At 46.8% G+C, this 143,632-nt stretch overlaps 6 protein-coding genes and 1 long non-coding RNA gene across 13 annotated transcripts; 3 read left to right on the top strand and 4 right to left on the bottom strand.

Moving 5' to 3' along the window:
• Window positions 1–968: 968 nt before the first annotated feature.
• On the bottom strand, window positions 969–13,143 carry LOC133350140 (polyubiquitin-like). Its single transcript, XM_061564166.1, has 7 exons — window positions 12,949–13,143; window positions 11,560–12,082; window positions 11,052–11,288; window positions 4,791–4,843; window positions 3,891–4,422; window positions 3,054–3,278; window positions 969–2,062 (listed from the first exon to the last, which is right to left on the bottom strand). The coding sequence occupies exons 2-7, from the start codon at window positions 12,049–12,051 to the stop codon at window positions 1,829–1,831; spliced, it is 1,773 nt and encodes a 590-aa protein (XP_061420150.1). The 5' UTR covers window positions 12,052–12,082; window positions 12,949–13,143; the 3' UTR covers window positions 969–1,828.
• Window positions 13,144–17,216: 4,073 nt separating this feature from the next.
• Window positions 17,217–28,295, top strand: LOC133350138 (uncharacterized). The gene is made up of 8 exons (XM_061564165.1): window positions 17,217–17,339; window positions 17,716–18,247; window positions 18,894–19,118; window positions 20,113–20,345; window positions 24,014–24,280; window positions 24,655–25,186; window positions 26,056–26,280; window positions 27,037–28,295. Exons 2-8 carry the CDS (start codon window positions 17,756–17,758, stop codon window positions 27,268–27,270), a joined length of 2,208 nt encoding a protein of 735 aa, XP_061420149.1. The 5' UTR covers window positions 17,217–17,339; window positions 17,716–17,755; the 3' UTR covers window positions 27,271–28,295.
• A 9,785-nt stretch (window positions 28,296–38,080) lies between these two features.
• On the bottom strand, window positions 38,081–64,829 carry LOC133350137 (uncharacterized). Its single transcript, XM_061564164.1, has 5 exons — window positions 64,768–64,829; window positions 63,619–63,710; window positions 60,587–61,047; window positions 42,894–42,954; window positions 38,081–41,776 (listed from the first exon to the last, which is right to left on the bottom strand). The coding sequence occupies exons 3-5, from the start codon at window positions 61,045–61,047 to the stop codon at window positions 41,312–41,314; spliced, it is 987 nt and encodes a 328-aa protein (XP_061420148.1). The 5' UTR covers window positions 63,619–63,710; window positions 64,768–64,829; the 3' UTR covers window positions 38,081–41,311.
• Window positions 64,830–67,976: 3,147 nt separating this feature from the next.
• Window positions 67,977–85,585, bottom strand: SPATA18 (spermatogenesis associated 18). 2 transcript variants are annotated; one of them, XM_061564053.1, is made up of 13 exons: window positions 85,428–85,585; window positions 80,821–80,926; window positions 80,115–80,227; window positions 78,809–78,927; window positions 77,554–77,649; window positions 76,786–76,917; window positions 75,411–75,699; window positions 74,372–74,530; window positions 73,624–73,799; window positions 71,954–72,077; window positions 71,744–71,812; window positions 71,028–71,073; window positions 67,977–70,025 (listed from the first exon to the last, which is right to left on the bottom strand). In XM_061564053.1, the coding sequence occupies exons 1-13, from the start codon at window positions 85,512–85,514 to the stop codon at window positions 70,018–70,020; spliced, it is 1,524 nt and encodes a 507-aa protein (XP_061420037.1). In that variant the 5' UTR covers window positions 85,515–85,585; the 3' UTR covers window positions 67,977–70,017. The 2 variants fall into 2 exon arrangements, with proteins under 2 accessions (XP_061420037.1, XP_061420038.1); XM_061564054.1 differs by lacking the exon at window positions 71,744–71,812.
• Window positions 85,586–90,171: 4,586 nt separating this feature from the next.
• SGCB (sarcoglycan beta) lies at window positions 90,172–98,354 on the top strand. 2 transcript variants are annotated; one of them, XM_061564061.1, is made up of 6 exons: window positions 90,172–90,285; window positions 91,586–91,792; window positions 92,544–92,726; window positions 93,341–93,532; window positions 94,206–94,334; window positions 95,024–98,354. In XM_061564061.1, exons 1-6 carry the CDS (start codon window positions 90,271–90,273, stop codon window positions 95,231–95,233), a joined length of 936 nt encoding a protein of 311 aa, XP_061420045.1. In that variant the 5' UTR covers window positions 90,172–90,270; the 3' UTR covers window positions 95,234–98,354. The 2 variants fall into 2 exon arrangements, with proteins under 2 accessions (XP_061420045.1, XP_061420047.1); XM_061564063.1 differs by lacking the exon at window positions 90,172–90,285 and adding an exon at window positions 90,994–91,016.
• A 1,948-nt stretch (window positions 98,355–100,302) lies between these two features.
• Window positions 100,303–120,691, top strand: LOC133350061 (dentin sialophosphoprotein-like). 4 transcript variants are annotated; one of them, XM_061564048.1, is made up of 6 exons: window positions 100,358–100,372; window positions 100,629–100,718; window positions 101,521–101,999; window positions 105,276–105,445; window positions 108,550–108,865; window positions 115,609–120,691. In XM_061564048.1, the coding sequence occupies exons 2-6, from the start codon at window positions 100,699–100,701 to the stop codon at window positions 119,364–119,366; spliced, it is 4,743 nt and encodes a 1,580-aa protein (XP_061420032.1). In that variant the 5' UTR covers window positions 100,358–100,372; window positions 100,629–100,698; the 3' UTR covers window positions 119,367–120,691. The 4 variants fall into 4 exon arrangements, with proteins under 4 accessions (XP_061420034.1, XP_061420033.1, XP_061420035.1 ...); XM_061564050.1 differs by lacking the exon at window positions 100,629–100,718 and having other exon boundaries at window positions 100,303–100,372; XM_061564049.1 differs by lacking the exon at window positions 100,629–100,718 and having other exon boundaries at window positions 100,335–100,554.
• On the bottom strand, window positions 112,595–123,762 carry LOC133350070 (uncharacterized). Of its 2 annotated transcripts, none has more exons than XR_009756009.1 (3): window positions 123,667–123,762; window positions 119,245–119,404; window positions 112,595–112,792 (listed from the first exon to the last, which is right to left on the bottom strand). It is a non-coding gene; the product is annotated as an uncharacterized LOC133350070 (long non-coding RNA). The 2 variants fall into 2 exon arrangements; XR_009756010.1 differs by lacking the exon at window positions 123,667–123,762 and adding an exon at window positions 123,157–123,279.
• Between the last annotated feature and the right edge of the window lie 19,870 nt (window positions 123,763–143,632).

The raw sequence follows: 143,632 nt of genomic DNA, 5'->3' as shown, positions 1-143,632 counted from the left end.
TAAAGTGTTTGGGGAATAACAGCCATTTTTCTATACTTTTGAGGCATAAACAATTAGGAAATAACATTTACTACCCAGGAACAAAATACCGTTTTGTTAGTGTTATTTATAAACGAGATGACGTCATCACCACGTGTGGAGTGGGTGCTGGCGGATTGCCAACGGGGTCCCAAGTCCGCACGGCCGCAGTGGAGGACCCTGCGGGCTGCGTGTGGCCTCCACACCTTTACAAAGTTGCCGTCAGAGTATTTAGATGATATTGATGCTGTAAATGTCCACACGATGAGCCTCTTTCAGCTGTGAATCGTGGGCAGGTCGAGTCTGAAAAACAAGTTAATAGCTTAGGGGGGCTTTACCTGGTAGGATACAAAATATATTTTACTTTATTTGTATATACTTAGTGATTTAATCTGGGATTGAAGCTTTCGTGATTGCAGGAATTACTATACTCATTGGTTCTTTCGGTAAAGTCACGTATGTAGAAAAAAAAATTAAAAATATAATTTAATTTTTATTTTATTTCTACACACGTGACTTTACCGAAATAACCAATGAGTACTTGGTGATTTGTTTTACATGTCCCGTATTCTGCACTCCTGTCGTCTTTTTGTTTTGTTGTCGTCACGTTATGAACCCGCCCCTACAGGACATCTGTGAAAAAGGGCTTCATAGCTCGTCGGATTTCTCCAAATAATAAATAAATATTCTGATTCCGGCCCTGCGGCAGCGGCCTCTCCGTGCTGGGGAGAGCGCTGGCGGCAACGAGCGTCCCGGCACCCCGGTGGCAGCCGTTGGCCACAACTCCTCTCGGTGGCGTGAGGTGGCCTCCCCCTGCGTGCCCTGCTGTGTGGCCCATTGGAGCGCGAGCTGCGGGGTGTGTGGTGGACTAAGCAATGGCACGGATGGCTCCATCAGATTCGCAGTCTTTATTTTGCAACCGGTAACGTGAACAAAGAAAATAAAGCGGGCAACAATACAACCCAGAATTGTTTGATCTAGTCAGCTGACATATAAAAAGTGCATTTATAATAAAATGTCATGCTACAAATTGTATAATCAAAGGTGTAAACTTTAAAAGAGACAAAATGTCTAAATTATTCCAGGAATTTAAACTTTTACGAATACTGTGCTGATAATCACACAGCGCGTTGCATCGTTAAATAAAGATGGCCACACTATGCTTGCGGGTGTACAAGACAAATAAAATAACAACACGCGAAAACTTCCATCGTAATCTCAACAAGTATTGACAATCAGCTCAACAACGAGACAATATACATTTCAAATCGGTAAACAGGCACTTGAGCAATGGCGTGGGTAGTGTGGGTCATATTTTCTACGTTTCATCATCAACCACATTCAGACATACGCATACAATTTTTTGTTTGACTCTTACTATATACAGACAAATACAAAACTATCATGGAATGGTATGTATGCAACTGTACCGTTGGCATACTCTCTTCTTAGACGTGGCATTCATGTGGGCCCTCGTGTGTGTTGCCACACCCAACAAATAAACTCAAACACACATCACTGGTCCGAGATCCGAAAATAACCATCACGGGCTTAACCATTTGGATGAAGATTTGTTAAAGTTCCATGAATATTTATGCAGATTAAATATATGCACGAGTGCAGTAACGATAGCATGAACAATTCTTTTTTTGTTAACATCATACATCTGGCGGTGATGACCGACACACAGGTGGAGATTTTGTAGAAGGCAGTAGTTGCAGGTCCACCCTGACCATGGCCAACTGGACAGAAGACCGCTCATGAATTGTGTCCGTCAATTCTTCAGGTGGCGCGTGCGCGGGGCACGTGACTACCCTCCCCGCAGGCGGCCCTGCATGGTGATGGTGGAGTGTTGCTGAATCCCGTACCACTCCAGCTTCTGATCGTCCTCCAGGGTGTGGATGCCGAAGGTGAGGATCTGCTGCTCTACCGGTATGCGCGCCTTCTGCTGGACCTTCTGCTTCAGTGAGAGCACCGAGTCTGAGAGCTTCACCTCTATCGTCAACGTTTTGTTCGCGAGCGTCTTCACGAAGACGTCAACGGCCTGCGTGGAATATGAAATGAAAAGTTAAACAATGCCGTCGCGTTACAAATGCCATCTTCACTTGGGCTACGCACCGAGTTTTTTTTATATTGCAGGCATATAGGCTGTTGTTAATTTAGAATGTCCATTCGTAGAATGGTGGCATAGGTGCTCTACCACCTGTTGGCTGGCTGGCTCCATAATGAATGTTACAGTGAACAGAAGAAGCCATTATCAGGCCATACTATTAAAGCAACGTAATGAGATGCAACATGACACTAATACACATCGAATCAGACTCAAGATAGCTGCAGTGAGTACCAGGGGATTAGTTTATAATGTCAGTGTTCTCGTCACTTCTGTAACTGCACGGGGGGTTCCTTGCAGTCGGGGGCGGCCCTAGACTAGTTTGCCAGCAACTGTCGCACTCGGAGAACCATGCAATCGGCACCCCCAAACCCCAAGGGCAGATCTAGGCTGAGGTTTTTGATAAACTGGGGAACATTTTGCCCGTATTTTCCACTTCATGTTTTTAAGCGTATTGTTTTAAACAGAGGCATAATTATATGGTTTGTCCGTCTGTCCAAGCAATAAATTCTCAAATGTTGATGAAATTAATTATAATTCATATTCCTTCTGTGCATGCACGGGAATTGAAATAAGTGACACAATTATTATTTTATTTGTATATATTTTTTTTTACTCGAATTTGGTGCCTCACTTAACGTGGCACCCGAGGTAACCGCCTAGGTCGCCTATATGGATGGGCCGCCCCTAGCTTGCACTCAGAGTAGTGAATGAGCTGTGTTATCCGTGGCCTGCAAGAGACTTTAAAAAGTCAAATTCGACCCTCGGTAAGGAAAATGTTCCTTAGCCCTACCCGAGATCAAGGCTGGCTGAAACAGAAAGGCATTCACAAAGTCACTTTTCTAAATTAGTTTTTAGCATTTTCTCACACCGACCCAGAGGTCGCGTTGGCGATTCCGAGTGCGTGGCAAGCGGCTCTGCTTACGTGGTCCACGTGAAGCAGGTTGACGATGGCATTCTGCTTCAAGCCGCACTTGGCGAGGGTGGTGGCGTCCTGCAGCGCGGCGCCCCCGTAAGCGAGGCGCTGCTGAGCGGGCGACACCTTCCACTTGCTCTGGATCCTGGCTTTCAGCGCCAGCACCGACTCGGACAGCTTCACCATCAGCCTCAGGGACTTCCCCTCCAGGTCCTTCACGACGATCTGCACGACCTGCGTTGGGGAACGGGGGTGACGGGAGAGTGTACGGCATTTATTTTCAACGAAGGGTGACACGCACGTGAATAGTCTACAGCTATCCACTTAAAGTGCTCTACAATACAATGCGTTGGTGATTTTTACTCGGCACGTGGGGCTCAGGCTTGGCAGATTTTTGATTACCCCATGAGAATACAGTTAAAAGAAAACAAATATTAAAACATTCAGATTGCACTGTAATTTTTTCACCAAGATGTATCGTGTAGAAATATGTAAATAACCATTACACGTAAAATAACAAGTCACGCTTCAGCTTGCATTTGCCATCTACGTTGCGTTCTGTTTGATGTACAGTCTAACAGCACAGTTTCATTCACAGCCTGTACGTGTCCACACATCTGCATGCACGCAAATATTGTTGCGATGTTGCCGTCGGCCTTCAGCCATTGGCAAAAATATTGTTAACTTCACAAAGTTGCCCGGTGTGAATATAAGAAGTGTATCCGGTAGGTCAGTGGCATTGTGTGGTTGCACCTGGTGCAGCTACACCACTGCTGTTGCGCCTGCCTGCCTGCGTGCCTGCGTGCCTGAGTGCCTGCGTGCCTGCCTGCCTTGCGTTCCACTCACGTCGTTTGGGTTCTTCATCATCGCGAGCAACATCGTCTTCATTTCGCTGCTGGGCGCCTCCTCGACGCCAACGACCGTGATCCTCTCCGGATCCCAGACGCAGTCCTCCTCCAGCTCGCTGGTCACCATCCCGCAGCCCCGCGGCACCCAGGCGGTGTCGTAGCCCTCGTCGTGCCAGGTGAGACGCAGGGGGTGGTCCTGGCCGTCGATTTTCTTCACGCGCCCCACGTTCACCCTGAGCTTCAGAATCACTTTGACGTTCTCGGGCTTCCCAATCGGATACCGCCTCGCCTTCTCGATGTCGCGGCTCACGTAGACGCCGGGCCCCAGCATGCCGCGCTCGGACCGCCTGAAGCCCTGCGCGAGGATGCCGCGTGCCCCCTGCGCGTCGGTGCCGTGGTACATGATGTAGCGCCGGTCATCCTTGGGGCTCTCTCCTCTCTGCAGGGTGCAGGGGACATTGCGGTCGCCGATGGTCTCGGAGCAGTCCATCGTCGTGGAGCGGTGAAGGCGAGAGGATCTGTAGGCGGTGCTGAGAAACGCAGCACGATCTTGGTGAAAACGCAGCCTCACAGTTTAAAACCACGAGCAGACGAAACGGCACTTTGTTAATTCGTCACCATTGGCTACGTTCGTATTTGTCGAGCAACCTCGTGTGGCAAAGTTACAAACAGATGGAGCCTATTGCTGCAAAACTTAATGTAACATAAACACCTACAACTATTTTGTTAAACCCACTGCTGGATGAGGAGTTCCCCAATCCTCGGCGGTCGTCGGGGTTATTTGACCATACTTCACCAACGCACAACCCACAACCTGTTGTTGCACTGCACGCAGCCGGGCTCCGCTCTACGCAAGAGGCAGCATCGGCAGAGAGCGCAGCGACCGCGGGTATCTCACCTGTTCCGAAGGAGGAGAGGCTGCTTGTGTCCCTGCCGTTGCGCGCTGCCCTCCTTTTAAAGTCGCGCACGCGCCTCCCCCTCCTAGCGCAGAGCCCCGGGGCTGGGGAATCCACGCAGAGCCTCTCCGACTGAGTTCAATCCGCACCGCGGTGTGGGCTCCTCCCAGCCGCCAGCCCTCCCTTTCGGGTTTCCGAAACCTGCCTCTGTTTGTGACCATGGTGCTGGAGGTTTGACAGCAGAGGTCCTACTCCGAATCAGTCGGGCGCCACTATATTTCCATCGGCTGCGCAATGTTGTGTGGAAGCTCCCTCGTCTGTCGCTCCGCAAGACACTTCGGGTCTTCTCGACCACAGTCATGCCCTCCCTTTTCTATGCGTGAAACATTCAGGCTGGCATGCCTGCGATCCATCCTGGGTTTAACCAGGCTGGATTGTGTGAGGAGCTCACAAATCCTTGAAATATCTGGACACAGTGAGCTCCTCCGGCAGGCAAGGCTGCATTGGCTGGGTCATGTAGCCCGCATTCCCAGCCACCGCATGCCCAAGCAGCTTTTGTTTGGCCGCATCGAGGGGGCTAAACGGGCACGACATGGGTTAGTGAAGAGATGGAGTGATGCGGTATGGGAGGATGTGGAGTTGAGTGGACTTGCCGACGACTGGTACCGGCGGTGTCAAGATCGGCCTCTGTGGAGGAGGTTCGTGAAGGACGCCGCTGCTGCTGGGCAGTTGGAGGCAGTCGCCCTCCAGCAACAACGGAGAGCAGAGGAGCGACGCTCACTACAACGAGCGGAGCGCCGGCCGTCTAAAATGCAGCACAGTCGTGGCACAGGTGGTGCATCGGCCAGTCCTCTCAGTCGGCTAACCCATGGCGGCACCTGGGTCTGTCGCGAGACCTCCTGTCAGCGAGATTTCGACACTTCACGTGGCCGCGAAGTGCACCTAGCCTGGTACAGGCGCCGTGGTGACGTCACCGTCACTTAGTGGCGAGTGGCGCGGAATTGGTATTTGGGGGGGAGGGCGAGGAATGGGAGGTGGAGCGAAGAGTGGGGGGCGAGGAGTGGGGGGGGGAGCGAAGAGTGGGGGGGGGGCGAGGAGTGGGGGGGGGCGAGGAGTGGGGGGGGGCAAGGAGTGGGGGAGCGAGGAGTGGGGGGAGCGAGGAGTCGGGGCGGGGGCGAGGAGTGGGGTGGGGGGAGCGAGGAGTGGGGGGGTGGCGATGATGGGGGGGGGAGGGGGGCGAAGAGTGGGGGGGGAGCGAAGAGTGGGGGGGGAGCGAAGAGTGGGGGGGGAGCGAAGAGTGGAGGGGGAGCGAAGAGTGGGGGGGGAGCGAGGAGTGGGGGGGGCGAGGAGTGGGCGAGGAGTGGGGGGAGCGAGGAGTCGGGGGGGGGGAGCGAGGAGTCGGGGGGGGGGTCGAGGAGTGGGGTGGGGGGGGCGAGGAATGGGGGGGGGCAAGGAGTGGGGGGGGGCGAGGAGTGGGGGGGGGCGAGGAGTGGGGGAGCGAGGAGTGGGGGGAGCGAAGAGTCGGGGGGGGGGGAGCGAAGAGTCGGGGGGGGGGCGAGGAGTGGGGTGGGGGGAGCGAGGAGTGGGGGGGGGCGATGATGGGGGGGGAGTGGGGGGTTTCGGTGGTTTCCCGACACCCGCCGCGTCATCAGCGCTGTGCCGCGCCCGCTCTCACACCGGTCCGTGCCGACGCAATGTTTGGAGACGTTTTGTCATCGTTGTCTCTCTGTTCGGACGAGCAATTGGTCGGCATTAATCTCCGCCGGTTTCCCTGAGCCAGTGGTGGATATTCAACATTCCTATGCTCGGGCCAGTTCGTCCACAGCACTCCCGTGACGTTCCTGTAAAATCGTGCACCCCTTTGAGATCCGTGAATTCAGTGGAGTTGTCACAAGTGCCGGTTTTCTCAGAAGGTCATCTTCGTCTCTCCACCACTCCGTGGCATCACCTCAACACAAACATGTCGTAGGGTCATCGCATCGGCTGCGATAGCCCAAGTTGTAAGTCGCCTGCAACAGACCCTGCACACACGCAAGCAACTGCGTGTGTGCATGCACTCCTATTGTTGTTCTTCCCCGCACCTCCGATTATCGAGATTAAGTTCAACCTACGTGTACGGTTATATAATGCACGATGCATGGCAGTGACCACGTAGCGTCTCTGCACTTGCGAGGCGAAGTGGGCTGGAGATGGCCTTCGGGCACCGATGCGCTCTGGCTGCGTGACGTGGATTCTTGAATTCCACGCGAATTCGGCGAAATGAAGTCGAGGGTGACATCGCTCGTGCGATGCGCTGTGCATGCAAGCGGGCAGCCTCGCTTCGATTACCCATTGGGGCGTTGCCTTGCAAATAGTGACGAGGCTAGTCTATTGAGTAATAGAGCAGCGTGAACAATACTGTCGTCTTATTTATAGATCGTGACGCAGTAGTCACAGCCTCGTGGACACAATAACAAGAGTGCCCAGTGCATGTTGCGGCGAGCCGCGCTTCGAACCCGGGGCCACAGAGAGAAGTTCGATTCCTGACCATGGCCAACGTCGGTGGTGAGGGATATCTGTACTGGATCCGGCCCGACACGACCCCTTATCCACCAACACTGACAACGGCACGGTAAAACAACCCCCGTCACCAACAAAGGCGTTTTGAAGGCCTTCATTCAGCAGTGGATTAGCAGAGACCTGTGGATGTATTACTCTTACAGTTGAATGCGAGGGGATGACACCAAAACTGAACGCAGAGTCGTTCATGAGGCACGAATTTGCTCTCCTGCTACTGACAAGCATTGCCCTGGAGTTGGTGATCTCACGCAATCGTGTTCTCATCTCTTCGTGACCCACCAACGCCCACCGCACCCCGACTATAATCCAGTCATCAGCCGCCATGCAAAACAAAGTGCAATGTTTGATTCTCACGATGACGACGTTTTATTTTAATAACGCTTAGTTTTAGAACATTAACTTTATTTTCATTAACATATCACATACCGTACGAGTGCTGTGGTATGTTATACACGTGTGTTACACACGTGGGGTTTGACGTGGTTATACCAACACCGCCTCGTTCGCTGGTGTGCCACACTGTCGGGAGAAGGCAGTGCAAGCACAATTCATTGTCGTACTGTACTATGCTCCAACGTCTATGGTCCCCACCTTAACTGAACCCGCAGTGACCGGCGCGGCGAAGTTTATGGTCTTGCAACCTCCACGACCCATAATGGCGTGCAGGAGGGCGCGCATCCAGCGGTGAAATTATCAAAGCGACTGGATCCGTGGCGCATTGCAAAGGCTCTCATTCCACGTGGCGCACGGGCTTGCACCGTGCACGTCGCGTGACGTTCCGTCTTCTGTTTGCTGGAACTGACGTCGCCTGGTTCGCGGTTAATAATCAACCGACTGCTGTTCATGACCTGACCACAAAACAAGCGTCAGACGCGAGAAGCTGCCACGTGTCTGTCCCGTCGGCTAATTTCATGGCGCATGTCTTCTTTAGTGGCTTCTGACCTGTAAATACAGTGTACATATATATAATCGCACATTCCATTAGATTCAAGGTAGAGTGAAAACACTCTTGGTATGGGAAATGTTGCGTGTGCTTACTATTGCAAACTCAAAATAACAATTCGCGTCGTTGTGGAAAATATGAATGGGTTAAATGTGCAATGTCTCCTTAATATTCCCGTCTCTCCACGTAAAAACAAAAGTATTTCGTAAACAGTCCATCCATATGCTTGTAAGGTGGACAGCTACCAGCATTGATTCAAGTCTGACTGCTGATGAGACACTGCATGTCGAAACCGGGTTATGCTTGCACGATGCGTATTTGAATCAATGTCGCTGAAATTGTGCCCTCCCAGAAGGCCCTCTGGGTGATGGGTTGTAGAATAAAAATGTGTTTACGTTTTCTTATGCCGAGAGCCGGATATGTGACGGCAGCGTTATCTGTCAGCGCTCACGCGGGGGAGCAGTGGCGCAGTGGTTAGCGCACAGTGTCATGCTGCCGGCCACGTGGGTTCAATCTGGGTCACGAGTGACGTTTGAATCGATGCTACGCCATCGCCATCTTTCCCCTCCCCCCAACAAAGACAACGATTCCTCCTATAGCCTTTAACTGACTCGGGGCAAGTGATGTTAGCGAGCACCTACGAAGGCCGGAATAATACACGAGGGGGTGAGTGGCCAGCACCACGCCCGACCGCCTTTATCTTCCCAATGGCAATGTTTACACACCGCACCAGATATTATACTCATTTTAGGCTGAGTCGACCTCCGGGGAGACTCAGGACTAGTTCAGATAATCGTCACTGGCGTTGGCCGTGAGCGGAAATCGAACCCGGCTCGCCGGGTTCGTAGCACAGCGCGTTAACCGCTACACTACCGCTTCCCCCACCGCACCCTCACGCACACAATTTCACCACCCCGCACACAGTTAGTGAAGTATGGTCAAACAACGTACATGGCCGAGACAATCTGGAGAGCCCTTCCAACAGTAGATTGACCAACAGGCTGTGCATATGACAGATTGTTTTTATTATTCCATTCATTATGTAAAGGTTGTGGAACCCTTTTAACTAGGTTTTTTCAAACAGACACATAACCAAACCTTTTGCAATGTGACATGTTTTGTGTGAAACGTGTGGCTTTAAAGTGTTTTTGTGATTGCTCTCGCACGTGATATTTATACACAGGTCTGTCGATTTATACCGAGTCGGTGCTGGGCACCTCTCAACTTTATCAACCAACGTTGGCCACCGTGGTGAAGTATGGAAGTATGGTTAAGCGGTGTCCATGACCAACACGTTGTTGAACGGCCAAAAGGGCTTTACACATTTTTTTTTATTGCAGGTACATCCAGCTGTCGACAGACGATAACGCGTGAGTAGTTGCGTGCTCTTCACCTGCGAGCCTGCCCCACATGTGCATTCAGATTGAATTGGTTCCTTGCATGCAGTTGAATTCTTTAATGTTGATTTTTGCACTCTGCACTTCACGCCAAGAAATAGGCGCAGCATTGCGCGACTTACTCGAGGTTCAATGAGCTCGGTTGCCCCGCAAACCCTGGACGTTTGGCACGCTCACAAGCACGGAGCATGGAGTCGGAAGCACTACTACCATTACAAATCCATTGGGGATATTGCGTTTGGCAGTGGCAGCACAATTAACAAAACCACACCAAACAACTTTGTTATATCCACCACCTTAAAAAGGAAATTATATAAGAGGCGACGTTTCATGCAAACGCCCTAGTGAGTTGCTGCCAAAAAGGGTCGTTTCCCAAAAGATTACTTATTTATATAAACTCTTATTTTAGGGCAGTGTTGTTATTAACAATTTGAGTTTTTGTTCTAATGCAGGACATCTCTGGGCAAAGCCATTATTGGTGCCTCATGTTCTTCCTCTGCGTTCCTGGTCCTCTTTCTCCGCTCATTCAAATACCGTGCTTAAACCATTTCCACGTTCATTCGACACCATCCTTCATATCCTCGCCACTTTAAACCACTTTCCTGTTGGCCAGGTACTTCCATGTTCATCATCTTCGTCCCATTGATGAGTTTCCTCTCTTCCTACGACAGCCATCTAAAACGACTTTCTTTCAACTTCACTGAGAGATGGGTGATCTATTTTGATGTTAACCAAGCAGGGAATGCGTGTAAGGCATATTCGTAAACATGAAACCACACGAAGTTTCCTTAAAGTAGAAATATATTTATTGTTTATATATTTGCGAGAGACAATTGAACAATATAGTCGAACAATGTGCAAGTAGCATTGACTTAGTGTCTAAATTCGCAGTTCATTTAAATATGCAATAACGGAAAAGGACATTTGGGAATCTGTGGATCTGGCTAAGTCGCGCCTTTTGGCGTCATCTGGTCCAACACCATGTGAGACTAGGCTCTAAGGAAAGCTGTCTCGGGTGTGGACCAATCAACTTCAAGGACAGTGCATACATTATCAGAGTTATGTGTTTTGTTTGCATTACGACTGCAGGTATTGTGGTCTATGCTAACATGACTCCTTGTAAAAAAAGGTGTCACTTATGTTGCCAGATAAAAGGGTAAAAAAACAATTATCATATTTTTTCTTCTGGCAAATGAGGTTCCAATGGTCTGGCTAAGTCGTTACACTGTGTATCATGATCCCTCGGCACAAAAACTCACACCACGGTGAGTGCAGTTTGAGAAGTCGCGTCGACTCGAAAACAATCGAGGCTAAGGTCACATTCATCTCAAACGTGAGCCACGTGCGTGATTTGTCTGGCTTTAGGCTTGCCCTCCGCGCAGGCGGGCTTGCAATTGGATGGTGCTTTGTGCCCTGATCTTGTAGGAACGCAGTGTGCGTTGGTCTTCCAGCTGCCGGCTCTCGAAAGTGAGAATCTGCTCCCTGGGGGGCACTCCCTCCTTCCGATGGACTTCCACCTTCAGCTGCTGCACCCGGTCCGAGAGGCTCACGTCGTACGTCCGGGTGCTCCCTTGAAAGTTCACCACGAAGATCTGGACGGTCTGCAGTGAGGACAAAGAGGTAATATTAACACAAAATAACGAGCAGGACACACGACAATTGAGCACGCACGTGAACCTGCGTACACACGCCTATTTCCACAGGCAATCCTGTGTCAGCCGTTGAAATTACACAGAACGTGATTGAACAATGTGCATCCAAATGTGATTTATATATGGGCACTGGTTCAATACTCGTATCATTCATAACGTAGACGTCTCATTCACAACATCCCTTACTGAAGCACATAAGTGCCGTTTACTTGACACGTACTTTGGATGGCATCCTAATCTTTTCCCGTAGAGTGGCGATTTGTCCAACAGGCGCCTCCTCGATGCCAATGACCTTGACCCTCTCCGGGTCCCACACGCAGTCCTCCTCCAGATGGCTGATCACCATTCCGCACCCTGCGGGCACCCAGGCGGTGTCGTAGCCCTTGTCGTGCCAGGTGAGACGCAGGGGGTGGTCCTGGCTGTCGATCTTCTTGACCTTGCCCACATCCACCTCCAGCTTTAGGATGACCTTCAGGTGATCCTCCGTGTTCAGCGGGTACCGTCTGGCCTTGTCGATGTTGCGGCTCACGTACACGCCACGGCCCAGCATGCCGCCGGCAGACTGTCTGAAGCCCTCGGAGAAGATGGCTTTGGCCGAGGCCACGTTGGTGCCGTGGTACATGATGTAGACGCGGTCATCCGTGGGCGTCAAGCCCGCTTGGAGCGACCACGTGGGCGCGATGGTTTCCGAGGCAATTGTCTCGGGATTCATGATGGAGCAGAGAATGGAAGAAACTCGTTCACTATTGTAAACAAAAGCAAAAGGCGTAGATATGTCAGAGCTGACTGCAAATGCAATACAATTGCACAGTCCACACTTACAGAATGTCTACATGTGAGTGCAGCTCAAGATGCACGACATATAGGGGGTACGGGGGGGGAGGGCTCCGAATGGAGGATGGGTTTCTCTTGAACTTGTCATGATTTTTGCAAGCGGCAGGGGGAAGCGGAGAGAATATGGAAAGGAGGCAAACATCCTTGTTCAAATATTATTTTCGAGGCCTAAATGTTATAATACTACATTACAGCCCTTTTGTCAATAGTCGCGGGTGGGTAACTCGTATGGCCGATTCCTACCCACTGCCACTCGGCACACTAAGTCGGCTATCACTATCCCAGTCTCACCCGTTCGCTTGTTTTGATGTTACACACTCACACTGTCGCTGATCTCTCTTCTTGTCTCTATATCATTTTCTAGATTGAACACTCATGTCTTTGGAAATATTTTTTTGTGTTTAGTTTGTTGTCTTACCTCCGCACCTCCGATTAGCACGGTTTGCTACGTACGGTGCGAACGAGGTTCAACATACAAATTTGAGATGTATTTTAAAACCAGTTAAATAATAAAATGACACTGCAATAAGCAAGTTTCATACCAAAATTAAATGTCCATGTTATGTTTAACATGGTTTGTCATTGCTCACGTAACATTTCCGTAAATAATAAAGGACTGTACATCAATACGTAGCACATCGTTGCACTGGATAGACCTGCTTTATTTCTTAAACTGAAGCGTCAATGTGCTTAAACAAGATGCTTCAGTTACACACGTGCACCTAGAACTCAGCTCCTACGAAAAAAAATCAGAGGCTCTTAAATTACCACTCACCTGCAGTTGTGAGACTTCTACAGTCCGCCGTGTTCGTTCGGGAGGAAGATGTCGGATATTGACGACTCGCTACTCGCGAGCTGATCTTTATACTCGTGGGTCACACCGTCACCCAGCTGTTCGTGAATTCCCCGAAAAGGTGACGGACCTCAACGCGGCGCGTTTGATTAGCCGCGTAACTTCCAAAACCCCCACGAGTTCGTGCGTTCCTCGACTTTTGCCGTCGATTAAGAATCGCTTCTTGGCAAATACGGCGGCGTCAGCCGATGAGGGCGTGACGGCGTTTTACGATTTAGCCCCTGGCGCTGCGTGCACTGCTGACGGCCTATTGTGTTGAGTGCGATATTGACACGTACACAAATAAAGTTTGATTCGTAGTGCCCCGCTCGCTGCATAAGGGTCTCTGCACGAACCGTCAGCGGTGACGTCCATTCAAACAAAAGCTCAACACGCGGTCGTCAATAACACTGTCCTAAAAAATAAAAAAAAGTATAAGAACAAGCGACCTTTCGGGCAAAGTGGCCCTTTATTCGTCGGGGATACATAGTCTGTGCCTGTTTAGCACTGCCGACGGAACCTTCACATGAAAGTTAAATACAAATGTATGACAACCAGGCAAGAGATCCATTGGGTCCGGAGTGGTGGTGCGGTGTTGAGCGTACGGCACTAAGAACCCAGCGACCTTTGCTCGAATCCCAACAATGGCTTACGTACGTGGCGAGTGGTGTCCACTTCACCAACCCGAAATGACCATTGTGATCAATTATAGTCAACCCCCCCCCCCCTCCCAACCGAAATGGTATGGGGAGGCCTTCATCCAGTAGCGGATTAAGCTTGAATGAAAAGAGAGCAACACTCACCCCTCCCCCCCCCTTCTCCGCATCTTCCCAAATTCTGACTTTAATTCAGTGCAATCACGTAACCATTTAAGGCCGAGTCAACCTAGGGGGGTGGCTCCGACAAGTGTAGACACACCTCGCCACACGGACTCTGTGCATGGCCATGACACGGAACCAAACTCTGCCTGTTGCTCTTGCGTACTGCAAGTCGATGCGCGTCCTCCACGCGCGTCATTGCCGGGTTTCTGGTGATGTCAATCTTTGCGCACTCCGGTGGATGTTGACATCGTCAATGCTGGCAGCATCACGTGCTTGCTGACAGCGCCGTGGTGCGAACTGAGCGTTTCGGGTCGTAAGCCCGGGTTGGTGGCTTGGCACGGGGCACTCACACGCTCGCTTTGTGCCGTGTCGAAGCCTCCTCTCTCTCGGTTTTCCCCTTGAGCGCCACCTCCACCAGGGATATATCTCTTACCTTGTGGGTTCTGGAGCGTTTAGCGGCGCCCCCTTTGTTGTCTGTGGTGTAGAAGAAACGAAATGTGTTTTTTTCTTCTTGGTTCTTTCGGTAAAGTCACGTAGAAGGGAAATAATAAAATAATAAAAATAAAACATTATAAAATAAAATTCTCACGACGTTTCGGCCACAACGCAAGCAGCCGTCCTCAGGTGAAGAACAGGGCTGTCGGAAAGACAGCGTCCGAATGAGACAGCCCTGTTCTTTACCTGAAGACGGCTGCTTGCGTTGTGGCCGAAACGTCGTGAGAATTTTATTTGTTTATTATTTTTTATTATTTTATTATTTCCCTTCTACGTGACTTTACCGAAAGAACCAAGAAGATGAATCCCTGCAGTCACGAAAGCTTTAAATAGAAATGTGTTTTGAGGATGTAACGTACGTGTGTTGCCCACTTGGGCAACAACTGGTGTTGACTGCTGCGGTTTCCTCGTTCATGGAGCGCGACTCGTGATGAAGAATGCGATTTCAAACACAATAGAACAAAACTTAGAACTGCGTCACAATGTGTGGTCTAATATTGGTCGCGAAAACCAACGTTAACCCGACAACGTATGGTCTACATTTCTTAAAATCTTTCACCGCAACTGGAGCACACGGGCAGACCTTTTAATCGTGCCTCTAACGTATACGGCATTGAGTTGCCTATTAACACGGGCAAAGCTCACGGTACAAAGAGAACACGCTAATCGCAGGTGACATTTCAGTGTTATTCAAATGCGGGTCTGCTCACGTAACTGGAAAATAGCTTCACACTGCCTCAAGGCAAAACGTAGAGTACACATGTTATTGTGGGCACAGGCGAGGTGGGTGAAATGGGGTAGGCATTTATTAACGAGGGGAACAAACACAAACTAAAGTAATGTAAACCAACAGTCGATATTCAGACATTTAATTCGCAAACTGCCTGATATAATTTCGTTCCGCGTGCATTTTTGTACAAGGGTGTCCGTATTTCGCTCACTAAAACGCCCCTTGCTGTCACAATTCCCTCCCGCACCCTGTCATTGTCCCTCAATCATTTACCCTCACACCCAATAGGTCTTTACTCCCAGTAGGCAAGTGCCTTGTAGGATTTCTCGTCCATGAGTCGGATTGTTCAATCCACCATCTTCGCTGTTAATGAACTGCTTTCTTATTCGTGTTCAACGATACAGAATACATGACGTCGTATTCTTAGGTTTTTTCGGTAAAGTCACGTAGGTAAAAAAATAAAAATTATAAAAGTTAAATAAAAATAAAATAAAAATCACGACGTTTCGGAGGCAACACAAGCTTCCGTCTTCAGGTGGAAGAGTCACAGCACGATAGCGGTACAGCTATCGTGCTGTGACTGCTGTGACTGTTCCACCTGAAGACGGAAGCTTGTGTTGCCTCCGAAAGGTCGTGATTTAAATTTTATTTTTTATTCTAATTTTATTAATTTTAATTTTTTACCTACGTGACTTTACCGAAAAAACCTAAGAATATGAATCCTTGCAGTCACGAAAGCTTCAAATCTAGAACATGACGTCGTGTTTTTGTTCTGATTGCCTTCGTTGCTGCTTTTGCCATGTTGGTGACTCGGGTTGCTCTTGCAAACGGCTCGTGCTGGTGTCTTGAGTTCGCATCGGGTTACACAAAATAAACATGATACTGTACTTGAAATGTATTAATCGCTTTGTCTCTATGGCCTATGTACGCTGAATGGTTATTACCTTTCTTTAAAATGTCGCTGATTATATATTTTTCCTTTTAAGGCGGAGTTGACCAATTTGTTGATTTTTTTGTTTGGCTATTTGTGCTTGTGCACTGCTGCCAATACAATATCGCCAAATAATGTTTACCAATGATTGGTGTTGGCTGTTTTCAGCGATTCGATCGACACACCACATCCATCTCCAAGTAGGAACCACAATTGCACCATTAGAGTCAACATGATACGTGGAGAGAGCATTGCCAATGGTGGTTTATTTCATATTTAGGAACCACTCGATATACAGAACAGATGCGTCCATGAAAAGTTATCCGTAAAGCGAAATTCGGTTTATCGAACCTCGTTTTCCCACTGACTTCAATCTACTGGACACATCTATGAAAAAAGAGCTTCATAGCTCATTGGATTTCTTCAGGATACTAAAACATTTTCATCTAAGAATAAAAATAAATGAATATGAAAACGGAACAACACAAAGCACCGAACCCACGAGGAGGCGAGCGAACCACGTGCAGCGCTGCTGGGACATGCGACAGAGACCCCCCTCCCTGTACTGTTCGTGCACTCTTTCATTTTCCTACCCCCCCTTCCCCCATAAAATATTTTAATGTCAAGATTCCAAAAATTCCATTATTGCGAAATGAACGTAACGTATGTCGAAGTTCGCTCATCCCACAATTTAAAAGTTTACGTTGCGTAGAGAAATTCGTGCCATTGAGTTGCCGTCATAGCGAGGGATGACAACATTTTAGGCACGTGTCATTGTGGTTACAGTGCCGCACTCACAAACGCCGGCTGGGGTTGAAAGTCAACCAATCGCCTCCATGGGACGGTAACGTAAATAGACCTTTGCAGGAAGTTCACAGGGGCAGTTCTGCAAAGGTCATGTTCCCGCCATGGGAATGTGGAATGCTCCCCACCGGCTCAGCGGAACCCGTGCAGTGAGGCGTGAGAGCGAGCGCGTGTTGTGTTCAGAAAGTGCGCGCGTAGCGGTGATGACGCGGCGGGTTTCGGGAAACCACCGAAAGCGAAATCCCTCCTCGCCCCACCCCTCTCCTCCTCGCCCCCCACCTCCAGCACCACAGTCACAACGAACAGCAGCAGCGGCACGTTTCGGAAACCCGAAAGGGAGGGCTGGCGGCTGGGAGGAGCCCACACCGCAGGTGCGGATTGGACTCAGTGGGAGAGGCTCTGCGTGGATTCCCCAGCCCCGGGGCTCTGCGCTTGGAGGGGGAGGCGCGTGCGCGACTTTATAAGGAGGGCAGCGCGCAACGGCAGGGACACAAGCAGCCTCTCCTTCTTCGTCTCCTTCTTCTTCTCTTGCGAGACGAGTCACGTGGAACAGGTGAGATACCCGCGGTCGCTGCGCTCTCTGCCGATGCTGCCTCTTGCGTAGAGCGGAGCCCGGCTGCGTGCAGTGCAACAACAACAACAACAGGTTGTGGGTTGTGCGTTGGTGAAGTATGGTCAAATAACCCCCACGACCGCCGAGGATTGGAGAACTCCTCATCCAGCAGTGGGTTTAACAAAATAGCTGTAGGTGTTTATGTTAGATTAAGTTTTGCAACAATAGGCTACATCTGTTTCTAACTTTGCCACACGAGGTTTCTCGACAAATACGAACGTAGCCAATTGTGACGAATTAACAAAGTGCCGTTTCGTCTGCTCGTGGTTGTAATTGCGAGGCTGCGTTTTCACCAAGATCGTGCTGCGTTTCTCAGCACCGCCTACAGATCCTCTCGCCTTCACCGCTCCACGACGATGGACTGCTCCGAGACCATCGGCGACCGCAATGTCCCCTGCACCCTGCAGAGAGGAGAGAGCCCCAAGGATGACCGGCGCTACATCATGTACCACGGCACCGACGCGCAGGGGGCACGCGGCATCGTCGCGCAGGGCTTCAGGCGGTCCGAGCGCGGCATGCTGGGGCCCGGCGTCTACGTGAGCCGCGACATCGAGAAGGCGAGGCGGTATCCGATTGGGAAGCCCGAGAACGTCAAAGTGATTCTGAAGCTCAGGGTGAACGTGGGGCGCGTGAAGAAAATCGACGGCCAGGACCACCCCCTGCGTCTCACCTGGCACGACGAGGGCTACGACACCGCCTGGGTGCCGCGGGGCTGCGGGATGGTGACCAGCGAGCTGGAGGAGGACTGCGTCTGGGATCCGGAGAGGATCACGGTCGTTGGCGTCGAGGAGGCGCCCAGCAGCGAAATGAAGACGATGTTGCTCGCGATGATGAAGAACCCTAACGACGTGAGTGGCACGCACGCACGCAGGCACTCAGGCACGCAGGCACGCAGGCACGCAGGTACGCAGGCATGCAGGCAGGCAGGCACGCAGGCACGCAGGCCCACCAGCAGTGGTGTAGCTGCACCAGGTGCAACCACACAATACCACTGACCTACCGGATACACTTCTTATATCTGTACCAGGCAACTTTGTGAAGTTGACAATATTTTTGCCAATGGCTGAAGGCCGACGGCAACATCGCAACAATATTTGCGTGCATGCAGATGTGTGGACACGTACAGGCTGTGAATGAAACTGTGCTGTTAGACTGTACATCAAACAGACCGCAACGTAGATGGCAGATGCAAGCTGAAACGTGACTTGTTTTTTTACGTTAAATGGTCATTTACATATTTCTACACGATACATCTTGGTGAAAACATTACAGTGCAATCTGAATGTTTTAATATTTGTTTTCTTTTAACTGTATTCTCATGGGGTCGTCAAAAAGCTGCCAAGCATAAGCCCCACGTGCCGAGTTAAAAAAGTTGCCAACGCATTGTAATGTACACCACTTTAAGTGGATAGCTGTAGACTATTCACGTGCGTGTCACCCTTCGTTGAAAATAAATGCCGTGCACTCTCCCGTCCCCCCCGCTCCCCAACGCAGGCCGTGCAGATCGTCGTGAAGGACCTGGAGGGGAAGTCCCTGAGGCTGATGGTGAAGCTGTCCGAGTCGGTGCTGGCGCTGAAAGTCAGGATCCAGAGCAAGTGGAAGGTGTCGCCCGCTCAGCAGCGCCTCGCTTACGGGGGCGCCGCGCTGCAGGACGCCACCACCCTCGCCAAGTGCGGCTTGAAGCAGAATGCCACCGTCAACCTGCTTCGCGTGGACCACGTAAGCAGAGCCGCTTGCCACGCACTCGGAATCGCCAACGCGACCTCTGGGCCGGTGTGATAAAATGCAGAAACAAATTTAGAAAAGTGACGTCGTTAATTCATTTCTGTTTCAGCTAGCCTTGCACTCGGGTTGGGCTTAGGAACATTTTCTTTACCGAGGGCCAAAATTGACTTTCAAAGGCCTTTTGCAGGCCACAGATAAACACAGTTCAGTTACAACTCAAGGCACCCCGTGCTGTAACAGAAGTGACCGAGAACACTGAAACTAGAAAGAGGTTGCACACAATCCCCGTTGGTGCCCACGTAATGCAGCTCGCACGCAGTCGGGTTCGCTGTGCGTATTGAAGTGCCACGTTGTTGCATTACATTTCAAAGCATTGATAGTACGGCCTGACAATGGCTTCATCTATTGATTTAAAGCTTTCGTGAATGCAAGGTTTCATCTTCTCGGTTCTTTCGGTAAAGTCACGTGACTTTACCGAAAGAACCAAGAAGATAGACCGTAACATTCATTGTGGAGCCAGCCAGCCAACAGCACATATGCCACCATTCACTTGGTGGCAATTGTAAATTAACAACAGCCTGTATGCCTGCAATTAAAACTCAGCGCATAGCTTGAGACCCTTAGTGTTCTATTTAAGACCGGAAACAGGTGGATTGTTTCACTATTTTGGAAAATCGCCCGATGATGCTGGATGTAATTACCATTGAAACGTCGCACTCAAGTTGTAAATGTTGTTGATTTACTCTCCAACACACCGGTGGGTTGAAGTAGTAACTAATTTGCGTTTTGTTTACGTGACAAATGCCATACTATTTGGCTGTGTTGGGTGGTGGAGGGTTACGACCCATTTGGCTTATGCGATCTCACCCAAAACCTTTATTATGAATAATATTGGTCCTAAAAGCTTACGTGTTCAACTAGCCGAAGTGAAGATGGCATTTGTAACGCGATGGCATTTTTGTAACTTTTCATTTCATTTTCCACGCAGGTCGTTGACGTCTTCGTGAAGACGCTCGCGAACAAAACGTTGACGATAGAGGTGAAGCTCTCCGACTCGGTGCTCTCACTGAAGCAGAAGGTCCAGCAGAAGGCGCGCATACCGGTAGAGCAGCAGATCCTCACCTTCAGCAGCCGCACCCTGGAGGACGATCAGAAGCTGGAGTGGTACGGGATTCAGCAACACTCCACCATCACCATGCAGGGCCGCCTGCGGGGAGGGTAGTCACGTTCCCCACGCACGCGCCACCTGAAGAATTGACGGACACAATTCATGAGCGGTCTTCTGTCCAGTTGGCCATGGTCAGGGTGGACCTGCAGCCACTGCCTTCTACAAAATCTCCGCTTGTGGGTGGTCATCACCGCCAGATGTACGATGTTGACAAAAAAAACTGTTCATCCTATCGTGGCTGCACTCGTACATATATTTAATTTCCATAAATATTCATGGGACTTTTACAAATCTTCATCCAAATAGTTAAGCCCGTGATGGTTATTTTCGGATCTCGGACCAATGATGTGTGTTTGAGTTTACTTGTTGGATGTGTCAACACACACGAGGACCCACGCGAACTTCATGTCTAAGAAGAGAGTATGCAAACGGTTAAAATTGCATACATACCATTCCATGTTAGTTTTGTATTTGTCTGTATATAGTAAGAGTCAAACGAAAATTGTATGCGTCTGTCTGAATGTGGTTGTTGATTAAACATAGAAAATATGACCCACACTACCCACGCCATTGCTCAAGTGCCTGTTTACCGATTTGAAATGTTTATTGTCTCGTTGTTTTGAGCTGATTGCCAATACTTGTTGATTACGATGGAAGGTTTCGTTTTTTGTTTTTTAATTTCAACACGCGGTGTCATGAGCACAGTATTCTTAAAAGTTTTAATTCCTGGAATAATTTTATGAAGTGATATATTTACTGGTAAAAATGAAACATTTAGTCCTGTTATTTTAAGTTCGCACCTTTGATTTTATCATCTGTAACGTGACATTTTATTATAAACGCACTTTTGATATGTCAGCTGATGGATCCGTTTGTTATATTGCTCACTGTATAATGCATCAATTAATAAATTGTATTTGTCAAGCTTCATAACTTGGTTCATGTTGTCTCATTATCTGAGTACTGTCCTACAGTATGGGTGCCTTTTAGGAGTTTAAATCATTTGTACATGGCATAGATCTGACCACTATAGATTCAAAATAATCACATCCATTATTGTTATATAAATAATCCAGATTCACACTCCTACAGATTCTATAGATTCACATCAACGTAGATTTATATTAGAATATTCACATTTGTTTAGCATTTAATACCTCAGCATCTCACAGCACCTTACATCACATTTATTATAAATGCACTTTTTACGTGTCAGCTGACTAAAGCAAACAATTCTGGGTTGTATTGTTGCCCGTTTTATTTTCTTTGTTCCCGTTACCGGTTGCAAAATAAAGACTGCGAATCTGATGGAGCCATCCGTGCCATTGCTTAGTCCACCACACACAGCAGGGCATGCAGGGGGAGGCCGCCTCACGCCACCGAGAGGAGTTGTGGCCAACGGCGCCACCGGGGTGCCGGGACGCTCATTGCCGCCAGCGCTCTCCCCAGCACGGAGAGGCCGCTGCCGCAGGGCCGGAATCAGAATATTTATTTATTACTTGGAGAAATCCGACGAGCTATGAAGCTCTTTTTCACAGATGTCCTGTAGGGGCTTGTTCAGAACGTGACGACAACAAAACAAAAACACGACAGGAGTGCAGAATACGGGACATGTAAAACAAATCACCAAGTACTCATTGGTTATTTCGATAAAGTCACGTGTGTAGAAATAAAATATAAATTACATTTTATTTAAAAAAAACACATTTTATTTTTATTTGTATTCTACATACGTGACTTTACCGAAAGAACCAATGAGTATTGTTATTCCTGCAGTCACGAAAGCTTCAATCCTAGATTAAATCACTAAGTATATACAAATAAAAGTAGAATATATTTTTGATATTACCAGGTAAAGCCCCCTAAGCTATTAACTTGTTTTTCAGACTCGACCTGGCCACGATTAATAGCTCAAAGAGGCTCATCGTGTGGACATTTACAGCAGCAAAATCATCTAAATACTCTAACGGCAACTTTGTAAAGGTGTGGAGGCCACACGCAGGGCCCCTACTGTGCTGCATTTTAGACGGCCGGCGCTCCGCTCGTTGTAGTGAGCGTCGCTCCTCTGCTCTCCGTTGTTGCTGGAGGGCGACTGCCTCCAACTGCCCAGTAGCAGCGGCGTCCTTCACGAGCCTCCTCCACAGAGGCCGATCTTGACACCGCTGGTACCAGTCGTCGGCAAGTCCACTCAGCTCCACATCCTCCCATACCGCACCACTCCATCTCTTCTCTAACCTGTACCGCGCCCGTTGAGCCCCCTCGATGTGGCCAAACAAAAGCTGCTTGGGCATGCGGTGGTATGTGGGCTACATCACCCAGGCAATGCAGCCTTGCCTGCCGGAGGAGTTCACTGTGTCCAGATCTTTCAAGGATTTGTGAGCTCCTCACACAATCCAGGCTGGTCAAACCCAGGATGGATCGCAGGCATGCCAGCCTGAATGTTTCAAACATAGAAAATGGAGGGCATGACTGTGGTCGAGAAGACCCAAGTTTCTTGCGGAGCGACTTTTTTGTTTGGCTATTTGTGCTTGTGCACTGCTGCCAATACAGTATCGCCAAATAATGTTTACCTATGGTTGGTGTTGGCTGTTTTTAGCGATTTGATCAACACACCACATGCATCTCCAAGTTGGAACCACAATTGTACCATTAGTCAACATGATACGTGGAGATAGCATTGCCAATGGTGGTTTATTTCTTATTGGGGAATCCATCGATATACAGAACAGATGCGTCCATGAAAAGTTATCCGTAAAGCGAAATTCCGTTTATCGAACCCCGTTTTCCCACTGACTTCAATCTACTGGACACATCTATAAAAAAATAACTTCATATTTCATTGGATTTCCCCAGGATAAATAAACATTCTGATCTAAGAATAAACAAAAATTAAGTAAGATTTATTTCAAACAGAAATGAAAATGAACACGGAACAACACAAAGCACCGAACCCACGAGGAGGCGAGCGAACCACGTGCAGCGCTGCTGGGACACGCAACAGAGACCCCACCCCCCCAACTGTGTATGCGAGAGGCCGACCGAAACTGAATTTCTGGTTTCGTCCGAAAACGAAATCAGACCGAAAGTTAAAAATTGACTTTCGGCCGAAGCCAAAAAGTTTGCCGAAAGAGGCCATTTGCCAACTTTCGGCGCCTAAAACCGAACCCGAATTTCGGTCGGCCTCTCGTGTGCACTCTTTCATTTTCCACCACCCCCCGACCCCCCCCCCCCCCATAAAATATTTTAATGTCAGGATTCCAAAAATTTCATTAATGCGAAATGAACGTAACGTATGTCGAAGTTCGTTCTTCCCACAATTTCTAAGTTTACGTTGCGTAGCAAAATTCGTGCCATTGAGTTGCCGTCATAGCGAGGGATGACAACATTTTAGGCACGTGTCATTGTGGTTACAGTGCCGCACTCACAAACGCCGGCTGGGGTTGAAATTCAACCAATCGTCTCCATGGGACGGTTACGTAAATAGACCTTTGCAGGAAGTTCACAGGGGCAGTTCTGCAAAGGTCATGTTCCCGCCATGGGAATGTCGAATGACCCCACCGGCTCAGCGGAACCCGTGCAGTGAGGCGTGACTCGTGAGAGCGAGCGCGTGTTGTGTTCAGAAAGTGCGCGCGTAGCGGTGATGACGCGGCGGGGTTTCGGGAAACCACCGAAAGCGAAATCCCTCCTCGCCCCCCCTCTCCTCCTCGCCCCCCACCTCCAGCACCACAGTCACAACGAACAGCAGCAGCGGCACGTTTCGGAAACCCGAAAGGGAGGGCTGGCGGCTGGGAGGAGCCCACACGGCGGTGCGGATTGGACTCAGTGGGAGAGGCTCTGCGTGGATTCCCCAGCCCCGGGGCTCTGCGCTTGGAGGGGGAGGCGCGTGCGCGACTTTAAAAGGAGGGCAGCGCGCAACGGCAGGGACACAAGCAGCCTCTCCTTCTTCGTCTCCTTCTTCTTCTCTTGCGAGACGAGTCACGTGGAACAGGTGAGATACCCGCGGTCGCTGCGCTCTCTGCCGATGCTGCCTCTTGCGTAGAGCGGAGCCCGGCTGCGTGCAGTGCAACAACAACAACAGGTTGTGCGTTGTGCGTTGGTGAAGTATGGTCAAATAACCCCCACGACCGCCGAGGATTGGAGAACTCCTCATGCAGCAGGGGGTTTAACAAAATAGCTGTAGGTGTTTATGTTAGATTAAGTTTCGCAACAATAGGCTCCATCTGTTTGTAACTTTGCCACACGAGGTTTCTCGACAAATACGAACGTAGCCAATGGTGACGAATTAACAAAGTGCCGTTTCGTCTGCTCGTGGTTTTAAACTGTGAGGCTGCGTTTTCACCAAGATCGTGCTGCGTTTCTCAGCACCGCCTACAGATCCTCTCGCCTTCACCGCTCCACGACGATGGACTGCTCCGAGACCATCGGCGACCGCAATGGCCCCTGCACCCTGCAGAGAGGAGAGAGCCCCAAGGATGACCGGCGCTACATCATGTACCACGGCACCGACGCGCAGGGGGCACACGGCATCCTCGCGCAGGGCTTCAGGCGGTCCGCACGCGGCATGCTGGGGCCCGGCGTCTACGTGAGCCGCGACATCGAGAAGGCGAGGCGGTATCCGATTGGGAAGCCCGAGAACGTCAAAGTGATTCTGAAGCTCAGGGTGAACGTGGGGCGCGTGAAGAAAATCGACGGCCAGGACCACCCCCTGCGTCTCACCTGGCACGACGAGGGCTACGACACCGCCTGGGTGCCGCGAGGCTGCGGGATGGTGACCAGCGAGCTGGAGGAGGACTGCGTCTGGGATCCGGAGAGGATCACGGTCGTTGGCGTCGAGGAGGCGCCCAGCAGCGAAATGAAGACGATGTTGCTCGCGATGATTAAGAACCCAAACGACGTGAGTTGCATGCACGCACGCAGGCACTCAGGCACGCAGGCACGCACGCAGATACGCACGCACGCAGGTACGCAGGCACGCAGGTACGCAGGTACGCACGCAGGCAGGCACGCAGGCACTCAGGCACGCAGGAACGCACGCACGCAGGTACGCACGCACGCAGGTACGCAGGCACGCAGGTACGCAGGTACGCACGCACTCAGGCACGCAGGCACGCAGGCACGCACTCAGGCACGCACTCAGGCACGCACGCAGGCAGGCACGCAGGCACGCAGGTACGCAGGCACGCACTCAGGCACGCACTCAGGCACGCACGCACGCAGGCACGCAGGTACGCAGGCACGCAGGCACGCACTCAGGCACGCACGCATGCAGGCGCACCAGCAGTGGTGTAGCTGCTCCAGGCGCAACCACACAATGCCACTGACCTACCGGGCAACTTTGTGAATTTGACATCGCAACAATATTTGCGTGCATGCAGATTTGTGGACACGTACAGGCTGTGAATGAAACTGTACTGTTATACTGTGCATCAAACAGAACGCAACGTAGATGGCAAATGCAAGCTGAAACGTGACTTGTTTTTTACGTTTAATGGTCATTTACATATTTCTACACGATACATCGTTGGTGAAAACATTACAGTGCGATCTGAATGTTTTAATATTTGTTTTCTTTTAACTGTATTATCATGGGGTAGTCAAAAAGCTGACAAGCCTGGGCCCCACGTGTCGAGTATAAAAAAAATCGCCAACGCATTGTAATGTAGAGCACTTTAAGTGGATCGCTGTAGACTATTCACGTGCGTGTCACCCTTCGTTGAAAATAAATGCCGTGCACTCTCCCGTCACCCCCGCTCCCCAACGCAGGCCGTACAGATCGTCGTGAAGGACCTGGAGGGGAAGCCCCTGAGGCTGATGGTGAAGCTGTCCGAGTCGGTGCTGGCGCTGAAAGTCAGGATCCAGAGCAAGTGGAAGGTGTCGCCCGCTCAGCAGCGCCTCGCTTACGGGGGCGCCGCGCTGCAGGACGCCACCACCCTCGCCAAGTGCGGTTTGAAGCAGAATGCCATCGTCAACCTGCTTCACGTGTACCACGTAAGCAGAGCCGCTTGCCACGCACTCGGAATCGCCAACGCGACCTCTGGGCCGGTGTGAGAAAATGCCAAAACAGATTAGAAAAGTGACGTCGTTAATTCCTTTCTGTTTCAGCTAGCCTTGCCCTCGGGTAGGGCTGAGGAACATTTTCCTTACCGAGGGCCGAATTTGACTTTCAAAGGCCTCTTGCAGGCCACAGGGATTCATCTACTTGGTTCTTTCGGTAAAGTCACGTGACTTTACCGAAAGAACCAAGAAGATGGACCGTAACATTCATTGTGGAGCCAGCCAGCCAACAGCACATATGCCACCGTTCACTTGGTGGCAATTGTAAATTAACAAAAGCCTGTATGCCTGCAATTAAAACTCAGCGCATAGCCTAAGACCCTAAGTGTTCTATTTAAGACCGGAAACAGGTAGATTGTTTCACTATTTTGGAAAATCGCCCGATGATGCTGGATGTAATTACCATTGAAACGTCGCACTCAAGTTGTAAATGTTGTTGATTTACTCTCCAACACACCGGTGGGTTGAAGTAGTAACTAATTGGCGTTTTGTTTACGTGACAAATGCCATTCTAATTGGCTGTGTTGGGTGGTGGAGGGTTACGACCCATTTGGCTTATGCGATCTCACCCAAAACCTTTATTATGAATAATATTGGTCCTAAAAGCTTACGTGTTCAACTAGCCGAAGTGAAGATGGCATTTGTAACGCGATGGCATTTTTGTAACTTTTCATTTCATTTTCCACGCAGGTCGTTGACGTCTTCGTGAAGACGCTCGCGAACAAAACGTTGACGATAGAGGTGAAGCTCTCCGACTCGGTGCTCTCACTGAAGCAGAAGGTCCAGCAGAAGGCGCGCATACCGGTAGAGCAGCAGATGCTCACCTTCAGCAGCCGCACCCTGGAGGACGATCAGAAGCTGGAGTGGTACGGGATTCAGCAATACTCCACCATCACCATGCAGGGCCGCCTGCGGGGAGGGTAGTCACGTGCCCCACGCACGCGCCACCTGAAGAATTGACGGACACAATTCATGAGCGGTCTTCTGTCCAGTTGGCCATTGTCAGGGTGGACCTGCAGCCACTGCCTTCTACAAAATCTCCGCTTGTGGGTGGTCATCACCGCCAGATGTACGATGTTGACAAAAAAAACTGTTCATCCTATCGTGGCTGCACTCGTACATATATTTAATTTCCATAAATATTCATGGAACTTTTACAAATCTTCATCCAAATAGTTAAGCCCGTGATGGTTATTTTCGGATCTCGGACCAATGATGTGTGTTTGAGTTTATTTGTTGGATGTGGCAACACACACGAGGACCCACGCGAACTTCATGTCTAAGAAGAGAGTATGCCAACGGTTGAAGTTGCATACATACCATTCCATGTTAGTTTTGTATTTGTTTGTATATAGTAAGAGTCAAACGAAAATTGTATGCGTCTGTCTGAATGTGGTTGTTGATTAAACATAGAAAATATGACCCACACTTCCCACGCCATTGCTCAAGTGCCTGTTTACCGATTTGAAATGTATATTGTCTCGTTGTTTTGAGCCGATTGCCAATACTTGTTGATTACGATGGAAGGTTTCCTTTTTTGTTTTTTAATGTCAGCGCGCGGTGTCATGAGCACAGTATTCTTAAAAGTTAAAATTCCTGGAATAATCTTATAAAGTGATGTATTTACCGGTAAAAATGAAACATTTAGTCCTGTTATTTTATAGTTCGCACCTTTGATTTTACCATCTGTAACATGACATTTTATTATAAATGCACTTTTGATATGTCAGCTGATGGATACTTTTGTTATATTGTTCACTGTATAATGCATCAATACATAAATTTGATTTGTCAAGCTTTATAACTTGGTTCATGTCTCATTATCTGAGTACTGTCCTGTAGTATGGGTGACTTTTTAGAGTTTAAATCATTTGTACATGGCATAGATCTGACCACTGTTATATATAAATAATCCAGATTCTATAGATTCACATTAACGTAGATTTATATTTGAATATTTGCATTTGTTTAGAATGTAATTACCTCAGCATCTCACAGCACCTTACATCACGTGACAATCATTCAACGGGGACCACCAGTGGCAGCTGCCCTTGTGTTTAAGGTGACTCAGAAATTGTCATCAAAGGGGGTATTAGTCTCTCAGTAGGGGGCAGTGTTTGCTACGTGCAATCAAAATTTAGTAATTTGCCGTTGATTAGAAGAAAGTAAAAATTGGACCATGATGCTGGCATACAATAGCCTACTTTTATCAAATGACATAATGAGCCTTTAGCATTCGCTGCGCGTGCTTTATGGTCGATGTTAACAAAGGGAGTCGGATGAGAATAAAATGCTTTGACAAAAGTTATACACCGTGACGTCACGAGATACCACGACGAGAGAGCTTTTTGGAGAGAGTTCGTGTAGTTTTGCGATTCCTCCTAACGCTGAAGGGGTGTGTAGAGACTCCAGTGGCAGCCGATGGTCCGTCGTGTGGGGTGCATGGCCACAATCGCACCACGTGCATTCACATCCACGACCATTGCGCTGCTGCCACCATGTGGCATGAAACCAGAGTTGCAGGTGCTGAGGACTGCTTCAGGCTGTACGGCCATGGCTGGGGGGTGGGGTGGAGATGTATATCCGTACTTCATAGTTTGGACCGGACTCATGAAAGTCGAGCAAAGGACCAGTCTCACGTTGCCCCGATATGCCCCACTGCCCAGGCCTACTGATGGTATCCATAGGCCTTGACCAGGTCAATAAAGCAAAGATGTAGATCCTGTTGGAATTCCCTACACCTCTGCTGTAGTAGACGGACAGAAAATATGGCATCTGTGCAGGACCGCCCACATTGGGGCTCCGCAAGCCTCTCATCAGTGAGCCTGGCAAGGCGATGTTGAATAATCCTTGCTCTCGGACCTTTCCCGGCACACTGAGGAGGGAGATGCCATGCACGGTGTACACACACACACACCCAGGTGACTACACTCGTTGAGACACGGAGACACAGACATGGAGAGAGACGAGGAACCATCCTTTTCCGTAAGTGAGCGGCCACGTGCCTAGCCACTGTACACCTACAGCATAACTCATTGTAAGTGTAACGTCGGAATGTGCCACGAAATTTGCTATAAATGCTCACCACAAACTGCAAATATAGTGGACTGCACATGGTTTAAGCAAAACCAAATATTTTACAAATGCATGCCTTAATAGCGTTTCCTTTCTTCTGGGAAATCGGTTTCAGTATATTCTACGCAATGTAACTTCCTCATGGCACATTAATCTACTGATTTCGATCACTTCGGTTCATTGTGGTTATTATAATTGCTGATGATTAGATTATTATAATTGTATAAAGGACATTGTTCTGCCTCACGGCAGGTGTTTTGCCTCACGGCAGATGTGGGGGTGTGAGAACACAGGAATTTCCCGTTTTTGATGCTGAGTTTGGTCACGTGACCGGGTAGTTCCGATTTGACAGCCTTTCAGCCACGAGGCCGGGGGTCCGCCATTACACAGAGTTCAAGATGGCGGCACACATCGCGTCCTAGTGACACCAGCTGTAATTGTACATTGTGGGACTTTAAGAAGCATTGTCTGTAAGTTCGTTTATGTTCTTGTAATACTGGAAATGCTGTTATAATGTTAGAATGACTGTTATAATGCTGTAAATGCCTTTATAATGCTGTTAAATTGTTATGATAAATATGAGGCCTAGTTAACAACGAAGCCTGCATCTTTCCTTATTGTGAATGTTACTTGTAATTTAATAAGTCGAGTCAAACTTGTACCCAAATAAATATATTGCAATCTTGAGAGCAAGGATGACGAAATATCTCATCCACAATTTAGTGTTATGTGTAGTGCTGTACATTTAGGGTGCAGTGTGATGATTACACGATGTGCCTTTATTTAACAAAGCATATTATCTTGTATAGCTATTTAGTACTAATGTAGGTGCCTGGTCTATACAGCATCTATTGTTGAGTTCAGGTTATCTAAGGCAATGTTATGATGATGTAGTGTTCATTCATTGTATTGATATTACCAAGTATTAACATATGCTGTATTTGTGCTGTTTTTCCATCAGTTTTACCTCGTTCAATTCAATAAATTATGTTTGGAGTCAGATGTTCACCCTCGCTCTGAGGGTTTATCGGATGCGAGGTTAACTACTTGGATAGCGGTGCAACGCAGCACACAGCGAGGCCGAGACATACATAGTTATTGCAACTACAGTCAGTTAACTATACATATTATTTAAACACCGTAAATTAGAATATGCTCTAAAGAACACTTTGGAGCAATGAAATTATCAATTAATTAAATCTCAACCATTGCATAAAAATAAATGTTTTTAATACCAATATACGAATGGCAGGCCAAATGTCACGCGTAGTTTGGAACTCTTTTCTACTTCATCAACATTCGTTGCTGGTTGGGTGACCGTTAAACAATGGAGGATTAAAGATTGTAGTGCGTGATAATTAACGCGCGCTTTTACCCATGCTGACGATGTTGCAATAGCAAGCCACTCGCCACCAGTTGGATGCAGTTGCTGGTTCGGCTGCCAACGGGACGCTTGTTCAGAGGAGGTGAAGACGCTGGTGTGGTGTACGCTTTCAAACGCTCCTTGTGGCACTATGCAGGGACCTCGTGCAGACTTTTTTATGGGGATTGCATTCGTGTCGAGCGTGGTGGTTGGGGGGAGGGGTTGTACGTCATCGAACTATTATCAGGAACGGCATCATTTCCGAGAAACACTGCTTCACGTTCGCGATAAGCACGGGCGCAGGCAGAGCGTGTCTTGTACAAGCACATGGTCAAGCCCCTGTGTGCATCCACTGTTGGACAAGGAGTCTCAGCGTGGGGTCATTTGACCATACTTCATCCACGATAGAGTTGGTGAAGGCAGGAGCGTAGACGTGGCAGCAAGTGAAGAGAGGCAGTTGGTTTTGCTGCAATGCCCTCGACTGCTCTCCGGCAACCTCTTTGTGCCTGGTGGTTGCTCCCGCAGGTGCTGTCCAGGCTCAAAATCTGCTTTGCTTCCAATATTTTATGAGATCGTGTGCATTCTGGGTAATTTTTTTGTAGGCCATATCTCTATGGCACTTCCCTTCCATCACTTTCGAAAAGGTGTTATGCAATGGCATCGGACGCAGATGATGCCACTGCGAGGATTGATTTCTTAAATTTTAAATGTAAATGTGCACAATATGGGGGGCGGGGTTCCCCTAGGGGGGGGGGCAAGGAAGTAGTCCATGATGGGTGGGGGTAGTTGCTGTGCCTGTGTCATGTCAGTGAACCGGAGACGAGGTTCGTCGAGGCACCTTTATTCAACAAACTCGATCTCGGCTGCACACCTCTACAGTCACTAGCCGATACACAACGCGAGCCGTCTAACACCGACGGCGCTGACGGAGACAGCCAACTACTTACTAGCAGCGCAATGTCGAGCGAAGACGACAGCGACGATGGCGACGAGACGCCAACAACGACGAGACAATCCAATCCCAGAATCGGCCGCCTCGGGCTCCCGCTCTCGGCCCCTTTTATGCTCCCAGCGCGGCCTGGCTCCGCCCTGGCCACGCCTCCCTTCTCGAACTCACTAGGAGGTTCAAGCTTATTGGTATATTGAGCACATTGATTATATTGATTATATTGATGTACAGTAGTTTATATTTCGTTTTTTCACATCGGTTTATTGTCTGGTAGTTGGGTAGTTGCAGTTCTTTAGCGTCAATATGCTAAATCCCTCTGTTGATATGTAAACTCAGCTTATTGGAGAGTATATTGATGATATTGATGTAGTTTATATTTTAGTTTTTTATCGGTTGACTATATGGTAGTCTTTTGATTTAAAGCTTTCGTGACTGCAGGGATTCATCTTCTTGGTTCTTTCGGTAAAGTCACGTAGAAGGTAAGTAATAAAATAATAAAAATCAAACATAATAAAATAATTCTCACGACGTTTTGGCCACAATGCAAGCAGCCGTCCTCAGGTGAAGAATGAAACACCACCAAGCTTGGAGCGTATATTTAAGCTGGTTTGGAGGGGGGGAGGTGGGAAGAAGAGCACCTTGACAAAATAATTTGCATATCAAGAGGAATTTAGCATATGGAAAATGCGTAGGAGGTGGGCGGAGGGGTTTCAAATTAATATTATGCCCGTGCATTATGCAGGATTAGCATCAAAGGGAGGGGGAAGGGGGGTAGCATTAACAAAGGAAAGGAATGTTAATAGTATGTAGCTGCAGTTACTAAACAACCACGTAGAAAACTAAAGTATAAACTACATAAACAACTAAAGTATAAACTACATAGCATCCATCAGTATACTTACTATACTCTACAATAAGCTGAGTTACTAACAGTAAGTAATACATTACAATTCTACGTCGTAAAAATTATATAATATGCTTGCATCTAAACTTTATTCTCTTACATCACACGAGTCTACACCGTACTATATACTGCCATAGACAAACCCAACATTAAATGATATACTGTATTGCTATAAACCACCCTATACCTTATACATTTTAATATAACACTATGTATTATTGTACCCACCCTAATGTGTATCACACTGCTATATGTTTACTATACAAGTACGATACTATATATTACTTTGTACATTGTATTAAGCATATAAATGTTATACTATTTGTTATTATACACTGTACCATTGACCGTCGTGTCAATGGGTGAGTCGTGGGGGGAAAACTTGCAGCGGAGCAAAGAATCCATTCCCTGTGGAGAATACAATGCCAGTGAGTGGAACGCGGTCTGAAAGTCACCGTAAACGTGAACACAATCAGTTAAGATCCGAAATGGTTTATTACGTCCTAACAATGATTGCTAAGCCAGAATCCATCTTCTCGGTTGAAATTGTCTCTGTGTTTGTATATGTGGATCGCCTCATGAACGAACACACAGTACATAAAATCCGTGATCTGGTCCCGTCTGTAAAAGATGTGGTTCCAGACATACAGTACCCTGGCGTCTACAAACTAAGTTTCCTCTGTGGTAGCAGTTACATTGGAGAAACCAAACGACATGTCTCGGACCGCATCCGTGAACATAAGGCAGACCTGAAACACGGTAGGACAAACACCTCAGCCGTGGCAGATCACTGTTACAACTCAGTGGGCTCACATGACATTGACTTCTCCAAGACAGAGGTTCTCTGCAAGCCATCTGGCTATCATGAGAGATTCGTTCATGAGGCGATCCACATATACAAACACCGAAAGAACCAAGAAGATATATGGTAGTCATTATATAGTGTAGTGTATACCCAGTTACTTAATGTTAATAGCTCAGCTTATTGGAGAGTATATTGAGTACATTGATTGCATTGATGTATTTTATATTTATCACATCGGTTTATTGTATGGAAGTAGGGTAGTTGCAGGTCCTTAGCGTCAATATGCTAAATTCCTCTGTTGATATGTAAACTCCTTTGTCACAGCACTCTGCTCCTCCCACCCAGCTTAAATATACGCTGCCAAGCTTAGCGGTGTTCATTACGACGCTGTTTTTCAGACAGCTCCGTTCTTCACCTGTGACGGCTGCTTGTGTTGTGGCCGAAACATCGTGAGAATTTTATTTTCTTCTTCTTTAGTGCTGCCTAACGGCGTGTGCGACTTCACGATGATATTGGTCCCGGTCTAGCACGGCGTGTAGAGTTTGTGCTGTTGTTAATTGTAGCCATGTTTTGATGTTACTGAGCCATGTCGTTTTTGGCCGTCCTGGTCGTTTTTTCCCTTCGATTTTTCCTTCCAGGATTTGCTTTAATAGCTGGTATTTGTGGTCGTTTCGGGCAATGTGGCCTAGATAGTAACACTTCCTGCTAATGATGGTCTTCAGCAGTTGCCTGTCAGTGCCCATATCTTGCAGAACTTGTGTATTGGTGGTTTTGGCTGTCCATGGGATTTTCAGCATCCTTCGATACAGCCACATTTCGAAAGCTTCGAGCCTTTTTGTTGCTGTTGTTGTCAGTGTCCACGTCTCTACTCCGTACAGCAAAATTGACCAGATGTAGCATTTCAGTGTGCGCAGTTTCAGTGATATACTCAAGTTGCGGTCTGCAAGGAGTGTTTTCCATTTAATAAATGCTTGCCTTGCTTGTTCAATTCTGCTCTTGATTTCGACTTCATGGTTCAACTGATCGTCAATGATTACACCAAGGTATTTAAATCGGTGTACTTGTTCCAATTTTTCGCTGCCCAGCTTGATTGTTATTTCGCTTGTAGTTCGGCTGACCTTCATAACCTTTGTTTTCTTTTTATTAATTCGTAAGCCCCATATTTGACTCTCTGTGGCAACCTCGTCCAAGATTTGTTGTAGGTCTTGTTCTGAATCGGCCAGCAGTGCAGTGTCGTCGGCATACCTGATGTTGTTGATGTATTGTCCATTGACTTTAATACCTATGTTTTTATCTACTAGTGTTCGATCAAAAATCTGCTCCGAGTAGATGTTGAAAAGACTGGGTGAAAATGGGCAGCCCTGTCGTACACCTTTTTGTATTGGTGTTGGGTCTGTCAATTCGTTGTCATATCGGAGTTGGGCTGTTTGCTTCCAATAAAGAGCAATGATGAAGTTGATGTCGTTTTTATCTAGTCCCAGTTGTTTTAATAGAGCTGCTAGTCGGTCGTGGTCGACTGAGTCAAAGGCTTTCTCGTAATCTATGAAACAGATGTACACTTCTTTCTGATGTTCGTGGCATCGCTGTAGTAGTATCTGTAGACAGAAGATTGCTTCTTTTGTGCCTAGTCCTTTACAGAAGTCAAACTGTGTGTTCTTCAATGCATTTTCGCATGTGGAGCGTATGCGCTGTTGGATCACCTTCAGGAAGACTTTCAGCACGTGGCTCATCAAGCTTATCAGTCTGTAGTCCTCTCATTTCCGGCTTGTTGCTTTCTTTTGTATGGCCACAAAGATGGATTGTAGCCAGTCGGAGGGAATTTTATTGCCATTGTATATTTGATTGTACCAATTAGTCAGTTGTCGTATGTTGTTGCTGTCTAATAGTTTGAGCAATTCTACATGGATTGTGTCGGGCCCGCACGCTTTGCCTGACTTAGCTGTTTTGATTGCATGTTCTACTTCTGATGTTAAAATGTGTAGAGCGTCTTTCGACATCTGTTGGTCTTTTTCTGCAGGTGTTCTCGCGGCGCCATAGAGCTTGTGTATATAGTTTGTCCAGGTGTCCATTTTTTCTTGTTTATTTAGGATTGGTTGGTTGTTGTCCGCATACAAGGTAGCTGTTGGGGCTGGTCTGTAGATGTTACCAGCTTCTTTGAGCTTCTTGTGCAGAGTAAAATTGTCATGTTTTTTTTTAATTAGTTCTTCAATCTCGGCGCATTGTTCTTCCATCCACTTTTCTTTTGCCTGTCGGATTGCTTCTCTGATCTTCTGTTGCATTTGTTTGTACTTCTTCAAGTCGTTATTTTGTACATTCTTCGTTTGCTCATTAGATCGAGAATATAATGTGTCATCCATCGTTGTTTCTTTTTCGGTGGCTGATGTCCCAGCATGACTTCTGTTGTTTCTGTGATGCATTGTTTGAACGAGCGCCAGTACTCCTGAACATCTGCTGTTTCTGTTGTTATTGAGCGGATGCTATCGTTGAGATGTTGCTGTACTTGTCTTTTATCGGCGCTGTTCTTCAGTTTCTCCAGGTCTGCTCGTCTCGTCTTTGTACATTGTATTGATCGCAATTTGAGTCTTATTGTAGCTGTTACTGGGTTATGATCTGACGATATATCGGCTCCAGGGTAGGTTTTTGCTGTAATCACACTGGACTTAAACCTGATGTTAATTAGGATATAATCGATTTGGTTCCTGACGATGTTGTTGTCGGAGTCTTGCGGCGAGGTCCACGTGTACAGTCGTCGAGGTGGTAATTGGAACCACGTGTTAGCAATACTGAAACGTTCTTCTTGGCAGAATTGAACCAGTCTGTCGCCTCGTTCATTCCTTGTTCCTAGTCCGTGTTCTCTGACAATGTTCTGCATTCGACCGTGGCCAACCTTGGCGTTGAAGTCGCCGAGGATTATAGTGATATCTTGCTTCTTCAGCGGTTTCACCGTGTTGGTTAGTTGCTCATAGAACGATTTGATATCATGATCTTGTTTATCTGCTGTTGGAGCATAAACCTGTAGAATGTTCACGTTGACTTTATTGCCTGCTAATTGTAGTAGTGCTATTCGTTCTGATACTGGGGTAAAGTTGTTGACTTTATTCGCTAATTTCTTGTGTACTATAAAGGCGACACCGTATGTTTGTTTGGTGTTTTCTTCTCCTCTGGAGCAGAAGATGTGGTGTTCGCTCGATATAAACTTTTTTGTTCCAGGCCATTTAGTTTCGCTTAGACCGATTATGTTGATTTTAAGTCGATCCATTTCTTGTATGACATTGGCTAGTTTTCCTGCTTGAAGTAAACTTCTAACGTTCCAAGTTGCTACTTTGAAAGGGTTCTTTGACACAAGCTCGGAGATTCTTAGCACCCCTGTCCTATTTAAAGGACGCCGATACTCAGGGCCTTTGTTGATTTTGCTTGTCATCATTGAAGTTTTCAAGGGAGAAATAATCCAAGTAGTTTCCCGTTGCTTTCTTGGATCACAATTTATTTGAAAAGGTCATGTGGGGACCTTTCGAAACGGGTTTTGTTTGACGTCTCCACTGAAGTCTTCCCGCCTTGGGTGACCCTTCTGAGAGCACTAGGCTCTCGACGGTATAGCGATCAGCTTCTCAGACGTACACAAACTCTCTCGCCGCGTTAAGGCACCGTTTCTCGAGAGAGAGAATTTTATTTTATTATGTTTTATTATTTTATTATTTCCCTTCTACGTGACTTTACCAAAAGAACCAAGAAGATGAATTCTGCATACGAGGCCAGGGAGCTAACAACGCACCACGTATTGTAGCCTTGCCTGAATATCCATGATTTTTGAGTCCTTGATTTAACTTTGTCAGGGTTATCTCACCATTGTTTAATTGTAAATGGCTAAATTAACTCACAGCCAATACCAGTGACAATTATTTGAACTGGTCCTGGGCCTCGAGTACCTGGTGTGGTGTGTAAACATCATCACTGGAGAGACAAAGGCGGCCGGGCATGGCTTAACCTGACACCAAAACACCCGAGTGAAAATCTGAAATTTGAAATGGATAAATGAGAATTTTCGTGTACACGTGTATGAGATTGCTGCATTGGAACATAAGCTACAACACAATTGTAATACGAGCGTGAGTGAGGTTTAGCCACTCAGCTCTGGGCCAATCAGACGCCCGGAGTATTGGGGGCGTTGCCCAGTAATGTGGGCGTATAGGAAGGTCCGCCGCCCACCTCCGGTCCAATCGGATGCCCGGAAGATCAGGGGCGGAGCTTAAGGGCGGAGCCGGAGGGGCGCGAAGCGAAGGGCGTAATCTGGAAGGTTCCGAAAGGGCGTGGTGAAGGCTGGAGACAGGATGACGTGTGAGGGGAATATAAGGGGGATCCAGAAGAGACTCGTGGTCAGTTGGTGTAGTCACGGAGTGGGACCACGTTTGGTTGTGGGACCACGTTTGGTTGTGGGCCATCTCCTGCGCCATCAGCCACGTGGCTGGAGACGACTCCAAGCACACCGTCAGCCAACGGAGTGCGGGAGCAGGAGGAAGTGCAACTGACGGAAAGGGCGCGCAGGGCGCGCAAGAGAGACAGGCAGTCCACTGTCTGGATCGGCGGAGTGTGAGCGGCATAACAAGAATTAACCAGAGACGGAGACCAAGCTGTGTGTCGTCAACATCTTTTATTACACAATTAAGACGCAAGACAGGTCTTGTAAATTATGGTTTATATTCAACAAAATCAAAATGAACACGTGTCTTTTTCATGTTGGCGTTCTGAAAATTTAAACGCAAAAAATTGAGAAATCGATTTAAAATTTCCACCACTATCTGAAAGCGATTATATACAATTCCTTTCAGATTATTCATCAAACTAGTGGGCCTGTGGCCACATTTTAGGTATTAAATTGTTCCCTGTTGTACTTATTTGATTACAGTTGTTTTATATCATGCTTTCACTTCCTTACTTCAACAGCTAAAAAAAAGATTGACTTAAAGCTTTCGTGACTGCAGGAATTCATATTCTTTGGGTCTTTCAGTAAAGTCATATATATAGGTTCAAAAATGTAAAAGTAAATTTATTAATGATTAATAAAAAAAAATATTTAAAAATAATTTATTTTACATTTTTTTTACCTATCTTCGTTACTTTACCGAAAGACCCAAATAATATTTAAACAGCGAGGTTCATGGATTGAAAGCCTCACCCACCACTCTAGGCCCCACCCCTTCCCTTGTAGGCCCCGCCTCCTCCAGACGTAGGCCTCGGCAAGGTAAGGTATTAGCTAAAAAGTAAAAACAAAGAGCTTACCTTTACCCTTCCTTTTACCTTACCACAATACAAGCACTATACCCTACCTTTTACCCTTTAGCAGGTAAGGTAAAAAGCAACGAGCCTACCTTTACCCTACCTTTTACCCTTACCCCATACAAATTACCCAATTACAGGGTAATTATTGGGGTACTACACATGAAAAAGGTTTATAACGGTAAATGCTAGGTAGAGCGCTATATTCATATAGAATACTCTCGATGATTCCAATTTTACACGCTTGTTGTTGTCATTGTTGTCATTGTTCTCGTTGTCGTCGTCGTCGTATCCTCAAATCTTGTAACTCAATTTTAACCCACTTCCCAATGTGGTATCGACTGCAAACTTAGTATACCAATGTCATACTGATGACATTACTATATTCTATCAAAAACATTTTTTTATATATTTTTTAACATGTTTTTATATGTTATGTTTCGGATTGGGTCTAATTGTCCACGCTCAACTGACGTTGGCTCTAAATGACCACGGCCCCTTACGTTATGGCAAGCTTCGGGACCACTTCGTCGTGGAATTCTGCCATTACGAATACGGTACATATCATTAAAGCGTGTTATTTAAAAATATTCTTATTTAAGTTCTACATATACCAATTGCTGCTGGAATACACTGGTTTGCAAGGAATATGAGATAATTGACTTAAATGTTATATATATTTAAATATTTGTCAATGAAACAAAATTCTGCCAATTCGTGTATTAATGAATATACACCATTCAGCAAACACAATTGTAAATGTTAAACTAGTTCCCAGAAAGAAAAAAAAACCTACGTGAATAATGGAGATATTCCCTTTGTTTTCTTGGTCACCGTTATAATCTCATTGTTGTCACCGCATTAAGCAATACTGCCGCTCTGAAAACTACAGCCAGTCGGTAGGGCCCTAATGCTATTCCTCGCAGAACCCCATCATGTATCCCCTTTATCCATACAAGATTACCCAGCACGTCCCTTACCACGGCACACTACTGCACCTCTTTAGCCCTCAAAACCAATTCTGGTTGACAGCCAGCCCTATTTTTCACAGAAGCAGTATTCAGCAATACTATTTGAACGTACATTGCGTCTAAATACAAGACCATCTCAGGATGATGTACAAGGCAGCCATATGAAGGTAAACAGTACGCACAAAATTAACATCGAATAACATAAAAAAATAAATCACGACTTGGGCAGATGGATCAGTGGCCATGAATACGTCACGCAGACGCCATGCCACGCAACCTGTATCCCCACACTCTTGATGAACGTACTGTGAATTTGTTTATGATATCCTTTTACTCGCGATTCCTAGACCACACAACCCGAGTCTTCGGGGTGAGGCGCAGTCCTTGCTGAATGAAACGCCCAAACACGTGGAACATTCTCACGCATTTGATGGATGGAAATTCAATGCTGCATTTGGCAGTGGTGCCTTAGTTGAATTAACTCACGTTTGTCAAGAACGTTATCTTAAAATGGTCCTTCTTCATAGCACATACATAGAGAAGCCAGAGAGACAGTAGACAAAAGTTGAAGACTGTTCTCAATACCACGGGGCAGAACAAAACACCCACACTCAATGGGACATTTCCACACTGATTGAAGGCAATTGAATAATGTATGTAGATACATCGCAAGTTACCAATTTAAGTAATTTGCATAAAATCTATGAAAACTAATACAAATACGAGGCACATGTTAACAGATTAAACAGAAGGATACATTGACAACATTGCAGGCCAGTGTTTCAGATCATGCGAGTGCACGCTGTTAGTGGAGAACATCTGCATGGTAGGATTCACTGTGTGCCACCTGCAGAAGCCAAGACCCAGATTGGATTACAAGAGGCTGGTGATCGGACGGAACTTACTCGATAATCCCTGATATACAAGTAGAAACGTGCGGATTAAATAACGCAGGGTGCGTCGTTGGGTTGGAGGTTGTGGGCATTTTAGCACCAGCCCCACACCTGTGAAATCAAGTTGTGGGTAGAGACAGTGGCCGATTGGCTGGAACCTACCGGAGGTTTCCAAACTTGGATAGGGTTCCAGGGGCGGGGGGGGGGCTCATTAGAAGCATAACATGGTTAAGGTTAAGAGGCAGAGTCTCCTTAAACAGGTTTAAGGGGCACAGAGTGAGCCCAGTCTGGGGTGTGAACTCCATCAACATGGAATGTTGGGCCAACGTTGATCCATCGGTTAGAGCCACACGCCAATGCTGGCCTCCCGTTTAATGGTTATTGGGAAGAGGGAAGCTCTGCATTGAGACAATATTTAGAAGTGTAGTAGTGGGTTGTTTCACCGCTGAGGTTGTATATTTTTAGACTTGTTGACATTCGCCTGTAGTTACAGTAGTTTAGTACATGTGTCTTTATAATTAGATATATTTTCTAGCATAGTGTTAGTTTTTGAAAAAAAATTTGGCTTTTATATTGCGGACTGCAAATTAAGCTTCGTTTGGACAATATATTTACCTCCTCCATCCACCAAAATGCGACTGATTTGTATTTGTATCTGAATATGGAAAACTGGTGAATGTGGAAGGATGCATCGTTGTTAGGACACAAGCAATTGATAATAGGATTCCGCATTAAAGAATTATGCAAAATCCGTCATCCTCTGGAGGCGTTGGCACCTGTCTAATGACTTTCACTCTATTCGGGTTCCAGATGCAGTCTTCCTCCAGCCCACTGGGTACCATCCCACAGTTGGGTGGCACCCACGCGGTGTTGTAGCCTTCATCATGCCACGTCTTCTGCAAAGGGTGGCCTTGTCTGTCGATCTTCTTCACTTTTCCCACACGCACTTCGACCTGCAGAACCACCCTCTCGTGATGCGGTAGGTTTAACGGGTACCTACTGGCCTTTTTAATGTCCCGGCTCACGTACACCCCGGGGCCCAGCATGCCATCAGTGGACTGTTTGAAGCCCTTCGCGATGATGGCTCTGGCCCCATCCTCGCTGGTGCCGTGGAACATGGTGTACACGTTGTCGTTCTGCGGGGTTGCGCCTCCTGCAAGCTGCATGTCTGTACGGTAGACCCTCTCGCGAAAGATCTACCGGCATAGAAAGCACGATCACACATTTATATAACTGTAAACAAGTCACGTGAAACGTATTTGTTTTAAAGTTCTCTATGACTTTAATGGTGATAATAACAATACACAGCTCTTTACCAAGACTGCTGGGATGAAGGCCTCATCACACTGTGTCCGCCCCCTCCTGTGAAAATTTCCTGACTTGTTTGGGAAGTTGGGATTGTGGTCTGGGATGTGACATTGGACTAATTTATTTGTTGTAATTACTTTTATGTTGTTTGTGCACATCTTAATTTGTGTATTCATTTGTGCACACATTAATTTGTTCATTGATGTTGGATTTTGCTTGGTAGTTAGGTTTTATTTGCTTGGTAATGGCTGTATATGAGATTTGGTCCTGATAGATAGCATTATTCATGCTATTAGCAGGCGCTGGCTTCCTTCCTCTGCTCTGGCGACGGTGTCAGGCCGGTGGTGGCCCACGACACGCGGGGTCGTCGAGCTTCACCTGGAGTCGGGGTGTTACAAATGTAGCCCAAAGCGGGTGGTAAACGCCATCTAAGGCTAAACGTGCTTCATTTTAAGGGTGTGAGTGTTTGGGAACGGTGTATAGGCTTAGGTGTGTCCAGATAGAGGGGTCCCGTTTCTGTAAGATATTGTGAGTGCACCCTGGTGTTCTAGAGATATGCTACTGCGTGAGAAGCTGGCAGGGTGGCTTATCTACAAGTAAACCCGTAAAACAAAGTTTTTCACTATAAATCCTTTATATGCGTGGCATCGGGACGGCTAGATTCCTCTCGTCCTCTGGCTTGAGATGGCTGCCACCTATGGGTCAGATGATTGTCTGGCAGCATTAAGCAATTGGTAATGAAAAAAAAAATTCCCCCTAAACAGTGTAAAATTTTGGAAAAATTTGATTCAGGAAAATTAATTGTCACGCACAACGAGTCTGTGTGCAAAATGTCAGCTCGATTGGATCACGGGAAGTGGGTTAAAAAACGACCGAAAGATTTGCACGGTCCTCAGCAAGCAAGTGAACTTAATATAAAGGATTTAAAAAATGAAGGCAGACCAAACCCTATTGGATTGTCTCAGATGCGCATGGTATTGATTGCTCTCGCTAGACTTGACGCACAATATACGCCGGAGTGACCTGGCTGACCGAAATTAGAATGGTGACGCCCATGAAGGTGAACCTGTGAACAGCAGACAAGAGCCAAAGCGCCGCCGCCACGTGCTCCGTCTTCCATAACTGCCCTCGGATTAAATATTCTGCTGTTTTCCAGTTACATCTCTCCAAAATATATCTCCATTTGGTTTGAGTAATTCTCTTCTTGACCACAGTTATTTTCTGTTTGCGAAACATAGACCCCCCCCCCCCCCTTTAAAGGAGCATCTGCACCAGTCTTAAACATTCATACATACGTGGTTTAACCCAGCTGGATTGTGTGAGGAGCTCACAGATCTTTAAAAGTTGTGGACACAGTCCCATCAGTGAGCTCCTTCGACAGGCTAGGCTGCGTTGGCTAGGTCCCGTAACCCGCATGCCCAGCCATCGTATGCCAAGCGGGCTAAATGCGCGCTGCATGGGTTAGAGAAGAGATAGGGTTGATGCAGTACAGAAACATGTGGAGCTGATTGGACTTGCTGATGACTCATATCAGCGGTGTCAATATCGGCCCACAACAATATTTTATCTACCGTGCGGATAAACAGTTTGAGGTCAGTCATTTCAGTCAATACATAATACCTGGGTTTGTCCCGTGAACTCCTGCAAGCAGGGATCCTTCGACACTTCATGCGGCCCTTAAAGTGAACCTCGCCAGGCATGCGCTGTGGTTATGTCTCTGCCACCTATTGGCCAATGGTGGCTGTTTGTTCTGGACATGCATTGAAGGAACGATGCCCGTTATCTTTGGGAACTTAGTTTGTTTCAATCTCGGTTTGTTTCAATCTCGGTTCTGTGTTTTTTACGGCTTTGTTTTCAGTTCAGCTTTTGGACCGCAACGTCATTTCCGAAAACGGTACCATTTTCGTTGGTTTCACTTGATTAATTTGGTTGTTATATTTGTTTACTCTTGCCCAATTTATTTAATTTTAATTATTGTTATGATATGGTGATAGCAACTGCAGTCAATTGTATACGTTATTTGGATACATTAAATGTTCATATTCTATATACAGGGCAATATAGAGCAACATGCAGATAGTTGCTATTCTAAATTGATTTAAAATCTGAAATTAATGACTGCAATATGTAAGTATGAACTTATTTCGCACCATACGTAAATTACAGTACAACTAATACAGGGAAATAAAGTAATTTTAGCTCTAGAAACAAATGGCAGTCACAATTTTCTGCATCGGTTTAACTTCATTTCTACTTAATAAACATCCAGTACGTGTTGGGTGACTTTTGAGGGGCACCGTGGTGGCGATGTTAACTACCTCGCCTGGTATACAGGAGGTCGTGGGTTCGATCCCGACCCTGACGCCTGCTGCTGTATATTTTGCGTTCGCGTGTCTTTTTCGTCCGTGGTCACCTGGGTTTTTCTCCAGCCCCTCCGGGTTTTCCCTCGTTCATAAACGTGCGTTTACAGCATTTGGCTGCTATAAATGGTCACCACGATAAACGACTTCGTTGGGTGGTATAATTTATGATAGCAAGGTCGTTTCTAGAAAAAAAGCTATAGAGCTCAGTGGGGCTTGCTTGGTTTAAAAAAAAACAATTGTTCTAATTTTTAGAGTGCTGTATTAAAGGGTTTAACATATACATTTTTTAATAAACACGTTTTTGTACCAACTTTGGCAAACGAATAGCAAAACACTCACCAGTTGGATGTAGTGGCTGCTTCAGCTATCAACGGACGCTTGTGCAGAGGAGAATATGAGGAAGCTGCTGCAGTTTCAGTGCTTGTATGCAGGGACCTGGCACGGAACGACATTAAACAGTACAACCAGAAGAGGGGAAAACAAGTATTTTTAGCGACGAGATAAATATGGCAGTCACAATATTCTGAACCTCATTTCTACTTCATAGACATTCAATGCTGTTTGGGTGACTGAGGGGCACCGCGAGTTCGATCCCGACCCTGACGCCTGCTGCTGTATATTTGGAGTTTGCGTGTCTCTCTCTCTCATCATCATCACGGTGGCTAGGAGATGTTAACTACCTCGCGTGGTATACAGGAGGTCGTGGGTTCGATCCCGACCCTGACGCCTGCTGTGTATTTGGAATTTGCGTGTCTCTCTCTCATCATCATCACGGTGACTAGGAGATGTTAACTTCCTCGCCTGCTAGACAGGAGGTCGTGGGTTCGATCCCGACCCTGACGCCTGCTGCTGTATATTTGGAGTTTGCGTGTCTCTCTCTCATCATCATCACGGTGGCTAGGAGATGTTTACTACCTCGCCTGCTAGACAGGAGGTCGTGGGTTCGATCCCGACCCTGACGCCTGCTGCTGTATATTTGGAGTTTGCGTGTCTCTCTCTCCGTGGTCGCGTGGATTTTTCTCCCGGCCCCTCCGGGTTTTCTCTACACATTTTAGAAACGCGAGTTTACAGTATTTGGCTGCTATAAATGTCCACGTGATAAGTCACTTCTTTTGGGCTATAAATATTATTCGTGGTCAGGTCGCGTCTGAAAACGAGCTATGTAGCTCAGGTGGCCTTGGTAAAACACAAACTATATTGTTAAATACACACGTTTTTACCAACTTCGAGACTTGAAAAGCAAAACACTCACCAGTTGGGATGTACTTGCTGCTTCAGCTGCTGACGGGCGCTTGTGCAGAGGAGGAAATGAGGAAGCTGGTGCACTTTCAGCACTCCTTATATGCCGGAAACCTTGCGAGGCGGGAGGGGATTGCTTGTAACGTCACGAAAAGCATCATTTCCACGCAGAAGCGTAACAAGCCTGGGAGGCGCAGGGAATTCCGGGAAATTCCGCAGAATTCCTTTTGAAAAGCCATTGTTGAAATTGGCTGTCTTTTTTTTTCCCATTGCATGTGTTGGCTACGCTCTGGTAAACGCAGCATGAATGTTACAAATATAAACACACAATATATATCCTTTATATATCTACTTTCACCGCGTATAATGTCGATAAAAAATCACCTTTTAACATTTACTGTTAAACTACGTTGCCTTCTGGGAGTGCACAATATCAGTTGAGACAGGATTGGGCCGGTGCTGCTTACTGTACATTGTGTACTGCCAAAAGTCCTTACAATGTATGGGAATTGTCAAGCGTACTTGTTTATGTGGAGGGACAGACATGCAAAGGAGACGTGGTGTTTGCTTATGTATTTTGTTAGTCATTCTCCACGACAACACTAATGATGATTTTTTGTTGTTGAGTTATGTGTGAAGTCACAACACGCATTTATCCCGGGATCATGCTCATAACATTAAACCGTGGGTGAAGTCCCTTTAAGTCCAATAGAAAAATGGAAGTTGGCCACGTTATTTTATTATTAGAGTGTTACCATATAAGCTGTACTTTTGACCTTTATTTTTAAACAAGTATGTTCATTATGTAAGGGAATGCAATGTGTTCTCCTTGGGTATGTGGGTCATCTCTGGCCAATATCTGGTTTCCTCCAAACACAATACTGAAAAATATATATATATATAACAGTGCCCACATATCTGATATAGTTGCCCCTCTGTGATTAAGTCTAGAGACTCGTTTGAGTTATTTCCTGTAGAAACAACGAATACGATTAACGGTGGTGTTGGACTTGCCGGCAGCACTAGACATGAACAAACCAAGCAAAAGGCCGAGAGGCCTCAAGAAGATCAGCGGTTCCAGCTTCGTGACCAACAACATTGTGGGTGCGTCAAAGATCAGCTTTAAATTCGCATCCCAATAAACACAACAAGCTAAATCACGAAACATTAACAATGATACGTCACGTACTAAAGTGGCGAGACTTTGCGCATGTTGTTGTTGTTGTCGTCGTCTGTTTTTCCGGTTGTAGTCCAGTCGTGCCGTAGGCGTCATGCCATGAGGAAAGCGACGATTGGCACTCGCGCAGTGTGAAGACACCTCGCGTGCGTCGAGAACGGGGAGGCATGTCCCTCCGGTGGCTCGACCAGTGAAAAACAATCTATCTGGTATTGATACTATTTGGTTCTTTCGGTAAAGTCACGTAGTTAGAAATAAAATAAAACAATTCTAGATTTGAATTCTAAAAATAAAACAAATCACGACGTTTCGATCGCAACACAAGCGGTCGTCATCAGGCAAAGGAGTCAGCCTCTAAAGGCAAACTGTTTATAAGGGTTTGGGGATGGGAGTAGCCCAAGTGTAACAACAACACCAGAAGGCACGGTCGGTGCACGAGTGCCAATGCAGAAACAATGCCAATGCAGCAACAATGCAACTGAAGCAACAACGTCAATGCAGCAACAATGCCATACGCTGGGGATGCGCGGGGAAATTAATTCGGAAAAATAGACTAGTAGTCGGCAGATATGATGGAACAACCATAAACAGTTAAGGTTTTACCTGGTTAATAACATCCTTCCAATGATTGCTCAATTTGTATCCATCTTCTCGATTGAAGTTATGTCTATGTTTATATATCTGGATGACTTCATGAACCAACCTAACCACTACACTACCACTCCCCTGCGACACAACAACAACAAGCGCCATTCGCCACTTGGTGGCGGTGACATCACCACGGCGCTTGTGCCAGGCTAGGTGCACGTTGAGGCCACGTGAAGTGTCGAACACCCACTGGCAGGAGGTCACGGGGCAGACTGACTTAGATGACTGGCTGATGCACCATCTGTGCCCCCTACCGTGCCAATTTGCTGTGCTTTAGCCACCCAGCGCTCCGCTCGTTGTTGTGAGCGTCGCTCCTCCGCCCTCCATTGTTGTTGGAGGGCGACTGCCTCCAACTGCCCAGTAGCAGCAGCGTCTTTCACAAGCCTCATCCACAGAGGCCGATCATGACACCGCTAGTACCAGTCATCGGCAAGTCCACTCAGCTCCACATCCTCCTGTACCAAATCACTCCATCTCTTTAGCCCCCCCCATCGGGCCGAACAAAAGCTGTTTAGGCATGCGGTGGCTGGGCATGCGGGCTACATAACCCAGCCAATGCAGCTTTGCCTGCCGGAGGAGCTCACGGATTGGACTTTGTCCAGATCTTTCAAGGATTTGTGAGCTCCTCACACAATCCAGCCTGGTTAAACCCAGGATGGATCGTAGTCAGGCCAGCCTAATTGTTTCTAACCGGCGAAGATTGTCCATTAGTGGGGGTTCCACATTTCACAAGCAAAGACCGTGGCCAAGAAGGCCCGAAGCTCCGTGTGGAGCGACATACCAGATAGCTTCCACACAGCATTATACAGCCAATGAAAAGATAATGCTGCTCGACTAATTCTGAGTGAGATCTCTGCTGTCAAACCGGAGCTGGTCATGAGCACACTTCTCAGATATGGAAAACTCTATACTTTCTCCACAACTGCCCCATCACCAATTGCGAGTTGTGGGGTTGAGTATCTGATGGTACAAAATACCCAAGCAGGTGCTCAGTTTTGGAGGGGCTCATATAGAGGGCCCACCTCTTGGTGGCACGCTCCAGGTTCAGCAGCAGCACCTCAAACTCCTAAGTGAGCAGCAATCACCAGATCATCAGAATACATAACATGGTTGACCAATACGGAGCCATCCTTTGACCGCACCTGGCATTGATTAGCCTACCATTGTATCTGTACCAGATGGAAATTCCTCCGGTATAGCCACCAAAGGCTTCACGAACTACGTGGTCGAAAAGGATCTTTAATGTGGGAGGACATCCCTGTAACACCACAAGGTGAACAGGGAATGGCTTCGACTCCCAGCCACGTAGTTTTACACGGGCCTGCTCACCATCATGATTGTCCTTCATGATTGTAAGCAGAGAGTCAGGGACTCTGAAAGCACAATCAACCCACAGCCCAGGCCTACTGATGGTATCTATAGACCTTGACCTGGTCAATAAACCAAAGATGTTGGTCCTGTTGGAATTCCCTATACCTCTGCTGTAGTAGACGGACAGAAAATATGGCATCTGTGCAGGACCCCCCACATTGGGGCTCCGCAAGCCTCTCCTCAGCGTGCCTGGCAAGGCGATGTTGAATAATCCGTGCTCTCGGACCTTTCCCGGCACATTGAGGAGGGAGATGCCACTGCACAGTGTACACACACACCCAGGTGACTACACTCGTTGAGACACGGAGACACAGACATGGAGAGAGACGAGGAACCATCCTTTTCCGTAAGTGAGCAGCCACGTGCCTCGCCACAGTACACCTACAGCACAATTAATCAAACGTTATTTTGAGTTGTAAAATTAGGCATAACTCATTGTAAGTGTAACTTCGGAATGTGCCACGAAATTTGCTATAAATGCTCACCACTAACTGCAAACGTAGTGGACTGCACATGGTTTAAGCAAAACCAAACATTTTACAAATGCATGCCTTAATAGCGTTTCCTTTCTTCTGGGAAATCGGTTTCAGTTTATTCTACGCAATGGAACTTCCTCATGGCACATTAATCTACTGCTTTCAATCATTTCGGTTCATTGTGGTTATTATAATTGCTGATGATTAGATTATTATAATTGTATAAAGGACATTGTTCTGCCTCACGGCTGGTGTTTTGCCTCACGGCAGATGTGGGGGTGTGAGTACACAGGAATTTCCCGTTTTTTTATGCTGAGTTTGGTCACGTGACCGGGTAGTTCCGATTTGACAGCCTTTCAGCCACGAGGCTGTGGGTCCGCCATTACACAGAGTTCAAGATGGCGGCACACATCGCGTCCCAGTGAAGCCAGCTGTAATTGTACATTGTGGGACTTTAAGAAGCATTGTCTGTAAGTTCGTTTATGTTCTTGTAATGCTGGGAATGCTGTTATAATGTTATAATGATCGTTATAATGCTGTAAATGCCTTTATAATGCTGTGAAATTGTTATGATAAATATGAGGCCTAGTTAACAACGAAGCCTGCAACTTTCCTTATTGTGAATGTTAATTTTAATTTAATAAGTCGAGTCAAACTTGTACCCAAGTAACTATTGCGATATTGAGAGCAAGGTTGACGAAATATCTCATCCACAATTTAGTGTTATGTGCAGTACTGTACATCTGGGGTGCAGTGTGATGATTACACGATGTGCCTTCATTTAACACAGTAGCTTATTCTCTTGTATAGCTATTCAGTACTAATATAGGTGGCTGGTCGATCCAGCATCTATTGTTGAGTTCAGGTTATCTAAGGCAATGTTATGATGATGTAGTGCTCATTCATTGTATTGATATTACCAAGTATTAACATATGCTGTATTTGTGCTGTGTTTTTCCATCCGTTTTACCAATTCAATAAATTATGTTTGGAGTCGGATGTTCACCCTCGCTCTGAGGGTTTATTGGATGCGAGGTTAACTACTCGGATAGCGGTGCAACGCAGCGCACAGCGAGGCCGAGACATACATCGTTATTGCAACTACAGTCAGTTAACTATACGTATTATTTAAACACCGTAAATTAGAATATGCTCTAAAGAACACTTTGGAGCAATGAAATTATCAATTAATTAAATCTCAACCATTGCATGAAAATAATATTTTTTAATACCAATATACGAATGGCAGGCCAAATGTCACGCGTAGTTTGGAACTCATTTCTACTTCATCAACATTCGTTGCTGGCTGGGTGACCGTTAAACAATGGATGATTAAAGATTGTAGTGCGGGATAATTAACGCACACTTTTACCAACGCTGACAATGTTGCAATAGCAAGCCACTCGCCACCAGTTGGATGCAGTTGCTGGTTCGGCTGCCAACGGGATGGTTCTTCTTGGTTCTTTCGGTAAAGTCACGTAGAAGGGAAGTAATAAAATAATAAAAATAAAACATAATAAAACAATTCTCACGACGTTTCGGCCACAACGCAAGCAGCCGTCCTCAGGTGAAAACCAGGTCCGTCGAGGCAACAGAGTCTGAATGAAACAGCACAAGAGCTTGGAGCATATATATAAGCTGGGCGCATTGACAAAGGAATTTGCATATCAAAAGGAATTTTGCATATTTATGGGAAATGCAGGAATGTGATTAGTACTGCATATGCATGTGCATTATGCAGGATTAACAGCATCAAAGGGAGCTGCAGTTACTGCTGCTGCACCAGTTGCTGCTGCCGCTGCAGTTTCTGCTGCTGCTGCAGTTGCTGCTGCTGCTGCAGTTGCTGCTGCTGCTGCACTTGCTGCTGCTGCTGCACTTGCTGCTGCTGCTGCACTTGCTGCTGCTGCTGCACTTGCTGCTGCTGCTGCAGTTGCTGCCTTATCCATTTTAATATAACACTATGTATTATTCTACCCACCCTAATGTGTATCATACTGCTATATGTTTACTGTACAATTACGACACCATACATTACTCTGCACACTGCACCATGCCAGTGAGTGGAACGTGGTCTGAAAGTCACCGTAAACGTGAACACAATCAGTTAAGATCCGAAATGGTTTATTACGTCCTTCCAATGATTGCTAAGCCAGAATCCATCTTCTCGGTTGAAATTGTCTCTGTGTTTGTATATGTGGATCGCCTCATGAACGAATCTCTCATGATAGCCAGATGGCTTGCAGAGAACCTCTGTCTTGGAGAAGTCAATGTCATGTGAGCCCACTGAATTGTAACAGTGATCTGCCACGGCTGAGGTGTTTGTCCTACCGTGTTTCAGGTCTGCCTTATGTTCACGGATGCGGTCCGAGACATGTCGTTTGGTTTCTCCAATGTAACTGCTACCACAGAGGCAACTTAGTTTGTAGACGCCAGGGTACTGTATGTCTGGAACCACATCTTTTACAGACGGGACCAGATCACGGATTTTATGTACTGTGTTGAATCGGACCTGGATCTTGTGTTTAATCAGGATTTTGGAGATCTTTTTTGTGACCCCAGCAATGTAGGGTAAGGTGATTGTCTTGAAAGGCTCCTCAACAGGATCCTTCTTGATGGTTGGAGTGATGGCTTTGCGGATTGTGTAGTCGGAGTAACCATTAGCCTTAAGAGCTTGGCGTACGTGTTTGAGTTCACTGGAAATGTGTTCATGGTCGGAGATGCATTGGGCTCTATGATATAGAGTCTTGATGAGGGAATTCTTCTGGGATGGATGGTGGTGGGAATCCGGTTTTAGATAAGCATCCGTGTGGGTGGCTTTCCTGTAGACAGAGTGGCTCATTGAACCATCAGGTCTCCTTTTGATTAGGACATCCAAAAAGGGTAGCTTGCCATCATTTTCGACTTCCATGGTGAATCTGATGGCTGGGTGTATGGAATTGATGTGGTCGAGAAATTGGTCTAGAGCAGGCCGGCCATGTGGCCAGATGACAAAAGTGTCGTCTACGTACCTCTTCCATAAGGTCGGGCGTAGAGTGGCAGTCTGGATGGCGTCCGTCTCAAATTTCTCCATGAAGATGTTGGCTACAACCGGAGATAGCGGAGAGCCCATTGGGGTGCCCTCAATTTGCTTGTAGAAGGTTCCATTCCAGGTGAAGTATGTATTGGTTAAGTAGTGTCTCCCCAGGGGGGGTACCCCAGCATTCAGTCCTTGATGAACCAAGTCTTCAATGATTGCGATAGTGTCAGGCACAGGCACCTTGGTGAACAAGGAAACCACATCAAAACTGACAAGCAGGTCGTCTGGGGACAGGGCAATCCCCTTGATTGTCGATACCAGGTCAGTAGAGTTTAGTACTGCAGAGGTGGTTTTTCCAGTGAAAGGCCGTAGGATTTCGGACAAAAAACGAGCCAGTTTGTAAGTGGGGGAGTTGATAGTAGAGACAATGGGACGAAGAGGTGTATCTTCTTTATGTATCTTTGGCAAGCCGTACAATCTTGGTGGCCTGGCTGCAGAAGGTTTCAACGAGAACTGTTTGGTCTGATCAATTAATGCGGTTGAAGCAGAAATGATGTTGTTGGTTTTGGAGACGAGGCTGTTGGTGGGGTCTCTTTTTATTTTTGTATAGCTGCCATCGTTGAGTAGTTCTTGAATTTTGTTGTTGTATTCTATTTTGTCCATGATGACAGTGGCATTGCCTTTGTCGGCTGAGAGGATGACAATGTCATCCCTCTTTTTTAATTGAGCTAATTCAAAACGCTCATCTTTGCTGATGTTGCTAGCTGGCATCTTAGCGTTTTTTAGGGTTACAGAGATTTCAGATCTTGCTACGTCTGCAGCGATGTGACTCAAGCCCTTGAGAGCTACATCTACTCGAGCAATTATGTCATTAACTGGTATGTGTCTAGGTGTGACTGCAAAGTTTAGTCCTTTAGCTAAAACGGATTTCAAACCTTCAGAAATAGGACTGTTACTGCGATTAATTACGACTTTGTTAACATCTAGCTTTTTCACCTGAGGACGGCTGCTTGCGTTGTGGCCGAAACGTCGTGAGAATTGTTTTATTATGTTTTATTTTTATTATTTTATTACTTCCCTTCTACGTGACTTTACCGAAAGAACCAAGAAGATGAATCCCTGCAGTCACGAAAGCTTTAAATCGAAATTTAACGGGATGGTTGTTCAGCGGAGGTGAAGACGCTGGTGTGGTGTATGCTTTCAAACCCTCCTTGTGGCACTATGCAGGGACCTCGTGCAGACATTTTTTTACGGTGATTGCATTCGTATCGAGCGTGGTGGTTGGGGGGAGGGGTTGTACGTCATCGAACTATTATCAGGAACGGCATCATTTCTGAGAAACACTGCTTCACGTTCGCGATAAGCACGGCGCAGGCAGAGCGTTTCTTGTACAAGCTCCTGTACAAGCCCCTGTGTGCATCCACTGTTGGACGAGGGGCCTCGCGTGGGGTCATTTGACCATACTTCACCCACGATAGAGTTGGTGAAGGCGGGGAGCGTAGACGTGGCAGCAAGTGAAGAGAGGCAGTTTGTTTTGCTGCAGTGCCCTCGACTGCTCTCCGGCAACCTCTTTGTGCCTGGTGGTTGCTCCCGCAGGCGCTGTCCAGGCTCAAAATCTGCTTGGCTTCCAATATTTGATGAGATCGTGTGCATTCTGGGTAATTTGTTTGTAGACCACATCTTTATGGCACTTCCCTTCCATCACTTTCGAAAAGGTTTTATGCACCAAATTGGAGCCGGCGTTGGGCGATGCGAACGGGTTTGGTGCAGGTGATTTTTATTTTTTGAAACGGGGAATCGTGCAGTCATGCTTCGTCCACTAGGGGCGTTGGGGCGCTGCCCCCACCAAGCAGCTGGAGATGAGAAATGTTTTTGTAATAAAAATACTTTTCTATGAATGTTTTGTTGTATTCTTTAGAAAAATATAATTCTTTCAACGTGAATTACCTAATGAAGATAACATTAAGTTGTCCACATTAGAAAACCGCTGCAACACCACAGTCTGTGCCTCGGAGTGGTCTCGGGGCGGTCTCGGGGCGGCTGTGAAGGCGTCCGAGTGAGATTTCCCTTCATTCTTTGCGATGAGCTTCTAGCATTTTAGCCACGCTGTTTGAGACCCATTCAGGGCGGTGAAAACTTCACCCACGGCTGTAATGAGAGACGATGTCACGACGCTGGGGATGCACTGTGAACGTGTAGCAACTCACGTCTTTTGGCAGTGCTAAAGGGGTTGTGTAGTGTGGACATGAGTCATGAGGACAGCATTTGAGTGCTTTGTTGTTTTGTTTGCGTATTTTTTACAAATGCATACCGTTGGTAGATAAGTCGGTTGTATGACTTTCACGGGAAGGCCAAAAACATGACGAGTTTTTTTCTTAATTAGAACACCGTCTTTTCAGAGGTCACTCACAACAGTCCCACTTGGTGTAATTGTCACGAGCCGCCACTGGAATTATGGGTAGAATTAAATTGACCAATGGGAATTGTGAGACGAGCATTTCAACGCAAATAAACAATCGAAATAATTTCTCGGCACCTAAAAGTTGAGAGTTAATTACATTGTGAATACTCTTTGGTTCTTTCGGTAAAGTCACGTAGGTAGGAAAATAATTGATCACGACGTTTCGATAGCAACACAAGCTATTGTCCTCAGGTGAAACAATGCAGCAGGCGGACTGCTGAGGCAAGAGGAAATGTAGCGAGAGAGCTACTGCCACCAGAGGTTATATTCGTGTGTGGTGGCTACACCCAAGGGTAAGTGGGCGGGGTCAGGGATGGAATTTGTAAGTAAATGTAAGGCTAGCAAACAGAAGGCGAGCAAACGTCAGCTAATCCGAGGGGGAGGGAGGGGCTGCTATAAAAAGTCGCCAGACGACGTTGGCAGGTCAAGAGTGCACGCCACGGCTGCCAATACATGATCGCGACTCCGAGGGGACTTGGGGAAGTTTAGTGAAACACCAGGCAGGGGGAAGTTTGGGGATTTCCCTGCCAACATTGTTATGGGAGGGAATGCAGAATATATTTTAACTTGTTGCTTTTTACACAAAGGGGCAAAACGTTCAAATATTTAATTCTCAGATTTATTATTGTGATTTCACCCGAATTAATGAAACTTAATTAAATACATGCCTCTTGAACCGAACACTTCATGGCTTAACCTAACACCAAAAACCCCGAGAATCTGCAAGACCACCCTCTTCCATGTCCCTCTTGGGTATACATGCTGTTATCGCCTTATAGCACTTGCATATTTGTTACGAAATAAGGAATGAGACGACAGACTCCCCCATCGCATTTCTTATTTCATTTCAATTTGACACGAGACGAACCCCCCTTATAAGATCCATCGCTTTGAGGCCGAATGGACTCTCTCCCTGCATCCACATTGAAATATCGACGACTTTCTCTATCCTCCTCCCTCGCACTTGTCTTGCCCAACTCAAGCCAACTATCTACCAACGCGTATCAGTTTTCACTGCAGTTTAACTTTTCTGTTTGGACCGAGCGAGCACGTTGTGTGTGTTGCAGTGGTGAAATCTAGAAGTGGTCTTATTTACCCAATAATTAACATCCGGTATTGTTAGACCTGCCAACATGTGAGATTAATTCAGAGTTGCTGGTGGCTGATTACGGTTCAGGCTGCCCTACCATTATGGGAATATCTGTGACGGTACTTCAGGCTTTGGACCGTACTCGTGAAAGCAAAGCAAATGAGATGATATTCTTGGGTCTGTCGGTAAAGTCATGTAGATAGGTTCAAAGAAAATAATCTAAAATATTATTTTCCTTTTTCCTGAAGACGACCACCTGCATTGCGATTGAAACGTCGTAGTTTTCTGTCATTTTTGGTTATTTTCTTTGAACTTATCTACGTGACTTTACCGAAAGATCCAAGAATATGAATTCCTGCAGTCACGAAGTCAAATGAGATCAGTCTTACACTTCACCGATATGCCTTATGTGCCCTTATCCCTGTATACAAACATACTGTTACAGTTTTTTTTTTATATTTTACGAGGTAAGACCCACTGAGCGATAAAGCTCTTTATCAGAAGCGACCTGGCAAAATTATAGCACAACGAAGCGGCTGATTACGTGGAAATTTATAGCAGCCAGATACCCGAAACACACGTTTCTCAATGTGGAAGGAAAACTGGAGGAACCAGAAAAAACATCCATGCGACCACGGAGAGAGACAAGCAAACTCCAAATATACATGCGTTAAAGTCAGGACCCACAAACTCCCGCATACCAGGCCAGGAAGTTAACAACTCGCAACGTCTTGTAGCCTTGCCTGAATATCCATGATTTTTGAGTCCATGATTGAACTTTGTCAGGGTTTTCTCACCCTTGTTTAATTGTAAATGGCTAAATTAGCTCACAGCAAATACCAGTGTAATAAAAGACTCCGTAAGGCGATGCTGGTCTCCGTTTGTCTTTTATTCAGATTCTTCTCCGCACCCCCACTGGCCTCCTCTCGGACCAGTGTCGTCTCGCGCGTTCCCCGCGCACGCTCCCTCTCACGTACCACGCACGCTCTCTCTCTCGCGTGCTACGCACGCTCTCTCTCTCGCGTGCCCCGCACGCTCCTCCGTTAGCTCCTCTATTCCCGCACTCCGCTTGCCGACGGCGTGCTGAGGTCCTTCGGCCACGTGGCCGATGGCGCGGATCTTTCCTCACCACCCAACGTGGCTCAGCCTCTTAACTTCCCCGACTGCACCGATCTTTTCCGGGCTCCCACTCATATACATTCCCCCCACGTGACCCTGACTCCTCCCCTTCCGGATCGTCAGATCCGGCCTTCCCATACTACCCCGCTGGCTCCGCCCCCATTCACCTCGCCTCCCATTGGAGCCGAGGTGAACGGTGGCCCCTCCCACACGCCCCGAAGACCAAGCTCCGCCCCCCAATGCCCCGGGCCGGGGGATTGGACCAGAGGCCAGCAACAACCCCATTTACGCTCGCATTACACCAGTGACAATTATTTGAACCGGTCCTGGGCCTCATGAGTACCTGGTGTGGTGTGTAAACATCGCCACTGGAGAGACAAAGGCGGCTGGGTATGGCTTAACCTGACACCAAAACACCCGAGTGAAAAAAAGACGCCAGACAGGTCTTGTAAATTATGGTTCATATTCAACAAAATCAAAACGAACACGTTCTGAAAATAAAACGCAAAAAATGGAGAAATCGATTACAAATTTCCACCACTGTATCTGAAAGCGATTATATACAATTCCTTTCAGATTATTCATTAAACTAGTGGGCCTGTGGCCACATTTGAGGTATTAAATGGTTCCCTGTTATACTTATTTGATTAGAGTTGTATTATGTCATGCTCACTTCCTTACTTCAACAGCGAGATATTTCTTTTTGACTTAAAGCATTCTTGACTGCAGGAATTCATATTCTTTGGGTCTTTCAGTAAAGTCACGTAGATAGGTTCAAAAATGTAAAAGTACATTTATTAATGATTAATAAAAAATTTATTTAAAAAATCCTTCATTTAAATTTGTTTTAACCTATCTTCGTTTCTTTACCGAAAGACCCAATTAATATTAAACAGCGAGGTTCATGGATTGACAGCCTCACCCACCACTCTAGGCCCCACCCCTTCCCTTGTAGGCCCCGCCTCCTCCAGACGCACGTTTTGTCTTTTGTCACGGATTTTTAAAGGCAGTGCCACTTTCCCTGTTCCCCGCCAAGCTGGTCTGAGCGAGATAACGTGAGCGTGGTCGTGGTGCGGTTTGCAGAAAGGTGGGGTGGGGGGGGGTATAGTCTATTTTATTGTCAAAATATATACAAACCTAATGTTGTGGTACATCGGTGCGTATTTTTGTTATCTACACGCTTTTTAGTAACTGTGTTGTTGTATCCTCAAATCTTGTAACTCAATTTTAACTCACTTCCCAACGTGGTATCGACTGCAAACTTGGTATACGTATGTCATACTGATGACAATACTATATTATATCATGAAAATTTCATATTTTTAAACGTTCTTTTTTATATGTTATGTTTCGGCTTGGGTCTACAGTAATTGTCCACGCTCAACTGACGTTGGCTCTAAATGACCACGGCCCTTTACGTTATGGCAAGCTTCGGGGCCACTTCGTCGTGGAATTCTGCCATTACGAATACGGTACATATCATTAAATCGTGTTTTTTTTAAGTTATTTAAAAATATATTTAAGTTCTACATATATCAATTGCTGCTGAAATACACTGGTTTGCAAGGAATATGAGATAATTGACTTAAATGCTATATATATTTAAATATTTGTCAATGAAACAAATTCTGCCAATTCGTGTATTAATGAATATGCACCATTCAGCAAACACAATTGTAAATGTTAAACTAGTTCCCAGAAAGAAAAAAACCCCACATGAATGATGCAGATATTCCCTTTGTTTTCTTGGTCACCGTTATAATCTCATTGTTGACACCGCATTACGCAATACTGCCACTCTGAAAACTACAGCCAGCCGGTAGGGCCCTAATGCTATCCCTCGCAGAACCCCATCATGTATCCCCTTTATCCACACAAGATTACCCAGCACGTCCCTTACCACGCACACTACTGCACCTCTTTAGCCCTCAAAACTAATTCTGGTTGACAGCCAGCCCTATTTTTCACAGAAGCAGTATTCAGCAATACTATTTGAACATACATTGCGTCTAAATACAAGACCATCTCAGGATGATGTACAAGGCAGCCATATGAAGGTAAACAGTACGCACAAAATTAACATCGAACAACATAAAAAAATAAACCACGACTTGGGCAGATGGATCAGCGGCCATGAATACGTCACGCAGACGCCATGCCACGCAACCTGTATCCCCACACTCTTGATGAACGTACTGTGAATTTGTTTATGATATCCTTTTACTCGCGATTCCTAGACCACACAACCCGAGTCTTCGGGGTGAGGCGCAGTCCTTGCTGAATGAAACGCCCAAACACGTGGAACATTCTCACGCATTTGATGGATGGAAATTCAATGCTGCATTTGGCAGTGGTGCGTAAGCTCAATTAACTCACGTTTGTCAAGAACGTGATCTTAAAATGGCTCTTCTTCATAGCACATACATAGCGAAGCCAGAGAGACAGTAGACAAAAGTTGAAGACTGTTCTCTATACCAAGGAGCCTGATGAGAATAAAACACCTACACTCAATGGGACATTTCCACACTGATTGAAGGCAATTGCTTAATGTATGTAGATACATCGCAAGTTACCCATTTAAGTAATTTGCATAAAATCTATAAAAACGAATACAAATACGAGGCACATGTTAACAGATTAAACAGAAGGATACATTGACAACATTGCAGGCCAGTGTTTCAGATCATGCGAGTGCACGCTGTTAGTGGAGAACATCTGCATGGTAGGATTCACTGTGTGCCACCTGCAGAAGCCAAGACCCAGATTGGATTACAAGAGGCCGGTGATCGGACGGAACTTATTCAATAATCCCTGATATACAAGTAGATACGTGCGGATTAAATAACGCAGGGTGCGTCGTTGGGTTGGAGGTTGTGGGCATTTTAGCACCAGCCCCACACCTGCGAAATCAATTTTTCGATTTTAAGCTTTCGTGACTGCAGGGATTCATCTTCTTGGTTCTTCACCTGAGGACAGCTGCTTGCGTTGTGTCCGAAACGTCGTGAGAATTCTTTTATTACGTTTATTTTTATTATTTTATTATTTCCCTTCTATGTAACTTTACCGAAAGAACCAAGAAGCTGTGAAATCAAGTTTGAAGTTGTGGGTAGAGACAGTGGCCGATTGGCTAGAACCTTCCAGAGGTTTCCAAACTTGGATAGGGTTCCATGGTGGGGGGGGGGGGGGGGGCTCATTAGAAGCATAAGATGGTTAAGGTTAAGAGGCAGAGTCTCCTTAAACAGGTTTAAGGGGCACAGAGTGAGCCCAGTCTGGGGTGTGAACTCCATCAACATGGAACGTTGGGCCAATGTTGGACCAACGTTGATCCATCGGTTAGAGCCACACGCCAATGCTGGCCTCCCTTGAATGGTTACTGGGAAGAGGGAAGCTCTGCATTGAGACAATATTTAGAAGTGTACTCGTGCGTAGTAGTGGGTTGTTTCAACGCTGAGGTTTTATATTTTTAGACTCGTTGACATTTCCCTGTAGTTACAGTAGTTTAGTACATGTGTCTTTATAATTAGATATATTTTCAAGCATAGTGTTAGTTTTTGGAAAAAAAGTTAGGCTTGTATATTGCAGACTGTAAATTAAGCTTCGTTTGGACAACATATTTACCTCCTCCATCCACCAAAATGCGACTAATTTGTATTTGTATCTGAATATGGAAGACTGGTGAATGTGGAAAGATGCATCGTTGTTAGGACACAAGCAATTGATAATAGGATTCCGTGTCACATAATTACGCAAACTCCGTCATCCTCTGGAGGCGTTGGCACCCGTCTAATGACCTTCACTCTCTTCGGGTTCCAGATGCAGTCTTCCTCCAGCCCACTGGATACCATCCCACAGTTGGGTGGCACCCACGCGGTGTTGTAGCCTTTATCATGCCACGTCTTCTGCAACGGGTGGCCTTGTCTGTCGATCTTCTTCACTCTTCCCACACGCACTTCGACCTGCAGAACCACCCTCTCGTGACGCGGTAGGTCTAACGGGTACCTACTGGCCTTATTAATGTCCCGGCTCACGTACACCCCGGGGCCCAGCATGCCATCAGTGGACTGTTTGAAGCCCTTCGCGATGATGGCTCTGGCCCCATCCTCGCTGGTGCCGTGGAACATGGTGTACACGCTGCCGTTCTGCGGGGTTGCGCCTGCTGCAAGCTGCATGTCTGTACATGAGACCCTCACGCGAAACATCTACGGGCATAGAAAGCACAATCATACACTTGTATAACTGTAAACAAGTCACGTGAAACGTATTTGTTTAAAAGTTCTCTATGGCTTTAATGGTGATAATAACAATACACAGCTCTTTATCAAGACACTGCTGGGATGAAGGCCTTACCACACTGTGTCCGCCCCCTCCTGTGAAAATTTCCTGACTTGTTTGGGAAGTTGGGATTGTGGTCTGGGATGTGACATTGGACTAATTTATTTGTTGTAATTACTTTAATGTTGTTTGTGCACATCTTAATTTGTGTTTTCATTTGTGCACACATTAATTTGTTCATTGATGTTGGATTTTGCTTGGTAGTTAGGTTTCATTTGCTTGGTAGTGGCTGTATATGAGATTTGGTCCTGATAGATAGCATTATTCATGCTATTAGCAGGCGCTGGCTCCCTTCCTCTGCTCTGGCGACGGTGTCAGGCCGGTGGTGGCCCACGACACGCGGGGTGGTCGAGCTTCACCTGGAGTCGGGGTGTTACAAATGTAGTCCAAAACAGGTGGTTAACGCCATCTAAGGCTAAACGTGCTTTATTTTAAGGGTGTGAGTGTTTGGGAACGGTGTAGGCTTAGGTGTGTCCGGATAGAGGGGTCCCGTTTCTGTAAGATATTGTGAGTGCACCCTAGTGTTCTAGAGATATGCTACTGCGTGAGAAACTGGCAGGGTGGCTTATCTAATAATGAAGGCAAACCAAACCCTATTGGATTGTCTCAGATGCGCATGGTCTTGATTGCTCTCGCTAGACTTGACGCACAATATACGCCGGAGTGACCTGGCTGACCGAAAATAGAATGGTGACGCCGATGAAAGTGAACCTGTGAACAGCAGACAAGAGCCAAAGCGCCGCCGCCACGTGCTCCGTCTTCCATAACTGCCCTCGGATTAAATATTCTGCTGTTTTCCAGTTACGTCTTTCTAAAATATATCTCCATTTGGTTTGAGGAATTCTCTTCTTGACCACAGTTATTTTCTGTTTGCCAAACATAGACCCCCCCCCATTTGAAGGAGCATCTGCACCAGTATTAAACATTCAGGCAGTCCTATGTGGTTTAACCCAGCTGGATTGTGTGAGGAGCTCAGATCTTTAAAAGTTGTGGACATAGTCCCATCGGTGAGCTCCTTCGACAGGCTAGGCTGTCGAGTCATCATATGCCAAGGGAGCTAAATGGGCGGTGCATGGATTAGAGAATAGATAGGGTTGATGCAGTACAGAAGCATGAAGCATGTGGATCTGATTGACTTGCTGATGACTCGTATCAGCGGTGTCAATATCGGCCCACAACAATATTTGATCTACCGTACGGATAAACAGTTTGAAGTGGCAGAGTGGGGAGCACATCGGTCAGTCATTTCAGTCAATACATAATACCTGGGTTTGTCCCGTGAACTTCTGCAAGCAGGGATCCTTCGACACTTCATGCGGCCCTTAAAGTGAACCTCGCCAGGCATGCGTTGTGGTTATGTCTCTGCCACCTAGTGGCCAATGGTGGCTGTTTGTTCTGGACATGCATTGAAGGAACGATGCCCGTTATATTTGGGAACTTTGTTTCAATCTAGGTTCTGTGTTTTTTGTGGCTTTGTTTTCAGTTCAGCTTTTGGACCGCAACGTCATTTCCGAAAATGGTACCATTTTCGTTGGTTTCATTTAATTAATTTGATTATATTTGTTTACTTTTGCCCAATTTATTTAATTTTAATTATTGTTATGATATGGTGATATCAACTGCAGTCAATTGTATACGTTATTTGGATACATTAAATGTTAATATTCTATATACAGGGCAATATAGAGCAACATGCAGATCGTTGCTATTCTAAATTGATTTAAAATCTGAAATTAATGACTGCAATATGTAAGTATTAACTTATTTCGCACCATACGTAAATCACAGTACAACTAGTACGGGGAAATAAAGTAATTTTAGCTCGAGAAACAAATGGCAGTCACAATTTTCTGCATCGGTTTCACTTCATTTCTACTTAATAAACATCCAGTACGTGTTGGGTGACTTTTGAGGGGCACAGTGGTGGCGATGTTAACTACCTCGCCTGGTATACAGGAGGTCGTGGGTTCGACCCTGACCCTGACGCCTGCTGCTGTATATTTGGAGTTTGCGTGTCTCTCTCTCTCATCATCATCACGGTGGCTAGGAGATGTTAACTACCTCGCCTGGTATGCAGGAGGTCGTGGGTTCGACCCTGTGACGCCTGCTGCTGTATATTTGGCGTTTGTGTGTCTTTTTCGTCCGTGTTCGTGTGGGTTTTTCTCCAGCCCCTCCGGGTTTTCCCTCATTTATAAACGTGCGTTTACAGCATTTGGCTGCTATAAATGTTCACCACGATATACGACTTCATTGAGTGGTATAATTTGTGATAGCAAGGTCGTTTCTAGAAAATAGCTATAGAGCTCAGTGGGGCTTGCTTGGTTTAAAAAAAAACAAGTGTTCTAGTTTTTAGAGTGCTGTATTAAAGGGTTTAATATATATTTTTAAATAAACACGTTTTTGTACCAACTTTGGCAAACGAATAGCAAAACACTCACCAGTTGGATGTAGTTGCTGCTTCAGCTGTCAACAGACGCTTGTGCAGAGGAGAATATGAGGAAGCTGGTGCAGTTTCAGTGCTTGCAGGGACCTGGCACGGGACGACATTAAACAGTACAGCCAGTAGAGGGGAAAACAAGTATTTTTAGCTACGAGATAAAAATGGCTGTCACAATTTTCTAAACCTCATTTCTACTTCATAGACATTCAATGCTGTTTGGGTGACTGAGGGGCAACGCGGGTTCGATCCTGACCCTGACGCCTGCTGCTGTATATTTGGAGTTTGCGTGTCTCTCTCTCATCATCATCACGGTGGCTAGGAGATGTTAACTACCTCGCCTGGTATACAGGAGGTCGTGGGTTCGATCCCGATCCTGACGCCTGCTGCTGTATATTTGGAGTTTGCGTGTCTCTCTCTCTCATCATCATCACGGGGGCTAGGAGATGTTAACTACCTCGCCTGGTATACAGGAGGTCGTGGGTTCGATCCCGACCCTGACGCCTGCTGTGTATTTGGAATTTGCGTGTCTCTCTCTCTCATCATCATCACGGTGACTAGGATATGTTAACTTCCTCGCCTGCTAGACAGGAGGTCGTGGGTTCGATCCCGACCCTGACGCCTGCTGCTGTATCTTTGGAGTTTGCGTGTCTCTCTCTCATCATCATCACGGTGGCTAGGAGATGTTAACTACCTCGCCTGGTATACAGGAGGTCGTGGGTTCGATCCCGATCCTGACGCCTGCTGCTGTATATTTGGAGTTTGCGTGTCTCTCTCTCATCATCATCACGGTGGCTAGGAGATGTTTACTACCTCGCCTGCTAGACAGGAGGTCGTGGGTTCGATTCCGACCCTGACGCCTGCTGCTGTATAGTTGGAGTTTGCGTGTCTTTCTCCCCGTGGTCGCGTGGATTTTTCTCCCGGCCCCTCCGGGTTTTCCCTACACATTTTAGAAACGCGAGTTTACAGTATTTGGCTGCTATAAATGTCCACGTGATAAGTCACTTCTTTTGGGCTATAAATATTATTCGTGGTCAGGTCGCGTCTGAAAACGAGCTATGTAGCTCAGGTGGCCTTGGTAAAACACAAACTATATTGTTAAATACACACGTTTTTACCAACTTCGAGACTTGAAAAGCAAAACACTCACCAGTTGGGATGTACTTGCTGCTTCTGCTGCTGACGGGCGCTTGTGCAGATGAGGAAATGAGGAAGCTTGTGCACTTTCAGCACTCCTTATATGCCGGAAACCTTGCGAGGCGGGAGGGGATTGCTTGTAACGTCACGAAAAGCATCATTTCCACGCAGAGGCGTAACAAACCTGGGAGGCGCAGGGAATTCCGGGAAATTCCGCAGAATTCCTTTTGAAAAGCCATTGTTGAAACTGGCTGTCTTTTTTTTATTCCCTTTGCATGTCTTGGCTACGCTCTGGTAAACGCAGCATGAATGTTACAAATATAAGCACACAATATATCTCCTTTACATATCTACTTTCACCACGTATAATGTCGATAAAAAAACACCTTTTAACATTTACTGTAAAACTACGTTGCCTTCTGCGAGTGCACAATATCCGTTGAAACAGGATTGGGCCGGTGCTGCTTACTGTACATTGCGTACTGCCAAAAGTCCTTACAATGTATGGGAATTGTCAAGCGTACTTGTTTATGTGGAGGGACAGACATGCAAAGGAGACGTGGTGTTTGCTTATGTATTTTGTTAGTCATTCTCCACGACAACACTAATGATGATTTTTTGTTGTTGAGTTTTGTGTGAAGTCACAACACGCATTTATCCCGGGATCATGCTCATAACATTAAACCGTGAGTGAAGTCACTTTAAGTCCAATAGAAAAACGGAAGTTGGCCACGTTATTTTATTATTAGAGTGTTACCATATAAGCTGTACTTTTGACCTTTATTTTTAAATAAGTATGTTCAATATGTAGGGTATTGCAATGTGTTCTCCTTAGGTATGTAGGTCATCTCTGGCCAATCTCTGGTTTCCTCCAAACACAATACTGAAAAAAATATATAACAGTCCCCACATATTTGAAATAGTTGTCCCTCTGTAATTAAGTCCAGAGACTCGTTTGAGTCATTTCCTGAAGAACCAACGAATACGATTAAGGGTGGTGTTGCACTTGCCGGCGGCACTAGACATGAACAAACCAAGCAAAAGGCCGAGAGGCCTCAAGAAGATCACGGGGTTCCACATTCGTGACCAACAACATTGTGGATGCGTCAAAGATCAGCTTTAAACTCGCATCCCAATAAACACAACAAACTCAATCGCGAAACATTAACAATGATCAGTTTAACACGTAGGCTTTCGCGACCAATATTATTCATAATCAACGTTTTTGGGTTTAGATCGCGTTATTTATAAATGTGTCGTAACTCTCCACCACCCGACACGGCCAATCAGTAAAAAAGTGTCACGTTGACAAAGGACAATTAGTTCACTGCTTTAGCCCACCGGTGTGTTGAAGCGTGAAACCACAACAATTTACAATTGTTTGGCCGTGTCGGGTGGTGGAGGGTTACGACACATTTATAAATAACGCGATCTAAACCCAAAAACGTTGATTATGATTAACAATGATATTTCACATACTAAAGTGGCGAGACTTTGCGCATGTTGTTGTTGTCGTCGTCTGTTTTTATTATTACACGCTTTTATTTAACTCACTCTGTCTGTTGTCGTATCCACAAAAAATATTGCAATTAAATTTTTACCCACTTCCCAATGTGCTATCGACTGCAAACTTGGTATGCTTATGTCATACTGATGACAAGACTATATTCTATCATTAAAAACAAAATCTAAAACATAAATTTTAAAACATTCTTTTACACGATTTAAAGCTTTCGTGACTGCAGGGATTCATATTCTTGGTTCTTTCGGTAAAGTCACGTAGAAGGGAAATAATAAAATAATACAAATATGAAACAATAAAATACAATTCTCACGACGTTTCGGCCACAACACAAGCAGCCGTCCTCAGGTGAAGAACAGAGCTGTCGGAAAGACAGCGTCCCAATTTTTATTATTTTATTATTCCCCTTCTACGTGACTTTACCGAAAGAACCAATAATATTCTTTTACACACTTTTGATAAACTCACTCTGTCTGTTGTCGTATCCTCAAATCTTGTAACTCAATTTTAACCCACTTCCCAATGTCGTATCGACTGCAAACTTGGTATACATATGTCATACTGGTGACAATACTATATTCTATCATTAAAATAAAAAATAAATATTTGAAAATTATATTTTTTATATATGTTATGTTTCACCTTGGGTCTAATTGTCCACGCGCAACTCACGTTGGCTGTAAATCACCACGACCCCTTACGTTGTGGCAAGCCTCGGGGACACTTCCTGGAGTCGTGGAGTTCTGCCATTACTCGTACGGTACATTTCACATTTCATTAAAGCGAGTTTAAAAAAGAAAAGTGTTTTTAAATATTACTTATTTTCATGCCATGAGGAAAGCGACAGTCCGATTAGCACTCGCGCAGTGCGAAGACACCTCGCGTTCGTCGAGAACGGGGAGGCATGTCCCTCCGTTCGCTCGACGAGTGAAAAACAATCTATCTGGTATTACTGGTTCTTTCGGTAAAGTCACGTAGAAGGGAAATAATAAAATAATAACTATTAAACAATAACTTTTTCTTGTTTATTTTATTGCTTTATTTTTATAATTTCCCTTCTACGTGACTCTACCGAAAGAACCAAGAATATGAATCCCTGCAGTCACGAAAGCTTTAAATCGAAATCTATCTGGTATTGGCCAAATATTTCAATGCTGAAAATTGTATTTCCTGGGTAAACAAGCGTCATATTAAAATGCAATCTCTGTAACTGTATGCGTGTTTTTTCTGTCCCTCAGTGATCTCATGCGCTCGTTGTGATCTCGCCACGAGGCTTGCTGTGCTACCCCACGAGGCTTGGGCAGAGATCGCAACCGGGTGCCCGATACCCGTACCCTACCCAATACCTGGCAGGGTACGAGTACCCGTTTGCGACCCTGGTGCGGCCGGGTACGGGTAAGGAATCAAAACCCATTTGCGACCTCTGGGCTTGGGTGTTGCCAACTTTCTCGACGACGCAAGTTTCACGTGGTGCATTTTTTTTGCTCGATCGTTGGCAACTGGTACTTGGAGCTTTCGACTCGCCACACTCGAAATCGTGAACAGCTGAAGCTGGGATTTAAACGTCAGTTCGTGGCAGTGCCAGCTCCGTGTCTTTAATCAGCAAGGTATCAATACACTTGTAGCATACTTATTATGCATTGTGAATCTCACATTGTGGCGTATGGGTGTAAAACATATAAAACGGAGTACTCTGTTAGGAATTTCAAAGTTTTATTTTCATCAACAATGATCAATGCAAATCGAACTACGAGAAATGATTACAGTTCAAAAAAACCTGCTTTTTAACGCATTGGGATTGGACACTGCATGCCACACGTGAGCAACACGAATGAAGCAAAAGTGACTCGTGCAGGTAATTCGCGTTTGTCAATAACATAAAATGAAAACGCGCAAAAGCACCATTGTGTGTGGGGATGGAGGGAGGAGGGTTGCGCGTTAGGGGCCTGCAGCCCACGGCGGTGTTGGGACGCACAGGCGCGATCGAATCCTGGGTTACAGACAGACGGCATCGTTGGAGAAAGGCAACGGTGAGAATGGTGGCGACCGCGTGCGTGTACCGCTCAAAGCTGCCGTTTTCGTTTCGTGGCCATGAATGTTTCGTCCATTCATTGGGTGATGATTGTGCAGGCGGCGGGGATGGAACTGGTGGCGCGCTGGGCCCTACCCGCAAGAAGTCGCCACTTTTGCCCGTCTCGACGTCTCTGCTCCCCTACAGATGGCGCGCGTTACGTTGGGCAGCGAGAGAGACACTGCCGCCGCTGATGATGATGCTGCCGCTGATGATGCTGCTGCTGGGATCTTTTGACTTGGGCGTTAGATACCCAAACGGTGGAAACTGCCTGGTTGGTGTCAAAGGCAATTTTTTGTTTAAAAACAAATATATAAAATCACTGTTAGTTCAGCGTGTTTTATTCAAGTCACGTGGCATAGGTGTTGTAACTCAATGTGCTCTAGAAATGTCCCAGGATTAAAATGAAATGTAAAAGGCTGGATATTTTACAGGCACCCGTATAAATCTTCCCTGCTGCTGCGTTCTTTATCAGTGCGTGGTAAGGTATTTCACAGAGCAGTGAAAACATTTGAATGAGAGCTCGCATACACACACCTCCTCTGCCCCCAGGGTATTCAAAACCCACTCAAAATACTATCCGTTGTTTGAAAACTTGATTTGGTTAAATAGTTTTTTTTTAATTTCATTCACAAGAACTTAAACAATGTAGATTTAACAATGAATATAATTACTTTTTTTTAAAAAGTCTAATTATATGTTAAGATTTTGTTTCCAAACAAATGATATCTGAATAAGAAAATAATTATTTTCTTAATAAAAAATTAGCACAATTTTAACAATGTAAAGTTTTTTTTTTCACAGCATAGATGTGTGTTTGTGTGTACATGTACGTGCAGATGCGAGTAAGACGTACAAAGAAAAATATGCCCCCGATAGCTTTTACAGACTTGGGACAGGTGCTGTTAGCGAGCACCTGTGAAGTCGGCCAACGCGGCACACGAGGGGGTGGGCGGCGAGCAGCACGCCACTTCACCTGTCTCCCCCCAGCGGTGATGTTTACACGCATCACCAGGTTCTAATTTAAGGCCGAGTCAACCTAAGAGAGGCCCAGCACCAGTTCAGATATCCATCAACGATAATGGCCGTGAGCGGGAATTCAACTCTGGCCACCGGGTTCGTAGTGCAGTGCGCGAACCGCTGTGCTACTGCTGTGTTTTGTCACACGCAGCGCGTAATGGCTCACGCACAACGATACGAACCCAGGAAACAGATCAATTCCCACTCACATCCACCATCAGTGGCGAATATCTGAACTGGTCATGTGCCTCCCCTTGTACTGACTCGGTCTTAAACGAGTACCTGGTGCGGTCTGTATACATCTACGCTGGGGAGGAGAATGGTGGCTGGACGTGATGCTCGCCACATCAACTCGACGTGCACGGAGTAGGCCTTAATAGGTGCTCTCTAACTCCACTTGCTCCAACAGTTTAGTCGGACTCCAAGGGGGATCTGCCATGTGTCAAAGGATGTGCGTGATTTCACATGTTTGCTTTCTGTGTGTATGCATAGATTTGTATGTGTAGGTGTGTGTGAATCTGTGTACTGCACGTGTCTGTGAGTACGTATTTTATGCACAGTATAATCGCGCCCCCTTCAGTTGCATAACGGTGTATCTAGGCTTTCACGTTACTATTCTTGCTCCATGCTGCTTGCACATCCTCCAGGGATTAGCGACCTGTGGGGGGGGGGGGGGGGAAGTAATCCTGTTACATTAGTACTGCCCAATCAACATCAGCCATGGTCTATCTACTTTTGGATGAAGGCCTCCCAAAAGCCTGTCACCACCCCCCATGATCCTGGGATGCCACAATCCATCTTTCTCCACAACATTAGACGACCCCCATTGTTCTATCTCCCCTGGTGGTCGGCCTCTTGAATGCATTCTCTCCTTTAAGCTGCCATTCTGTCGCCATGCTTGTCCGTTTTTTGTTTTACCCACCCCTTCAGGTGTATGTTGAACATCTTTTATACCGTACGTAGCCGACCGCGCTAATCGGAGGTGTGGGGAAGCGACAACAAACAAAACTACAAAAAGGCAGTTCTAAGGAAATGAGTTTTTAACTTATATCTATCTAAAAGCGTAAAGCTCCAGTGGCCTCCTAATATCGGAAAGAAGAGCATTTCAGATGAGCGCAGAAGCGCTTCTGAAAGCGAGCGATGCAGTGACCGTCTTTGTTCGATGGCTAGACAAAAGCTGCTGCGAGGATGACCGAAGTTTGCGTGATGGTGGTTTATGCTCCTTGACGAGCTCCGCTAGGTATCGTGGTTCATTTGTGGCAAGCGCTTTGTGTGTAATGAGTGGTGACCACTTTAAACTTTTGTAATGTACCAGAGATGTTATGTCGCTTCAATAAGGCACATACTAATTTCAGTCATAATAATAATGTAGGTCAATGGGCTTCTACCTCCCTTTCAACATTCATTTTCAGTGGGGCGCCAAAGTATATTGTTTGCCAAGTCGGTGAGCGACAGCCCGCCTGACCTTCGCCCCCAGAGTCCTACCTATGCTCGGTACATTCACACTGACATTTGCGCAAGCGTGGTTAGAGACGCAATCGCGGGGAGATTCGAGATGTCATCCAAAAACACGTGACCTTGTGTTGATCACCGTCGGTGATAGCCGGCATGGAATGGGGGCACACAAGAGGCACGCATTGAGAGAGTGGAAGGTGCTTACGTGGGCTGAGGCTTCGGATCGGTGACGGGCTCCGACTGCGCATGCTCTGTGTGTGGGGAAACACGTCCGCACAGCCCCTGTCAGCACGCACGGCGAACCTCCCATTGACACGTAACGCACAGCCCTTTGACCATACTTCACCACGCTGGTCAGTACAATTTGGTTCCGGGGGGGGGGAGGTGGGGGGGCTTAGGACCGGTACCAATATAACTCGCCACTGATGTTGGCCGTGGCCGGCAATTGAACTCCGGTTGCCGGGTTCGTGGAGCATTGCGCTAACGAGTGTGCCACCACTCCACCAAATTATTCTGAGCAGAAAACAAGCTAGCAAGCCAGTGTAGTCGGGGAGCCTCCACGCTGTAAGGGGGAATTTCGCTGAACAGACGTCAAGGTAAAGAGCAAAAGTGTAGCCATACATTCGCTCACGCCATCTAGAGGGTGTGTGTGTGTATATAGTCGACTCTTCCACTCTGGCCAGGCCTCTTGTTAGAGGTGCGAGTAGCTACATTTTTACACCGTCACACGCGACTTGCCGATCGAGTCACTGTGGTTTTCCCATTTATACCCCGGGTTGGACAGGGGTCGGGGGGGAGATCGATCTAATTATATGTAAGACCAGCGCGCGCTAGTCATTACACCACGTTAGTTAGCATCCTTCAATGTCTTCGTACATCGAGATATGCAAAAGAGGAGCGTATGCCGGTATATCGCCATACCCGGTGCGGACTCAGGGAGTGCGAGCGGACCGGGCTCGTGTTCCTGCTGCGGGAGCGTCGGCCAGAGCTCTGCGGAGCAAAGTGAGAGAGAAATCCATCGAGGGAACGGAACAACCCAAAGGGAGACCTCTGTCTCCGCACGGCGAGCGCGGAGCAGCAGCAGCGGCGGCGGTGGCGGCGTTGGCGGAGCGCCGTGCGCCCGCTACCCACCAGTGCACCGCGGCGTGTCACCACCTCCCCCTTGGCCGCGACGTTGCCCCCTTCCGTGAGCGCGGGCCACACGTGGCAGGCCACCAGCGGCGCCGAGAACTCCGAGTCATAGCTGCGCCGGTACCTGCGGGGGAAAGGAGGGGAACGGCAACGCTTGTACGTACGTACGTATGTTGAACTTCTTTCGCACCGTACGTAGCCGACCGTGCTAACAACGAAGCTTACGGCAGACCTCGCTGCTGCTGTTCTAAGAGGTGGGGGGTGGACTCAGAGGTGTTTGGGTTTCCGTCAACGTTCTGGACCGGTTTAGATTTTACTTGCCACTGCTGTGGTCGGGAACCGAACTCTGGGTTCTGGATTCATAAAATGCTGCACGAGCCTCTACATCACTGCAACACCGCTCCCCCTTCATTTGGTCAATAGCATTCTCGACATAAAGTGATCGGGACCACCCAAGTTGTCACTCATTCTGTTTAGCATTATACGTTGGTTCATAGTTTAACATTGACTTTGTTGTGCCTCCCCTGCCTACTCGAACTTTGTATGTCACCCCACGGTGGCGGGATGTTAACTACCTCGCCTGGTGTGCAGGCGCTCGTGGGTCCGATCCCGACCCTGACGCCTGCTGCTGCTGGATGTTTGGAGTTCGCGGTGTCTCTCTCCCCGTGGTTGTGTGAACATTTCTCCGGCTTCTCCGGGGTTTCCATGCACATTTTAGAATCGACATCACCCATTTGGATTAATTTGGCTGCTATAAATGTCCACACGATAAGCCACTTTGTTGAGTTATCACTTGTGATGGCCAGGTCGCTTCTCGACAAAAGGGCTACATAGCTCAAGTCGGGCCCTTAACTGGTAAAATAAAAAGTAGTTTAGTTTCAGTTTAGGTGCGCGCCTGAAATCCAGAGCCGTTTTGGGAGAGGCAAGGGTTGGTGGGTCACGCAGAGATTTTGTGGAACTCAAAACAAACGGCGGGGGGGGGGGTGTGGGGGGCTGCTGGGAGACTCCAGTAGGGTAGCAAGTGGGTTTGTGTACCCATCTGTGTCATCTGTGTGGACCCTTGAGTATGTGTACACCCTGGTATCACTGCTGGGTTTTCTCTCATTCTGATAGCCTACAAAGTTTTAGTAAATAATAAAATATCATCATTGTGGGTAAAGGACCACATGGAATAACTGTTAGCAAGGTATCACAAGCAGGCTGTCGCCGAAAAGCGCATTTCGTTTCGGGCTTTGCAGAATAAACATGAATCTTGATTTGAAGCTTTCGTGACTGCAGGAATCCATACTCTTTTGTTCTTTCGGTAAAGTCACGTAGGTAGAATTTCTACCTACGTGACTTTACCGAAAGAATAAACTCGATTTAAAGCTTTTGTGACTGCAGGGATTCATCTTCTTGGTCCTTTCGGTAAAGTCACGTAGAAGGGAAATAATAAAATAATATTGTGTTTCATTTTTATTATTTTATTATTGTCCTTCTACGTGACTTTACCGAAAGAACCTAGAAGATCAATTTGTCGTTGCATTGAGCTCTATTTAAATCGTAAACGTACACAATACTGGCTTTGTAACGTTTCCCATCTGTGCCATCTGCGCGAACCCTTGAGTTCAAAAGAGTACTGTGGCTCCGACGCGGTGGGGGAGAGGGAGAGGGAGGGGGGGGCCGCTCACTTGCGCTCGTTGTAGAGCTCCCCCTCGACGGCGAGCGCCACGTCCAGCGTCGGCTCCAGCGCCTGCATCTCGAAGGCGACGCGGCACACCTCGCGCACGAAGCCCGCCAGCAGCGCAAACTCCACCTCAGGCGGGAAGGAGATGCGCGGGTCGGCGTGCAGCTCCCGAATGACGTCCTAGCCGCGCGCGGGGAGAACGCGGAAGGGCAAAACGGCCAGAGGAGAATTTAATGGGATGGGGGGCGGGGGGAATCGCTCTACGCATCTCCGATTTAGCGCGGTTGGCGACGTATGGTGCGAAAGAAGTTCATCGTACATGCCAATTGCATTACAAATCATGCCTTTTCCAATCACACGACTCGTATGTTTATTATTTTTTTAATTGCCAAATATTTTATCGCACTATATTTTATTTATATAAAGTGGTCTCAACGACAAGGACATTCTACATGTGGCATGGTGACATCGTCTGACATGCGAGGCACAATGAGGGGACATTCCCTATGGTCACGACTGCACCTTCGCCATCTAGAAGTCGCCTTTCACGCTGTCTGAATGCAGCAACGCCTCGCCCACCGCGGATTTGCCTACCACGGCCTTTTTCAGAAACCTAACCCCAGCGGTTGGCGAGGAATTGCTGTGCTCTTAAACGAATGACTAGCGGGACAGGCTGCGGCCCTCTGAAAACAGGGCCGCAGCCCTGTCACGGTGCACTCGGGGTGGCGGTGTGGTTTTGCGAGCCGACGTACGGCCACGCTGCTCTGCACGTCATAGAGGTCCAGGTTGCGGACGATGTAGTCCAGCACAGCTTCCTCCATGCTCTCGGGCCCCGCGTGCGTCGACGCGAGCGCCTTGCGTGTGCGCAGACGCAGCTCGCGGAAGGCGGCCTTGGCTGCGCGGAACGACTCCTGTGGATGGGGGGCGGGGGAAACAAAAAAAAGGATTCCTCGTGCAGCCTTGAACAGACTGTTGGGGCAGGCCCTGTTGGCGAGCAGTGCCTATGAAGGCAGGCACGGCGCACGAGGGGGTGGTTTGGACAGCGTCTGGCCACCTTTGTCTCCCCCAGTGCTGATGTTTATGCTCTGCATTGGAAACTCATTAAATAAGTCTTTGTCAACTGACGAGGTGAGGACCAGGGGCGGTTTTACGCCACTGCTAGCCGTGGGAAGGGATCGAACTTGCGTCGCCGGGTTTGTATTGCGGTGCGCTAACCACTTTGCTGCTGCTGCTGCCTGCAACAATGAAGAGTTTGGGGGAGACGTTTTGGTAGTGAATCCAGAATTTGCAAAGCGTGACGGTTACATCGGGAGAGTTGATAGGAATGCACGGAGTTTGTGTTCTCATCTCATGCACACGGGGCTTTGCCTGTGTAAAGTTACCAGACATCTGTTTTCCCAAATTGTACCAGAGCAGGACTGTCTTAAAACTAATTCACGTGATATCTGAAACATCTGACATCACACCAATCATGCAAAAACGGCAAGTGGTACAACTGATGATGACTGATGACAGTGACAACTGACGATGGTGGAGATTCATGGTTCAATCTGCGTCACCTTTTCCTGCATGTACGTACGTAGCCAATAGTGCTCAGCGGAGGTGCGGGGGAAGGACGACAAACTGAACACAAAAAGTAGTTCAAGGGATGAGAGCGGAGGAGGAAGTGGAGGTGGGGGACAGCACGTTTGGCTACCACCAAGGCTAATCACACGTCCGATTTCATCACGGTTGGTCACTTCCGCTGCAACAGAGGTCCAGCACACACGGGACACAGAGCAGTGCACCCACCACGGTGGCGATGAAGATGATGCGCTGCACGGTCTCCATGTCATCGTGGTAGCGCAGCAGCAGGCTCTGCGCGTCCAGCCGGTCGCCCGCGTAGATGGAGTTGAATCGAGCCACGAGGCGGGTTTGGCGCGACGCGTTGGTGAGGCGCGCGCGCGTCGGCGTGCAGCTGCGGATCGGGGAGCAGCTCCGGATGGGCGAGGAGCTCCGGACCGGCGAGGAGCAGCGGATCGGGGACGCGCTGCGGCGAGGCGAAGGGCTGCGGCCACGGCACGGCGTCGAGAGCCATCCCCTGAAGTGGCGGCGACAACAATGGACGGGCACAAAAGGAATGTTTTTGGGTTTTTTTGGTGATGCACAAATTTTGTTGCGTTCCCACCGAGGTAAAAACAAATGCATGCGTGAACTAGTCTTGTCCGTTCGTTAGCTTCTTCGCTAACTAAGGGCACTATAATGCTCAGGTCGATGATCTAGTGTGAACCAAATTGTTGCTTTTAGTGACTTACCCATTTGAAAACCACCCATATTGATGAAAGTTTTGCCCAAAAACTTGAAGCCAAGATCCAGAGTAAACAGGACTATTTGAAAAGAATACAATCCCGTTTGTCTCTAACAGCTAACCACTATGAAATTCTTCGAAGGGCAGCCCCATTTCAGAAAGCATTACGTAATCCATACATTTTCTAATTTTCTGCAAATGGCATTTCTCTTTTGTGCGAATTTAATTTCATCGCATTTTTTTTGGTGCTTGGGTCAGAACACGTGAGGACATTTGAAGGCGCTGTCTGGCCAAGGCATCAATTTAAATCCCGGTGGACGCGGCCTGTCACTCGGTAAAGCGAGGGGCACTGTACGAGAATAACACCACCAATGGTTGCCCCTTTTGGGCAGAATTTTACCCCACAATGGCAAGACGGAATGTCCACCACCGGGGGTGATTAATGTCGCCCCATTGCTCGTTATCTCGCAGGGAGACAATTTCACTTTGGTCATGACATTTATTATTTTGATGCAGCTTTTTGTTTTTTTTAAACGAGGCTATGCACGTGAATTGTCACACTTAGTCCACCCAATACTCCCACGTGCCTTTCTTGCCTCCATCAACATTCGGTTATCACACCCCCACCTAATTTTTTTAAAGGATTATGGGTTCAACGCATTGACCTAAAGTGATAGGGAATTGCTGGGAAGCAGCTGGTGTTCAGCACTGAACGATAGCAAACACCTGGAGCTCTACAACTGTGAATCAACGGGCAGCTTTGTACTTTGTACCAAAGTGTTAAAACGTTTTGTTTTAATCTGACTCCTGTGAACATGACCAACAGTGGGGGCAGAGCGTGAGGAGAGAGAGAGAGAACGGGGAGCGCGCTGCACGTACGACATGCGCTCCAGCAGGCGCGCCTTCTCCTGCTGCAGCGTCGCCATCTCGGCCTGCAGGTACCGCGCCTGCCTCTCGCTGTCCTCGCGCTCGCGCCGGTTCACCTCGGCCTCCTCGCGCGCCGCTTGCAGGCTGACGCACGCACACGCACACACGCACACACGTCCACGGTAAAAGATGATAGTTAATTGTTTACCCTGGAAATTTGGGGTGTGGCCACACTTTGGATATTCGGGTTGTCCTCCTAGCAAATGTTTCCAAGGGATTATTGCTTCGAGATGCAGTGACCCATAATTAGCTAATTATATAATTAAATACTGGTGCCACGCTTATACGTAGTGCTGACAAACTTTAACTACCATATATCATGTTTGTATTACATCTATTCAGCCACTGGCTACTGACTCAGTACTGAGCCTCATGTGTGTGCCCTCTGTGTTCATTGGTTTCAATGGTTCCATCGTCTGCATAATCAGGATTTTGTCTCCTTGTTGAAAGGAGAAAAACGTGAACTCAAAGGTACCCCGATTTTTGTCAAAGATATATCGCCGGTGTATCTTGGCCGTAGCAAAAAATGCCGAGGGTATCCAGATACCCATGATATCTAGCATATATTTTTCTGTCGGAAACCCTGGACCTGTGCATGTGTTAACAGTGGATGTGATTGAGAGTTCAGTGTTTTGAGTGAGCATTTGGTCCAGACGAAGCCTCCAGTGACCAACAGAGCCGCATTTTCCCGTCCGTCAGTGTGAGCCGAGAGATCCTTACTCGGCCCTCAGCTGAAGGATCTCCTCCTCAGTAGCCAGGAGGGTGGTAGCCGACTTGGTCTTTGCATCTTCGAGGTCATAGGTCGTCTCTTGCAATCTAGAGGAAATCGAGCGATGCTTCCGTCAAAAGGTGAATGATTTAATTTGCCATGCAACTTGAGTCTCCTCTTGTTCAGTTACGACTCCACAATGTTACGTTTAGATTTGTTTGACCAACGTCCATTATTCACAATTCGTTAGCCGTGTGCCGAAGTATTGATCTGCCGATTAATGTCGATTCTTAAAGGATCGCGATACGGGCATTGAATAATGGGTATAAAAAATATGTTTGTTTAATTCGTGACAATTTTATGGCATGTATGTGCCCATGCTCAAGGTACGTTATGGATTAAACACATTTGGACAAATTTAACAGTAAAACACAGTTGACGAATACTTTGTTATATATTTTATTAACTGTATTTAAATCTACATGGCATGTACCATAAAACCTGAACACATTTGAATTGTTTTACATAAAGGCGACAACCAGTGAGACACGTGCCTAAATGAGGGCAATAACACTCAAACGTCCACACAGATGGGTTCACAAACCCACTCACTGTCCTGCTGTGTTTCTGGCCATATTACAGCCCCCCGTGGGTTTTGAGAGTTTTTTTAAACCTGTGTGTGATCTACCAACCAGTGTTGTTATTTTTTTAACAAAGTTAGTGACGAAAATATTCGTAAACAGTGTTTCTTTTTTAGTTCAACGAATGACCGAGTGGACGAAAATCATCATAAAGACGCAGGCTATAAAGTAATTTCGTAATGTTATTAGATATATTCACTTACGACCGATTGACTAGTGATTATTAACCCTTTCCCATCCCAAAGACATACGTGTACGGAAGAAAAAATAAAATAACTTTATCCGTATGTCAGGTCGTAAGACGTGCCGGGCTCTCACAAGGCCACGTGGGAGGGCATGGCGCAGTTTGGCGCCAGTTACCATAGTGCGGTCGTGTCGCTACACTTCTCTGAACTTCTCTGCGGGGTGGGTACAGTGTCTTTAAAAACAACGGTGCTACGCCACTCTAAATAAAACTAACGCCGAGCCGCTTGCACGTTCCGAGATTCAGCGGTGAACGGGACCCCCCCCCCTACAACTTGCAGACGTCTCGGAACGGGAAAGGGTTAACACTGCCGCCAACCCTGGCACACAAATCACGGTGCATGCGCCACCACGCCCCGGATGGCGCGGAGCGGCAGCTCACCGGTGCTTGACGTTGCTCAGCGCCTGGTGCGTGGTCTGCAGCTCCGACTCCAGTGAGCCGACCTCCCGCATGTGGCGCGTACTCAGGTCTTGCAGCTGTCGCTCCTTCTCTGCCGCCTCCTGAGCACGAGACACCCTCCGGTGGTTAGAGTCGGTGGCTAGGAGATGTTAACTCCCTCGCCTGGTATGCAGGAGGTCGTGGGTTCGATCCTGACCCTGACGCCTGCTGTATATTTGTAGTTTATGGCGTCTCTCTCTCTCTCTCATCATCATCACGGTGGCTAGGAGATGTTAACTACCTCGTCTGGTATGCAGGAGGTCGTGGGTTCGATCCCGACCCTGACGCCTGCTGTATATTTGGAGTTTGCGTGTCTCTCTCTCTCATCATCATCACGGTGGCTAGGAGATGTTAACTCCCTCGCTTGGTATGCAGGAGGTCGTGGGTTCGATCTCGACCCGACACCTGTATATCTGGAGCTGCATTTTCTGCTCATGGTCGCGTGGATTTTTCTCCGAGTCCGCTGGGTTTTCCCTCCACATTTATAGACAAGTGTTTTGAGTATTTGGTTGTGACAACATTTCTACGTGACAAGCCACTTCACTGAGCTATCATTTGTGGCCAGGTCGCTTCTGAAAAAGAGCTACAAAGCTCTGTGCACCTTACCTGGTAAAATGAAGAGTTTCAAATAGTAAAAATTTAATTGTTCGAACATATTGTAATCACGCCATTCTTGTAGCATGCTGCTGTCCTGAAGGCGCTAAGTTTTGATAGGTGGGGAGGCAGCAAGCCCTGAAGATTTACCGAGATATGATGCGTCAATTCATAAAATGAATTGTGCGTATACGAATCAACTGTTTACAATCTATGCAAATTGTATGCAAATGTAACTAATGTTAGGCGAATGCTGCGAGCGCTGGAAAAACGATGCAGAATTTGAAACCACAAACAAAATGGTGAAAAGGAAACAATAATTTTCTAATTGAATCAAATAATGACCCCAAAACGTGGCGTGGCATTGCCATGATGCCCCATGTGACCTCATCCACCCAATAACAGTGAAGTTGCATTTGCAACAATTTCTAAAGTATTTCAAACAAAGTTGCAAACCCACATGAAACTTGTTACCCCAGTAATTCAGCCCTTGTTGAAGTCAACTACGTGGCCCACAACGCCACGCTTAGTAAACATATGACAGGGAGGTTGCACCATATTTACCCTCCCCTGCCATTCATTCTTTAGCTCATTCACAATCACCCCCAGCTGTGTTCACGGCTGTGTGGTGTCGACAGCTGACAGGGCCCGTTACCCGGATGAGGGTGAGGCTGGTGTCGGGCGACACACACGGGGAGACGGTGAAGCTGCTGCTCAGCCACGGCAGGAAGCGGGACTTGATGGTTTCCGCGCCAGCTGTAGGCCCACCTAGGGGAGAGATCCACGCAGCACGGTCACGAATATTCCGTGTTGACGTCTTGGCAGCTCTGTAGCATTGGAGGAGGGGGGGAGGGATTATACCCCACGCTGAAATCTAAACCATGCCCTCTCCCCCCTTCTTGAATTCTAATAGTCAAGTATGAAGTGGTTGGCCTCGGAGAGAGAGGCTCAGTGTTGTCGCCACACTGTTCTGCATGGAGGTGGGACCACCACAAGCTGGGATCCAACATGCTCTGCGACTTGTCTGCTGGCAGTGTACATGTGTGCACTATGTACACAGTGTGTGTGGCTGGCTAACCGTTGATAGGTTCTGCCGATGTACAGACGACAATGGTGCATGCGCTGACGACTTGGCCATGCCTGTTCCTCTCACCACAGTTCATCTTACTAGTGTCACCAAATCTCAACTTACACCGTCGATTGAATAAAGAAACATTGAGCAAAGTGTAATTTTAAAAAATCCATTGTTTGAATCAATAAGTGAATTATGGCCGGGATATCTTAATTTATATATGCCGAGGTGGGTGCTCGCGATGGCAGTGGGCGGTGGCTGCGTGCTCGTTGACTCTTGAGTAACGTACCCCTGTTGGCCGTGCTGCTCATGATGTTAAACAGCTGGTTTTGCACCTTCGAAGTCATCTCGATGAGCTCACAGCAGCGGCTCAGGTTCTCGTTGCAGGTGTTCAGCTGCACGCACAGCGCACACACACAGCGCATCGGGCACGCCGGGTCACATCATTGGGCACGGCACCCCAGGTCATCCTGCTGCGTGACTGCCAGAGGTCGCAACCGGGTACCCGATACCCGTACCCTACCCGATACCCGGCTACCGGGTACGGGTACCCGTTTGCGACCCTGGTGCGGCCGGGTACGGGTAGGCCGTGAGTCACTGGTGAGTATCTGTTTTTCACTCATTTCCCAACGTCTTGTCTCTTCTCACAATTCAAGTTCCTAGAATCAATCCACCCGTGCCTGCAACATGGCTTCATCTCAGAGGTTGCAATCAGGTACCCGATACCCGTACCCTACCCGTATCCGGCCGGGTACGGGTAGGGTACGGGTACGGCCGGGTACGGGTACCTGTTTGCGACCCTGGTGCGGCCGGGTACGGGTAAGGAATCAAAACCCGTTTGCGACCTCTGGTGACTGCCGCTCGCTGCTCGGCACCAAGACGCACACAACGCTTGCTCTGGTTTTATTCCGAGGTGTAAGTCAGCAAGGGTTTGACGGGGCCGCTAGGCAACCAGGCATTTGCTCGGCGTGCCAGATCTGGAGTTGAGCACGGCTTGTTTTAAACCTTTTTGTTACAATTGGCCGTTGGCGAATTGAAGTCGCGTGGAGTAAAAACTGGCTGAATGCCCGGAAGGACTTAGCAAGCACATACCCAAGTTAACTGGTGCTCCAGTCCAAGCTGTAAGTCAGTGAAATGTGTTTTGCATTTAGACAACCCTGTGTGCTATATTTCGATTTAAAGCTTTCGTGAAAGAACCAAGAAGATGAACCCTGTGTGCGTATTTGCCATATATGCAGTAAATGTAACCAAACACACACCACGTCTCTCATTAACACTGCCTGATAACGTAAATTTGTCATATTCTGCTCGGTTCCTTTCACAGCTCCAGGCATGCGGCATCCCCGTGCCTCGGCGCCACGGTGGAAAGGGAGGGAGCGAGGATCGTCGTCAGCCGCCACTTTAAAAACACTCCGCAAACTGGCAACGACCTTCGAACTTAAATTTGCAATTAGCAACGTGCCCATGAAGTGGAAACGCCAGGTTATTTATTTACTTATTTTTGTCGCGGCTTGGCGATGAGTGGATGGTTTGGGTCTAGTTGGTGCTGGACAGCTTGCCGTTTGGTGTTTTTGTGGTTGGTGGGCAGTGAAGGTGGGTTGGTGATGTGTAGGTGGCTAGGTTATGTTTGGCGGTGGATGGGTTGGTGGTGGATTGCTGCGATTACTGTAGGTGAGTAGGTCGGTTGTTGTTGCTGGTGGTGCGTTGTTGGTTTTTTTGCCTGAGAGGTGGTGGTGTGTGCTGGTTAGTGGATGGCTAGGTGTGTACGTTTAGTGGGTGGGAGAGCGGGTTGATGGATCTCTTGGTTTGTATATTGATTTGAAGCTTTCGTGACTGCAGGAATCCATACTCTTTGGTTCTTTCGGTAAAGTCACGTAGGTAGACGAATAATAGATCACCACTCTATTATTTTTCTACCTACGTGACTTTACCGAAATAACCAAAGAGCCTTGGTTTGTCGTTTGGTGGGATATTGCTTGGTTGGGAGGTGGGTGGGTTGATGATGGGTGAGTGGTTTGGTGGCTGGCCGATGGTGGGTTGGAGGCACTGTGTTTGGTGGGTGGGTGGGTTGATGGATGTTGTTAGTTTGTAGCTTGACGGCATATTGCTTGGTTGGTGGGTGGGTCGATGATGGGTGAGTGTGTTGGTTTGGTGGCTGGCTAAGGGGGGGGGGGTGGGTTTGTGGCGCTGTGTGTACAACATCATCTATCAGGACTGGCTGGGGTCGAGAGTGCAGCGTTCCCGCTTGTTGGGACACGCCTGCACTCTGCACACACGCACTCTGCACACACGCACTCTGCACATCACACGCATACACACGCGCGCGCACACACACGCGCACACACACACGCACATACACACGCACACACGCACACATACACACGCGCACATACACACATGCACGCACACACGCACATACACACACATACACACGCACACACACGCACACGTACACACACACGCACACGTACACACACACGCACACATACACACATACACACGCACACGCACACATACACGCATACACGCACACATACACACACGCACACATACACACATATACATACACACATACACGCACGCACACATACACACACATACATATACATACACACATACACGCACGCACACATACACACACACACATACACGCACACATACACACACATACACACACATACACATAAACACACGCACATACATACACACATACACACTCACACATACATACACACATACACACTCACACATACACGCACGGGCTGGCTGGCTGGCTAGGAGGGGAAGGCAGTCGACCCCGCGTGTCCGCACCAGCGCCCCGTGCTGTTGCGGAATGTTTTTATTCTCTTCTGCCAGTAACTCTGGGCAACTAGCGTCCGTAGTGACTTGCCGTGGCAACAGGCGGCCACATCCTTTAAAGTGTAAATAAAGGTGGCCTTTATATATAAAAAAGCAATGCATCGCTGCATTTATATAATCACTTCTTGGTGCTGTTGCCACGGGCTCACGGACCAAACTTTGTGGAATCCCAGCCACGTTTGTCTCCCTCCTGGGAAACCAACTTGAGTTTGTCGCACTGTCGACAAGCAAGTTCGCCACCAACCCTACTTGTCCATCGAGATCAATCGCTGTGATTTCGATTACAATTGTACATTTTAAATCTATACTCTAGAGAGCTTCGTCAATGGTTTAAAGATGTTGCTAAAGTGTATCCTGTTTGGAATGTATTGGATAGTTCTACTTGTATGTGGAATTTCTAACGAGGGGGAAATACATTAATCAATCCCCAATGCACATTGCTTTTTAAACGTAGGTCTGGGCTCATTTGAGATATCGTGTGTAATAAAAGAATAAAAATATAAACAATAAAAATTCTCACGATGTTTCGACTGCAACACAAGCAATCATCATCAGGTGTGAAATCCACAGCAATAATTTTTTTTATTATTTTACTATTTCCCTTCTACGTGACTTTACCGAAAGAACCAAGAATATGAATCTCTGCAGTCACGAAAGCTTTAAATCAAAATATAACGTGTGTAGTTTAATGAGATGTAGCCATAACATTTTAGGAAATTATTAGAAGGGGGTACAATGAACTGGAGTTATTAAAAAAAATACATTGGAGCGAAATCGTGATGGAGAATTTTCTATGACATTTTCACGCGATAATGTTTCAGTAAAAGAGTCATGATGTATAATCAACCCTTGTCACTACTTCAGAATGGTATATGTTTCCTACATATGAATGCATTTCCGACTTAATCAATTGAACAACTGTATATGTAAAAAAAAACCGTAATGCCAGGCTCGAGTTGTTGTGTTTTATGGATTCAGAGTGCAAAGAAACAATACTTAATATATCCCTGCAAAGAGTTTGTCGCAAACAGGTTTTACACGGTCCTATTAGAATTTACTTCGGGCTGTAAAAATCATTGAATGATGTTAATAGGCTATTTGCGAGCTCACAGACAGTGAAGTCTGCACTCTGAACATCGAATATAATTACACATCTCTTATCCATACACGCAAAACACCACGATACGTACACATAAAGTACAACCTCGGAAAAACTATACTGTGGATCTTCACCAATGATCAGGGCCACTGTCCGAAACGTCAACGTGTATTTATATGCACACTTTATATTTATACACAGACTTTATATTTATACACATACTTTATATTTGAAGGCAAACAAAATACCATTGTGCAGTGGAGACATACGCAACATCACAATGCACTTACAGCTGTCACTACAACAGCTGTAAGTATATCAAGTCGCGTTTATTTAGTTTAGCAGGAGAGAGACCAGGATAATCTCATTTGCAAGAAATTTCGACTCGACTTTTGCCATATAAAAGGCATATATATATTCTTTATACAATCAATCACTGCATACATTGGCTGATATTGAGTATGTAAAAAATCGTCGTACTCATAACTGCTATGGAGGTATAGTCTCTAAAATATGGACCCATAGAAGTCATGAGCTGAGAGGGACTTCTCATCCATCACATAATTTTCGAATTAAAGCTTTCGTGACTGCAGGGATTCATCTTCTTTGTTCTTTCGGTAAAGTCACGTAGAAGGGAAGTAATAAAATAATAAAAATAAAACATAACAAGATAAAATAATATATAATAAAATAATATAATAATATTATATATTAAAATAATATAATAATACAATATTTTGTTATGTTTTATTTTTATTATTTTATTACTTCCCTTCTACGTGACTTTACCGAAAGAACCAAGAAGATGAATCCATCACACACACAGCACGACAGTTATAACACATCGCTCTCGCTCGCCGTGCATGCAGTATATATACGCGCGCGTGTGCGCGTGTGTGTGTATAGAGGACACCAAGTCAAGACTCTGAAGATCTCACGTGGTAGTCGTCTTGCCAGGAGTCCAGCCTCTCCTGCAGGGCTCCGTACGCGCCGCTGTTGGCGAGACGTCGCAGTGACTCTGCCATGGCTCGCGTGCTCGTGGTGCTGTCCGCGACTGTGACGGGGATCGCCCTCTCCTCCGGCTTTTCAGCTCTTCCCAACCCAAGGTGGGGGAGGGGGTGGCCTGAGAGAGGGGTGGGTGGGTGGCCGGAGCGTCCTGCCTTGGCCCCCACACGGCCCACCCCGCCCTCGGGACGGGACGGACCCCCCAATCCACCCACCCCACCCCAGCCGCTCGACTCTCCCCCCCCCGTTGTGAAAAGTCGCGGGTCCCTAACCCCCCCCCTCCTCCACCTGTGAAGGAGCCGCGTGGCGTTGCCCCCGTGCGGGTTGGTGATTCGCGCACGTGGTTGGGTGTTTTGGAGGCGCTGTGGAGGTGTTTGGGGTGCTAGGGTGTCACAATTGCTTGGTTTCCAACGTAGACGTTATTGTACTTAGGCGATGTAATGGTAAGTTAAGGCAATGTCTGTTTATTCAATTAGCACTGCTTTTCTGCTGTAGGGAAGCATACTCATTATTGTTTCCGAGTATATATTTCTTTATTTTTCAGTTCGTATTATAGATTGAATAAATACAATATTTTTGGTCCAATGAACAGCAGTAAATAGAAAAAAAACTGATTTGGAAATCAAATAAATGTTGTGTCTCTGTGAACGTGTACTTCGTGTGTGTGTGTTTATATGTACATGTGTGAAAGGAGTGATTTTTCTCATTTCCAGTGGTGGGGATAATTATAATATACGCTCTCACCGACTCACGCTAACCAGCGTGGTGAAGTATGGTCAAACAAACCCCCAAGGCCAACATCATGTGTGGAGGCCTGTACCAATTAACAGATTGGCAAATTAACTGAAAATATCGCAGTTGAACACGTGACATCTTTTGTTGCGTTTGACGTGTTATCGGCACGTTGAAATAAAATACTGCAATGCAGTTTATCTTGGGAAGCTTCACTGAGTTTCAAGTTTGTTTTGTTTCTGGAGGGCCCTACTACACTGACGTTTGGCCAAATTCCATCAATGAGTGTTTGGCTTCTTGTGGCAGGAAACCGGAGAACCTGGAGTAAAACCCACCACCCATAAGAGGGGGTGACACGAAACATTTGCCATCGCTAAGATTTGATAATCCACCGCTGCTTTGCTTTCATCTCCTGGCTACATCGCAGCCAACACGAACCCCACAGCGCCTGGTGTCCCCAAAGCAGTTTCCCAAGTACCGTACTAACCAGGTTCAACCCAGCCATTGGCAATTCAAATGTTGTTATCCAGGCGGGGATAAATGTTATCCCCCAACCGGGGATGAGGACTGAAAGCACATTTCAGGGAGTAAAAAAAAAATCAGTTGCGGAAACTCTCCCATCAAATCGCATGCTACATGCGTGTTGGTATTTGTGTCTTAGGGTATATAAACTGTGTCTATGTGCTGGTTTGTGTATGTAACGTTGTGTGCACGTGCGAGTGTGTCTAAGTAAGTGCTTGCTAAGAGCACTTGCCCCAAGGCTAAACGGGGCCAACACAGAGGCTCGCTATGAGCGTGCGTGCACGTGTGTGTACATGATTTAAAACAGATTGTGTGTATTGCGTGCGCTTTATGTTAAGTATGTGTGTTGCCCTCCGTGTGTGTGTGTAAGTGTGCGTGCGATAGTGGGGAGCGGTAGTGTAGCTGTTCGCGTGCTGCTCTATGAACCCGGCGACATGGGTTCGATTCCTACTGACGGCCAACACCGGTGACAATTATCTGAACCGGTCCTGGGCCTCCCCTAGGTCGACTCAGCCTCAAATGAGTACCTGGTGCTGTGTGTAAACATTGCCACTTCATAGGTGCTCGCTAACAGCACTTGCCCCTACAGTCTGTTAAGGCTATATGGGGGATCTTTGTCTTTGTGCGATAATGTGTGTGCAAGCGTGTGCTTTTGTTTGCGTGTGTGTTGGATGTCATAATCCACGTGCGAGCGTGTCATGGTGATGTACGACGCTACGCATGCGCACACCGGTGGGTGACGGCAAACAAATCAATGGGGTCGTGCGCTTACAATAGCCACCCCCGGGGGGAGCTTCCGCAGATTTCTATTTGAGAGGACTTTGTTGAGACTTGATGGTTGTTGGGAATTCCATTGCATGTCCGGTCAGACTCTTGCACACGCGCAACCGTGTGTACGCAACGCGGTTATAAATACAAGTGCTCCCGTAACCACGGCATATGTGCCTTTGATTTCCACACTGGTGCTAAGTGATTTAATTAATTGGGTATTCTCACAGTGTTCATGTGATCATACTCTTGGAGGGCATCTGCTAGAAGGGGCTTTCTAGAGCTCCCTATAGTGGAGAGCCTTCCACTATCAGTGGGGTGAATAAGAAATTGCAGGGCTGCACCTTTATCTTGTTTTTCTAGTTGTGATGGTGATATTATTACAGAGATTACATACGTGTTAATATTAAAAGTACATACCACCCTCATGGGAAATTATGCACAGTGACTAAATTAAATTGCTAGGGCGCGTTCTCATGACATTAACAGTTGCAATATCCTTTTATCTCTCTGACACCAGCTATAAATCTTGTCTCTATCTCGCCATCTCACTTGGGCTTTATAAATTGAAAGAGGGCCCAGAAAACACAATTTCTGCTTAGGGCTCCCAATGGATGAGTTCCACCACTGATTGCGCTCTCACCTCGCACTTGTAAAATAACGTGTAAATCACCAAATCCCCTTTACTGAAGTTCTGACCAGGCTCTTAAGGGGGCCATCCTGATCCAGACAGAGGAGTCTTTGGAGACCTCGGTCATAAATTGTAAATTTGCATTTGGCCATGGCAGGAGTGGTGGACAATGACGCTTGCCTGCCATTGAGTCGCACAATGGCGATGAGCGGTTCTTTCATTGGTGGGGGGTCTTCTTTGGAAGGAATGTGTCTTGAAACGGTGCAATATACTTTAAACCAAGCCCTATTTAAATGCAAGATGCACAGCAGTTACTTCCAAAAATAGTGCATCTGTGATATGCTGGGATAGTCAATCGGTTTAAAAAACATAATAATTAAATGCGTTTAAACTTTTTTTTTAAACCTAGCATTGTTAAATTTACTTGACATACTATAGATACATTGCAGTCAACTTGTTTATCAAACTATTGGCGCTGAATCAAATATAATGTTCAGATGAGTGAAACACCTTGATTTATGCATTAAAAACTGGAGTTTATTTTTTAAAAAATCTTGATTTTTTTTTTTACTCAACCTCTACATTTCTAAATTCTAGGTCATGGGCCAGCCTTTCATCCCTTTGTTGTCGAATGAGAGGTCAACAGGGGTTATCCCATTGAAAACTGGCACAACGCAAAATGAATGTGGAATTTCCACCACTGGCCTAGGGTTGTGAATGTACATGCTTATTGCCACAATACTGATGCGGGCAAGGATACTCTTGAAGTTTGACGATTGCTCTTCCAAAACCTTTTATACATTTATGTTTATGTCAGGTCACTGGGGCATGATGATGAGGATCATCAAATTATGGTTGTCAAAATAGTGTTTTTGGCATTATAATCACAATTGAATATCGGTTTGCAAAGATCGCCTCCGGATAAATAAGAATAAAACAACGGGGCGAGGTATAACCAGCTCCCTAAACAACTCAAGATAGCTCTTGAAAGTCGACTGGAAAACACATCACTGTATATATCCCATGAACATGCAACGTTTGGGGCCAACGTGAGCATGTGGTTGCAACTGTTGGACCAACGGTGAGCCCGACGTTCCATGTTTACTGGGTAGCTAGGACAGCTGTTGAAAGAGGACATGGGATTTGAATGATTCAATGAAGGCGGACAATAGGGGGTCGGAATGCTGTTAGAAAATTGAACTTGATCATGAACGGCACCACACCGATTTTTAACCCCTTCATAATGTGTACACGCAGGATATCTGCTACCCGCTATGACTCGTAGTTCCGAAACATGGAAATTAACGAAGAACATCTAACGCAAGCTGAAAAGTGCGCAAATAAGCAATGAGAGAGGCATACATGGAAATACAATGAGACGAAAAGCAAACCTGCCAACCCATTATCAGTGCCTGCTTTATTACAGACCAACTCAGACCTTATTGGTCACCCCGTGCCCCTCATAAATCTCAACGTTCCTCCTACAAAGTCCCATCACAAAGGAGAAACACAAACAGACCACTTTTGTTGCCCGTATTGAAACGGCTGAAATGGCTGTAAGCCGTTTGGACCTGAACTCAATTTCCATGTACAAGAATACGGGTAAACCGTATGGGGTGACAGGTATGTAAACTGGACACATGCTGCAGGGCTAAGGGGCCGTCCATAAATGACGTCACGCCATTTTGGACGATTTTTTACCCCCCCCCCCCCCCTCGTCACACGGCGTCACAAAAAGTCAGACCCCCCCTCAAATATGACCATATTTCCATTTTGAAAATAAAACATGCTTCAAACGCTTTAAACTAAAACTATTGTCATTGTAGTGCGTATTTAATGTGGCGCTGCACTCTGATGTTGTAGGAGGAGTGTTATAACAATTCTATATATTTTTTAATTTGCGCATTTTGATGTGACGTCACATTTCTCAACCCCACCCCCTCGTCACATATCGTCACAAAAATCTGACCCCCCCCCCTCCCCAGGTGCGTGACGTCATTTATGGACGGCCTCTAAGAGGGGTTAAACTGGACACGTGTTGTTGGACTAAGAGGGGGTTAAACTGGAGGCTAAAACCTCTCATCTGGCACCGGCGCTCGGACCCAGAATGCTTCACGTTCAACATGGCGTCCGGTCAAGTGAGTGGTGTTGTCAGCGTCCGCGCGAATTTCTCTCCGTCTCTTCCTCCCCCTCGCGTCTCTCTCCCTGTCGCTCTCTCCTTGTCTCTCTCTCCCTGATTCTCATCATCACATCTCGACTTAACTAAAATACGAAAAAAGCGTGCCGCTTTCCAGCCGGGGGGCTCCGTGTCGCCACTGCAGACGGCTGCCTCTCTCTTGCCGCCCGCCTTAAAAGGCACTCGGTGGTGGTGGCGGTGGCCACTTGCTCCGAGGCTATTAATGGGGCAGAGCGAGCCACTGCCCCTCTACAAATAGCCCCGGCTCACAGTCCGCCCGTCTTGTAACGCCGTCGCCCCTCTGTGTGTTGTGTTTAATTCAGATGTGGGGGGTGGGGGGGGGGCAGTGCAGCAAGTAGGTCGTGGTGGTGGTGAGATGTTAACTACCTCGCCTGGTGTGCAAGGAGTTTGTGGGTTGGATCCCCACCACACACGCTACTGCTGCTGCTGTATGTTTGGGGTTTGCGGTGTCTCTCTCCCCGCGGCTGTGATCACATTGTCTACCCTGCTACTCCGGGGGTCTCCCATCCCCTCGACAGTCACTGTTTCATTGCTTTTATGGCTTTATTTTGGTGATTTTCGAAAAGTTTTTTGGTTGGGCCATGTTTGGGTTTTTTTCTCATTCTGATACCCTACAAAGTTGAAATATCTGATCCGATATCATCGTGGGGAAAGGACCACGTGGAATAAGAGGTTAGCAAGATCGCAACAAGCAGCTCCTCGCTGAAAAGTGTATTTAAAACCAGGCTTTACAGAATAAGCATACATTGTTATTGCACTGAGTTATATTTACATCATAAACGTATACGGTACTGGTTTGTAACATTTCCCTTTTAGTTATAACGGCACTCCTACGTGTGAGGTCACGAGTTAAAATTATGGTTCGCAACTTAAAACGTAAAAAAAATGTTTCTACAATCCAGGTATTCTATTTGTAAAATACCGTATAACCTCCAGTTGTAATATGGTTTAAGATTAATTGTTTATAAGCAAATAACCCATTGTGATCTGATGAATTGTCACGATTCAAATCCCTAATTATTTCACTATTTTAGGTTGATTTAGCTTCTCTCATTACAGCATAGGTTACATGAACTTATCACAACATATGACTCTAAAATAAGTGATTCGTACATGCACAATCTGATTTTAATAAGTGAAACGTCACATTATTCATGAAACCCCTAACATACAGTACATTCTCTTCCACATGTTTTTTTTGTATTGAGGTGAACTCTGCTATTACTCTACTCTTGTTTCAGAATGATGGGAGCGGAGGGAGGCTGTCGATGCGGGAAAAGGCGGTGGAGCGACGCAAGGTGAACAAGGAGCACAACAGCAACTTCCGCGCAGGCTACGTGCCCGTGGACGAGGGCAGGCTGCACCGCACGGGCCTCCGAGGCCGCAAGCGCTCGCTCGCCATCTGCCTGGTCGTGCTCCTCTTCCTGCTGGCCATCGCAAACCTCATCGTAAGTTCTGCACCACTGAGCGCCGTTGTGCAAAAAATCAGGGTTTTTTTTCTTTCTTTTTCGACATTTCTGTCCCACGAAGGCCCTTGGAGTGGCCGGCCAAGCTATGGCCCGCCGTTCGATTTGGTTCACGAATGAAAGATCCAGGGACTCGTCTACTTGCGAAAATTTGACTTATGAACTTTCAGGGATACGAACAAACCTGTCCGTATGCCCAGTTGCAGCTGTTCACGATGCTATTGCCTGTTACAAGTTGATTCATGAAGGGAAGAAGAGAACAAATGGACAGGCATCTCTTGTTAAGTTTTTACAAGAGAGTAGAGAGGAAACAAAGGGAATTAGCATGTACCCTAAACACGGGGAATGGCTTTAAAAGTTGTAAAATCTCCTGTAGATGTAGATGCCACTGGTTCTTCATGTTCTGCAGATGTAGATGCCACTGGTTGTTCATGTGCTGTAGATGTAGTTGTCACTCGTTCTTCACGTAGCATCTACATGAAATACGCACAGGTTTCTTGATATCAGAAAGTTCGTAAGTAGAGGAGTTCCTGTAGCATGCTCCAGTGGTCAGAGAAGTCATGTGAACCCATAACATACAACACATTCCATTCTCATCAAGTTTTTAACATATATGATGTAATGTTTGAATTGTGAGCTTACTTTATATTGATAGCAGCTACATTTATGCATACCTACCACTGTAGATAACACGAGTTTTTCCTACGTGCCTCACCTGGGCATTATGTTGTAGACGACGCTGATCATCTGGAACGTGATTCGGCTGGGCCCTGAGGGCTGTGACAGCATGGAGTTTCACAATACTGGCCTGCTGCGCTTCAAGCAGGTGTCAGACATGGGCATCGTGTGCCCCTACAATAGCGCTGTTGGTGGCCGCAGTAACGAAGACCTGGTCATCACTGGCAACACCAAGCCGGTGAGAGTTGTGGTTTGCATTGTGGACGTTGTAAATCTATCTACCATTCTGGGTTTTTCTCTCTCACTAATTGTGTATTAGGAGTGAATTTACTTGTAAACATGAGTGTATATTGCATGTATAAACCACTGGTAACAACTATCTAAGTACTGGATATTAAGTGCTGAATTCTAGTTTTAAATTGCTGATGTCCTTTTACTTTTCCAGAAAGAGACTCCTTTAAATTGAATTTTACTTATCAAGGATTTAGAAATGTGCGTATCTTTACTCGGTGATCACATTGACAATCCTGTTAAATATTTAAATTATAATCCAGTCGTTCACAGATATAACAATTCACTGCTCTTGTTTTGTAAGCCATTGCTCAATATTGGCAATGTATGAATTTTTTATTCACTGTAAAATAGCACTGATAGTTTACTTATTTATTTCACTTCTACAGCACCTCAGAGACAATCCTCTAATCCTGCTCTTAGTGCACTGGTAGATATAAATAAGCTACCCAGCGTTACTCCAACTTTCACAGCTAAAACAAGGACATCATCTTGGTCTGCAGGTAACCGTTAAACTTCTGAAAGGTAATTAAGCACGAAACTACACGTTTGCACTTGCAGGTTATCATGCAGAGAAAGCAAAGCAGCGTGACGGTGGACGCAGACAAGACATCGGTTGTCAGCAAGTTGGGCCTGGAGGTGACCGATCCACGCACCAAGAAGACTTACTTCAGCACGGACTACAACAAGCACGAGTTCCACCTGCCCAAGGGCGTCAAGATTCTGCACGTGCAACGTGCCTCCACTGAGCGGGTATGTTGGCTGAGTTGCATATCGCATCATTGTCATCATCATTATTGGCTGAGAAATGTATTAGTGAAAATGTGTCAGGATTTGATTCCCATGGTAATCGTAAATACAGAAAATTCTTCAATCGATTGAGATATTGATAACACGGCATGGGGAGGCATTCATCTAGCAGTGGATTGACAAAGGGATGTAAGTATTTTTTTTATTTGGAGGCATCTAAATTACTCCCTTTGCAATTTGCTAAATTGTCATGATTCACGGTTGAAAGTTATTAAACAGGAAATTTTCCCCCATTGTGTTTCAGTTAGACTCCCATGTCTCGGGGTTAATGGGAACCAGTGATGGAGAAAAGTATACGGATTGAAGAGAATGCATTCTCAAACGTGATTTTATGCACGTATGGTACCTGTAAAATTAAATTATAGTAATGCTTTGCTTCATGCCTGGTTATGTTACGATTATCCCAATATATTATTAAAACACACATTTTAACTACATTTTACACAATCACACATTTTTGGGTGTTCCATTGGACAATAACCCAATTTTTTTTAAACATTTTAATAAAAAAACATTTTTTGAGATGAATTGCCTTTTTAAATCAATAAAACATCTTCAAAATGAAATACAGATGTTTTAAAAAAATACAACATGCTGTGAACACTGCCACATCCAGGTGACAAGCAACCACACTTCGGACCTGGTGCTGAAGTCGCAGCAGGCAATAGTCCGTGGCAATGAAGGTGTTTACATTAATGGCGTGCGTTTGGCGATCCACGTGAAGGGAGACATTCATCTGCAGCCGGTGAGACCAGTGTTGCTTTTTTACACCCCAAACACACATAAGTGAGGAATTTCCCAAAATAGTTTTTGGCTGCCTGCAATAGCTGTCTAAACGTATATGTGCTGCAGTGAAATATTGTCTTTGACGCTTTGTTTGGATAGGGAACAGTATTATATTTAGAGACGTTAATGTGGAATTAATTCTATATTGGATTTGTGCAGAGCGTTGTGGGTGGTTAACAAGACCCGGCGGTAGCAGATGTTACTTTTTGGAGAGTTTCACAGTTTTAATCCAGTGGGGGTTCCCTGATTATAACTGAGGTGTGTATTAACCGCAAAAAATACACGCCGTCTGCTTGACAGTGGAAGGCCATTGCTGGCGTTAAGATCTGCATTTTTTAAAATTACCGGTAAATGAGTCTGTTGGGATTATACATTGACCCGCCACTATGAACACTTGGCATGGCCCTCCTAAAAACGAGTCGTGACACTCATTGAGGAGATTTAAGGGTCATCATCTTCGTCGCTTTTTGACCCTCCACTGATTGCCTGTATTTCCAGCTGTTGTCCCGACTCTCTTGACTGAAATATTACTGCTTGCTTTTATCTGCCCTCATTGCTACATCTGCCCCTTCCTCTCTCCCGTGCCATGGCCTCCCGTCTCGCTGGCTCCAACCTTCGTCCCGACCCACCCGCGCTTTGGCCCGGCAGACGGAATCGCTCGTGCTGGATGGCGGCGTGACCCTGAACCCCGCGCGTTTGCCGCGCACCAGTTCCGACGTGGGCGCGCTGCTGCGCGGTGCGGAGGCCGAGCGCTACAAGCTGTGCGTGTGCGCCGACGGGCTGCTCTTCCGAGTGCGCGTCACCTCGGAGAACACCGGCTGCCTCGTGACCAACACCCCCTGCGGGCTCGCGCGCTAAAGCGTTTGCTCTGCAACAGTACCGGCGTGCGTGCGTGCGTACGTGCGTCTGTGTGTACTTGCGTACGCCTCCTTTCAGAGACTCGGCTTGTACCCACAAGGGATGGATCTCTTAATAAGGGCCATTACGTGAGATATATATATGTATAGACATCTATGGCCATACATGGATTAACTGGACTGAGACAAGAACTCATGCCATGTGGCCCATCACCATACGCATGATGTAATGGTGAGCACACTGGACTTGGAATCCAGAGATTGCTGATCCAATTTTGGGTCTCCCAGCAAGTCAGTTGAAACAATGACCCAGTTTTATTCAATGTCCCCGCCTCTGTCCACTTGGATCAGCAGGTCCATTCTGGTGGCCAGTGTGGCAGAGTCGGCAAAGATGCCCTCTTGAGGGGTGGTGTAGTTCTCATTCTAGTGGAGACCCTTGCGCCAGTAGTGGCGAGAGCCAGAAATTGCAGGGCTGCACCAACTTTTTTACTGCTCAAATGTATTTGAAAACTTTTGTGCACGATTGTTATTGTTTTAATAATGGATAGTCCATTTTATTTGGTTGTCCCAAGATGTCCATGCCTCTTATTTGGCCCGTGTCTCTATATGTGGCTCTTTCCAAGTACATCCAGCCTCATGGATTGTCACTGTTTCAAGTGAGTTTATGTCCTGGTGAGGATTAGTTAGTGTTTATGGTTGCCAAAGGTAATATTCATAGCCACCTGTAATGGAAATCTGGTCATATGTTGGATCATAGTACTTAAAAGCAAACTTCTGAAGTGATTACAATTCATGCAAGTTTTTTCATATTTTAATAATTATTGATCCCCAAAAGGAGGTACTATAGGGTGGATTTTTAAAATCTTAACCATGAAATCACATCCTTCACATAAGCAATAATTTGCAACCCATCGTCAGTATGCTGTTGGATTAATGCCTCCCCAAGCCATGTGGGTCGTGGGAATTGTTTGACCATAGTTTGGGTTTGTCAAAGGGTGGCCCAGGACCGGTTCAAATATTGCTCACCAAGAAATATTTGCAATGGTCCAGGATTCCAATTTTGGTCGCTGGGTTCATAGTGCAATGCACGAACCACTGCAACACCACTCGACCGCTCCTTTACATCATCATTTTACTACATTGGATTTACATTAATTTTTATCTGACTTTTGTGTGCGTTGCGGAAATCGTGAGGCCATGACTCGCCTAACATTTCTTTATATGCCTAGTTGATGGGGACAGTTTAATGAAAATTACCTCCTAGTATTGAAAGTATTATTTTTGCACATTTAATTGTAATATCAATGAATGCACATTTATACAAAATCAGCTTATGTATAGCAGTCAGTACCGCCGTTCTAAACACTACAGTTGTTGCCGACTGGTCCTAGTTTTGTGTACTGCCGTCAAACAGATGCCACTGAATCTCCGATGTTACAAATCCTTTTGTACAGAAGGCCACGTGTGAAATGTACATCACTAATATGTATGTTTTAAGTATTTCTGTGCAACTCTGTGGAATAGTCAGCTGCCTATAAAGTATGATCTTTTACACTATTCTATAAAGTTTCACCTTTTACACTATTAAGTGGACTTTATAGTATTTAAAATGACCTGTAGAGGGCGATGGTGCCATGTCAGAACATATTGAAGTGGCTGATGGTACTTTGAGAAGAATACGCTCTTGAACACTAAATGTACGACAGTGTTTCAGTAAAAAAAAATATGCCATTCATGTTGTGAAGATAGAGCTAACGTTCTATATATTTTAGGATTCGAAAATAGAACAGTTATTTGAAGAAAGGATTGGTTATATGCTTGAGTGTTAGCGAGGATCTCTGTAAACACACCAAGTATAACCACCACGCAACACCAAGCACAGCGTTCGTCCTGAAGTATTTCAATTCTTTACTCGATGGGTTTGAGGCCAGGTATTATTTTCTGTGTGAATTCCTGGCTGCACCGGTGGCAGGGAAATTCTCCGCACAGTGGAGGTATTTTCAAAACACGTCCTGAAGGTTTTTGTAACGACTTGTGCCAGATTTCACAGATGAGACATTTAATTTAATTTGCACGTTCTTTTACTCAGTATTGCATGTCTGCCTTAAGTTATAAACAGCGTGTGTTTGTGTGTATATATATGTGTGTATGCTTTTTAATTGACGTCTTGTTTGGTATTTATGGTGTATTGCTTAAGGGACACTATGGGTCTTTGTGGAGGAAACACAAACCCAGTTGCATGCAAGTGTCGTTAATCTATGAATTGTTTACACTCAGGTTTCCCAAACGTCATGCCTTGTGCCCTCCCACGTTCACCAGACTATGTTCAGTCTTTATTCAAAGGCAAATTAATTGCACATCGCAAGATTGACACAAGTCAACACGAACCTTTCCTCCATTTGAAGGTCGGAACGGCTGCTGAGAAAGCCAGGTGACTCGCTTGTAAAAGCACGGGCGTGGAGAACCTCTTTTTTGAGGAGCGAATTGGACTTTGAAATACCCTTTTGGTGCGCCACATTAACACACCTCAGTAGCCACTGCTGAAATGCGTGACTTGAGGCAACTAAAAATATAAAGAGCGTTGCCAGGTCACAAATATTCCCCTTTTTAGTTTCAGTGCAGATAAGCGTTGAGTTCCAGATCAAGTTCATCACCCCGCTAGTCGAGTACAATCAGTAAACAACACGCCTTCTCGATAAAGACCCATGGTCTACTCTATGCAGATATCGACTGTTGTGTGTGCATTTCAGAGATTAAAAAAAACTGTACTTCAATATTAAAACTTACGACGTTTTAAAAAATAATGGCTTATTAAACTGGAAACATGATTGAAAACACACTGTAACATGCCAGAGTTCTGTGGTTTTTTTCTTTTGCTGCCTTAAGATTTATATTTTACCGTTACACGATGTATTCACAATGCCTTGTATCACGTGCGGTGGAAAGCACAGGCATCCTGTCGGGATCTCCGTCGCTGACTATTTAAGTGGAAACATGTTCAACCTGCATGGGGGACGTGTGCGAGCAATCTGTTGGTTGTTACCCTCGTCTGAAGGCACTAAATAATTGCGTTCAAATCGTATGTTTATATCACAAGCGTACAATAAAAAGAGGAATTCCGACTGCCGTTGTATGACGCTGTTTTCACTTGCAGTGTTTCTTTTTTAGTGCAGTTGCTGTAAACAAAATGCGCTTTACACACAATCGTCAAGAGTAAATATGAATGTCTAGAGGAGATGAGGTGGATGATAGAGATGAGAGGAAGCGAAGGAGGCAAATCTATGAAGATGCGTGAATTCGGTGAAAGCGAAATTTATAACAGGAAATGATGATGGATGGATTGAATGAATGAATGAATGGGGGAATGAGTGATAGCCGTGAAATGAGAATATGAAGAGGGCGCAGTGACCGGTGGCGGTTATGAGGGGGAGATTAAGGGGTCGTGGGGTGAGCTCGGGGTAACAATCCGTGAGTTTTGAGTGCGGAACGGAAACTCGTGAGCAAATGTGACCTGCTGAATGTGGAGGGGGGAGTTTGTTCTAGTGAAGGGGGTGGGCGATAGCGTGGATTAAGGAGAAGGAGGAACGGCGAGAGAAGGCAAAGATTGAGAAGGTAGAGGACTAGAAAACGACATAGACCGACGCAAGAGTGGCAACAGACGGTGGGGGCAAGACCATGACGGGATTTGTCGACCAGGGTGAGGAATGTCACCAGGCGATGCCCTCTTTTCAGCCAAGGCAATGAGATCATGGCAGCGTGCGTCGATTGCTACACATGTTATTGTTGTTGAGGCAACAACAATAACACGTAGCTTTGTGGTGTCATGTATTAGCACTAATAAAAGAGAAAATTGAAACATTGTAATGTATCTTCAATGTCCCTGTTAATGACTGTGAACCAGCACAGCAATGAAAAACCACACGTTCTCACTGACAGCGATTTGTAATGTAGTGTTATTGTTATCGTTTCACAAACAAAAACAACCTAATCCTTCAGGTGGTTTATTTCTACAATGCAAGGAGTATGTTATGTTTCGTGAAGGGAAGTTAGCATTCCTCTGATGTTTTTGGCACCACATAACATTCAATCCCAGCCTCGGAGAGCATTTTTGTTTTGCCTTCCACGGACATCTGAAGCACTAAAGCCCAAAACTGTATCGCGTGTTTACTTTCCCATTGATGTCCTTAATGTCCACATATCAGCTGTCCATTTTCTGTGTTGTCCAAAGGTTTAACTCGAGTGCCTTTGGCATCCATTGGAAACAACTCTTAAGTTAAGCAACGTCAAACGTTAATGTTGAAACCTATCTTAATGTTTCACAGGCTGACTGTCGAAATCTTTCTGGTGAGTGTCTGTGCACAGTTTACGGAACGTATTCTACTTCCCCGTCAGGTTACATTTGTTGAAATGTGATGATGGCCCGCCTTTTATGCACTCAATAAATACTTAGTTGATTAAAATGTCCGAGGTTTTAATCAAACAATGTAAAATATGTTGTCCACGGGAAATTTGTATCGTTGAAGATGTGCGTTTGATAATCGGAATATTTTCTTGCTTTGTGTGGAAGTTTACATTATGTGTTTAGGTATTTGAAAAAATAATTTAATCAAATAAGTTTCGTAAGTGAGCACTATTGACCTGTTTTCTCTAAGTTTCAGTACTGCAAAGTAACAACTTCTATTGTAGTTTGAACATGTAATTATTTCACAACTGTTTCCTCCTCTTTTATCATTTTTTTAAACTTTGAACATCACGTTTTTTGTGTCACGTGTTCAATAAAACAACAGGTTCAAATGGTAAAGGTTCAGCGTCCATATTAAGAGAGTTAGGTGATGTGTAACGAAATGCATGGGGCTGCTGACTTTTGATGATAGCTGCTTGATCTTTTGTCGTTCCCGTTCGCTCTGTTACTGTCTCACTCAGCTGTTGATGAATAATCCACGTGAATGAATGCATTCATGCGTCAGTGAAATTCCAAAGCCCTATCGTGAATAGTAGTAAATCTTCAGCACCGTGAGCTTTGAACTGAGACTTTGACCTAGAGATGTAGGTCCCCTTTTTTTGCAGTACATAAGCACTTGCAAAGTCTAAGTGTCCTTCACTGCTTATGAGTAAAGCATCCGTCGAGCTCGGAATAAATGTAAGAGACACACACACTCCAAATGCGTTTTTTTATCAAATGAACTTTAGTTTTACAGACACTTTAAGTTATCGTTTATTGGAAGATACTGTTGACAATGATGCTAATTAAATAGAAGTCTGCAGTGAAGAAAAACAACTCCAAACTCGTGCTTATTGCTTCTACAAGCCACGTTCTGAATGGTAATTGTATGTTTTCCTGCATGCGCTCGTGCTAAACGTTCCAACTTAATGGGAAAAGCTGGTACTTTTTCCAGGGGGTGATATACACCTTGGAATGGCCGTGTTACACCTGTGCCAAGTCATGAGTTGGAGAGCCATTTTAGAATGCTCCATTCCAGACAAGGGTAAGATACGAGTTAAGCTAATTGAGCACGAGACAGATTAATACTACACATGGCATGATTCTTATATATATGCACTGTATTGCTTGTATACATGAATGTGTATTTTGTAGACAACTAATTTCCGCCATTGCTATGTTGCAATGATAATACAATTATAGTTAAAGAAATGTCTTAAATGTGGTTACGCATCTAGGCGCTTTATGACATGTGTATTTATTTGGACTTCGAATATATAAATAGTGGTTTCAGAGCATAGGTAACGAGCGGCTGGAATGATGACATTACGGTAGTTTTTTCAAATTTAGGCACCTCATCGAAAATATATGATCTGGTGCTCGATGTTTAAACTATCAAAGTAGTTGTGCTGGGTAGATCCCCATGTCTTGTTGGTACATCCTCCTCGATATCACTAACGTCCCATGACAACACTCAACACCATCACAGTCATGTATGTATGTTAAACTTAGTATTTCGTATCGTACGTAGCCAACCGTGTCAATCGGAGATGCGGGGGAAGGATAATAAAACCAAACGCGAAAAAGCAGTACTAAAAAAATCAGTTTGTCAATCTAGATGATGATCTAAATAGTGCATAGCTCCAGTGGCTTCCTAATGTCGGATGGAAGAGCGTTCCAGACGGCCGCAGAAGCACCGTCTGTAAGCGCGCGACGCAAGCGCTTCCAGACGGTGCTTCATCCGCGCCTCCGGTCAGCACGGCGCGGCTACGCGCGGCGTGAAATACGTTCTCCGTGCACACGCACGGCCGCTTGGGCTGACGAGGAGAAGTCCCCTTCACTCGCAGCGCGATGCATCTCGTGCCGCTGCCACCACCCGCCGCCGCCGCCGCTGTCCTCATCCTCCTCTTCCTCGCGCTGGAAACGCGCGCGGCGCCCGTGCCCCCCGCGTGCCCGCTCCACTGCACGTGCGCACCATCCCCGGCCGCTGCCGACGTCCTGGCGGTGAACTGCAGCGGCGTGGGCCTCTCCTCCACCTCCTCCTCCCTCGCCGGGATCGACGCCGCCGCCGTGGGTACACTTGACCTGAGCCGCAACGGCGTTGCCCGCGTGGACCTCGCCCTCCTCGGCGGTCTCGCTGGGTTCGAGGTGCTCCACCTCGGCGGCAATGGGGTCGTGGAGCTGCGGAGTGGCTCACGGGGTGGGTGGCGACTGACTCCCTGGGGACGTGGGGTGTCTGGTGGTGGTGGTGGAGGTGGTGGGCAGCTCCTGAAAAACCTGAAGGTGCTCCTTCTGAACGACAACAAGCTTGACAACATACCCGCAGGTTTGTGTTGTTCTTATTATTATTGTTGTTAAAAAAAAGTTTATTACGCTTTTGTCGGTGACGTTCAAAGGACCGCGCCAGTGTCAACACGAAGAGCAGCAGATGAAACGAGTTGGTAAACATTGTGAGATGTCAGCAGGCACAATCATTTGACGTTGAGCTTCTAACGCAGTTTTAGGCGTATGCATAATCATTCGTATTGCCTCGTACTACAGCATAGTTTGCAACTTTTTAAAGATAACATTTTCCATAGCCCTCTTAAAATGCTCAACTCTTATCACGAGTAGCTTGCCTTCCTGGGAACTACCATGATGTTGTCGCCTTGATGGAGCAATGTCACACGGATTTCCTTAGCAGTATTTGCTTGCACAATCTCTTGTGTACGGTCAAAAACACCTCACCATACTGGCACCTTGCAGCCCAGATAAAATATAAATTATATGTGTACACTATGCCTGCCATTGATAAAGTAACCCGGAATACACGTGGTTTCGTCAAATCTCAAGGTAAGCAGGCGCTGAGCCTGGATAGTGCTGGGATAGGTGACCACCAAGCACAACGCCGTTGCTCTGGGACTACGCGGTTTGCAGCATGGGTCAGTAGTTGTACTGTGATTCTATGGTTTCACGTTGAAGCTCTCGACCTTCAGCATCTCACACAACCCAACACTGCGAAGTCAAACAGAGGCCCCCATTCAGCAGTGGACTGGACATGGCTGTACACTCGGGCTATAACAATGGGGCTATAACATTGGGATATAACAATGTTTTCCCTTTTGCGACTGGATCATTTGCCACGATTATAGATAGTCGTTTGATCAAAGGATTGTCTTCGTTTGTTTTACATTGTCGTGACATTTGGCCCCTCTAGTGCCTTCGCGTGTTACGTGAGATCGAAATATGCGGTGCAGCAAATTTGTGGTGGAAAAAAATGATAGGATGCATTTTAATAGCTGGATCGTTGCATTGTTACACCCCCCCCCCCTAACCAGGGCGCGATTTGATGGGGGCTTGGGGAGGTTGGGGATCTCCCTGCATATGTACCTTCAATTGTCATTAACCACTTGATGGGAATTTCTTATCAGCTTCAGAGTAGACAGAGACCATGAAAGAAAATTGCATGTACATTCAACTGCTTTCGCACTGTACGAAACCAACCGTGCTAATCGGAGGTGCCCGTTAATGTTCGTGATGTAATCATGGAGGTAGAGCAGTAGCGTTGTGGCTTGCAAGCTACACTAGGAACCTGGTGGTGGTGGTGGCCCAGATTAAATTTACTGACCACAGTGATGTCCTGCCCCCCCTGTTCACGAACCAGAATGGTGAAGTATGGTCAAACAAACCCCCATGGCTAGAGTGGTGTGGGGGAGTCCTTCAACCAGCAGTGGACCGACAAAGAGCAACCCGATTGTAATTGATGAGAAACACACACGCGGACTTGCGCTACAGCGCGGCCGTTTTATATAGCGTTGTTACTCATTCACCAATTGAATATTTTAGTTGGTTTGCTTGGACTCTGTTATCTTTCACCCATAATCTGAGGTATGCGAATTCACTTTAGTATCTTCTGACATCATTGGGAGTTTTATTGTCTTTTTGCCTTTTTTGCAATGCATTTATTGTGCCTATTTAACTTGCTTGAGAGGTATTTATTGTCTAAGGGGTTCACATAGTGTTGTGGTTTTAATGGTGATGTTTTTCTTGGCTTTTTTTCTTTTGCCACTGCTAAGTTTTCACCACATTCACGTGAAATCATGATCGGAACTTGGACTAAACTGCAGTTAATGGTTAAGCCAAGTAACACAACAAAAACTTGTTTAATACAGAGAAAAAAATACGTTGGAATGTAATGCAAAGGAAATTTTATTCCGTTGAAAATGTGAGTGAAAGGAGAAAGTGCCACTCGTGTATTTTGCCTGTGCTCTACAAAGTCCTCGTTTGTAGACAGGTATGGGAATATATAACGTACAGCAAGGGAATGTTCGTGAGTCTTTTGGAACAGACCCCATAACTCATACCACTCTGTATGGAGCCCCGTGGATTCTTTCAGTCCTCATGGGCAATCTGTTGGAATTCATCCCAACCTCAAAATCAGATGAACCCTCATATATTGCAGCGGGCCTTGAGGTACACTCGTATTATGACACTATACATTTTAATTCTGTAAACGTGAATGTATTTTTTTGGCTTGTTAAAAGAATGACATAAATAGTCTTGAGACTCAGCGAGCCATTCCTGTATAAAATATATTTTTGTTGAAGTATAATAATTGATATATCTGGCTTGGTAGCATGGTGGTTTGTGTGTGCAGCTTATATGAGTAAGGTTGCAAGTTCAAATCCAGGTTGGAGTTCCATTCAACACTTCATCCCTCACATCCGATTAGCGCGGTTGTCTAGGTACGGTGCGAAAGAAGTTCCACATACATACGTCCCTCTGGCTTCAATTTACTGTAATTAAGTACCGCTTTGTAGAAGTCCTATGGAGTGACACACACCCATTATAGGAATGTGGATTTTACATCACCGAGCCAGGTTCGTATAGGAGTAGGTACGCACCAAGCAATGTTAATTTTAACAGGAATCCAACATTAATTTTAAGGATAATTGCATAACATTATTGCAAAAAAAAATTTCTATGAACAAATCACCCAGAATGCACCTGATCCTGTCAGGTCTAGGAAGCTTAGCAGAATTTGAGCCTGGATAGTGTTTGGATGGGTCAGAAGACAGCGGTTTAACAATGAATTTTGTCGAAGAAGGCAGTGCAACAAAATCTGCCGTTGTACTGTACTATGCTCCAACGTATATGCTGCCCGCATTCACAAACCAGCACTGGCCGGCATGGTGACAGACACTACACTGTACTAGGTAAGGCCCACTGAGCTCTGTGTAGCTCTTTTTCTGAAGCGACATGGCCACAATTGATCTCTCAATGAAGTGGCTCATCATCACCACGTGAACATTTATAGCAACTAAATACCCGAAAAGCATGTTTCTAAATGCGGGGGAAAACTGAAGGACCCAGAAATAAATATACGCGACCACGGGGGAAAACATGCAAGCTTCAAATATTTCCTCGTCATGGTCAAGATCGAACCCACGACTTCCTGTAAACCAGGTGAGACAGTTAACATCTCGGCACCATGGCGCCCCCCATATGGTCAAACAACCCCCCATGACCTGCACGACCTGGGGAGGCCCCTCATCCAGCAGTGGAGCAACAAAAACATCACCCCAAAGTACATGCCATCGTAGTATCACGTGACTGTGTCTAGTTATCAGGGAGCTGACGTCACTGGAGAGGTTGAGCCTGGCGCATAACGAGATCGTGACGGTGCGGAGCGACGCTCTGCACACGCTGAGCTCCCTCCGTCACCTCGAGCTGCAAGGGAACCGCATCTCCCACGTGGAAGGTGGCGCCTTCCGGGGCCTCAGCGCCCTCACGGTAAGCAGATGCTCGCCCAGGCCCTCGGCTCCACCGTCCGTGGGCTCTTCGCCACCCACCGAAATGTTGTCTCAAGCAAACACAAATCTAGCCCGTTTGGGGAGGTCGCCAGGTGACGCCGCATAGGTCAGAGTGCTGAAATGAAACCGCCGAGATGTGGAATTTGGATAGAGGCAACCGGGACCTTTGAGTAATCAGCGCTCTCAAGGGCAGAGAGTTGATGATCTCAGTCCGCTCACCAGTGACTGCATAAACCAAAAACAGTGAAATGATTTTTAAACTGAATTTGGCAAAATTCCAGCACTGAGAATTCGATATATATCTATTTGACTGTCATGCCAAGAACATTACTCTCACTGACCGTGCGGAGCAGAGGTCACTTGAAGGGATTTCAGAGGTACAGTAGCTCTGTCATATCCACTTTCGCGGGACGTTCTCCAACATGAAGGGTCGCACTGCTCTGCGAGAGATCCGGATGGAAGCCGGGTTTCATGACGTGAGACCGATAACACAATCGGGACAATATTTAGGTGGATGGGGGGGGGGGGAAATAAAAAAATAATCGCTTGCTTTATTAATAGCAAGTACATTTCGTATTTGTCAGCAAATATACGTTCAATTCAAAACTCCTGCAGAAAGCAGTGCACCATCTTGTGTCTGAGAAGATGACACCTGAGAAGTGCTTCCGAGGTGTGCTCAGCTTCCTCTCATCCACACAACGTGTTGGTACATTCCTCACTTGGCAATCAAACGTTCAGTTCTAAGAGCTGCGCTATGACACGTGGCATGAAAACATAGACTAAATGTAATACGACGGTTGTTTATTGTCATTGGCGACTGGGCTGAGACCATCGCCTCGCTACACTTGAGTACCTGCGATTAATCACGGGCGGATGACGTTCAGATTTAAGCCCAGACTTTCAACTGTGCCAGCTCAGTTTTGTGACATAGGGATTTGGATGCCCCCTGGCCATGTCTGCTCCTTGGAGTTCTTACTCACGTTCATGCTGGAAGCCTGCGCCTGAGCAATTTGTGTGTGTCTTGTTTAAATGTTATAATTGCTCTCTGCCTAAACTACGTTTGGTGCGAAAGAAGTTCAGCATACACACATACATTAGGGCACCTTAGTTGTGGCTATCTAACCAGGACACTGCATCTAAGGTGGACCGAAAGAGTGACCAACATAGAAGTAATTCAACAGTTACACATAGAACGAGACAACCTGATGATGCAGCCGGTGCCGGATTATCCTAGTAGCAACAGTAGCTACCACAGTAGCTACTATATATGTAGCTACTATATATGCAGCTACTACATACGCTACGGGCCCCGCACTTTCAAGGGCCCCGCGCTAAATGCTTTCAAGCTATGAATTCCGGTTCAGTGATTCTGCACTTGCTCTATTACTATAGTACTATACTGCCTTCAACTTTTATGAACGACTGGGTGTTTAAGGTTAGCGATTTGTCGTATTATGTGGCTGTATAGCAAATTAAAAAATACAATTACTATGCAAGTAAAAATTTAGTGTTTTTATATTTACGTGTTTTTTTTATTTAGAGCCCCTTTATAACATATGCTACAGGCCCCGCACTAGCTTCATCCGGCACTGGATGCAGACAGTGGTGAGAAGGAAACTGGCACTATTTGGACACATCTGTAGGATGGACAACATCGGTAAAATTAAAGTGTGTTGTTGTTGTTGTTTGGAAAAATGTAAGGGACTGGAAAGAGAGGAAGACCGGATAGAGATTGGCTTGACGACACAAGGGATTGGTGCCAGAAAGATGTGGCCACTGTTCTTTGGGTCTTTCGGTAAAGTCACGTCGATAGGTTCAAAGAAAATAACAAAAAATAACAGAAAACTACGACGATTCGATCGCAACACAAGCGTTCGTCATCAGGAAGTCACGTAGATAGGTTCCTGATGACGAACGCCTGCGTTGCGATCGAAACGTCGTAGTTTTCTGTTATTTTTTTGTTATTTTCTTTGAACCTATCTACGTGACTTTACCGAAAGACTCAACGAATATGAATCACTGCAGTCACGAAAGCTTTAAGTCAAGATGTGGCCACTACTTGACTATATTGGCACAAGACAGAGGAAAGTGGAAACGAATGACGAAATGAGCAGTGGAAACCTACGGGCTGTCTGCCCAAGGATCGTGAGGATCATGAACCATGAGGAATTCCCCTTAAGTTCTAAGACTCACAACACATGTGATCATTCAAATTGTCAGCGTTGGCATCGCAGGCTTTGCAACCGTTTTCATCTTTACCTCTGCCGTCACAACCGCCACCATCACTCATCACAGGTATCGTTAGTGTCACAGTTGATCATTTTGAGGATAAGATATGAACGTTTCACAATCACGATAAATGTGGCACGAACACAACAATGTTTTATCCAACTAGTTTGTAATATCTTGATTTGAAGCTTTCGTGACTGCAGGAATCCATACTCATTGGTTCTTTCGGTAAAGTCACGTAGGTAGAAAAAGTCTGCCTCAGCAGCAGACCACCTGATGATGGACGCTTGTGTTGCGTCCGAAACGTCGTGATTTATTTTATTTTATGCCTACGTGACTTTACCGAAATAACCAGAGTATAGTTTGTAATATACTATTTTTTCAGTAATGTGAATCTACAAAATAAACTTACCATTAGGTTGACATTTTCTGGTGTCTAAGTGCAAAAACGTATTGTCACCCTTCAGTTGTAAGCTGTATTTGATGTTGCCACCTATGCTTGTCCAATGATCATAAAGAAATGTCCTTAACATGAATATTGTATCAGTATACAGCTGAAGCCTCGAGTGAAGTTACCTCACGCTCCCCCTGCAAATTGCAGCCACTGCATGTAAAACAAGTCTTAAACATGTTCATGAAAGTAAATGTTCACACGAAAAAAACATGCAATTGATGCAAAGTCATTTTATACGATCAAGGCTCAATTCATATGCAATTTCGTTTCCTGAAATGAGCGACTTTGTGTTATTTCAGTGGACACTTTTTCCCCCACCCCACTTAAAACATGTGGCTCAGCATGCCACAGCCCACTATAGGCTTGGCATTTAAACAAACCGCTCAAACTTTCATGGGCAGGAGCTGAACCTCGGTGACAACTCGCTCTCCACGTTAACACCGGACCCCTTGGCGGACCTCGAAGACGCGATCGGCAGGGCCAGCCTCTCCCTGGATCTGAGGGGCAACCCGTGGAGATGCGACTGCAGGGCGTCCGCCCTGCTTGGCTGGGCTCGGCAGAGCCAAGCGCGAGCCCGGCTCCTCCGAGAGGTCACGTGCTGGGGTCGCCCCGCCGGACGGAGCCTCCTGGCCGCCGAGGAGGATTGTGGGCGTCCGGGCGCCAGCGTCATCGCAGCAGAGGGCACCACCGCCGTGCTGCCGTGCGGCCCGGAAGAAGGTGAGCCATCTCGGCTTCCGCAAGCTGCCGCCCGTTTTCCTTTTGAGAGCCTCTCTCTCTCTCTGTCTGTCCCTCTTCGGCGGGCACCACGACGGCCGTGGCCGCAGATGTCGTTTTGTCCATTGCAATGGCAGCGCTGTCAACCCCTTATCAGTGCCCTGCCTCATTGCAGAACAACTCAGACCTTATTGGTCACCCCGTGCCCATTATAAATGTCAACGTTCATCCTGCAAAGTCTCATCACACGGGAGAAACACAAACAAATAGACACTCACCACCAGCACACTCACCACTGCATAGTTGTCAACCCCTTATCAGTGCCCTGCCTCATTGCAGACCAACTCAGACCTTATTGGTCACCACGTGCCCCTTATACATCTCAAAGTTCAAATCGACAAATATGTTGTTTTGCCCGTATTTAAACAGCGGGCGCTCGGTGGATTATTAAAGCCGGTGCTTGGTGGATGATTAATTGCAGGATTGTGAGAGAGGGCGACTTCTTGACGAGGCTTTCATCCAGCAGTGGATTGATCGAAACCAGAGTGCCTGCCGAGGGCAGAGCACTCAACCTTTGCGCACAAGTCTGAACCCTACTTGCTGCACTGCCTATGTAGTTGCTCAGTTGACTCGCATGCAGGTGTCTGAGACGCAGCGTGACTTCGTTATCCGCATCCTGGCTCCAAGCCTACAGTAAATTTGATACAGTAAATTTAGCTGTGACGGTCCCACCTGAAGACGGAGACTTGTGTTGCCTCCGAACCGTCGTGATTTAATTGATTTATTTTCATTTATTATTATTATTATTATTATTTTATTTCTATTATTTTTTTCCTACGTGACTTTACCGAAAAAACCTAAGAGCAGTTGTTCTTCACTAATTTTCAGAGGTGGGGGGGGGGGGATGTGGACCCTGTGGGGCACTTTCGCCGATAAGACATCGCCAGTGTGTGTGAGGGCCGTCACGCCATTTGAAACCATTGTGGGTTTGACAGCAGCACGATGATGACTCGTCGTGTATTGTCGGGGAGGCCGCACGTCGCGTGGCCTCACTGAAGGCCACGGGTCAGAGTTTGTTGCGAGCAATACCACAGCACATGCTCACATGGGTGAACGCACAGCCCTTTTAGATGTTATTGATTTCAGCAGGCGCGTCCTGCGACGGTACGGATGTTGTACAGTGTAGATCGTAGTTACATTCACGGTTTCATCGGTAAGCGAAACAAATAGCAAGAATTGGTACGTGCGGGATGAGGGCCTCCCTCCACTGTGTGGGTCGTGGGGATAATTTGACCGTTATTCACTATCCTGATCAGCGCTGGTTTGGTGAAGGAAGAAGCTTGGATATCCCTCGCCACTTTGTTAGCCGTGGCCGGGAATCGAACTTAGGTGAGGCGCAGTGCACCCTGATCGCTCTGCCAACGACTTCAGAGGTAAAAAATTAACCCGTAAAAACAAAGTTTTTCACTATAAATCCTTTATATGTGTGGCATCGGGGCGGCTAGAGTCCTCTCGTCCTCTGGCTTGAGATGGCTGCCACCTATGGGTCAGATGATTGTGTGCCAGCATTAACCAATTGGTAAATAAATATTTTGAAAAAAATCCCTAAACAGTGTAAAATTTAGGAAAAATTTTTTCACGAAAATTCATTGTCACGCACAACGAGTCTGTGTGCAAAATGTCAGTTCGATTGGATCTCGGGAAGTGGGTTAAAAAACGACTGAAAGATTTGCATGGTCCTAAGCAAGCAAGCGAACTTAATATAAAGGATTTTAAAAAATCTCACCTGCATTAGTTTACATGTATTGTGAAATGAATATATTATGCAAGCAATATATTTCTACATGTATGTCGTATCAGTGCCGCGTTAGTTAAAGCTACAAAGTATTTATGAAGGCTATGGTCAACTATTAAAAAAATCCCCCGTTTAGCTTTATGGACTATCAAATAAGACTAGGAACACATTTTAGGCAGATATAACCTAGGGGAAATCCAGTTACGGTGTAGATAGCAGTTGCTACTGGTGGCGAGTGTGGGCTGGAATTGAACCTCTATCAGTAGGATTATCGCTTAATCACTGCGCCACTCCAACAGTTGTGCGCGTGCACAATCCGTGTATCACATTCGGCTGTCAACAAAATGTATGGCGAAGAATAAAAAAAAAAGTCATACGTGTGATCACACATTTACAATTAAAAAGTCGGATATTATCGGTTTACAGAAGCCAAGCTGAGTTTGAGCCTGCTTTATAGACGGATTAGTGCCCACCGGGGTTTGCCAGGTGTTGTGGATATGGGGCTGTGAGATGGCAAGCAGATGCCAATGCTGAGTGTTACCTCCTCTTATGCACCGTTCTTTACTCCAGGTATTCTTTCTAGATTTGAAGCTTTCGTGACTGCAATGATTCATATCCTTAGGTTTTTTCGGTAAAGTCACGTAGGTAAAAACAATAAAAAGTAAAATAAAATAAAAAATAAAAAATTCACGACGTTTCGGAGGCAACACAAGCTTCCGTCTTCAGGTGGTACCGTCACAGCCACGACAGCTGTATCAAGTAAATGAGAGATTTCAGGAGTTACCACTGCGTTTATATAATGGTTGGAGAAGGTGGTGGGGCATGGGCCGCATCTTTATTATTAATATGGTAAGGTGAGGCTTGAGACTAAGATAGACTGCATAACAAAGGCTGAGCCTTATGGAGAGGTGCGGTTTGTGACTCAACCTGTAACAGGGAGACCAACACTAAACATGGTAAAACAGTAATGGTTGTCTGTCAAATAAGATTGGCAAATAAGTGTAGTTAAATCTTTTTTGCATGGTTAATCACATCTTTCCAATGATTACTCAGTTTGTAACCGTCATCACGGTTGAAATTATGTCTGTGTTTGTATATTTGTATGGCTTCGTGTACAAACCTTTGATGGTAGCCAGGAGGTTTGCAAAGAACCTTGGTCTCGGAAAATACAATTTCATGAGAGCCCACCGAGTTGTAGCAATGATCGGCAACGGCCGGTATTCTGTTTACCTCCCACATGCCAAACACGCATTCATGGAATTGGCCAAGCATCCCAAGTGAGTCTTTCCTTAGTAAATAAACGTCAGGATCATTTTGAGTATTATTTTTTTAATCAGTCATTCTGCCACCTCTCCTTGCTCTGAAGAAGGGGAATTCCCTAAAGCGTCCACCTACTGTATCATTTATGGCAGCGCTAATGACAAATGTGGAGAATGGTATTCCAGTTGTTTCCAACACCACACCGGTGTACCGTTCGGATGATTTGTCGACGTTCGATGCAGTGTGTTATCGGGCGCGTGCTCTCACTTTTAAATCAGTTTCCAGCTCACGCCGAAACCAGGTTTGCGATGGTGGCGCGCAATGACCGCAGGCGTTAGTGTCACAATTGACTGGCAGCCATGCAGTGCCGGCGAGTCCATCACACCATGAGGCAACGGTGTCATGGTCCACATGGGGCATTAGAGAAGATCATATCGCTATGTTCAGGACCGCCGCTATAACACTTTATGGCAGCCAAGCATTATAAAGACAAAGTCTACCCATCCACGGCTACGACCTTGCATATTTCAGCTGTCTTTGTGTTGCCGTAGCGACTTGGGGTTGACAATCTGTTGTTAAATGCGGTTTATAGGCGATTAAAGTAACGTATTTATATCGGCGTCGAAATGCGGCCGCATTCTTAAGACGCCGTGCAGAAGCGGTGGGAATACCTTCGTGTGTCCGTCGCTCCGGAGACCGGGAGATCCGGTGGCCTATCCGTCGTTGCTTTCTCAACTCGACGGAGCGGGCCGCGTTGAAGGGCCGTCACCTTCCGCTCCGCTGCTGCCGGCGCGCTTGCCTGGCTTGACCACCTGAACCTGAGATCCTGGTTGTTGTTGTTGCTGTTGTTGCTGCTGCTGCTGCTGCTCTGCAATCTACATCAGCAGCCGTACGGAAGAAGAAAAAGACGCGGGGATAATTGTTTTGTAGAGAGATGCGCGGTCACTCATAGGCAAGAGGTAAAAAAAAGGATAAGGTGTCTGAGCCTGGACTTGAGTTGGGGCAGGGAGTTGACAGCTGAGATGACCGGTGGAAGTGAGTCCCTGACTAACTCCCAGACTATGGGGACAGCAGGGTAGAAGAAGCGACCTCTTCATTAGTTTACTATTTACGTTTTTAAAGGCGCTGCAAACCCAACAAAGGGGTTCACAGCTCTGTACAGAGAGAGTCAGAGAGAGAGAGAGAGAAACACCTTTTATCTCGTTAACATATCAAATGAAATATGTAGCTTTTTTGGATTCTTTATAAATGGGTAAAATCTCAGCGGTCAGGCGCAATTTTTCAGGCAGAGAGAGTTCAAAATCTGAGGGCCAAGGACCGAAACGTTATTTTCCGAACGCGTGGCTGACTAATTTATTATTCGGAATGGATTCAAAGCAAGAGGTCGTAATTGGGCGTGTTAGGGGGGTACGCTTTACAAGTACGGCTCAGAATAGTTGAGAGGTGCAAAGCGGTGATAAAACCAGTTTGGCATTGGAACAAAGCGGCTGAGAATGTGATCACCATTGGATAAGCACGGATAAACACACTTCTTAGCAGTGCATCACTGGAATGGGGATCATAGTTATGCAAACCCACCCATGGCAACCTGGCACATATGTCGTGGGACCTCCATACAGACAGCTCAGTGGAACATTTTATTTTAGTTTGTATAAAACAGAAACATTCACAAGATAAGAACTGTGGAGCAGCCATAACGAATCAGTGTCTCTCGAAGTGACGTGAGTTTTACTCCGTTACTTTGCTGCATGTGCCCGCTTTACAAATTTTTTACAGTTACGGAGAGTTTTAGGTGGCATCAATGAATGTACATTTGGTGTATATATGCAATAAATGTATACTGTCATTATTCTACTGCCATTATTATACAAATACATTCATATCTTGAGGGTTGTATTGCCAAGGAAATCTTTTTAGAAAGGTCCTTTGATGCTCTTTGACCAATTACATTTGATAAATGATACTGTACATATACAAGAACAGTAAAATTCCACACAGACAAGGCAGCAGCCTACTTGCTGTGTTGCATCAGCAGATGGGCGTCTCACACAAGCCCCATCTGTGATGGACGTCTCACACCGTCAACTCATTTATTATTGCAGCGCACCCATAATCACCTCTTTCATCCTTTGTTCCCTGAAACAATACCCATATAAAACCAAATAACATGTACCAACATTTTAACTATATTAATTTAAAAAAATCTAATATCAGAGATGTAGTATCAAAGATAATTGAGTAATGATGGGGCTGGCTGGGAGTCTGCATAATGGGCAACGGGTGTAGAGGTACAGTAATCCCCCTTTCACGTCGTTTGGCAAAGACGTCGTCACTTTATTAATACCACGACCCCGATTTGCGTCGTCTCAACCCCACACTTACGTCGCTGACAGCATCATCGTCCGTGCTTTCTCGTATCTGTTGCCTCTCAGCCTTCCATCCCACCACCGCCGCCGTACCCTGTAAATTGGCTTTGATTGACGCCGTTTCGATATGAGTCGTCGCGCCTTTCAGGAGCGCACCCCCCGACGTGAACCGGGGTGCAACTGCCGCACTTACGCTTCGTCACGGCACAATCGTCTGCACCGACCAGCACGCACGATGTGCGGCAGGTGTAGTGAGTGGAGAGGCCGCTGATGGGCGCAGTGGACAATTGGGAGTGAAGCGATGAGTGGCGTGACCGGCGGGGAGCTCCAGAAAGACGAGAGGGCTTCTGATGCCGGGGCTGCAGCTGCCGTGGCCGAATGTTGTTTTATGGTGGTTGAAATAAACAATACGTAGTCTACAATCTCGACTTGGTGAAGTCCTTTCACGTTTTTATATATAGATATATAAAACGAATTTATAATTCCAAAACACGAGTTGGGCAGATCGAGCATCAAGCCGTCACGTACAGATGTGTAAAATAACCATTTCACGATTCCAATTCGCGACAGGCTTTTTTTCTTCTCTTGAGATGAAAGGCAGACGTTTCATCGGGGAAAATTTCACCGGAGTGGGAACCTGAAACCAGCTTTGTAGATGTGTACGCAACACACCCGCCGGCGGCATAGGGTGGCCGACGTGCGGCCTCGCACGCGGCATGCGAAGGGGGTCACGTAAACGGTGCGCCGCCTCTCCGTATCCCAGTGCCTTGGGTCCCGCCAGACCAGTGCAGGTGCACACTCAACAGCGATACCACTCGCACTCATGCACAATGGGCGTGTGTATTAAATACGTACTTTGCTCACTCTGTTTTGCAGGCATCGGGATGGTGTCGTGGTTCGTGTGGCACATTAGGAACATTCGCAAAACCGGATTTCCCATGTGCAATGAATAAAGGCCATTGGCCGAAACGTCGCCAATTATGCAGTGTTATTGACGAATGTGTTGACTTTCGGTTTGCGATCCATTTGACCTCCCAGCGCGGCGATTGAAACGACAGTCCAAGTTTCTTCACCCCTCCCTGGCTGAGTCCACCCGGCAGTATGAATGGGGACACCGCAGTTCGTCGATCGGCCAGCCGCACGTGGTGGGGTATCGCGTTGGGACACCCACCACCTCTTACCAAGAGAGTAGACCAGAATACCCACTAGGAGGGCTCTCCAGTGCTACCTCGAGCAGAAGCCATTCCGCCAACAGTGCTGCAAGCGAAGCAATTTCCTGGTCTGCCCCTTTACCCCGTTTTTTTTTTGTTTACTTTTATTCACAGCCATGGAGGTTCTCTACTGGAGGACTCCCTTGGGGCCCGTCGACGGCGAACGAGACGGCGACGGAGGCCGCCCGCACGTGGACCGAAGCGGCGCCCTGGTGGTGCCGCACGCGAGTGTGGAGCACGAGGGCCGGTACGAGTGCGTGCGCTGGAGCGGGGCCGCCAGGGACCTCGCGCCCGTCCACCTGCTCCTCTCCGAGCGCGGGCACCGGCGCGCCCGCTCGGCGGCCGGGGAGCCCAGGGCCGCGTGCGCGGTGTCGCAGGAGCAGTTTGTGCTGGCCGTTTCCCTCTCGGTGATCATCACGTTCCTCGGCGCGTTCGCGTTGGGCGTGTTGGCTCGGCCCTACGTCATGCCGCTGTTCTCCTGCTGCTCGAGGAAGCCCAAGGAGGGGCGGGCAACGGACCGCAGCGCCGCGGCTCGCGACAATCCGGCTTTCTCGGACGACGGCGTTCAGGGGCGGCCCACAGGCGACGGACGGAAAGGCGCAGGTCGCAAGAAGGGCGTGTGGCTCTTCGGTCGGAGAAAAAATGAAATCGCCGAGCCGAAAGTGAAATTTTATTCGGAGCCACCGGGCGCCATGCTGCATCGTGAGGGCAAAGCGAAGGTTTCGCGGGCTTCCTCCAGCTCCAACTCCTCTCAAGGTCCCTACAGAGACACGCACCTCCCGGGCATGGGCATGGGAGCTGGCGGCAGGAGAGACATTGATAGCACAGATTCCGCGATAGGAAGCTCCCAGACAACCTACGAAAATGTGCAATTAAACGCGCATGGCCATGCGAAACCTCAAAAACCCGACTCGGATTCTGACTCTGATACGAGCTCTAGCCACAACTCGTTTGTGAACGTCAACGTGCAGCCACTTGGGCACATCAACCCGGGAAGGGGAGTGGGGCAGCCTGGGCACCTGAGCCAAGTTTCCGGAGGCATGGGAGTGAGTCACGGTGGTAATCGAGTTCCCACGGCTAAGTTGAGTTCCCCAAAAAGGTTGGCTCCACTACCTCCAGCAAATGTCTCTCAGACGAAATCGCCGGCACTACAGCTGCCATCAAAGGAGAATTCTGGAGCAATTGCAGGTGCCGTGAGTGTGGCCGTGCTTGGTAAGCCCTCAGAGGTTGGTGCATTGAAGAGGTGGCCAGAGTCTGAGAGGTACAATGATCAATTGCAGGAGGAGCAGCACAATAAGCCGCAGAGCATGATTCCTAAAAAGCCTCCCAGACGTGAACACAGTGATTCCACGTCCGACTCAGAAAGCGATGAGGGAAAAAACGTGGTCCCTGGTCGAGCCCATAGTGGCATGATGCGTCCTGACAAAGCAAAAGACTTGGAAGAAATATCTCTGTCGTCAAATTACGTTGTTCACATTGATGGGGTTGACACGGGAGAAACTGAATGCGATGCTCACATCGATAGCCCCGTGGCTCATGGATCTTCTCAAAAGAATGTCGGACAAACAGGTGGGCAGGATGCGAGCCAAACTCAGGGGATGCATGCGGCTCAGCCCGCCAGACGCAGCAGTTCCAGCAGTGACGACTCATCGGACACGGACGATGGCAACGGTGGCGTGGCTCTCCCCGGCGGCAAGGCCCCTGTGGTGGCGCCCAGATACGTTCTACAGAGAAGCTCCGAGGGCGGCGAGTTTCCACCCAAATCTGCGGCGGCCGCACAAGGCAAGCTGGGCCCGCAGGCCAGCGATGCCGCCGCCGCTGGTCAAAGTACGCCATCGAAGCGTTTTACGTTCGCCAAGCTGAAGGCGGCAATGAATTTAAAGGTGATGTTGCCAACGTCGAAGAAGGAGAAGGGAAAGGATAAAAGCAAAGCAGAGGCTCAGAAGAAGGAAAGCGTTGAAAGCCAGTCGTCGGGAGACAGCAGTTTGGAGGATGGAGATAACAAACCGAAGACTGCTACGGTGAAGGTCGATGTCGAAGACGGCAAGCAATCTAGTCCTTCTTCATCGAACGCTTCAGAACAATCGAACGATAGGGCTAAGGATTTGGAAAGTACACTGCGTGCACCAGTAGCCCAGCATGGCCCGCAAGGGGTCAGTCTGGCTGTAAAAGCTCACCTGGGTAAAGGGGATTCACAGTCACTTAGCGACAGCAGTGAGTCCGATGATGACCGACGTGCCTCGCACCTCGGAGACGGAACAGCGAAGGGCTCTTTGATATCTGGACACGCGAAATGGCCAACAACACAGTCACTACACAGACTTGGCCGTGGGGAGGACAGCGAAGAAGATGCATCTCCTGGCACGAGTAGCATGGATGGGCGAGTCGCCAGCTCATTACAGGTGGCATCGATTTTGGGCCAGGAGAGGCAGACGCGTGATGATTCTCACTCCGATTCCAGCGATGGTGGTCAAGCAGCGAGCTCACTGCAGCTCGCAGCATCTCGGGGCTCAGAGGGACCGACGCTCCACAATTCTCACTCCGATTCCAGCGATGATGGTCAAGCAGCGAGCTCACTGCAGCTCGCAGCATCTCGGGGCCCAGAGGGACCAACGCTCCACAATTCTCACTCCGATTCCAGCGATGATGGTCAAGCTGCGAGCTCACCACAGCTCGCAGCATCTCGGGGCTCAGAGGGACCGACGCTCCACAATTCTCACTCCGATTCCAGCGATGGTGGTCAAGCTGCGAGCTCACTACAAGCGGTGGTGACGCGTGGCCAGGAGAGGCAGTCGCACAAGGAATCCAGCTCTGATTCCAGTGATGCTAGGCAAGCTACCGGCTCCCTACAGCCGGCGAGATCTCGGGGCCGGGAGAGGCAGAGGTGGGGCAATTCTCAATCCGATTCCAGCGATGACGGGGAGAGGCCACCGCGGGGCCGCACGGGGCCTCCGCGTGGTGACACAGAGGGCAGCAGGCACAGGCAGGACGATGAGCACGAGGTCTCGCCATCACCGAGAAGCAATCTGTTAGCAAACACGTTGGCGGCGTGGCCTACAAAGAAACCGGACATCCTCGGAACACGACGCGGACAGCCACGTGTGTCTGTGTCCAGCACCAGCTCTGACGACGAATCTGTGGAGCGTCCGGTGCCGCAGAAGCAGCAGCAGCAGCAACGGGCCACTGTCACTCCTACGGCCACCCGAAACGTTTCGGCAACACATGAGCTGCACACTCAGTGGGGCTACTCAACAAAAGTTGACTTTGATGGAGGGGGTGCATTGGGTGGTGCTACCAAGGCGGCGCCATTCGAGTCGAGCTGGACAGTCTCATCGTTCCTAACGCAGGGTCGTGACGAAGGAGCAAGTGACCCGACTGGCGTTGCGCAGCCACACGTGACGCTCCAAACAGAAAATGCTTTTGGCTTCAGCGAGGCTTTGTCCTCGGCCCTGCTGATGGCACCAAAGGCTGGAGAGAAGAGCGGCGTGTTCTCATCCGACGCGCTCCTCTCGCTCACGAAGCGGACAGGTCGACGGGGAAGCGACGACTCCTCCTCCTCCTCTTCATCCAGCGGAGATGAACAGCTGAGATCAACGAGGGCACGGGCAGCCAAGCCGGACCTGCTCTCACCTCCGCCTCCTCCACTACCGAACGCTCCTCCACCTGGTGATGAAATCGATCGAGGCGACAACGACGACGACCACGATGGTGGTGGTGCTGGTGATCAGGACTTCGAGTTTGTGAGTCTACCCAAGCTCTCGGTGTCGCTGAGGCTCCCAGGCTCGCAGAGCGACTCGTCGACCGAGGAGTTTATTAGTCGCCAGCTCACGGCGGGGTCCAGCAGCAGCCTCAGCGATGGCGACTTGGGATGAACCCCGTCACGGTCCCCATGCACGGACGTTGGGAAGCGCTGCGCGAAAATAAGAGATCAGACAGCGACATTGGGAACACACACACACATACACTACTCTCGATAATGACGCTGTCGACAAAGATTAGGCAAGAATAATATGCACTTTTAAAACATTGCCGTTTCAAAGCCACAGGCTGCATAGTATTTGCCATAGAAAGCAAAATAAATTCTTCTGAATGTTAACATCAAAGGGTAGTTTATATTACAATCAAGTGATACTTGTTTGGGCAGGGATTACGCTGACAAGAAAAAATGCTGATAAAATAACTCAACCTGCTGGAGTTTCCTTCACGTTCAAGCCAGAAATATCAAGGTTTTTTTTTTATTAATGCAGTGATTTATTCCATGAAGCTTGCTCTTAAGGCTCTGTCCTGATACACGTGGCAAATGCCAAAGCAACCCAGGTCACACCTTGCTATAGATATATATATTTTACCAGATGTCCTCGCTACTAAATTATTACTCAGGTGGTCATGCACAAGGGGATCTCCAAAAATATGCCGGTTTCACTGGTCGCGGTTTATAGTTCCATATCGCGGTGGTGTCAAGACCTGCAACCTTTACCTCCACAGCAGCAGCTTGGGCTACAGCTGAGCCACAGAGCCAAACTCCACGCCTGCCACTTTAAGGGTTTTTTTTTCTTTCTCGCGAAATTGCTATCACCCAAAACACATGTGAGATAGTCATCAAACTTCATAGAGGTTGTATCATATTTCGTATTGGATCTAACAATAATGGCCCATTCATGGCTGTTGTTCATTGTAATCATACCTCCAAATTAGTGTCGATACTCAAGTTAAACTGTTGCAAGGTAAAAATGCGATTTCACAAATGAGCGTAAAAATGTTGCTAACAGAGATAATTAAAGCGCTTACGACGTAGACATGTTTTATATTTTGTCAAGATTTTGGAAAACCGCAAGAGGAGATTGACACGAGTGTTGTTTTTTTCATCACAGTGTGAGATTATTCAAATGAAAGCACTCTGTGATGCAATTTTTTAGGTTGGAATGTACAACGGATATTTTGTATGTGTGTGGTACATGGCAGCGATGTAGCACGTGTACCCTTGTGTTTGGTTCATTCCGTGGTGAGTACACAAGTCTGCAATGCACGGTGACTAAATACTTTATCCCGTTGCAATGTAATATGCACTGTTAGTGACAATCAGCATCACTTCAAATTACGTTCCACATTCTGAGAATGTTTTACAGCACGGCAAAATTATCGTGTATCGCTTGACGTCACTCCATTACGGAATATCACAATTAAACAATTAAAAATATTGATTGATAATTATTCTTGCTTATAAACCATTTGTCTGACGCCGATTTATTGAATTCCCGTCAATAATCCTATGACCACATCACGCCACATAAGCCCAATCTCGTCTCATCCCGGAAGCTAAACAGAGTTGACCCTGGACAGTACTTGGACGGGTGATCACCAGAGCCTGGCAGCTGTTGTAGGGAAGGGGCTGCGATGTGACCACGAGGTGGCAGTGTCACCTCTTCGGCATGTGCCATGCGGTGGGTTTATTGGCCTTTATTCTGCATAGAGAAACACATTCATGAATGGCAATGGCCAAACGTGCCAGATTGTGACCCTCCTTTAAAAAAGTATTAAGAATTAGTGAGGTTTTCATGGGTAAATAACAGCACGGAAATTTGTTTTATTACCTGACATCATATAATGCCATCTAAGGGGTGACATTGAAACGCAGCAAGAATAAACCCTACGGCTAAAAAACCATTGAAGGTTGTGACTTTATTTATTTAAATTTGGAACGGTGGGGGTCACGACAGGTCGTGGAAAATCAAAGCGCAGGGTGCTTCCACGGACCATGAAACAACTAAAAAAAAGTGGTGGAACATCTGCGGAGAGACCCCCTCGCGTGCGTGGCCCGTGCGTGGCATGTCAGCCCCCCCATCCACCCACCCACCTCCTTGCCCTTATTTTATCCCCACTCCGGTGAGCAAGAATGACTGTACGTTCCGTCAGCCGTAAATCACCGCCGTGTTTACTGCCGGGAATCGAGGTTCGTGTCAGCACGGGGACGGGAGGCCGGTAAAAAACAGCGCGCGGATCGAAAAACAGCGCGCGGGCTAACAAAGACAGGAACTGCGAGGCACGCGGCGAAGACGTGACGGGAGGTTCACACCAGACGGCTGGGCCCCTTCGTCTGCGCCTGCCACTGTGGAGCCACGGTGGCCAAACAAAACGTCGCTTTTTCAACACATCCACGGCCGCCACATCACCACCACCGCCGCCACCACCACCCTCCCTCTTCCCTCTCCAACTCACACGGGGTTCCTGTTTACAGAGGCCACTCTTTCCTGTTGTGAGCGTGCCCGTGTTGTCATCTCAAAGCTATCGGCCCGTGTGCGTCTGATCATGTTATGTTTGTCTACCCCCGCTGGAAATTCCAGCTTTTGTGGCTGTTGTTCGTGGAAGAGGGCATTTGCCGGCGCCCGCTGGAAGCTGACCGGAGCCGCTGTGTGGGAAATAAATTGAGCCATTGATCTGATTTCATGGAACATTTTATGCAGACGTGCTTAAATGTAGCTGCCAGCTTGTTTTGATCTTGAGTGCATATACAGTATTTGGATGTCAAGAAATTAAAGGATCACCCACTGCCAGCAGTTTATGCGAACCCACCGAAATGCGCCTTGAACCAGTTTTAGAAGTCTCGTCGTTTACATGGTAAGAAAAGTCATAAAGAACTTAATATGGTCATTTCGGTTTGCTCCAAGAGGTGATGCTACATGAGTAGGTGCATGACTTACTAATTATTAACAAAATATATATTTTAAAGGGATCTGATGAGTCGGGTATGTTCCATTTTTAAATCCTTTATATTAAGTTCACTTGCTTGCTTGCTTGCGCGCTTACGACCGTGCAAATCTTTCGGTCGTTTTTTAACCCACTTCCCGTGATCCAATCGAGCTGACGTTTTGCACACAGACTCGTTGTGCGTGACAATTAATTTTCGTGAAAATTTTTTCCCAAAATTTTACACTTTTTAGGAAAAAAAGAAAGATATTTAATTACCAATTGCTTAATGGTGGCAGGCAATCATCTGACCCATAGGTGGCAGCCATCTCAAGCCAGAGGGCGAGAGGACTCTAGCCGCCACGCATATAAAGGATTTATAGTGAAAAACTTTGTTTTTACGGGTTAATTTTTTCTACATGTTTTCATATAAACGCTGTAAAACGTGCTTGATATTAAAACAATATTTGTCAGTACTTTTTCAATTGTAAATGTAATGTGAAAGTGTTTTACCTTCCATCTGGACAACAAGCCATGGTGTAGTTCTATAGCTCTATCCAGTAGCATGTGAGACTCTTCCAAGGTCACACTTCACCATTGCTTTTAATTTGTCGTACATTTGGTAATCGTATAGCTAACAAGACGCTGTCGCAAAGGAGATATACAGGGCGCTTAAACAAATGTTAACACTTATATGGGACTATCGTTTTTAACGTAAAAATAACGGCTAATAATACACTGTAACATGATAACAAATGTATTTTTACAGCTTCAAAAAGGCAAAGAGTCTCCACTCGTTCGCCATCGTTGTCAACACGTTGCCTGGAATCTTTTCCAGGTGGTATCCAGAGCCCGGAGGCACATTTCTTGCGGTATTGTTGCCAGTTCTCAGATGTGCTAACATCTTTTTGAAGCACCCTGCATTTCACAGACGAGCATAGTCTGTCAGTAGGAGGTGACGTTGCTGTTTGGTTTTACCCAATTAGGTAGATCTCCACATGTGGTGAATGTTGCCACCCAGTGCACCTGGGACCAGCTCTCTTTCGTAATGACGTCCCGTGATCTTTAACGTCCGCCCTGAAGCGGGCAGCGCGCCATCGTGATCCATAGGGCGGCCACTGAACTCCAACCACGAACATCTTGCAGCGACCGCCAAGACAAAGACAAATCTCCCCGTGTAGCTTGTAACAGACTGTTGGGGCAAGTGCTGTTAGCGAGTTAGCGCCTATGAAGGCCGGCACGGCACACGAGGGGGTCGGTGGTCAGCACCACGTCCAGCCGCTTTTGTCTCCCGAGGTGGCGGACGTTTACACACCACACCATTTGAGGCTGAGTCGACCTAGGCGAGGCCCAGGACCAGTTCAGATAATCGTCACTGGTGTTGACCGTGAGCTCGAATCGAACTCGGATCGTTGGGTTCGTAGCTCAGCGCGCTCACCGCTGCACGACCCCCCGTGTGCTCAAAGACGCACTCGGCGTCACGAGTACCTTTAACAGTCAGTAGAGGGAGCTCTTAAGCTCTTCACCGTCCATTTCTTGACAATCTCTTGATTCCCTTCCACTAATAGACTCACAACCATCTTAAACTATCACACCCGGCCACGCGCGCGCACGCACGCGCACGAGGCCTCGCTGGGAATTCAACTTGCAATGTAAAGTTACGAACACGGCCGTGGCCAGGCTGCTTCGCTGTTCTCGCTGTTTCCATAGTGGATGTCGTCGATTGTCCCAATCAATCAAAGAAGGCGTCAGCCTGAGTCGACGTTGTCATCGCTTCAGTAACGCAACCTGAATGTCTGGAATGGAGCGAGCTGGGGATAACGCTTGAAAAGTTATGTAAACAGGTCTTAGGCAGCACGGAGATGAACTCATGGCAATTCCACAAACACAGTGCACGTACTTTTTATTTCTTTATTTCAAACGTGTGTTTTGCCTGGTTCACATGGGCACACAACGCAGTCCCCACTGTTCCCTGTGAGCCGAGCCAAGGCGTCTTCCGTCAGCGAGAGTAGCAGCGTACTCTCGACAAGTGAAATCATTCGAAGGGAACTGTGGAAAAAAAGATATTGAAGCAACGCCGCGCCAGCTGAAAATCCGCTTGCGGCGCCGAGGCTGAACAAATGGAGATGAACGAATCGGCCGACACCGCCGCCGCTACTCAGCCCGACGTGAGCGAAGAGCCGGCGACGTTGGGTGAGGAATTTCGTGCAGGCGTCAGGACGCGAGCAAGCCGGCGAGCCAAGAGGGCTGCGTGGTTCACTTGCCCGACCGCCTGCAGCGTAAAATTTAAAATATAAAAAAAACCTGCGGGGAGAGAGAGAAATGCGAAAAAAAACTGTCTCAGACTCTCGCCCAGACGTGACTCAGTCGCCGTTGAAAGTGCGCCTCTCTGACATTCAGGAGAGGTGGCGCGTTGCTTCAGGAACGCATTTAGCACGTGGGTGGGTGGTGGTGGTGGTGGAGAAATTGTTTATTTTATTTTGAAGGGAGTTCCCCAGTTGTTTGGGTCAAAACAAAGCCAAGGCCCCTTTGCTCGCAGACACGTTGCGCCGAGGCTCTTTGCAGGACACGAACGTGGAATTTGAAATGTGGCAGCCGGTTTTGTGTGACTTCTCACCCCACTGTGTGCAGCTGTGGAGGTGTATTGCTGCAGTGCAGAGCTGCGAGAGATGGCGATGATTTAGGGAGACCTTCATACAGCAGTGGATCGGTCATGGACGATTATGATTCGGTTGTAACATGCTGCACTGAGCGATCCTTGCATGGCTACAGGGTGCACTTTGATCAAAACCCAACCTCGAAATTGCTCGCTCTCACCCAACACCTCCGTATGACCACCTGTTCTGAAATGTTTAGGCAATTCCTTGATTGTTTTGTGGCATTTCCTCAGAGGTCACGCTGCAGGCATGCACACGTCATTTGGTGGGGTCGGGTCGGTGGGATTTGTTACACAGTTTCCAATGAAGGGATTTCAATTTTGGAGACCAAACAAGTGAGGTTAATTCAAGACGAAACCTCGCACCAAATGTGGATTTGTGAGAATTGACTCCATGATCGGCAGACGTTCAGCCATCTACATGGTGAGATCGTGAGGGATGGTGGGAGCTTGGGAAGGCCGTCATCCAACAGTGGATTGACCATGGCTGCTGCTGATGACTTCATGGTCATATACTGGTCTGAGTTTCGGTAACAAAGTGCTTTAGTGTTTGGCATTGTTTTGTATCATTAGCTGCTGGCAATACAAGTCTGCACGGGTGTAACACGTCTGCCGACCTGTGTTCAACCACAAAAACGTGAGACATTCTATCGTGATTTATTGGATAATTGTTGTCAGTATCTCAGTCTTAATTTGATGTACATTTTAGCGGTCACCTGTTAATCATCAAAGATCGTATTTGCGTTTTGTAAAACCACTTTCAAATAATTAAAAACAGGTCTCAAAGGTCATCACCAACCTAAGCCATAATACAGGAATCCATCGTTGAAAAAAATCCACGGAATCTTATTTTGAAGTGGTGACATTTAATTGTAAAGTGCCTTTTATTGTATCGGCAGCAAGAGGAGCACGTGGATTAGAGAACATCCAGAGGTCAGTGACAATTAGACTTGTTCAGAAAAGTAAGCGGGGGGAGGGGGGGACACAGGACACGGCGCTAAGAAGCGATTGTGGCCGATGGTCAAAGACGAGCGAGAGAGCGGAAGCCAAGGAGTGGAACTCATCTGCGAATGTGTCCCATGTGGAGATGGAGCAATGGAATTATCTCGTGTGCCGTTGCTCAATGGATTGTATTACATCCGCAGCATCTTGAAAGATGGTGGCAGGTTTGGGGAGGCTTTCATCCAGAAGTGGATTGACCATGGCTGATAAATATGGATACAGTGGCTTGAATGCAGCTTTAATTAGCATTTGTTTAATTTTTAAAGCTTTTTCACATTTCTCACAAAAACAACGCACCCTGGAAGCCAATGAAAGATTCGTGTTCGTAGGTCAGTTTAGGAAAAGGTTTATAAACAAAGGCTATTCGACCAAAAAATAGCCCCATTGTTTGTTATTTTACATTGGCCAGTAATGGTGAACATTAAATAAACATTGAACGTGAATTTAGCATTTCATTTGGTTTGGCTGACCCAGTTTTTGAGATCTGGACAGCTTCTGACAAGAGGGCATTTTCTTTAAAACCCGCATGAAAGGAGTCACTCTCCCGACAGGAAATGGGTGAAAATTAAGATTTCCCTGTGAAAAAAATCTGCTTCGGCATGGATCCCCCTACGTTATTAAATTATACCCAAGTGTTTCAATGAAACAATTGTGTGAGTGTTAACATTTTACCTTTTTTTAAACTTTCAGGAAGAATCACACACACACACACTAAAAAAAAAAGCAACCACAGTTTTATATTCAACTCTTGCAGGTATAATCGCCAAAAATGTGAAAGCATTCCAAAACGTCAATGAGAGCGCAAGGCAAAAACAACTCAAAGTTCCATTGGTGCAATTCTCTGCTTGTTATTCTTCAAGCAAAACAGCTTATTACGCGGGATAGTAAATATTGATCGTTTGATTAAATTTAAGAGATTAGGCCCGTTAACCTGGAGCGAGCCTCCGAGATGCACAAACCGATGGGCAGATTCTGGAATCGGCCTTCTGCCTCATTCTCTTCTTGTTCAGAGGAAGCTCGAGGCCCCCCCCCCCCCCCCCCAGCAGTTACGCGCTGTGAGCACGCGTCCCGACACGCCACGTGTTTATCGAGCCCCGATATCGCGCGCGTGCGTGCACACAGGGACCCCTGTGTGTGCACGCGCGCGCGCTGAAAGGACGGAGCCCGCTGACGCCTTGCGGGAATTGGGGGGGGGGGGGGGTGAAGATCGCTGGGTGGGGAGGGAGGGAATGGAAAAAATGTAATGGATCATGTTTTTTAAACTATATTATTTTTATTGTTTTTTTTGTTGTTGCTGCTCCGGGACACCCAACATAGTGCAGACACCCACAGAACAGTCGGCCCACGATTCTAGCCATCGCGGGCTGCACCTACACCTCCAGTACGAGCGATGGCATTTCCTCTGGAATGGGTTGGGGTTGCGGGCAGGGAGCGCTGATGGGTAGGGCTAGGATGAGGTCTCGCTTCAAGGTGCGGTCGTGTCAGCTCAAGTGTGCCTTGAACAGAGCCGGCCCAGCCACTAAACGACCCTTGCAATTGCAAAGAGCCCCGTGGCCAGCAGAGGGCTCCCTAGAGTCACTGCTAGCTAGTGGGTGAAAAAAATCATACATCAAAGGGGCCTCCAACCAGATTTTGCTTAGGGCCCCCAAAGGTCTAGAGGCCGGCTTCTGGCCTTGAACGTCGCATTTCCACAAAATGTACACCTTATAAAGCCACCTAGCGTTGCAGCACTGTTGCTTTTTTGTACTTGAAAAAAAAGAGATGTACTGGTGTACAGTGTGATATTCTTGCCACACCTAATTGATTTTTTCACATTCTCCAAATGCTGCCCTAACTGCACTTCGGCTACTTTGACATCTTCACTGGAACTCCCTTGCTCCGCACGATCCACCACGTGGGTCCCCTGTGGCCTATGCACTCATCGAAGGCTAGACACTGAGAAGTTCGCGTGGCTAACAGCGTCTTTATCTGTTCACAGCATCGTGGCCTTCCCGGTAAGAGAAAATCCTGGCTCTTGTGGCTCTCAGCGGTTGATCCACTGCCTCCTTCATTATGTTCAACAGAATATGTGACATTGCCTTCCCAGGCAGTGATAACAAATACATCTCCAGGTTGACCATATGCTTAGATAATCTTTCTTCAGTCGTGAGATTACAAAATGCCATCCCTACAATCTCCAGGTGAATGTAGTGGCATTTGTTAATGCATGGAGCTATGTCAACTCATTGCAACATACTGCGTACAAAAATGACATCGATGAGTACAGAGACGATGCAATGCTTAAAAATAAATATAAATCGATTAATCGATTCAAGATTAAGGTGCAGCCCTGCAACAGTCAGCTCAAGCCAAGGCTGGCGAAATGACCTCCTCTAGCGGGAGCTCTCGTGGGTACAATATCTAGCCTACTCTTCCACGCTATCAGATGTGTTGAAAGAGGTGGGAGTACCCACATTTGACCCCACAACACACGCAACCTGCCCATCGACTAACTGTGCACTTGAACCAGCGACCTCTGAACCAGCGACCTCTGAACCAGCGACCTCTGAACCTGCGACCTCTGAACCATGCGACCTCTGAACCTGCGACCTCTGAACCTGCGACCTCTGAACCTGCGACCTCTGAACCTGCGACCTCTGGATCGCAGGTTCAGTTTGCGAAACTTTACTCCAAGCCAGCTGCCTGCAGCAAATGTATTGCAAATAGATGTCCCATATCTGGCGAAAATCTCAGGGTAAATTGCATGTTGACAATAATTGTGATTAAAGCCAATGAAAACTGTTGGCAAACATGACAGATTTTTTTATTATAATTAAATAGTTTAGCGCTATAATAACTGCACTGTTATTACAGTATTAATTTGTACAAAAAGTCACGGCCAACTTGGCAAGAAAATTAAAACTCGTCAGATGAGCTATGAATAAACTGACTAGGCCGGCGTTTGTAATTGACTACAGCTGTGAGTAGATACGGCGTGGCATTGCCAATATCCTGTTTTCCTCATTTTAAGGAATAGTAATCGTGACAGCAACAAGTGGAATTTCTGGCTTTGCTTCCATGACGAGCCCAATCATCTCCAAACCACGCGATGCTGATTGCAATTCGAACGCCCGTTCCCTAATACCAATTTACTTCAAATAGCACGGCTCGTTTATATAATTACTTTCAAAATGCATCTCATTGAATCCAGCCTCGATACACAATTCACTCTTAGTCAGATTATACATTTAGGAATGGCTTTCGTTTTGCTCTGATTATATCTGTTCGTGACACATTAAAAAATATATTTCTTAATAGCATCGTCATGTTTAATCGCCATTAGCTGGATGAAGGCCTCCGCATGCCATCGTTATCCTCTGTTGCGAAAATGGAATTACAAACAAAAACATCTCCGGTGCGTGACTGCGGTCACCCAGAGCGGAACCATGGACCATTGAACGACCCCAGGCATCGCAGCGACGATGCACCACACCGCTACTCCTGACGCTGAATCAAGAGCGAATTGATGCTTCTTGGTCGACGTCGGTGGTACGAGGAAGAAGGAGACCGTCCAGTTCTGCTTCCATTCATCATGAAGTGATCGCATCGCTCCATCTCCAGGGCGACCAGCGTCCCCTTCGTTCCCTCCCATGAGGTAGGGGACGCGCTCGTTACTTGGCCTGTCCCTTGGCCAGGTGGGGAACGGCAGGTGCTGAGTGTGGCTCGTAGTCGGCGGGCGATGTGTGTCCCGTACGTCGGACTCATTGTTTTTGTAGCAACCCCCAACGGTGCTAATCTGAAGTGAGATTGTTTGACTCGGACTGCTTTTGAGGCAGGCCACACACAGACCGACTCCGCGTGTGTTCCACACACACCTCACATCACACATCACCCCACTCACACACACACACTCCACACACACATGCACCACACACACAAAGACAAAGATCCCCCGTATAGCCTTAACAGACTGTAGGGGCAAGTGCTGTTAGCGAGCACCTATGAAGGCCGGCACGGCACACAGGGGGGGTGGGTGGCCAGCACCACGCCCGGCCGCCTTTGTCTCCCCAGTGGCGATGTTTAAACATCGCACTAGGTACTCATTTGAGGCTGAGTCGACCTATGGGAGGCCCAGGACCAGTTCAGATAATCGTCACTGATGTTGGCCGTGAGCGGGAATCGAACCTGGGTCGTCAGGTTTGTAGCGCAGCGCGCTACCCGCACCACACACCACACACACACACATCACACACCACACACACACACATCACACACACATACCACCCACATCACACACACATACCACCCACACACACCATCACACACACATACCACCCACACACACCACCACACACACATACCACCACACACACCACACCACCACACACCACCACCACAAACACACCACACACACCACACACCACCACACACACACCACACACCACACACACCACACCACACACACATACCACACGCACACACCACCACCACACAGACGAGATCGGAAGCGTTCTCCCTCTCTGCCGTGGCGACCATCGTCGCTTCCTCAATCACTTCTTTTGTTAAGGAATATGTTGCATGTTTTTCGTGTTATTTATAAACATTGCCTATCGAGTTTGTTTTGCGTGTTAATTGGTTTTGCATTTTCTAGCACGTTTGATCTCGTGTCTATTAATTGCGGTTGGTTTCGTCGTGAAGTCGGCTTCAGCATTTGGGCAATTTGCTGTGTGGACAAAGCATTCAAGTCGTGACACATTAATTACTGCAATCGTAATCTGCCTTTGTGAATTACTCTGCCGTGTATTACACACAGCGTTGCCTGTGTGCATCGTAATTACGCTCATTCGAACGTTTAGCAAAGTCCCGGCGCATGAGCCTCGGCGCTCCACACGAAATGGGGTCACCTTTTGGGCCCCTCTCTGCCCCAGCGCAGTTGCACCGCCTGCACACTCGACAGCGACGCCGCTAGCAACCAAGATCGGCTGGAGATCTCGCTACCCGCGACGACAGGTCGGGCGCACATAATTGTCTCCAGTTGACAGGCGCTAGAACATCGCCTCTCTGTTGCTCGCAAGATGACAACTCCTTGTGTGACATTTCATTAAGCGACCCACTGGGTGGATAACGCGAGCTGCACGCAGGCTGCTGATGTTCTAGACACACGCACGATGGAGAAACTGATTGAAGGCGGTGGTTCTTAACTTGGGGTGCACGCACCCACTGGGGGTGCGAGATACCCTTTCTGGCGATTTGAGACAAACCAGATGTTAAATTTCGATTTAAAGCTTCTTTCGTGACTGCAGAGATTCATCTTCTTGGTTCTTTCGGTAAAGTCACGTAGAAGGGAAATAATAAAATGATAAAAACAAAACATAATAAAATAATTAAAATAAAACATAATAAAATACAATTCTCACGACGTTTCGGCCACAACGCAAGCAGCCGTTCTACGGTGAAGAACAGGTCCCTTCTACGTGAATTTACCGAAAGAACCAAGAAGATAAACCAGATGTTTTTTTAAAGAAGGTAAATCGCTGAAACACAAATTAAGCACGTGGGCACGTGAGTACAATTACTTTGTTTCATCAACACCTCTGTATTTATTAACATTATAATTGTTTTTACGGGGAAGGTGAAGAACCACTGCATTGAGACTTCGCATCCAGCGATATTTTGAATGCGGTACTCATGGGAAGGTTTCATTTTTTTTTTTAACACTTTGACATTGAGATGTACAACATTGCCTGCAGGAAAAGTCTTGTAACTCGTTGGGTTTTTGGGCTTTTAGTTTCGGCAAGGAATGAGCCAAAGTTCAGGCTTTCAAGTTTGTTCTACCACTGAGCACTGCCGCTGTGGCGGGCTCGTGCCACATTCGGCTGTGACCCGGCAAGAAAACAGCTCCTTGACAGCGCCCGGCACCATACCTGCTCGCGCACATTGGGGGCTTTTGTGAAAGACAAACGCTGTTTCATTGACTTTGAAACCCGCCTAATAAAAGCTTAATAATGTATGCCGTGTTAAGCTAAATGCAAACGGCACTCTTGATATTTTTTTTGCTACGCTTTCCACCGCCCCCCCCCCTTTCCAAACAAAAGCGGCATTGTTGGCCTTTGGGATTTGCAGCTGTCCGCGAGCGGTGGCTGTGGACTTCCAGCCACAGTTAAGCGTGCGGCCAACTCTTGGAGACGTGAACAAGGCTGTACACACACACACACGTACACAGACACACGTACACACACACACACATGTACACACACAACACACGTACACAGACACACGTACACACACACACACATGTACACACACAACACACGTACACAGACACACGTACACACACACACACGCGCACACGCCTCGCTCAATGTTCCCTTTATGAGCTTCGGATTCCCGGTGCCGTTTCCGAAAAAGGTCCGATGCTTGTGCTCGGAATGATTTAATGTTTTAAAAGATAATATTTTCAACGCCAATTATTTAGTTTTAAAGGATAAAAAAAGATGTTGGCCCAAGAAGGCCTCGCGATTTTGTTTTTGCTTGGCAAATAAAACGCGAATAATTTCATTTAAAAATACGTAAACTTACTTCGTGAGGTGGATAGTGTTTGCAACATTATGAAGGATAACATCATTTGGATTGTTTGTACACGATTTATATTCGTTAAAACGGTGCACTCCATTTACTCTCGTGTCAACACAAAACTGAGTCTCAAGACTCCTTTTGAGGAGGATCCTGCATTGGGATGTTTGGCGAGGACGGTGGCTTCATGTGGAACTCAACCCGAACCGGGGACAATCTTCGTATTCGTGGGGATAACACGACCGGTGTGTCGGTGCAGATTTTTGTTGTTTATTCTTTGCACCGATAGGCATCCTGAGAAAATCGTCGATTTTACTGGATGACCGTTTCGAAAGGACATTTATATTTGTTAGCTGATAGTAACAATTCAATCGCCCTGAATGTGCCCGATCTCGTTGAATCTGGGAAGCTAAGCAGGATTGAGTCTCGCTGGTACTTGGGTGGGTGACCATCACGGCTCGCTCGGCGTTGTTGGCATGTCCACCCCCTCGCTTTCCTCTCGCGTGAAACCGAACTTGCCAATTATCCTGGCCACAGACATCACCAATGCAGAACTCGCATCACGTTTTGAAACTCCGCGTGGCTTTCTTAGGTACTCTACTGACATTATTTGCACGATTTATTTTGCCTGGGAAATACATTTTTGAACTGAAGTATCGCAATGCAGGAAGTATCCACGCAGATGAGGCAATTAAACGGTGTGATGCTATGCCAATGCATCCCAGTCATAGCTCAGTCTGGAGTTATTTGCCATCGAGAGGTTCTCGTTTCATCCAGTCGTGAAATAAAATACATCGCCAAAATGATGATACTGCAGCTGCTGTTGTTGCAGCAGCTTATGATCCTCAGGATGATGATGATGATCCTGCTGCTGATACTGTTGTTACTGCAGATTGTCGTGATGAGCCTGATTTTGCAGCTGCTGCTGATCCTGCTGCTTCTCATTGTTAAGATAATCCTGCTGTTGCTGCTCAAGACTCGAATCTGGTTCTGCTCACACGTTCAATATTTGTAACCAACAAGCTTCAGTACACCTTCCATTATAGACTATATTGAGGTTCACTCGGGGCGAGATGGCATCGTCGCAACAAACGTGAAGTTTTTTGCAACGGTTCCTTGGGCAATGAATGCAATGGCTGTTAATAGCATCTACACATCCACAATGGGTTTATTCAGTAACCCCATTTTATGAGCTCGACGTTTCGAGTGAACATGTTTTACAGCTCGCAATGACGGGCCTCGCATTTGAAGGCCTCGCGGCATCGTCGTCTGGCGCTTGCTGCACGCGGCGCGATTTTGACCGTTAATGAAAATCACGTGTGAGGTGGCTCACAGAGCTTTCCCGACGGTCGTTTTTGCACGAGAGAGCGAGAGGGAGCGAGAGAAAGTTGTGCAAAGAAGCGTGCGTGCATTCGCAAATTCTTGCCATAAAAGTGCACTTTTTTTTACTCGGGCAACGTACCAATTTGCCTGGTTTTAAGCGTTGCGATTAGGAAGCCAATTTAAAAAAAAGACCTTCCGTGCGCTAAATAAAAAACGCAATTACACGCCACGACAGAGGTCGCACAAGGTTCCCTTTATGTTCTGCTCGGGGCCCTTTGAAATGCAGCTTTCTTGGCCGGGTGCACAGCCAGTACTTGAATTCGAATGAAACAATGCACCAAATGTCCCATTTTTACAAATTTCCTGACTTTTTATTTTATTTATTTAGCCGTAAATTATTTATTTCCTCAAACAATGGAACGACTCTGGTATGTGCAAAAAAAGCACGATGAAATATAAAACTGTGATGGGGGGTTCGGGGGGGGTGGTGGTTAGGGGGTGAAGGGGTGAAGGTGAGGAGGGGGTGAGGGGTAAGGAGGGGTGAGGAGCGGGTAGGGGTGCTGTTGAGTTGCCACGTGCGAGCTTGGGTCCCTGCAACAGCAGAAGCAGCAGCAGAGAGTGGCAGGTGCGGTAATTCCCGACAGGCAGTGTGCTTCAGGGCCAGATGTTACAGCTGTTGTTGTGTCATCCGGACTCGCGCGAGTAACGCAGACCCTCCCGAGACCAGCCCAGGCTGTACGTGACGGCTTGTGGCCCCAATTTGAGGCGGCTGAAGGAAATCCCAGCTTGGGTTCTTCCGATTTTCAGGTGCGACCTCAGTCCAAGTGGTTTAATCGCAATGCGTTCAAGTGAACTGCAGTGGCGATGACATCATCATCAGACACATTTGTTCCGCCTGGCAAACGCTGACAACAATAGCATCTCCAGATTCCCAACGGGAACTATAGTTTTTAGTTTTCAAGCCCAACACGATGCGCTTTGCCACGCTTTGCCACTCTTTGCCACGCTTTGCCTCTTCGATCCAATGAATACCTATCAATGAAGTCACCTGCACGTTGTCGGTTGCAATTGGAAAATTCGAGGCGGGGTTTCTGTTGCGCCTTTTCTTGCCCGCGGCCCCCCCCCCCTCCAACCCCCCCTCGGGAAACCGGAGCACCCCCCACCCCCCCCCCCCGAGCCACCGCGCTGCTTCTCAAGCCAAAACTGCACCTCCCAAAAAGCCCACTCCCCTCTCTCGCATTGCTGCCAAATGTAATATAATAATTAAATAACCTGAACGGATGGAAATTTGGAGAGAGAGAGCAAAAAATGTGTACTGCACAAGCGGGCGAGGCCCGCAATCGGATATCGGAAGGGGCTTGCAAATGTTGCGTTGTGATTTACGCGTGGGCAGCTCGCCGAGAGATATTAAAAATAACGATTGTCGGGACCATGATTGGGAAGGCTGGGGGGGGGGGGGGATGTGGACAGGTGAGAGGTGGTGCTGGTACCCCAACACACACACCCCGTATCGAAAATGGAACGGCTGCAACATTTATACCACGCACCTTTTGCCAGGCTTCATCTATGCCTGAGCCCCTGCATTTAGATGTGTTTTCAAAATTAGGGTAATTATCTTTATTTTAAATTGCGTCTAAATCAACCGTGCATCTGAGCATTGTCAAATGCGCTGGCCACGTGACACCGGGCCACGTGACACCGACTGCTGAAGTGTTTCCCAGCTCGTGTCGTGGTCGCTGCCACAAGATAAGTAAATTCCTTGTCTGTGCGAACTTTCATGTCGAATAAGCCCCCTTTCTGATTCTGATAATTCTATTGGGTTGCCCCGCACAATGTTTCCCCTAATTGGCAATTTTAGACAAACGACCACTTAATCTCGATTTAAAGCTTTAGTGACTGCAGGGATTCATGTTTTTGGTTCTTTCGGTAAAGTCACGTAGAAGGGAAATAATAAAATAATAAAAATAAAACAATTACATTCTCACGACGTTTCGATTGCTGTGGTTTTCACACCTGCTGATGATTGCTTGTGTTGCAATCGAAACGGCGTGAGAATTGTATTGTTTTATTTGTATTTATTATTTTATTATTTCCCTTCTACGTGACTTTACCGAAAGAACCAAGAATATGAACGACCACTGGTGGCTTAAATGCGCTTGGCAAAGTCGATGAAAGCCGCGTAAACTACTCGGGTGGACTTTTGGGGTAAAATGTCTCCAGGTCACTTCCAGTTTTTAAATTACTAGTTAATACTTCGTTCTGATTCTAAATATTGACGCGTAAGTGCTAATTCTCACAGAATGTATACTCTAAGAGGGGGGAGTTGAGCTCCGTTGTTACTCTGCGTTATGTGCCCCAGAGGCTGAAGTTCAATATATAGCCACCGCTAACATCGGTGACTTAAGATTAAAAGATGCCCATGACTGACATGCCAAGAGGGATGGCCAACGTGCAGCAGCGGATTTGACAAAGGGCCGTACATATTAAAATTGAATAACAAGGTAATTTATTAACACAGGAAAAACCTCGATTGATTATGAAGGCGCTTTCTGAAGGGTCCTATATATTGCGATACGTTGGCAGTTCCACATTAATCAGTGTTTGGCATCCTCAAGGAAAACTTAATGCCCGGAGAAAACTCGCACGAGCAAGGGGAGAAACTCAAAGCAGCCCAATCCTATACCACCTGGTACTCGGGGTCCGAGATCTGATGCGCTCGCCGAATTCAGTGTTTATTTGGTTGTAGGCGAGAGGCAGGGTGAGAGGTAAATTGTTTAATCCCAGGTCTCCCTTGCCAATGAAACGGCCTATTCTGAATGGGCTGTTGTAGTTAGAATATTTGACAGCCCTTTGGAATCCTAATCTGGTTATAATAAAGGCAATCTGCCTTTCTACCGCGTGAAGTACTCCATGATGGAGAGAAATGTTATTGTGCTGTGCTCTTTACTTCGCACTGTGACAATAGGGGGCACTGGCGTTGTTTTAGTGTCTTGTAGTCGGTGAACTAAATTCGCGTTCTCGCGTCGAGCAGTCGCAGATGTCGCTCTTGGTCTGGTTGGGTGTTTATTGAACAGCCCCGACACACGCGTCGAAAGTTGCCTGGCAAAAGGCCCCGATCCTCCGTTATGCTTTCTCATTAACCCCCTTTCTCCGTTTCCCCTTCAAGTCTCGCGGACAATTCCGCCCTACCCACCACCACCACCACCAAACCTCCTGCTCCCGCCACTCAAATGAGTTGGTAGGTGGTCCCGTGGACCTCATCTTCATACCCGACGTGCAATGCGGGTGGCGATGTTGTTTGCGAGTTCTGCACAGACTCGACTTGGTGTGCCCGATTATTGTTTATCAGGCGGAGACTCGGTAATTTCGGGTTGTTGACCGCCCTTTAGTGTGCTTTCATCCCGGGATGAGCAGTGAATTATAAAACAACACAAATTCGGGGAGCGTTTTGGAGTGACATTATGCAAATATCCCTGCCGTAAAAACTATTCCATCAAGAGTTAAAAGTGAAAAAATAAAATGTTATGGTCCTACAACCTTCAAACTTTTGTTCTGATTCCAATGAAACCATATAAATAATATTAATACATTTTTATCATTGTGATAACAACAATAATAATATGATAATTTACAGACCATTGTCAATCCGTTTGCTGATAGTGTAAAAGTCTAAAATGTTATTTATATGTTAAATGGACAATTGTTTTTTAATCTATAATTATATTCAGTCCGCCAGAACTTCATTACCTAAGTTAAAGCCAATTGAGCTGTATCCACGTAGAGATCTTATTGGTGTTATTACCTTGTTTGTAATAATTACCTTAAAGACTTGCAAGCTTCCACATAACTCTGGCTACATTTAACCTTTTTTAATATTTCACCAAATTAAATAAGTAAACATTTATCCCACAAGAGCAATTTCTTAAGGACGTGTAGACGTCTCCACAAGAATTATTAATTCTTGTGTGAAAATTACTTGCTGGGATTTTTCTTCTTCTTCAAAAAAACACGTTGGGTGTGTAATATAAATCACGACGAGTATTCCAGCATGTTTGTACTACGACCACTGTACGTATTATTGTTGCTCGGATGCCAAGAAATGGTCGAATAACATGTCACATTGTTGTGGTGAGATTTCACACATCGCAGCGTATACGGTAATTTATGTGCTTCACTCTTTGGGTTTAAGAATTGGTTTGCCCAAAAGTTCCGATTTAAAGCTTTCGTAACTGCAGGGATTCATATTCTTGGTTCTTTCGGTAAAGTCACGGAGAAGGGAAATAATAAAATAATAAAAATAAAACATAATACAATTATCACGACGTTTCGGCCACAACACAAGCAGCCGTCCTCGGGTGAAGAAACAGAGCTGTTGGAAAGACAGTGTCCCAATGTGGGACGCTGTCTTATTATATTATGTTATATTTGTATTATTTTATTACTTCCCTTCTACGTGACCTTACCGAAAGAACCAAAAATATTTGCCCAAAAGTATTTTATTGTTATTACGTTCGTTTCTCTATGCAGCCAAAGAAGGATAATTATTGCAGAATATGCACAACAGCTGTGGACTTGTTATTGTTGTTGTTGTCAGGCATCATGTTTGTGATTTCACAAAGTTATTTGGGAGTGAAGTGAGAGGGGAGTTGCACAAATGACCAACTACGTCTATTGGGGCGCGACGTACGATACGTTTTATTTCCTTGGAGTTGTAGTTTGTGAATTATATATGCTGGGATCGTTTTGACTTTTATTTGTATATCCGTGGCTGTGCGTTACACTTAATGCCGCTCGCTCTGCACAGCCTCTCGAGGTTATTTTCATCTTTAGACCCCTTTTTAAAATCATGTCATTATGCAAAACCGTAAGAGATAATCCCTCGGCTTCACGTTAGCGCCCGGAGTCCGACCGCATTCTTTCTTCGCCCAAAGGGGATTGACTCCGATCCACTCGCGGGATTTTCTGTTGACCCCAGCCGCACATCGACGCTGACATGTCCAGCGCGGCAAAAGCAGCCGCACCATGTGCCAGTCCACCTCCACAGGCCGACATCTGGCTGAGCCAAGCCAGCCCCTTGTGCCCTTGGGGTTTTGTGTTCGCTCACGGGGCACAGATGTTTGGCAGATAACGTGACACGGTTTGTTTTCTGATGCTCCGTAATATTTGCCTAACGAATGGTCCATCTAAGCATTCGGATGCGAGCAAATTTTGGGGCGTATTCGTGGAGAGGGGTTTGAAGCTGGTTAGCATTGTTTTTTAAACCCTGTATGGTGAGATTGTATCTATCGTCTGTGCACCTGATTAGCTGCTGACTTGATAGCACCGATATGCATGCAATTTTAAAAGGGATATTGAAAAATGTGTGCAGATTTTAAACGCATGTTTTAGAGAAGCAAGGGGAAATAGTCGCTCACATTGCAGTCGTCATCGGCCAAGATCTATCTGCTGCTGAATGGAGGCCTCCCCAAAGCTGAAACGTGAAGAAAAAAAGTACGGATAGGTGTATGCTTGGAATGCCTCTATTATATTTATAATGAATATAATCAGATCCGTTTCAATCTCCTGCTCCGATAATAACCTCCCAATCGCATGGGGTAGTTTGAGCACACTTCACCATGCTGGTCAATGTCTGTTGGTGAAGGACCGATACAGAGATATCACTCGCCACGGACAAAGCATGTCACCAATAGCTTTACTTTATCTGCCTTTAAAAAAATGACAAAAGATTCTAGTTCTTAATCACCCCACCGCTAGGGGAAGGCCCCTCCCTAAGCTGTGCTCAAATCGTGGAGGTTGCTGGACCATCCTTCACGCTATTGGTAAGTGTGGGTTGGTAAAGGGGGGGGGGGGGGTGCCTTGCACCAGGTAGAGATATCACGCACTACTCATTATGCCCTGATCTGGAATCAAATTCTCGTTGCTAGGATCACAGGGACGGGCGCGAACCACTGCACCATGGTCTGTCGCAAGAAAGCTTTCTTAATAGAGTTATTGGAGATGATGCCCGATTTTAAGTGTGCACCAAACCACGACTGTGAGTGTGAGGATGCGGTGATCACATTATGGGAATGATAGAACACGCAAAGACAAAGATCCCTCGTATGGCCTTAACAGACTGTTGGGGCAAGTGCTGTAAGTGAGCACCTAATGAAGGCCGGCATGGCACATGAAGGGGTGGGTGGCCAACACCACGCCTGGCCGCCTTTGTCTCCCCAGTGGTGATGTTTACACATCACACCAGGTACTAATTTGAGGCGGAGTCAACATAGGGGAGAGACCCATGACCGGTTCGGATAATCGTCACTGGTGTTGGCCGTGAGCAGGAATTGAACTCGGGTCACCGGGTTCGTAGCGCAGCGTGCTAACCGCTATGCCACCGCTCTCCACGATAGAACACATGCACAGACAGGAACGTAGAATTCTGTACACTTACGATCTGAGTGAATTTGCTACAAGTGCTGAAGCAGATTCCTCTACTGTTCACCGATCACTTGCCTTCTGGCACCAGTTGTGGAAATAAAAATAAAATAAAAATCCAACAAAAATGCGACGGCAAAAATGCGGTGCAGAATTCTTCCAATATTATTGCTAAAGTTACTCCCGTTTCATCCAGGCAAAGCATATGATTCTCATAACATAATCTGAACATCTAATAAAACCAAAACATGTGTTTTTATAGCTCGAGTTTTTACGGCCAGAGATATTTTTTTTCTCATTCTTTCCCCTCTTCAATTTAACGACCGTTTAAAACAGCATTACTGTCCAAGTGGGTTTGCCGCGTATACACACAAAAAGGTCTTCTTGCACTCGGCTAACACATGACATTTCATTACACCATCAACCTCTTTTAAAAGGGGTAAAGAGAGAGAGAGGGGGGGGGGGGAATCACAATAAGCTCTTTTTTAAACTAAAAAAATCTGCCACGTGGAAGATTGCCAGCAAGATCCCAGCCCCACACTGGTTCAGTTCATGAGGAGCTGCGTGACTTTGCATTAGCAGCCGAACACGGCGATCTGTCGACAGCCGATGTGCCCTCTGTGTTGCCTCTGTCGCCCCGGATGACTTAATTAGACTTTGCATCCAGACCGTCGCCTCCCAGAAACCCTCTCAGCTTTGTTTCTAACAGGGTCAAGGCAGCGCCTGGAAAATTAGCCTCTTCGGTCTTTAGTCTTTGGCTTCTTTGTTTATTTGTTTAAAAATAAAGAGAGTAAAGTTTCTGTTTTTAGACTTGTTGGGCACTTAACGGAGCTTTGGGTGGAGTGGTGCAGTGGTCAGCGCACCGTGTCATAAGAACGCAGAGCACCGAGTTTGATTCCTGACCAAAGCTAACATCAGTGTCAAATAATTTCTGAGCTGGTCCTGGGCACAATTCTTCACCAACCCATACTGACCATCGGTGTGGTGAAAGGTGGTCAACCAATCCTCATGGCCAACACGGCATGGGGATGTCCTAAGCCATCGGCTGGACTGTAACATAACTGTAAATTCAAATTTTATTCTGAAGGAGCTGCGTGCCGGAATTACAAACCATTTTATGGATTTCTAAAAAATAAAATTATAACTGTGAATTCCACGCAGTTTTCATGGTGCATCATGCTTTATTCCTGCCATTTTAATGTCGTCTGTTAGCAATATAATAAAAAAAAGATTTAGCTTTTTTGTTTGGCACGGCAAGTTTGAACCCATCATCAGCTGTGTCATGTTGGGATGAGCAGGGAATGGAAGGAGACTCGCATAAGGGGGGGGCCCGATTGTGGATTATGGTGTTCGACTGAGAAAGGAGGGACTGGTTATGAGGAGGTGGAGTGGGCTGAGGAAGAGAAGCTGCATCTAAATTTGAACCATTTTGAACTGCAAATTATCCCGAGTGGAGAATATAGATTTTCTTGCTGGAGGAAGCTCCAGAAAGAAGCTGGCGATGATCCCAAGATGTCGAAAAAGTGAGGACATTGCTCAACGTCTCACATGCACACATCTTGGCCAAGATGCCAAGATGTAGACGTTCAACGTCTTGCAGAAGAAAGCAGCACATCCTTGGGACAGGATGGAGGCAACTTGAACCGAGAAACCTGTAGTTTGGGCAGAGACACCAAAGAAGAGTCGCAGGTCCAATCCTTAACATTCGGTGAAGGCCCGCGAAAACGGGACGGTGTTTGCTGCACAACACGGGCAGCAACTTGTGGAGCCCCCGATGACAAGAGGGGGGAGGGTTGTTCCACTGTCTCTCACCCACCCCACCGCCAGATCTGTGTTGACAAGCGAGAGCCTGTGTCGGTGGCGTCTCTGTTTTAATTTCTGTGCGATTCGCCTCCGGGGGCTAATTGCGCGCGTGCGTTTTTTTTTTTGCCAAGTTTTTTTTCTTTTTCCCGACGCTCTTGATTTTAAGCCCGTGGCAATCACTCAAGATTTTTTTTTAAGAAGAAGAAGTGGTACATTGTGCCCGAGCAGTCGTGCGAATGTACACTCCTGCCGACGCCCTTGAGCTGCTATCGACGTCTCGCTGTGCCCACACACACGCGGCCATTCCCGTTGCAAATTCATTGTAGGGCTCCGAGGTGGTCTGTCCGCTGGAGGGTTGCTCGCCTATCTGGGCAGGTTTGTCGTCATTAGGAGGTACTTTGGGGGGTATTAATTCTAGATTTGAAGCTTTCGTGACTGCAAGGATTCATACTCTTAGTTCTTTCGGTAAAGTCACGTAGGTAAAAAATGAAATTAAAATTAATAAAAATAAAACAATAAAAATCACGACGTTTCGGAGGCAACACAAGTCTCGGTCCCACCTGCTGGCATACACTGCTCTGCTTTGAAAAGGTTGTGATTCGTGTCATGAACATTTTGGGTCGAGCGATTCGCTACCTCTCTCTCTCTCTCTCCTCCCTTTCCCCAACGATTTAACGAACTTTCGTGGTTCAAGAATCAGTCGTTTCGTATGAACCCATTGCGTCTTATATACGAGTTGAAAAACGTAAATTCTTTCACGCAAGCAATATTCGATGCGAGTTTCCCCAAACTGATATTAATCTCGGACCTAGTGAATCGATACACACTACTCCTTTCATGAGTACCTGTTTGTTATTCTGCGTTGTGTTTTCATAGATCCAGCTGCAGTGACAGCAGTGAGCAGGAAGTGAACCACGGAGACTTTACAACCTGGAGACTGGCAAGAAGCTTGATTTGAAGCTTTCGTGACTGCAGGAATCCATCCTCTTTGGTTCTTTCGGTAAAGTCACGTGGGTGATTTATTTTCTTTTATAGCTACGTGACGATGACGAAAGAACCCAAGAGTATGGCAAGAAGCTGCCGACTTTATCTCACCATGGCCTGCAGCACTATACTATGTATAGAACTAGAAACAACAATGTATCATAGTTGTTTCGCTATAAATACGATCGCCATTCTCTTCCGCGGCGCCTCCAACGCCACGGTTCATCATTATCGAGTCTTGGCATCGGTGGGGAGGCATGGATTGTATCGGGGGGGAAGTGCAGTTGAGGGGAGCGGTTGTATGTTGATGGCTCCTGGGTTTCGACTGCCCCCTTAGGCGCCACGTTCCCGGGGTCAATGTGAAGCGAGCCGGCTCGCTCCACAAAGCAGGCAAGTGGGTCTGGCTCGCGTTGCCACGGTAGTTGTTTTACGCTGGGCTAAGCCGGCAGAGAGTGGGACCTCACGGCTCATTTGTAACGGGCTGCGGTGCATGGCTCACTTTCTTGAAGAGGATGCACACCTGGCGTGCACACCCGTTGTGCACTCCGAACCCGTTGTGACCTCGCGGGGTCAGAACAGAAGCGACGAGCACAAATTAATTCTGTCTCTCATCGTTTAAAGTCAGGGTTGTGTTTTTCGTTTAAAAAAAATTGTTAATATTCTTGGTTCTTTCGGTAAAGTCAAGTAGATTAGAAAACAAAAAAATGAAAAATATAT

The sequence above is a fragment of the Lethenteron reissneri genome, chromosome 32 (assembly GCF_015708825.2).
Source record: "Lethenteron reissneri isolate LAM-NWPU_2019-01 chromosome 32, ASM1570882v1, whole genome shotgun sequence".
Lineage (NCBI taxonomy): Eukaryota > Metazoa > Chordata > Hyperoartia > Petromyzontiformes > Petromyzontidae > Lethenteron > Lethenteron reissneri.
The sequence above is the reverse complement of the archived record's forward strand: the minus strand, read 5'-3'. Positions and strand labels throughout refer to the sequence as shown.

Bases quoted from the DNA above. Each gene is read 5' to 3' on its own strand.
- LOC133350140 (XM_061564166.1), bottom strand. From the start codon at position 12,051: ATGAATCCCGAGACAATTGCCTCGGAAACCATCGCGCCCACGTGGTCG. The intron at 4,423-4,790 runs GTGAGATACCCG...TGCGTTTCTCAG, and splicing joins CCTCTCCTCCTTCGGAACAG to CACCGCCTACAGATCCTCTC. The intron at 3,279-3,890 runs GTGAGTGGAACG...TCCCCAACGCAG, and splicing joins TGATGAAGAACCCAAACGAC to GTCGTGCAGATCGTCGTGAA.
- LOC133350138 (XM_061564165.1), top strand. From the start codon at position 17,756: ATGGACTGCTCCGAGACCATCGGCGACCGCAATGTCCCCTGCACCCTG. The intron at 25,187-26,055 runs GTGAGTTGCATG...TCCCCAACGCAG, and splicing joins TGATTAAGAACCCAAACGAC to GCCGTACAGATCGTCGTGAA. The intron at 26,281-27,036 runs GTAAGCAGAGCC...TTTTCCACGCAG, and splicing joins ACCTGCTTCACGTGTACCAC to GTCGTTGACGTCTTCGTGAA.
- LOC133350137 (XM_061564164.1), bottom strand. From the start codon at position 61,047: ATGTTTCGCGTGAGGGTCTCATGTACAGACATGCAGCTTGCAGCAGGC. The intron at 42,955-60,586 runs GTGACACGGAAT...TGCTGTTCACAG, and splicing joins GACGGAGTTTGCGTAATTAT to GTTCACCTTCATGGGCGTCA. The intron at 41,777-42,893 runs GTGCGTCAAGTC...CTATGCCGGTAG, and splicing joins AGGTCACTCCGGCGTATATT to ATCTTTCGCGAGAGGGTCTA.
- SPATA18 (XM_061564053.1), bottom strand. From the start codon at position 85,514: ATGGCAGAGTCACTGCGACGTCTCGCCAACAGCGGCGCGTACGGAGCC. The intron at 80,927-85,427 runs GTGAGATCTTCA...CTGTGCGTGCAG, and splicing joins CCTGGCAAGACGACTACCAC to CTGAACACCTGCAACGAGAA. The intron at 72,078-73,623 runs GTGAGCGGCCCC...TTTCCCCCGCAG, and splicing joins GAGCTCTACAACGAGCGCAA to GTACCGGCGCAGCTATGACT.
- SGCB (XM_061564061.1), top strand. The intron at 93,533-94,205 runs GTATGTTGGCTG...TGCCACATCCAG, and splicing joins AACGTGCCTCCACTGAGCGG to GTGACAAGCAACCACACTTC. The intron at 94,335-95,023 runs GTGAGACCAGTG...TTGGCCCGGCAG, and splicing joins GAGACATTCATCTGCAGCCG to ACGGAATCGCTCGTGCTGGA.
- LOC133350061 (XM_061564048.1), top strand. From the start codon at position 100,699: ATGCTCCATTCCAGACAAGG. The intron at 100,719-101,520 runs GTAAGATACGAG...CTTCACTCGCAG, and splicing joins ATGCTCCATTCCAGACAAGG to CGCGATGCATCTCGTGCCGC. The intron at 108,866-115,608 runs GTGAGCCATCTC...TTTTATTCACAG, and splicing joins GCCGTGCGGCCCGGAAGAAG to CCATGGAGGTTCTCTACTGG.